Source organism: Sceloporus occidentalis, unplaced genomic scaffold, assembly GCF_023333645.1.
Source record: "Sceloporus occidentalis isolate IW3139 unplaced genomic scaffold, rSceOcc1.0.p SCAF_1, whole genome shotgun sequence".
NCBI lineage: Eukaryota > Metazoa > Chordata > Lepidosauria > Squamata > Phrynosomatidae > Sceloporus > Sceloporus occidentalis.
In genome coordinates, this window is record NW_028316981.1 from 34,385,732 (window position 1) to 34,529,910 (window position 144,179).

General features: G+C 41.0%; 1 protein-coding gene across 1 annotated transcript; it reads left to right on the plus strand.

Annotated features, from left to right (window-relative positions):
• Positions 1-32,327: 32,327 nt before the first annotated feature.
• LOC149321302 (monocarboxylate transporter 2-like) lies at positions 32,328-69,373 on the plus strand. The gene is made up of 4 exons (XM_089519244.1): positions 32,328-32,544; positions 57,425-57,568; positions 60,620-61,477; positions 67,457-69,373. Exons 1-4 carry the CDS (start codon positions 32,328-32,330, stop codon positions 67,762-67,764), a joined length of 1,527 nt encoding a protein of 508 aa, XP_089375370.1. The 3' UTR covers positions 67,765-69,373.
• The last annotated feature ends 74,806 nt before the right edge of the window (positions 69,374-144,179 follow it).

A 144,179-nucleotide genomic window follows, 5' to 3' on the forward strand; every position in this document is an offset into this window, starting at 1 on the left:
AAACAACTGCAGTCTGAAGCAAAAAGTAAGATGCTACCCTGACATTTCACTTATTGAAGCCAATGTGGGGCAAAGGGAGAAAATGACAAATTAAGAGTGCAGGGAAGTTAAAATAATACAGGATACGAAGACAGAAAGAGTGTTGTTGTTGCTGTTTGCTGTCAAATCAACTTTGACTTAGGTTAACCTATGAGTTAGAGACCTCCAAGATCCCAAACTCAGGGCTGTGGCTTCTTTGACTGAATCAACCCACCTGTAGTGTGGCCTACTCCTTATAAATAATAATAATAAAAAATTTATTTATATACTGCCCTTCTAAAAACCAGGGCGGTGTACAACATGAATACATCAAATACATTAAAACAGATACATTAAAAACATTCTAGCCAACTTGCCACTGCTGACATAGAGGAGGGGGAGAGAGACTAATTGGAGCCTATATCAGGGAATGCTTGAGTAAACAAAAAAGTCTTCAGCTCCTTCTTGAACTGGGCCAGGGAGGTGGCCGAGCGGAGCTCAATGGGCAGAGAGTTCCAGAGGGTCGGGGCTGAGATGGTAAAAGTCCTCCTTGTTGTGGAGGCTAATCTGGCCCCTGGAACCCTCAATAGCTGCTGCCCAGATGTTCTGAGGGTGCGGGGCGGATTGTATGGGGAGAGGCGGTCCTCAAGGTATCCTGGGCCCAAGCCATTTAGGGCTTTATAGGTAATAACCAACACCTTGTATTATGCCCGGAAGCGAATAGGCAGCCAGTGCAGATCTTTGAGCACTGGTGTTATATGACTGGCCTTTTCCTTTCATTTTACCAAGTAATATCATATTTGCCAGTGAATCGCATCTCATGATATGTCCAAAGTACAACAGTTTCAGCTGAGTCATCCTGGCATCTCGGGAGTGTACAAAACAAAGTGTACAAAAAGAAAATGTAGATAGCCGAAAGAGAGGATAAAAGACAGCATAGATGAGAGATGGGGATAAAGAGACTGCTGTAGGGTCAAAGAAGAAAGAGATAAGAGAGAGGAGTGGGGTGGGGGCATACACATATTTTTTGGTGGGGGCAAATAGAAGGATTGGTAAATTAGAAAAAGGGAGCAGAGGAAATGAGGTGATAACAGGCAACTGAGATACAGAATGCTGTTACAGTTAAGAGGAAGAGGAGCCAGGAGCCTCAAACAGGAAAGAAACTCACTCTGTTCTCATAGGATGGAAAAAACGCTCTCCATTCCTGTAGGATGGAAAGAGCAATCTGCACACCTCAAATTTTCACTCCTTCCCTCCTAACTATAGCATGAACAAGGCTGGTGAAACTTGTAGCTATACCATGAGAAACACTGGCAGTGAACAAAAGCAGGGGGCAACTATTGGCTGGATGCTCTGTGGAAAGAACCAGAAGCTTGGGTTTCTTTTCCTAAGTTAGATTGTTCAGGGACACCAAGGTTCTGTGTTGTACTTGTGAGATCCTGGATGATGCCTCAATTGCTCTAGGACTGAAATATATGTGACACAATCCTGATTATGGAAGAAACCACAGCAAACCTTTACTTCTCCAAACCTGGAGGACATCCTTATCATCTGACATAAATATTCAGAACGAAAGGGCAGATGCAGCCATCAGGCAATGATGGGAGGAGGGTCTCCTTTCTTAAGTGCTGCATGTCACAACCACCAAAATGATTTTTACAGCAAAATGATTTATTTTCACAGGATGAATTATTGAAAAGGATATTATTCTGGGCGAACTAGGAGTTTGGGATGAGCGGAGCCCCCTTTTGAGAGGTTTCCACTAAAAGCCACATTGAAGGGTGGTTAATAGACCAGGATGCTTACACTGCCTTAAAAGAAAGTAGGGCATGCTTTTGGGTGGAAGTACACAATAACAGGCAGGTGCAGTGAATAGGCAGCTTCCATTGAACAACAACAGACTTGCAGGCGAAGCAGTCCATGCCAAAGGAGCGGCTTTTGGCTTCCCCTTTGAGCACTGGATCCAGGCCATGGCAACAGCACACCACTACTCCAATTTGGCATTTTTTCAGCCCCCAAAGAAGTGGCAAAATGCTGCTCCTTTTTAAGACTGAAAAAAGCTGCTCCTTTCGCTGCACTAGCAGCTCTTCCGCATTTCTGCGTTGTGTGCTGTGTAATTGCCACACCGTAGGAACATCCCAAGACTGCCCGCCATCTGGTCAGGCAGGTGGCTTGATGCCGACTTGGGAATGGAGTCAGCATGTATGGCATGTGAGAAGCTGGCTCTTTTTGTTGGTCTGTTGAGCCAGTTAGTGAATATATTTTAGCTCTTGTGAATGTTTTGTCTAAACACATGTGTGATTAGCTTTGAAAGAGAAGCACTAAGGGGTTCTGAGACCTCATGGCTGTTTCAGGGGAGTCCAGACTTGCAAACTAACCAAGAGATAATTTTTAGTTAATGAGGTGAATCAGTTGTTTAAACAACACAGAATTCTCCAGTTATGTTGCCCATAATGATATCAGTACAGTGATAGTGGAAAAGATTAAAAGGAATTTAAAGCCATGAGTGTGGCAGGCCAACAGTACATATATGTACATTGCTGCACTGCATGAACTCATAAAAAGTTATAATCACAGTTTTCATAGAACTGCATAGTTTTAATAGAGCATATTGTTTTTCCCCTCAGATCTCATGAACAGGTGGCTTAAAAAAAAAAAAAGAACAAGGAAAGAATAAAGTGATGAAGGGACATTACAGAATCAAAGGGCTATCTATGTTCAACCCTCAGCCAAGCAGGAATACACAACTAACACAATCCTGAGAGACAGCTATCCAGCCTCTGTTTAAAGTTCTCAAAAGAAAGAGAGTCCACCACACTGTCAGACAGTCTATTCCCCGGTTGAACAACTGTTATCATGAAGAAGTTCTTCCTAATGTTTAAGTGGAATCTCTTAGCTTTTAATTTGAATCCTGTTATGTTTTGGTTAATGGAGCAGCAGAAAACAAGCTTTCTCCATCTTCTTCATGGCATACCTTCAGATATTTAAAGATGGCCATCTAGTAATCTCTCAGTCATCTCTTCTCCAAGCAAAACATAGCCAACTCTCTAGTTCCTCATAAGCCTTGATTTCCACCATGGGGTGGAACAGACAGGCAGGAAAGAGTGGCCCGAGTCCACATCGGCCACAAGCGAGTTAGAACCCTGTTCTCCAAACGGTCTTCTCCCAAGGTGGACAGTGGACACAAGGGCCAACCAGCGCTGTCAGGAGTCAGACTATCCTGGATCATTTTTGTTATTTTTGAGAAAACCATGACAGCATTTTTCCTAAACGTTTAAAAACTGACTGTTTCATGATCTGTTCTAAACCCCTTCCTGCTAAGGAAGTCATGCTGATTGGTCTGTCATTGCTTGTGTCCTCTTTCTCCCTGTTTTTGAAGCTGGGGGCAGCATGTGTCCTCCTCAAGTGTGCTGGGACACTTCTTGTTCCCCAAGAATTTCCCATCTTTATTGACAGTTTATTGGCAGTGACTCTGAATTTCTTTAGTACTTTTGGATGCATTTCATTTGGTCCTGGATACATGAATTCATTTAAAGTAGAATTCAAAGATACAGTTGTGTTAGTCTGTAGAATTAGTATGCAGTCTGTAGAATCAGTGTGACTGAATACATCTAAGGAAGTAGACTTAAGTCTACGAAAGCTCATGCTACCAACTTCTTTCTTTAGTTAGTCTCAAAGGTGCTACATGATCTCTCTACATACTCATTTAAAGAAGGTGTTTCACATGGGATGCAGTGGCTCAAGTGCTTAAGATGCCAACTCTGTTGATTGCAAGACTGGCAGGTTGGCACTGCAAGGCCCAGCTGCTGCATGATGGGGTAAGCTCCTATCACTAGTCCTAGCTTTTGCCAACCTAGCAGTTCAAAAGCATACAAATGCAAGTAGATAAATAGGTACCTCTCCAGTGGGAAAGTAAACAGCATTCTGTGCAATCATGCTGGCCACATGATCACAGAGAAGGGAATTCCACCACTTAGGAGCAGCCACCAAGAATGTTCTCTTTCGTGTCTTCACCAAACATGTCTGCGATTGTGATAGGACTGAGAGAAAGCCCTCCTTCACTGATCTTAAAACTCAAGCAAGCTCATATAGGGATATGAATCTGAGGATTCTAGCACACACATTGCCCTAGAATTGGAATTACACAATATCAGCAGGGTCAGGTTGGATGAGTTATGGAGATTTCTTTTTCATCAGAAGTTTTACTACTGCCTCTTTTTGGCATGTTTACTATTCTGTTTAGCCTCTCAGCTAGTCCCTCCCTGGTCAGGATGAGCAAGGGTCAAAAACACATGTGGTGTCTCACACCTTGTGAGAAAATACATTTTATAGCTATATAATTTGCTGAGGTGAATGAACCACTTATAATAACACTCAGTCCCTATATGATAGTACAATTAAAAAAGGTGTAATGCGCACACACACACACATTAAAAGTATATAAGTGTACAGTGGGAAAATCCTGTTTGTTAGGTTTCATTTGGAAGAAAACGAAATATGTTCACTTAATTAAAATAAAAAACCTTAGTGTTGTAACCCCGAGGAAATTCCAGTGGATTCACTCATGTGGCATTGAATCCTCTTCCACTTCCAGACCCCAGTTTTTGTGCATCATCTTGTGTATTTCTCTTCCTGCACTATTCTGAGGTTCACATGGACAGAAACTCAGTGTTATAAAAACACAGGAGAACAAAGGGACTTTTGACCTACAGGCTATTTTTGGCTGATTTTCTGTACCCCTCCAAAGCCTCCAACTCCCCCCCCCCCCCCGCCCAAGATTCAGGGAGGCAAAATCATTACATTTTGTAGGGTTTTTTTTTTTTTTAGCATTTTGTTTTGCATCGTGCCATGGTTTTGACTTATTTTTACCCTCTTAGGGAAATAAAAAATGTGCAATATTAAATATTGGGTGTTTGAAGGCTTTGGAAGGCTTAAGAGGCTACACTTTGGGGCCCGAAAGACCACACGCAGACCATAGGGCACACTAATAAGGTCTCCCTTGGAATATCATTTTTGAGAATCTAGGTGAGGACATCATCAGCAGTAAAGTTATGCCTGTGTTGTTTTCCACTAAGCTAAGCAGACATCTGGAGGGGACTCATGGCCCATTTTGCTACTGTAAATTCCTCTGTGGTGCCTTTTCCTAGCACTCAATGGCCAGCATACCTGATTTGTTCTGCTGCTTGTGATTTAACACAAGTAGGATTGTGCAGTGGCATCACTAGAGCTGGTGTCCCCTGGTGTGGTATCTCATGGTATCACCCTCCCATTGACCTCCTCCTATGCCACATCCATACAGAATGCTTAGTAATGCTTTTTGTACTAATTTAGTCATAAATGGTAATTCCCATATATCACTGAATCTAATGGTACTAGTTGTGACATAAACAACTGGCAAATAAAATGACCTGTACATTACAATATCATATGCACATAATAAATGTGTTTACATATACATAGTTTCATGCGATTAGAGTGAAAATTTGGTAAAATTAGATTTTTTAAAAGAAAATCTTTTAAAAATTAACATTTAAAAAAATACATTTTTAAAAAATTAAAATAAATATTTATTTATTTATTTATTTATTTTTAAAAGTGGGCCTCTCTTTTTTCTTCCCACTGACCCTCACCCCACTCACACGATCTCTTCAGCATTATAAAGAGATACAGGCAAATGCCACAGTCTGTTTCTATCAAAATAGAGATGTTTGAGGAGCAGTGGCGTCCCCCCCTCCTTTTAGTGTGTCACCTAGTGTTGTCTGAACCCCCAGCACTTCCCTGGTGATGCCACTGGGACTGTGTACACACAAAGGCTGAAGCCCTGTTTGAAGCTGGCAGAGCATACAGTTCTGCCAGTGTACTTACATGGAGATCTGGATGCTGAAGATGGCAGTCAGTGTGTTGCATACCCTATCACCCCTCCAGTTGGATATGAAGTTTTATAATTAATATCTAGCATGGAGCAGGACTGGACATCATAATGATGACTTGATACATATTTTGGGGGCTCACAATGACCCAAAGTAGCTAGAAATGCACCAATGTCGTGCTGACATAACAGATTCCTCCTACATGCTTATTTTGCATTCCCTATGGCAAAGGAAATGAAGAAAGCTGCTTTCCCTCTTTGAAGTTCTTACATTTCCTCTGCTGTCTGATAATTAAAGAATTATTAGATCTCATCAATGCATTGACACCTTAGTGCTAAAAATCATTAAGTTTTCTAGACCACTTTGCCCACTTTTTGGGAAGATCATCAAAGCTTTTGAGTATACAACACATACCCTCAGAGCAGGGTTTGGGGTGTAACCTCCCCTGCCCCAGTCCTTTTTGTTCATCTTTCCCAGTGTATCTTTTGATGCTGTCTGAGTCTTCAGTGGACCTCCCTCTCATAGATTGATAAATATACCCCCTCTTAATCCTTAAGCTTCTGCCATCCAAATTTGACACACTCTCTCAGCCTCAGAGGATGGCAATGGCAACACTCCTCCCCCAAAGAAACTTGCCAAGAAAACCCCATGATAGGTTTGCCATAAGTAAGAAATGACTTGAAGGCACACAACCACCCCCACCACCCAAATTTGAACCATTAAAGAGTTATAGAGGGGAAAGGAAAACAAGGCACCAGTTCTTAACTGGTGTATTTCTTATTTGTCCTTTTAAACTGATGTGTGTTTAATTGATGTGTTTTAAACTGATATTGTGTGTTTGTCAATTGTTATTTCCCCCCGCCTTGATCCATGGGGAGAGGAGGGTCTAGTCTTACACTAGACCACTTTGAAGGGAATTGTTTCAGAAAGATCATCCAGTGGAGGAGGTTTCTCAGCAGATATAACATAAACTCTACTTCTCATCTTTAGCTTTCTCACTATTGCTGCTGCCAAATAGGATACTCCTATTATAATGGAAGAGTGATGTGCCACTAGCTTGAGGCAGAAACAACTTTTCAGACTATTCTGGTTCACTTTTGCTCCTAAGGGTAATAGGTGACTACTTCCCGAGCACTAAAGAGAGAAGTATGAAAGAAGGAAGGATTGCTATATCAGGAATTACTATGAGAGCTGCTTTACCTCAGTATTCCACTTTGCCAACTCTTCATTAGCAATGTCAAAGATTTAAACTTAGCAAACTAAAGGTCATGTAGATAGACTCCTCAGCCTGTGAAATTGTATCCAAAAGCATTCTTATTGCAGCTCAGAGAGACCTTTCTACAGTCTCTGTTATCGCTCACCCTTGGTTGTTTGTTTGCATTTAGATGTTTACATGTTTATATATATGTTGTTGTTGTTATTGTGTGCCTTCATGTTGTTTCAGACTTATGGAGCCCCTATCACAGGGTTTTCTGGGCTGAGAGTATGTGACTTACCCCAGGTCACTCAGTGGGTTTCCTTGGATGAGAGGAGAATTGAATCCTGATCTCCCGAGTTGTAATCAAATGCTCAAGACATTATACCACAATGACTCAGAACTAAAAATATTATATACTATGGGTTAGATGCAATGGTGTCATTGGGTTGACCAAATGGGCTAATACAACTGCTTCTATCAGTGAACTAGGAGGGGATGATTTCCTCTTCACTGCTGGAAAATGTTTTGAAGCAGGTTGTTTTGAGGGTACATGACAGAGGGAGAAGTGAAGAGAATAATAGAATCATAGAGTTGGAAGAGACTGCAAGGGCCATTCAGTCCAACCCCCTGCCATGCAGGAAATCACAATCAAAGCATCCCTGACAGATGGCCATCCAGCCTCTGTTTAAAGACCCCCAAAGAGGGAGACTCCACTACACTCCAAGGGAGTTTGTTGCACTGTTGAACAGCCCTTAATGTCAGGAGGTTCCTCCTAATGTTGAGGTGGGATCGCTTTTCCTGGAGCTTTCATCCATTGTTCCAGGTCCTGTTTTCTGGAGCAGCAGAAAACAAGTTTGCTCCCTTTTCAATATGGCATCATGTTATGCTAATGGCATCCTCATAGCTGTAAGCATGGCATATACACCATCCACAGTATCTTATCTCACCAAATCCTCCTCCTCTCTTTTTCTTCCTACACTATATTCTTTCTGAATAATTCATGAGCTGACTGTTCTGCCATCCTTTCCTAACTCCTCCTGAGCCTACCTATTCCTGGCATCTGACAGCAATCCCATCTCCGCTGTTATCTCAGCTCCTTATCCAACAACCAGTCTTCCCTCCCACCTTGTTCTTTACCTATTGCAAGCAAGATTGCAATAGGATCTATATTTCTACCCAATTCATCTTGTATTATTTGTCTTTGGAATTTTGCAGCATACTGCTTACTATCCTTGCTTCAACTCTACCAGTTCTATTCAGCTGAACATTCCAAGAAAATGGTGTTGAGTGATTGCTGTTCAACCAAATGCCCATTAGCCTGTGGGCACCGTCCACTTTTCAACATCTATCTGAAGCTACTCAGGGAGGTTGTCTGGCGGTTGGGTTTCACTGCCCATCAGTTATGTTTCTTTTTTCCACAATTGATGCCAAGGATAGTGTGAAAGTCCTTGATCATTTTTTTGGATACAGTGGACGTGGATGTCTGCAAAGCCAGCACAATTTTGGCTGATGTGCCAACTGTACTTTTCTCTAGGAAAGGGAGATTTGACTTTGCTGGTTCATGCTTTAATTCCCCTCCCCCCGCCACCCCCCCCCACATGCTTAGACAAAGTGTTGAGAAGCTGCATCTTGTTTAAAAGGTATCTATCAGACTGCTGTTCAATGTGCACATTACAGATGTTCCAACTCCTTGGGCTTCCAATTTGCTTTGAATTCAAATCAAACATCAGTTGATGTTTGAAGCAGTTGCATTAGCCAAATCAGTTTGGTTTGTAGCTCAAATTCGTTTTGTCCACTACGCCCTAAACAACTTAGGCCCAAGGCATCTGAAAGACTACATCCTCCCAAATGAGTCTACCAGGAATTTAAGATTCAATATACATACCCTATTACATGTCTTCACACCCTGAAAGTGTGGGATACATTGCTGAACAGATGAGACAGGGCTCCCTCCCAATGGAAATAGGGTTAGCTCAATCCCTATTGAGTTTTGGGGAGGCAGCCAAGACTGAACTGTTCCATGTGTATTTTGGACCTTAAAACCAGATTTTCCCATCAGTGTTCTTAATCTATTTCTAAGTAGTATTTTAATTGGTTTTCTGATCATTATTCTTACCCGTTTTTAGGTTTGTTTGTGCATTGCTTTGAGATGTGATAAATACTGTTATTCCATAAGTAATAAATATTTTTCTCTTGCAGCTTTTCTGACCATTTCCTACAAACTGGCTCCCATCTTCTGCACTTCACCAAAACTGCCCTCATCAAAATTACAGATAACAGGCGACCCTCCACATTTCTGGCTTTGACTTTTCCAGATTTGATTATTATTGGATTTGATTATTCTTGGATTTGATTAATATATTCTCTCAGGGAATCGTGAGGTTCTCCAGTATGGCTCTATGGCCAACTTTCACCAGAAGGTGCAGTAGAAGACCTAAAGATTCCTAGAGAGAAGATTTCTGTAGGCATTTGTAGGTCCTCCAGTGCAAGTCCATGGTCAACTACTGGCAGATTTTGATCACAGAGTTGTGCTGGAGTACCTAGAGATTCCTAGAGAGGTGTTCTCTCAGGTTAAAAAAAGTGTTGTTTTTTTTAGCTGTAGTTTTCCCACTTTCACAGGGGTCCTGTGTCCCTAACCCTAGCAAATGTGAAGGGCTTATTATAATTCTCATGACTAAATCCAAAGGGTTTCCAATACCTTTACCATCTTGGTCACCCTACTCTGGAGATGTGAAAAGAGGAGGAAGAAGAAGCGTGGAGGGGACGAACGCAGGCAAGATCGAGGGAGGTGAACAGAGGTGGCTGGAGGGAGGCAAGAACGGGGTGGCTGAGGGGGAGGAGGAGGAAGGAAGGAATCGGATGGGAATGATTTTCAAGTTCCCATTGGCAAAAAAAAAATGGTTCTTTTGAAAAGAACTGCAAGAAAATTCATGGCAAAAAGCCCCGGGTTAAGGGGGATTTACACCCTCCAAAAAAATCGGATAGGAAAACCCCAGCGCAAGTATGAATGACCCCCGATTCGGGTCAGGAAACCCTGGCACAAGTATGAATGATGCCCCCGATTCGGGGCAGGAAACCCTGGCGCAAGTATGAACGACCCTCATTTAAATCGGATTGGAGCCCAGGTTAAAATGCAGTGTGAATGGGCCCTTAGTAGATAATAAAATAGTTAGCAGTGTAACACAGTGGCAAAAAAGCAACAAAGTTCTAAGCTGTAATAACAGAAGTGTAGTAACCACACCAACAGAAATAATTGTACCACTCTATTCCGCTTTGATCAGTATATGAACAATCTGGAATGTAGTCAGAGGATGGTGACTGAGATGGTAACACACCCAGAAATCAATCTATCTGAGAAACAGTTGAGGGAGTTGGGTATGTTTACCCTGGAAAAGCGAAGACTAGGAAAACGTATGATTTCCCTCTTCAAATATCTGATGGAATTACTGGAACCAATTCAAACTATAGGAAAGGAAATTATGACTAAATATGAAGAAGAACTTGTTGATGGTAAACGCAATTTGACAGTGGAATATAAGATCGACTCTCACTGGAGGTTTTTAAACAAAGGTTGGATTGCTCTCTATCAGGGATTCCCACACTGGCAGGGGACTAGCCGAGATGAGCCTTGGTATCTCTTCAAACAAAGTACAGGAAAAGTCTCTGTCGGGTTTTGGATGCCTCCAATCTGGGCACGGAGCTGTGTGATAACATCTGTTTATACAAGGTCTCAGGCCATGCCCAGATCAGGGGGAAAAGCCACGCAATAATCTCCATACTGTTAAGAAGTTCCTTCTAATGTTCAATTAAAATTTGTTCTTCTGTAACTTCAAACCATTAGACCTGGCCTTACCCACTGGGGCAGCAGAAAGCAAGCATGCCCCCTCCTCTCTGTGACAAACCTTGGAGTATTTAAACTCAAAATGCTGGTCTGTGGACCAATGATGGTCCATGAACCTTTGACTGCTGGTCTGTAGCAAGTTACTTGGAAAGAAAGCTGTAGTCATGGGGTACAAATATGGTGCTGGTCCTTGTCCCATAGGGGTGTTGAATTTCTTGTCATTTCTCCATATCAAATATCTTAAGAAGTAGTACCCATGCTGAAGAGGGATAGAAAGGGCCAGTGTTTTATGCTTCGTATAAACAGTTTTGATTGAAAAGTAGGACAGCAAGCAGCCAAACACCTCTCCGGCTATTTTGACCAGAAAAAGAGCTGCCATTTTTGCAGCTTTAATATGAATTTCTGATATGCAGAAATTAAACAGTGATGACTTTTCTTTCACTTATTTTTACACTGAAAAGAGGCTTTGCTCATTTAATTTCCGTATGTTGGATTGTTTCTGAAAACACAATTAGTTTCTTTTTTTTTAAATGGTTGACAAATGTGTGAGTACACAGCTAGTTAATGTCCTCACCTATTCAACCACTCCCTCCATCTTTCTCCTGCCCTGTATGTCATGTTTGCTGAAGGGCTCTGATAAGCATTTGTGGATCATTTGAAGCTAATACCCCACATAAAATAAACTCCCTATAAAAGTGTAAGGAAATATTGCAAAGTTCTGTTACAGCATGTGAATTACTAGCACTCTTTTTTTAAAAACCTTTGGAAACTACCTGTGCTATCAGTATAATTTTTCATCTCGAGAGGCGGAATCTGGCCTTGATCCTAAAAAAGAAAGAAGGTGAATTTTTGTTGGCCTGGGTTCTCATTTTAAAGATTCAAGAACTGAAAGAATGTTGATGCAAGAGCTCCTGCTGCTTCTAGGTCAAGCAGTCTGAGGTCCCAGGCTGGCACAAGGATGCACTGGCCGACTCCTGAAATTGTATTTCTTTTTCCAGAGAATTTCTTGCACATTCAGCTGTGCTTTCTAGAATGCCTGTGTGTCACCCTCCCAATTGCTCTGAAGTTTTTTCAGGGTGCATAACATCTATGACCAAGAGGCTGTAGGACTGATCACCTGCTGCTTATGCAATGGACTTATCCTTATAAGCAGGGATCATATGGAACTAGGGAGATTTTGACTGCCCTCTCAGAAAACTGTACAATTGATTAAGCATTCACCCTCAAAAGGGGTAAAGTTTAATCCCGCAGAAGAAGAAGAGAGAGAGATCACCAGGACAACATACAGAACAACATTTTAAGGTAGAAAACTTGGTGAAATTCCTCTTGACTCCGAGAAAGAAGAGGACAGGGGAATCACGTAACCTTATCACTCAGGCATTGATTCCCATCAGCTTCAACATATTAACATTCCTCCTCAAGTCCCCTTTTTCTAGCTTTGAAAGTGTGAAGACTTAAAAAAGGTAAGTCCTATTCCTTTTAATTCCATACTAGAAAGCTAGTTGGCAAAATTTTTAGTCAGGAGCTGGATACTAAACTCTCTCCCTGCCTCTGCATTTACACCACACATGGCTGCCTGGAGTCTTTAATTTGGCCAGTTTTGCTCTCCAAGCCACCAGAAGCAGTGATTTCCAAAATGTGTTCTTTGGAACTCTGGCATTACTCTATGAAAAGATTGCTGAAGGTGGGAAAACCTGTCCACCAGCTTGCCGTTATTTTATTTTGTAATGGGGATAGCTAAAATTGTTTTGTTTTTAAAAATCTTCTAGTGAATTGGTAGAGCAAACTTCCCCATCCCTGGTGCCTTCCAAATGAACTATGGGCTGTGCTTGCTAGAGCTGATGACAGGTACAATCCAGAGGGCACCAGGTTGGAAATGACTGTGGTGGACTCTTGCTGGAGCAATCACAGTTAAAATCCCCATTCAACTCAAAGAGGTCACTAGGTAGCCTTGAACCAGTTAACTTGGTCTGAGCCAAAGCTTAGCCAAAGCTTCTTCCTAGGTTGGTATCAAGGTTAAGTACAGTAACCCATATGTCCCACAATGAAATTAAAATGAAGGGTCTGTCTGTCTGTCTATCTATTTCACTTGCATCCCACCTTTCTCCAAAAATGGGATTCAAGACTCAAGGTTTGGGATACAAATGTAAATATTATTTTGTTGTTGTTGTTAACTGGTAGAAGCAAGCACATTTCTATATCACTTACCAATGTACTAAATTGCCCCCAACAAGCTGGGTACTAATTTTAGCAACCTATAGAAGGATGCCCAGCTGAGTTGACCTGGAGCCCCTGGCTGGTATTGAACTCACAACCTTGTAGTTTGTGAGTGAGTGGCTGCCAACATGTCAGCTTTGACTTACTTATGGCAATGCTATGAATGAGAGACCTCAAAGTCACCCTATAATCAACAGCCCTCAGGTCTTTGGAGGCTCAGGGCTGTACCCATCTGGAATGTGGTTTTCCTCCTTTTCTGCTGCCTTCTACCTTACCAAGCATTATTGTCTTTTTTGCTGAGTCCTGTCTTCTCATGGTATGACCAAGTACAACAGCCTCAGTTTAGTTGTCTTAGTTCAGGTTCGATTTACTCTAGGACCCATTTGTTTGTCTTTTTGCAGTCCACAGTATCCACAGAACTCTTCTCCAGCACCATAGTTCAAATTAGTTAAATCCTTGGTGGGAAATATTACTACTTCTACTTATAACAAATGGTCTTCAGCTGTAGGTCACATCAAGAGAGACAAGTGGGCTACACCAGTAGAACCAAAACTATTTTGTTTTCTTTATTATTTTTAATGGGACAGAAGGAAAATCTCAGGGTGAAAAACTCAGAGAGGGAAGGAGAGGAGGGAAAGGAGAATGCAGGGCCTTCACTTTGAACCAGTGCAGAGGTCAGGATCACTTGGTGTGACAAAGCATATTTCTAAAATTCTCTGTTTTGTTTCTGGTCATTCTAATTCAGGGGTGGGCAAAGTGCAGCCCATAGTTTACATGTGGCCCATGAGCTTCATCTTTGCAGTCCCTGAAACCTCCATAATGACCCCTCAAATGTTCCCAACCCTTAAATTTTTCTTTAAAAAATATGATCTTTGGGCTTTTCTTGCCCACATACTAGTCAAAATATTTTAAACAAGCCCCTAACAGTCACTTCCTCCCTGCAAAGAAAGAAAGAAAGAAAGAAAGAAAGAAAGAACATCACACAAAATGGTGGTCAGAAGTGATGCAATGTCACTCACATTGAGCTGAAACACGATGATGCTGTCTGCTGGGAGGGTGCAAGTTAAAATTGGCCCTCACCCATGTCCTAGACAGAGGGAGAAAGAAGTCATAATTTTAGAACAATAAAGGATGGGACCTGTGTGAAAAGGCTAGAGGTCGAGAAGGTTGAAGACTACTGTGAACTCGGTTCCTCTAGAGCACCTATGAGTCACAAATAGGTCTGACTCATTTTACCATGTGAATGTACCAGTGTCCTTGCTAAAGCAGGGCTGGGCAAATTGCGGGCCTCCAGATATTGCTGGACTGTAACTTTCAGCATTCCTAACCAATAGTTGTGCTGGCTAGGGTGGCTGGGATTCATGGTCCATCATGATATGGTTGGTCTCATAATTACCACATCTACCCTGATGAATTCTCAAGGGAACATCGGAAGCTGCCTGCTTTATGCTGAGCCAGATTACTGCTTGATTTAATGTGACATTATCTACTCTGACCAGTAGCTTTTCAGTTTTTCAGATGGGCTTCTTTTTTAGTCCTATCTGAATGTGCTGGGAGCAGAATCTGAGACCTTCTGTACAAAAAGCCTATGCTCCAACACTGAGCTCTAAAAGAGCTGTCAAGAGTTAGCACGGTGTGGTGGTTCAAGTGCTGGACTATGATATTACAAGTTTGAATCTTTGCTCAGTCATGGAGATTTGCTGGATAACCTTGGCATGTCACACACTTTTAGCCTCAGAGGAAGGCAAAGGCTAAACTGCCTCTGCACAAATTTTGCCAAGAAAACCCATGACTGGTTTGCCTTATGGTCACCTTTAATCAGAAACAACCTGAAGGCAAACAACAACAAATACTCTCACATTCCCCAAAGCAGCTACTACTTACAGTTACAAAATAGTTATCTTTTAGCTTACTTTATCAAAAGTTTTTAATGCTAGAAGCCACTGGTCTGTGGTACAAAAGCCATTCTCCTCTCACCCACATTATCATTGCCCAAAGATAGAGAACTGAGCATAAGCCACTACTGGAATCATGTAGTATTCCATTTAGTGAAGTCCAACACTCCTAACTATAAAAGTAACTAAAATTAATAAGCCTGCCAAAAGAGTGAAGTTATCCTTCATTACGTTACATATAATGAAATTTTATTCCACAGGTCATTACACGGTGAGTTGCTTTGTTATGTAGTGTATTAAGTTACACTCTTAGTGTAGCTTAATCATGCTTTTGTTATTGCAAAAAAAGAGAAGAATTAATTAAAACAACTACTTGTTTGCAGCTAGTTACTTCCAAGCTCTAGTTGAAACTGATCTGCCACTTGAGTTGTTCATTCTGGTTTACACCTGTTGAAAGAGTGTGACAAGACAATTATTGTCTGTGAGATACCGTTTTTATATAGCCTATATAAAAGCACTATAAACACGGGTATAAATGACTCTCATATCAATGAAGAATTTCTATTTGTTCGTTTTTCCTCTGTCTAGGTTCTCCTCAGAGTTTCTTCCAGTTGGAAATAGAACTCAGTTATGTCTCCTCCAGTCAATATGGACTTGGGTTACATCCCCCCGGATGGAGGATGGGGATGGGCAGTGGTCTTTGGAGCATCCATCTCTGTTGGATTTGCTTACTCCTTCCCTAAGGCTTTCACCGTCTATTACAAAGAACTCCAGGCTGTTTATAACATCACATATAGCCAGATTGCATGGGTGTCTTCCATTATGTGTGCCTCAGCCTATGGAGGAGGTGAGTGAGATGAAACTGCTGGAATTCTTTTTCAAAAGGTGGAAGAATTAATTTTCCATGTCAAAATACGTGGCTTTTCTTTTTGTAAAGTCCTGTTTCTTCAGGCAGATCTTTAAGAAAGTTTCAGAAAGGTCTATGTACCTTACACCTATTTAGAACTGAGACAACTGGATAGACCTTTTTAAAAATAAATAAATAAATTTCCTTTACATTGTTTTGTTCAGATTTTAATTGCTCATTAAAAACTTCAGAAACTGACATTTTCTTACATGAAATATTGTGAATGTGGAAACGATTTTTTTTACTATTAAATGCTATACAATATTTAATTTTTAATCGATAATTTATTGTATGCTTAATTAAACATGCTGTCTATATTTTCTGTTGCATTTTCAAAAACACTAGCATATTTTTTCATTCGTAACTGCTTGTGGAAACCCATAGATATGAAAGTTACCCTTCTTCTAGTTTTATGAGTCTTACTTTTTCTTATAAACATAACTTGTGTAATTTTAAGTGTTTTAACGTTTGCCAGCTTAGAGAATAATAATAAAAAAATCTACCTGGATTGTAATTTAATTTAGACACAACTTCAAAGTTAAGCCTTTAATGATTTTTCATTTTAGGAGCATGAAACTGGCACGTTTTTTTCTCCTTAAAGATTTTTCTTTAACCTACTCTGCAAGGAATTAACATATTTACAGTACCCTCAATACCCTCTGCACCACCTCACCCCCCATGCCCTCCAAATCCAGACCACCTCCCCCCCCCCCATGCTCTCTGAGTCCTGTGAGGCAGCTGCCATAAGTTGGAGGGCATCTCCTTAATACATCCTCCACCAAAGCTCTCCGAGTCCTGCAAGGTGGCTGCCCACAGGACTTGGAGGGCACCCCCACAATGCCCTCTGCACCTTCCCTCATGCACTACCTCACCCCCACAGGCCTGCCAAGTTCAGTGAGCCAGCTGCTGCAATGGGGCTCCAACTTATCTGCGGCCCTTAGGAATTAATTGGCCTTTACCTACTGCTAAGTTGTACTGGTCTGATCTATGATCAGACATGAACACGCTACCTATTTTCTATTTTCATGTCATTTGTTCCATTTATCTGTGGTATGTTACTGTGATTTTTAAAACATTTCAAGTCTCTTGGTTGCCCACTTTTGAAGACCCTACCTTTCCAAGCTTTAAAGTTTGTTCCTACTGGAAACTTCTGTGTTAAATGAAATTCATTACAATCAACTCTGGAGACCAAGGTTTGAATTGAAACCCATGAGTGACTTTGGACAAGTCACATGCTCTCAGCCTCAGAGGAAGGCAAAGGCAAGGTCCCTCTGAACAAATCTTGCCACGAAAACTCCATGATAGGGTCGCCTTAGGGTCTCCATAAGTCAAAAATGACTTGAAGGCAGACGGAAACAACACAACTCCTCATTTCTGTCCTTTTCCTCTGTAGGTTTGTGGAGGGCATTTTCACCATGTTTGGAACAAAGTTTTTAAAAATGATTTAATTGGGTGGGTGGGGGGCAAAATTGCCCTCTAGGGGATGGGGGCCATATCCATGAAGTTTTGGGTTCACCCCAGGTCAGTTTAAGCTCAAGAGACTTTTTTGGAAAGAGGAAGTGAACAGTAAGTGACTTCTTCTCATTTCTTGTTTTAAAGAAAGGCGTCTTCTGGGTGTCAAAGGGCCCAGGAGGGCCCAAAAACATGGAAGAAATGCCCCCCATCCCTCTCCTGCAGGAATCAAACAAAACTTTTGAAATTTGTGGGCAAAATAACTTTTTTTAAAAAAAGAGGACGTGTAGTGAGGTGTGGCCTTTGAAGGTCTTGTTAATATTGCTGCTCCTTACTCTTCCATAGTTGGCCACCCCTTGTTCTAAAAATACAGTCGGCCCTCCGTTTTTGTGGAGGATCCGTTCCAGAGCCCCTTGTGAAAATGGAGACTCGCCAATATTCAAGCCTTATAGGCTTGAATGGGGGGCGCGCACCCCATTGAAATTAACAGAGGTTGCCTCTCCATTAAATGTTCAAGATCACGTATTTCAAGTCCGCAAGAATGGAGAGGTGACTGTACTCGGGAAAAAAAAAGTTTCAAAATAACTAGAAGCTGCTGCTTGTTATACCAATGGAATGTCTTCATCCTTGTTACTTTGAAATGTAACTTTGTTCCAGCCTTGTTGCCCAGGAGAGCAATTAATTATGGCCCATTACATTACTTGTAAATTGCTATTTCCAAGCTCTGACCTGGTTCCACTTATAGTAGTGGCAGGGAATTGTAATTTTGATATACAGTTGGCCCTCCACATTTGTGAATTTGACTTTTGTGGATTTGGTTATTTGTGGTTTTGCTTAATAAGTTCTCTCTAGGAATCTCTAGGTCCTCCAGCGCAACTCTGTCAGAAGTTGACCATAGAGTTGTGCTGGAGAACCTAGAAGCTCCTAGAGAAAACGCTTCTCTAAGCATTTGTAGGTCATCCTGCATGATTCTATAATCAACTTCTGGCAGATGTTGACCATAAAGTTGCACTGAAGAATCTGAAGATTCCTAGGGAGGTGTTTTAAGTAGAAAAATTAGTGTCTTTACATTAGCGTTTTTTCAGCATTCACAAGGGTCCTTCAGCCCTGACCCCAGTGAATATGGTAGAACCAGTGTGTCTTCTCTCCTCGTCTCTCTCTTTCACACACACACCCCAAATTGGTTGGGATGGGATTATAGGTACCTGTATGATGTCCATATTTTTAACCCAGAAGATCTATTAACTACTCCCAGGAGCAATTAAAAATTGCAAAACAGCAGTGTTGAGACTGAACTGATCTTTCCTATGGTCCTGCCCTATCAAAGTCAGAGCTTCCAAAAAGAAGTATTTTGGTTCAACAAATACTTATCTGTAAGGGCTGAATCGGGATTACTAATATTGCCATAGAATTTTTTCCAGAACATATTAAAACAATAAAATAAGAACCTTCTTCCAAAACTTTAATGGTGATATACGAATATTATTTCCCTAGATATTGCATTTCTACAATATTAATAGTAATATCTGTAACCATAATGGATTACTTCTGCCATGAATTGATCGTGTTTTAATTGCTCCCTTCCATGCATAATACTAAGACAGTATGGTGGCTGGGTACATTTATGAATAGTAGTGTTCATAGTAGATGGGTCTTGGAATTAGGTAAATATTCAATACTTTCCCAGAACAATATGAATTTCATCCTCAGGTGGTTATTGTGTTGTCTGTGAGTGTTCTACATGCAAATTTGAAATAAACTGAATAAATACTGCATTATTCCACTGCTCTGAGAAACTCAGCTTAAGTCAAAACTTCATGCTTAACTTAACCATTTAGGTTCTTGGATCATGAAATCTAGGCCAGCACCATCTTTCTTACAGTGACTGACTGGACACCACACAAACAGACACATATGAATAGACATAAAATAACAAATAGTAACTGTGTGTGTGTGTGTGTGTGTGTGTGTGTGTGTGTGTGTGTACGCATGAGCATTCATATAGGCCTGATGCAGAGGATAGATGCAGAGCCTGGAAATATTATTTTATGGACTACAACTTCCAGAATTCCAGGAGATGTAGTTCAAAAAGGTAACAATCCTAGACTCTATAACCGGGGAGACTGTCACTTTCATAGCCTACTCAATTATTTTCTGGACGATTTGGAATCTGGTTATCCCCTTTTGGAAACAATATGCTGAATTCAATGACTTTTCAACTGATTCAGCAGAACTCTCCTTGCATAGGTTTAATTTCTTTACAGAACTCTAATGTTTTACTTGGTGCTGCTTTCCACCATACTTTCATTAGGTTTTCTCTTGATATATTTTTTTTTAAAAAAGGCAAGAAGGACATCCACTATATAAAGTTGCTAAGTGGCATGGTGGTTAAATGCTGATACTGTAGTCACAGTGTTGTGAGCTCGATCCTAAAGGCTGACTCAGCCTTCCATCCTTTCGGAGGTCAGTAAAATGAATACCCAGGTTGTTGGGGGCAAATGGCTTACAGATTGTCAACCGGTTAGAGAGTGCACAGTCCACTATGCAGCAGTATAGAAATATAGGTGCTATTGCTAAATAAACAAACTCCTTGACAACAAGCCTTATGGCTATGTTTGCGGGGCACTAGACTTGAACACTCTAAGATGAATTGTTTTCTCTCTAAGGGAATTGTGTGGCAATCCTGATGTTGTTGGACTACAGCACCTAGCATTCCTCCCCACTGGCTGCATTGGTTAGGACTGCCCCCACCTTATGTTCTTCAGTGCACAGTTTTCTCTTTGGCCCACTACCTGCCCAGGCTTGTCTGGGCAGGACATGAGAGAGAAGCCCTTCTCACTAGCTGCTCCTAGGTTATGGAACTCCCTCTGAAGGGAGACTCACTTGGCCCCCTCTCTGCTCTGTTTTTGCTGGCAGGCAAAGATTTTCCTTATGTATTTTCTTTAATTCTCTGGGAAGAAAGATATGCAATGGATCTGCTTTTTTTAACGTAATATGCATTTAATGTGTATTGTTTTTAAATTAATATTTTAATCTGATTGATTAGTTAATACTTTAAAAACTTTTGTACTGCAAACTGTTTTGTTATGTTCTTTTAACCTACTGTGTAAACCACAATGGGTCTCATTTTGGGAGGAAGGTTATATATAAACCAAATAATAAATGAAGGAAGGAAGGAAGGAAGGAAGGAAGGAAGGAAGGAAGGAATAATCTGGAGGCCTGCATGATTCCCACTCTGATCTAAAGAGAAGCTCGCTTTCTTTCTAAGTTTGGCTGTGTAAGTCACATAGGGCATATAATGCGTGTGCATGTACTTCATAGTTAGAAAAAGCCAAAGGGAAAGCCAGGATCCCACAGGATGGTACCATGGCAGCTAAAGTGGCATGAGCCAAATGCAAAGCACCATGGTGCCTCTATCTGGAAATGGAAGGAATAAAACGCAGTGAGAGCCAACTTTCTTTAATTTCTTTTTTTTTTCCTAGCCAAAGGTTAGGTTTTCAATAACCTTGACGTGAGTGTGAGGTCAAAAGTGTCTACACTACTACTAAACAAGTCTCCAAGAGAAATTTTGCAAGGTGGAACAAGACTACTTTCAGGTCCTGGAAGTAGAGGAGGGAGGGCTCCTCTCCAAACTGAAGATTTAAGCTTCAAATGGATCTTAAATCCTCAGGTCTATTCAATAAAGATAATGGAACAACTTGCAATTTTAAAGTTTTTTACTTCCTTGTAAAAAAATAATAATAAAATGAACAAAGTTGACAGCTTTTGATGTATGATTATGAAAGCATAATTGATCACTGTGGCTAGTTTCAGGCTATCTGAATTGCATAAACTTTCATAAATGCTTTATTTTTTGTGCACCAGAATGACCTGAAATTCATAGTACAGTGGTTCTCAAACTGTGGGACACCTACGTATGTGTGTGAGAGCTGCTCAAGGGAGGCACAAGAATTGGAGGCCCAGATCCCTCCTCTGCTTACTAATCCTTTTCTGTCCTAGAAGGAAAGAAAAAAGAAAGGTAGGCATTTGGAGTGGGGAGGAGGAGGAGAGCTATTTCCTTATAAGATGTTAAAATATGAATATACATGAATATGTGAATGAAAATACACACACTAAATAAACAAAATATTTTTATTCATATACTACTGGGGGGAACGGACATGTCGTCCAGATGCAGATGTAAGATCACAAGGGTAAAAAGTTGGAGAAACATTTACCAGGGCCCTTATCACATGAGGGGTTTTGCTGCTCAGATCCAGAGTCACTTCTGGTCCAACTATGTGAATTCACGTTAAAATGAGATGTATTATCACACGTGATTGCTTTCTATGGGGGGTCGTTCCGAGGCAGATCCGCAGTCAATCGAAAGTGACTCCTCATTTTTGTGAATTCGGTAACAAGCGAATTCACAAAAATAGTTTCCAAGCTCACTTCGATTTCAATCTGAATTGGTCTGATGTGGAATGCAACTTTGCTTCCATCCTGGTACACCCCCCCAAACCTCCAAGGTGGCAAATTTCCCATGATGCAGTGCTGCAATTTTTCTCCATTTGCTTCTGGTGCTCCTTCAAGAACAGAGGGCACATCTGGATGTAGCTGACAATGGAGGGGGTGATCGGAGGCTGGGGGGAGAGATGGGAGCAACAAATGGGATGAGCTAGGTCTGGGGAGGGATGGCAGGAGCAATGGAGGGAGCGATCTGGGGCTGGAGGGAGAGGTGACAGGAATGCCAACTCCCAGAATTCCATAGCATTGAAATGGGAGCAATGGAGGGGCCGATCAGGGGCTGGAGGGAGAGATGACAGGAACAATTCATGTGAGGGTTGCATTCACGTGAAACAGGAACCAGGAAATGGCTCCCTTCTTCACCCTGGAAGCGTAAAAGGTCTTGATGCGTTCAGAGCCCCACTGAGCATGCACAAGGGTGCCAATTCAAATAGTTGAATCCGCATGGTATGTACCGGTGTGGTAATTCAATGTGCACTCATTCTGCTTTGACCTAGTAATTACCACAATTTCGTTCTTCACGTGTGATAGTTCATCATGTGAATTGCCTTGGATTCGAAGTGACTCTGCTTCCCCCTCACTATGGAAGGGCTGTGGAAGGGCTTCGGATTAGAGTTCCAGTTTCACGTGTGATAAGGGCCATAGTAAATGCATGTTACGTAATGAAATGTTGGGCAATGCCAACATGAGCTATAGACAACAGCCAGAATTCAGAGGTCTAGTGGAATATGGCCCATTTTTCACAGTGAAACAGATAAATCCCAGTAAAAAGCCAAGAAAATTCTGGAAGTGCTATATGTTTGCTAACCTTTGTAAAAATAATGCAATGGAAGGGATCTGTGAGGTAGTTTTTGTTAAGAGAGGGCCCACCAGAAATTCGTTGGCTCTCCCACCCAGACTAATGTACTGGCTGAACCCCTCTCTTTTCAGCCCGGTTACTTCTGAAAGTGATGGTCCACACACAGATGCCAGCAGCTATCAGTCCCTGGAAAGTTGTTGTTGACGGGCATGAATATGGGGTTGGTTTCTGGTACACAGGATGACCAGACATTCTCCTTTTCCTGGGTATGCCCTCCTTTTCAGCCTTCTGTCCAGGAGGAATTCCAAAATGTCCTCCATTTTGAGCAGGACTAATAAGGCCATTGAGTAACACCATGTTGCTGTTCCCCTTTGAGAAATCTGTAGGCTTAGCAGCTTGTCCTTGTTGCAAATAGGGGGAGAGGATGGATCCTTCAAAAGTTCATTTTTTTCCTAGTAGCAAAAACAGACAAGACTTGCCCTCAGAACAAAGGGCATGTTTGTTTCTCCAAGAGGCAAAGGGCTGCTTGCGGACACAATGCAAATGTTGAAAGGGATTTCCCCCTTTATTTAGCACAATGGACAAATGAAAGGAATAGCTGAAATGTTGGTTCAGGCAAGGGTTTGTTGCTATTAAAGTACTTTTTTAAGCATTTGCCTCGCAGAATTTTATAAATATCTTGTAAGCCAACAAGGCATTTTAATGAGTTTAATGACTTGAAGGCACACAACAACAACAACAACATGTAATATACCTGTAGAGATTATATTTCTATTAGTGTTTTTAGCTTTTAGTTGGTCTTGGCCTCCCTTTTTCTTGAATGGCGTATATTGTGGCTTGTCCTCCTTTACAGGTTAGGACAGCTGGCGACATTCTTGGCTCATTGCAGAGGAAAAAACAGCCCCCCCCCAGACCACATAGTTGAGCTGCACCAGCTGACCCAATCCTAAGAGTCAATGCACCTCCATTTTCTGAATGGTGGGTGTGCGATCCGAATTGATGTGATGGCTTACTCATACTATTGGAGATGCAGATTGTTGTGGTTTTTTAAAAGAACCACTAAGGCATCAGTTGCCAAATGCACTGGTTTAAATGGGCTTTTCAGTTGCTGCCCCCCGCCCCCCCCTGCAAACTGCACCTAGTACAATTGGTGCAAGTCTGGATGACAGGGAAATAAGACAGTTCCCAAACCCGGTTGTTTTGTGAATGGGGCCATTGTGGTATACTAGTGAGTGAAGCTGGGGTTTCCTCTGAGGGGGGGAGGGCAAAAGTTGCAACCTGAAAAAAAAGTTGCCTCTGCCCTCTTGGCCCTGCGCTTCTCCACACTTGTAGTTGGTGCTGTGCGCCTGCAAGTCCTTTCCGACTTAGGGTGGCCCTATCACAGGGTTTTATTGGCAGGTTTCTTTAGAGGGGCTTTGCCACTGCCATCCTCTGCACCTATTTAAATAACAGTACCCCATGATAAGGTATGCCTTGTGTGTATGTGCATGTGTGCAGGTAGTTTCTGACTTACGGTAACCCTAAGGCGAAACTTTCATGTGGTTTTCTTGGCATGTTTCTTCAGTTTCTTTTGAGGCTGAGAGAGTGTGACTTGACCAAGGCCACCCAGTGGGTTTTTATGCTTGAGCCATCCTCTGCATGTACTTAAACAACAGTACCCCAGGATAGGGTTTGCCTTGTGTAGTGTGTACCTTTCTGGCGACCCTAAGGAAGGTTTCCTTGGCAAGGGTTTCCTTCCTTCAGAAGGGGTTTGCCATGGCCATCCTCTGAGGCTGAAAGAGTGAGGTCCCCCAGTGGGTTTTTATGCTGGAGCCCTCCTCTGCACTTACTTAAACAACAGACCTCATCCTCATGAGGGTGCCCAACATTCATCTATTCCCCTCACTGCAGGCTAGTCCCATTGCAAAACTGGATCTACCCGTTCATCTCCATGCACCAAGAGCAGTCTCCTATGCCTCATTAAAACTGGACCTGCAACTTCATGTCCATACGCAAAGGATTTGTAATTTGAACTGACATCCTCACATACAAATGGCATATATACAGTATGTCTGGGCCTGGCTTCCACTCCACCAAATGCATCTGAGGAAGGAGGCTGAAGTCTTGGAAAGCTCATGCTGCCAATTTCTTTTTTTCAGATGGTCTCAGAGGTGATACAAGATCTCTCTAATGTTATTATTATCATTATATCCAACTGCATCTTTGGACATAGACTGAAGTCTCGGAAAGCTCATGTTGCCTACTTCTTTCTTTCTGTGAGTCTCAAAAGTGCTACAAGATCTCTCTACATTATTATGATTATATCCAACTGCCTCTGAGGATGTAGACTGAAGTCTAGGAAAGCTCAAGCCTACAATTTCTTTCTTTCAGTGAGTCTCAATGGTGCTAGAAGATCTCTCTACATTATTGTTGTTGTTGTTGTTGTTGTTGTTGTTGTTATTGTTGTTGTTATATCCAACTGCATCTGAGGAAGCAGACTGAAGTCTGGGAAAGCTCCTGCTGCCAATTTCCTTCTTTCAGTGAGTCTCAGAGGTGCTACAAGATGGATCTCTCTATATGGTCATTCTCATTATTCTATCCCACTGCCTCTGAGGAAGCAGACCCAGGTCTAGGAAAGCTCCTGCTGCCAACTTCTTTCTTTCAGGGAGTGCTTCAAGACCTCTGCACAGACTGAGTCTACAGTACCCCAGGACAGGGTTCGCCTTGTGCGTTTGGTGTGTCTTGAAGTCCTTTTGGCGACCCTAAGGGGGTGTCATGGGGTTTTCTTTTGGCGTCCCAAAAGAGACCCCCCCCCCATTCCTCTCCATGGGAGCCCGCCTCCTCCTCCCTCCCTCCTCCTCCTCCTCCTCCTCCTCCTCCTCGTCTTCCTCCCAGCCTCCCTCTGAGCCCCAGAGAGGCCACTCCAGGCGAGGGCTGCCTGGCACCGAGGGGGCGACCTGGAGCAGCAGGTAAGGAAGGGCGCCTCTTCCCGCCCAGCGCCCCTGCTCCCTTGGCCACCAGGGAAGCGGGGGGCTGCGGCGGGCTTTGGCTGTGGGCCCCAGACACGTGTCCGAGGGGGCCTGAGCCATCTGCCAGCGTGGCCTCTTCCTCAGGCGCCTGCGCCCCTGCATGCAGTCACACTCTCTCAGCCCCCAGAGGAGGGCCAGGGCAAAGCCCCTCTCAATCAAGCTTTGCCCCCAGAAGCTTCTCCTTCGGGTCTCCTTGAGAAAGACTTGAAGGCACACAGCAAGAAGACTCTCCCGAACTTGAGGGACTATTTCCTTCAGCCCCTCCGCCTCCTGTCTGGCATTTGTTGCTGCTGCTGTTGTTGGGAGGACTTGCCCCTAGGGAAAGCATACTTGCCCAGAGAGAATGGCTGGCAAATACTTGCCCAGAGGGAAACATATGGAAAGTAAGGACTCCATGTTTCCCTATGGGCAAGTATTCCTCAGTGACTCCCAATGGGCAAGAATGATGTCCCTGTGGGCAAGGGGACTGCCATGTGTTTTAGTCTGTCCCGTTGTTGGGTGCCTCCAAGTTTTTGACTTACGCAGACCCTATTCCACCTTGCCTGCTTAACCCCCCCCCCCCCCGCTCTGTCATCCTTGAACTGAGTCACACCTTCAGTTTTGCTGGTCACCCAGACTCTGGCCATGTCACACTCTCTCAGCCTCACAGGATGGCCATGGCAAAGCCCCTCTGAAGAAGCTTACCAAGAAGTTTCTCCTTCGGAAGGACTTGAAGGCACACAACAAGAAGAGGGAATATTTCCTTCACCCCCTCCGTCTCCAGTCACCCATTTGCCCCCTTGGTTTGCCATTTGTTGCTGTTGTTGTTGGATGCCTTCAAGTTTTTGACAGGGCGATGCTGTGATAGGGTTTTCTTGGAGGCTTCTTCAGAGGGGGTTTGGCATATAAAGCCTTTTCTGCCTTGCATGCTTAAACCCAATGCATCTGAGGAAGCAGACTGAAGTCTATGAAAGCTCATGCCACCAACTTCTTTCTTTCCGTTAGTCATAAAGATAATACAAGATCTCTCTACGTACCGATTCTACAGACTAACATAGCTATATCTTTGAATTCCACCCCTTCTGTCATCCTTGAATTAAGTCATTCCTTTAGTTTTGCTGATCAGCCAGACTCTGGGTGTGTCACACTCTCTCAGCCTCAGAGGATGGTCATGGCAAAGTCCCTCTGAAGAAACTAGCCAAGAAAACCCCTTGAAAGCACACAGCAACAATAGCACAACAATATCCCAAACATGAGGTAAATTTCATTTCCACCCCAACACCCATGGCCCATATGTACCCATGGTTTGGCATTGTTGTTGTTTGCCTCCAAGTTGTTTTTTTACTTATAGTGATGCTAAGTCAAGGTTTGCTTGGCAGGTTTCTCAAGAGGGGATTTCACACACACAGAGCCTATGGAATTCAGCAGTGCATCAAAATTGTGTAATTACGCGTAACAATGTCACATGGCATCACACGAAACCTGCCATTAAAGTGATTGCAAAGAAGCATTAACACACATCTTTTTACTTTTGGGATTTCAGCAACAATGCATTTCCAATATCACATTATTTGTGAAATTGCTTGTGATAATCCGTTATACAATTACTTGCCGTTGTCGCTTTATTTGCAGGATGCTTTAAATGCGCTTTAATCTCTCTTTAATGCCAAAATTAGCCCCAGTGTGATAAACTTATGATTTAACCCTTCCTGCTTAAATCCACCCCTTCTGTCATCCCTGAATTAAGTCATACCTTCAGTTTTGCTGGCCTTTTGTGACTTCAGTACTATGTGCAGTCTGAGCTCCCTTTGGCACTAATCTGATTGTCTCATGCGCTATACAGCATGTCTCACAACATGGGGCTAAGTCCAATTGTTAGTACCTACTAAGCAAGACTCACACTGAATGAATGAACTGAGTGTTATCTTAAGTGCTGATCTCAGTGTTTTTAGGGCAGGCACTTTGTGGCCAGCATGGTGTTGTGGTTTGAGCACTGGACTGGGAGCATGCTGGGAGACCAAGGTTTGAATCCTGGCTCAGCCATGGAAACCCACTGGGTGACCTTGGGCAAGTCATATTCTCTCAGTCTCAGAGGATGACAATGACACTCGCCCCCTGAAGAAATTTGCCAAGAAAACCATGTGATAGGTTTACCTTAGGGTCACCATAAGTCAGAAACAACTTAAAGACACACAACAACTTTCTTCTTCAGGAGTATTAATTTTGCATCTTGCTGTCCAGCACCCCTACCCTTGGGACAGAACAGCAGTGAAAAATTATAAATTGAACTGAGTCAAGACACAGTTTTTCAGATGTGTAAAAGTGTGGTTTGTTGTGTGCAACATGTTTCTTCTCCAAGCTATAGCTTGATACTATGTGCAGTGTAAGCATTGCTTAATGAGCTGGCAGATTGCGCAGATGCTATTTGAATTAGAGACAGCTTCTTTTCCAACTGTAACAGCCTTTTCTCCAGCATAGTTTCACAGTTTTCAGGACAAGATGATGCAGCTGCATTGCTGGAGCTAAGTAGTAAGTTTGGTAGTAATGCCAAGATGAGAAACTTCCCACTATCTCCTGCACATACGCCATCTTGTGCTTTTATGGAAGGCAAATAGGACATAAATGGTGTTCATTTTGCCACTACACTTTGCCTCCCCCCACATCCACAGATTTGTTTTTCCACATAGTCAACTATCCACAGCTTGAAAATATTCCAAAAGTGTATAAATTCCAAAAAGCAACCTTGATTTTGCTGTTTCCTATAGCAAAATCTTTATTCTATTTTATACCATTTTAGGAAATAGCAACCTGATATAGTGGCTTGAGTGTTTTAATCCCTGCTCGGCTATGTAAGCCCACTGGGTGACCTTGGACAAGTCACACTCTCTCAGCTTCAGAGGATGGCAGTGGCAAATCCCCTCTGAAAAAGTTGTGAAGAAAACCCCATGTTAGCGTTGCCTTAGGGTTGCCATAAGTCTGAAATGACTTGAAGGCACATAAGAACAACAACAACAATTTACTTTTCAAATGTATATAAAATCACTTGAGCATCCACAGATTTTGGTATCCATGGGGGCTACTGGAACCAAACCGCAGCGGATACCAAGGGCCCACTGTAAGTGGTCTTGGATTTCCTGACACAGAAACTTCTTCAGCTCTGTTTTGAAGTGGCATATTGAAGAAGGCCTTAGGCTGAAAGGCATTGTGCTTTTATAGCAAATAAAGATGCATCTTTTAAGCAATTTTGAGGCATGTCTCCTTTTACTTAATGTAATGGTATGCATGCCTACGATATGACAGCATAACCTCCAAATGTCCCAATTAATCCTCTGTCACCACAATTTTTCAGCAGTTTTAAAAATGCCCCAGTTTGTGTCTCCTCCTCCTCCCACTTACTCTCTTTGACCTCAGCTTACTTCCATTGCTACAAACTGAAATGCAAAAGTAGTTTTTACTCAGTTAATTCAGTGGGGAGGCAGGGAGGAGAGGAGGTGGAATGTAATAACTGTGGCAGAAAACATATGTCTCTTTAGTGTGATACAAAACATTTCTTAAGCTTTTGGTTGTACATGTGTATTTACAGGAAAACGATAAACACATGTAGCCTTCCTTAGGTGATGTTTGCATGAATCTTTAAATGACACTTTTTTATTTAAAGTACAGCTTGGGAAGCAGCTCTTGGGAAAAACTGAACTGATTGTATTAGATTCCTATCCTGATTTAAATCTTTAGTCCATCACCCTTGCTCAAGAGCTGTTGCCTAGAGAGCCAGAACTGGTTTTAACAGCAATTTTATAGGAGGTACAAAAATGTGATCCGAATACATTGGGATCAATCAGAGTTTTGCTGTTAGTTTAAGAGAAATGTGTTTTGATTCTATTAGGGGTTTTAAAATTATCTCCTTCCTACTATCTGGAGTTTCAGAAGTGAGCTTTTACTTTAAAAACATGCACAACAACAGTAATTTTTATTAGTAGTACTTTAATATTAACAGTTTAATATTAATATGAATAATTTCCTACTATTATTAAATTGAAACAGGTCTAGAATTGTGCTCTCAGCCACTGACAAGGACGCTCCTCCTTAAAGAGAAGAAAAGAAAAAATAAGTTGAAGCAGGTCTAGAGGAGGGTGACCAAATGATGAAAGGGCTGAAACCATGTTCAATTACAAGTGGCTTAAGACGCTGGGTATGTTTAGCCTGGAGAAGATAAGGTTAAGAGGTGATATGATAGCCCTATTTAAATATTTGAAGGGCTGTCATATTGAGGATGGAGCAAGCTTGCTTTCTGCTGCCTCAGAGAATAGGACTCAGAGCAGTGGATTCAAACTACAGGAAAAGAGCTTCCACCTAAATATTAGGAAGAACTTCCTGGCAGCAAAAACTGTGTGACAGTGGAACACGCTTCCTCAGAGTGTGATGGAGTCTCCTTCTTTGGGAGTTTTTCAACAGGCTGAATCAGGAACGTAGCCAGGATTTTAGGAAGGGGGGGGGGTCCAGACTAAGTGCCACCATTATAATGGGGCTTGGGTGTGGCGGCGCAGCAGCACACACCATTCATTTTTCTAATGGAAGGGGGGGGGGTCCGGACCCCAAGATACCCCCCCTTGGCTATGTCCCTGGCTGAATGGCCATCTGTTGGGGGTGTTTTGATTGTGAGTTCCTGCATTGCAAGGGGTTGGATTGAATGGCTTTTGAAGTCTCTTCCAACTCTATGATTCTGTGATTCTATTCTTCTTGATGATGTTGGTGACAATAATAGAAACAACAAATGTTACCACTATACTGTTGAAAACAGTATTAAGAGCTGCCTTGGGTCCCTTCGGGGAGAAAGGCGGGATAGAAATTAATTAAACATTTATTTATTTGTTTGTTTGTTGTTGTTAATTGTCATCAGGTTGGCCTTGATTCGTGGTAACCCTATGAATGAGACCTCAACAATCTATAGCCCTGCTTAGGTCCTGCAAACTCAGGGCCATGGCTTCCTTGAACAAATCTATCCACCTGTAATGAAGGCTTCTTTTTTCCCTACTGCTTCCCAGTTTACCAAACATTATCAATATAACAATATTAATATTATCAATATTATCATATTTTCTACAAGTCTCATGATATGTCCGAAGTACAATATCTTCAGCAATAGTTACATTTATCTCTGCCTTTCATCTAATAAGCCCAGAGTGGCTTTTCACCTCATTTTATCGTCATATCAACTCTGTGGGTTAGGTCAGGATTGAAGAAAGTGACTGACTCAGGTTCACTCAGGCTGCATCTGCACTGCAGAAATAACCCAGTTTGGCACCACTTTAACTGCCATGACTCAATGCTATGGAATTCTAAGATTTGTAATTTTGTGAGATATTTAGCCTTCTCTGTTAGAGAGTTCTGGTGCCACAACAAACTATAAATACCAGAAATTCCATGGTACTGAGCCATGGCAGTTAAAGTGTGATGTTTCTTTGCTTCCTACCCTGTATTAAATTCCCTCCCAGGGAGTAAGACAAAAGCAGAGGAACCCAATGCCAACATGGGAAGGTTCTCTATGGTCCCAGTCCACTCCTGATGAGCTGGATGGGACCTCTTGAGACAACTTTAATCTCCCAAACAACTTGGTGCCACCACCCAATAATTTAACCTGTCACACTCCAGCAATGAATTCGGACATTGCTGGGCCTTCTCCTGGTAACCTGCAACCAGAATAGACACTGGCCAAGCTAAAGCTGTGAAAAAGAATGAATAAAGAGGCAGAGTATGAAGGAAAAGGTTTATTATGAAGTAATGAACATTAAAGAGCAAAACATGGAGGACAACTGGTCCTCCAGGCACAGCTTAAAGGATCAATTCCAAAATGATAATCATGTCAGCTAAACATACCCCAAACCTCCCTCCCTGACTAATACGTTTATTGCGCGGCACTTACAAGAAAGGGAATGGAATGGAACGACACGGAACAAGGGGAGAACAGGTGTTACCACATGGGAGAACACTACTGATGTCACCGGGAGTCCCCAAGCCATTCCCCATCCTGAAATGGATGGGGAATGGCTTGGGCACACCCAGTAGCATCGGTGGCATTCTCCCATGTGGTAACACCCATTCAGTCCTTGTTCCGTGTCATTCCATTCCATTCCCATTCCTGCAAGTGCCATGAGATAAACTTATAAGAGACAGGACGATATGCTGAGGCTTTGCTCTCCGTCAGGCCTTCTTCTGCTCTCAGGCCTCTCTGGCCTCTCTCTCAGCAGCCATATAGAAGGTATTCCCCCAAAGCCCATCTGTTGCCCAACAGATGGACAGTTGCCCTCACATCTGCAGTGGCATCATAAAGTCACAATACCCCCCTCTCTCCCACAGTTAACGCTTTGTTAGCTCGGGAGAAGGCCCTGATCAATGGATGGACTCCCAGGTATCACACCAAGCATGGCTTCCTAAAACCCTAATTCTTGTGCAGGATTACAATAAAACAAGCTGTTTGTCAGACATCCAGATTTCAGACCCATTTTAGAACTAGCACTTTGAATTGTGTCCAGGAATACGATACAGTGAATAGGAATGTGTTACAAGCTGATTGTGAGTGTGTACTTTGTTTTCCAGGGTTTCCAGAGAAGTACTCACAGGGGCTTAACTTAGCACTGACATGCCACCTCCAGCAGAAAGAGGCCTGGCCCATACCCCTCCAGATGGAGGATGGGGATGGGCGGTACTGATTGGAGCATTCGTATCTATTGGATTTTCTTATGCTTTCCCTAAAAGCATAGCAATCTTCTTCAAAGAAATCCAGGATTTCTTTGACACATCGTACAGTGACATTGCATGGGTGTCTTCAATTATGTTGGCTGCTACCTATGGTGGAGGTGAGTAAAACAGAGTTATCTGCTTGGCTTTGACTCAGGAATGGAAGAGACACACTTCCAAACTAACCATTGGAATTAGCAGATTTTATTTCAGAGAAAAATGCACTTAGGATATTGGCGAGGATACATTAATCTGCTTGTGATACTCTTTGTGTTAGGATTTTTTGTTTTTGGAGAAGTATAAGACAAATACACAACCAAATGTATAAATTAATAAAAGCTGCCCTTTGGCAAGCAAGTACAATTAAAATTAAGTTAAGATCTGTATTTTATCAACTAAAGGCAATCCATTTTTGAATTATGCATCAAGTCAGGCAACAGTAAGGGAAAAACTGAACAATATAGCAATAAAAGATTATAGGGACAGAAGATTAGTTTCATATAGTAAATGCAGAGAAGTATGGCTTCCACGATACACCTAGAGCACTCAGTGATATATATGGATATAGAATCAGATCAAGTATTCTTTCATCAACAATAATATGAGGGTCTTTGAATATTGGGTTCAGCATCATTTTCAAAATGGTCATTTAATTTTTGTATTAATTTTGCAATTGTGTGAAAATTATAGAGAGTTCCTCAAAAAAGAAATATTATTATTGAACTAAATGACTACCTAGTGGGCTGGTCTCTTGGTACAGTATAGTACAGGTTGAGTATCCCTTATCGGTAATTCTGAAATCCTATAAAATCTAAACTTGTCCACAGGGATGAATGAAATAGTGACACCTTTGCTAGTATGTCATTGGTAGACTAAAGCTCATTGCAGCTTGCCAAAATTTTGTTCTCTTCAGTGTAGTACCATATTCATTTTATTTTTTTAATGTTCCTTTCCTTTGTTTTTTTTAAAAAACCCTTCCACTGTAATGGTTACTATTTTAATTTCAATTAAGGGATGCTATTAGTATCCATCAGTTTGAATGAAATTGCAAGATACCTACTGATACACATACTTATTATTAGAATTTACATTTGAGCACAGGATGCCTAAAAACCACTTTTGTTACATCCAAGTGTATTGATTGATTTAAGTGACCTTGAGAAAGCAACAATGCACTTGTTCATACAAAGATTGTGGAGTTAATGTTTGATTAAAAGGTTGTTCTAACCATTTGTAGTAGCTTTCACAGAGAGCAGAAATCCAGGATAATATAGTTATATATGCAGAGGGTTATGGCATGTGTAAAACATATAAAGCGGAGACAGATTATTTGTATTCCCTCTCAACCCATGACACAATGACCCTCAGCCAGGGACAGAAATCTGTACTGGAAAATGAGCTTTCCCATGCAGATTACACCAGTGGAGCAAGAGTTCAACAGCCAGCTGGTTAAAGGGCAGCACTCTTTATGTATACTTTTCTCTTGGCACTTGAGACATTTGATGATTGAGCAGACATCAGAAAATGATGCCCACACCCTGGCCCTTCTCACCAGTCTGCCCTTGTTTGAGGCAGGGGTGGTCATAGCTGGGAGGGAAAGTCTAGGAATGGAGTGACAGATGTGCAGCCTACAACTGTGCTTGCAGGTTTTTGGATCTAGATGATTGTGTAGGGTAATTTAGCAGAGTTCAAAGCTCCCTTGATTTTGTTTCATGGAATCAAACCTTATGATATTGTTCTGTCGACAAAATGGCTGTAGTTCTCTCCATTCTAGGCTAGCATTAAATTTGGTATGAAGGACATAGTGCCTCCCTCCTAAAAGAGTTTGAAAAAAAGTTCTGTGGTTGGCAGAATTTAGTGCAACACTTAGTCAAGTGGTCTGTGTCAAATGTTCTTTGGACATGTGGGGATTTATCTAATTGACTTTTCTCTGTTGAGTCCTTGTTATGCTGATATAGAAGAGCCCTCCGATAACTTTCAGTATAGATGTTGATAGCAGATGATGCTTTTATGGTTTCCCAAAGATAGCAATAGTAAATACCTTTCTATACCACTTATCAGTGCACTTAAGCACTCCCTAAGCAGTTTACAATGTGTAAATTAATTACCATCAACAAGCTGGGTACTCATTTTCGTGACCTTGGAAGGATGCAAGCCTGAGTCAACCCTGGAGTCCCTGGTACTGAACTCACAACCTTGTGGTTTATGAGTGAGTGGCTGCAGTTCAGGCATTTGACCACCAGGGCTCCTATATTATGAATAGCTTTGTCATTAATAAACTAGGGAAAACTAGGGAAAACCTTTTTCAAAAGTATGAAAGACTGAATGCACTATGTTTCTAAAATGTTCTGCAAGTTATGCTATGTTAAGTTTCAGCTGTCATTTATGTATTGCTTGGGATATTGTGTCTATACCTGATAGTCCTTCTCATAGTGCATTGTCAAACTGTAACACAGGATATATTTGCAACCACCAACTTGGATGCTTTCAAGGGGAATAGAAGCATTCATGGAAGATGAGGCCATCATGGATGGTCATTATTTCCAGTATATAAGGCATTCATTCATTCATTCATTCATTCATTGTCTCTCAGCTTGCCAGGGCCCCTGACTAAGGCCTGTTACAGACTGCCAAAATAAAGCTGCTTCAGGTCTCTTTGGAGGTATGCTGTTTAAATGATGCATGCATCCTAAGAATCCGGAAGCTGCACCAAAGCTGCACTCCAATGCTTAGGAATGGAGTGTGGTTTTGGCGCAACCTCCGGACTCTTAGGACCCATGCATCATTTAAATAGCATACCTCCAAAGAGACCCGAAGCAGCTTTATTTTGGCAGTCTGTGGCCTGTTACAGATAGGCCAAAATAAAGCTGCTTCGAGTCACTTTGGAGGTATGGTATTTCAATGATGCATGAGTCCTAAGAGTCCAAAAGCCACACCAAAGCAGCACTCCAGTCCTTAGGACTGGAGCGTGGCTTTGGTACGGCTTTTGGACTCTTAGGATGCATGCATCATTGAAATACCATACCTCTAAAGTGACTCGAAGCAGCTTTATTTTGGCCTGTCTGTAACAGGCCTGTAACAGGCCTAAATGTTCTTGTTGTATGCCTTCAAGTCATTTCCAATTTATGGCGACTCTAAGGTGGTCGTATCACAGGATTTTCATGGCAAGATTTGTTCAGAGAGAGTTTGCCTTTGCCTTCCTCAGAGGCTATGACTTGCCCAATGCCACTCAGTGGGTTTCCATGGCTGAGTGGGGCTTTGTGCCCTGAACTCCCAATGTCTTAGGGGCTGAACATACAGTCCCTAAGGGGTGGCCTACAGCTGCCTCTTTCTTCACTGGATTGGGGCCATGGCAACTACACACCATGGCCCCTATCTGGCCTTTCCAAGGTGCAAAAAGGAGCCACAAAAAGTATGGTTGGGCGTACAGTATGATGACAGTGTCAGGACAGCATCAGGGTGTGCATTGTATGGACACCATACCCACACTCTGTCCTCAAGCCAGCATTTATCGCTGGTCTGTTGAGGCTATCTTGTTCAGCACTCAAAGCATTGCACCACACTCGGTCCTCTGAGCAGATGTATACTAGATAAAGGAGCTTTAATCAGTTTTTAAATATTTTTTAGCAGATGTATTTTATCTTTTAGATAAAAAGATTTAAGAACAGATTAAAACATCTTCTTCAAAAGTAGGTTTTTAAAAATATCACATACCGTTAAAATAATCAGAGCAGTGTGGTTTTGAGAGTCACAGGATACATAACATATTCGAATCTTATCTTTCTACCAGAAACTAAGGGGTGATGGAGTCAGCCAGAGTTCCCTTGAGAGAGAGTTCCATAGTCAGAATATCATGAAAGAAAAAGTCCTGCTAACAACCTAGTCTCTTGTGGTGGTGAGACACATGACAGGGCCTAAAACTTTAGGCAGGTTTAAATGGGAAGTGGTAATCTTTCAGCTATGCTGGGCCCAAGTTGTTTAAGGGTTTATAGACCAAAATCAATACCTTGAATTAAGCTCAGAAGCAAACTGGAAGTTTGTGCAGTTGGTAAAAGATCACTGTTGTGTGTTCTCTAAACCAGACACTTAGAAATAGACCAGCTGTTACATTTTACTGAGTTTAATTGGGAGGTACAGTGATCAGATCCACTTTCCTTAGGGACATCCATGGTAACATGAGGCTATGCCCTTATGCTCATGGGGTTTTTTACAGAGGGCCCTCCCCATATGTGAGGATCTGTCCCGGATCCGTCCGCGTAAGGGGAAATCAGCGTATGCTGGAGCCCCATAGGAAGTACTGGGACTCATGTCATGGGTGCGCGCCCCATTAATTCTTCTGGGATGCGAGATGGGCTCTTTCAGCGCGGCTTTCAGCGTATGTTGAAAGCTGTGTATGACGCACCCACGTAAAATGCGGTCGCAGTGTACAGTCAACCCTCCACATTCACAAATTTCAGATTTGCAGTTTTGACTACTTGTGACTTTGTAGCTGCTGCTTAACAAGGTCAACCTCGTTACCCTCTCCTCCTCATCCTTCCTCCCAGCCAGCCAGAACTAACACCATACGTTACCCTGCTTTGCCAAACTTTGTATCCTCCTCATTTCCAAAGACCTTCTCTTTGAATCCAGTGTTTGAGGATCCAGTTTTTCTCCACTCTTCCTCCTTCTCTCCTGGCCATATAAAAGCAACATCTTATCTTCCCTTTGTGGTGATGGCTGCAAACATGGGATTCAGAGTGGAAAGACTTTGGAAATGAGGAGAATGCAAAGTTTGTCAAAGTGGGGAGACACGATGTTGCTTATGTCAGGCCAGGAAGGAGGGGGAAGATGCAGAGGAGGAGAGAAGGTGAGTTTTTTGTAGTCATGATTGTTAACATCAGTTTGAAAGTGGAAACACTTTGGAAATGTAGGGGAGGATATGGGTGGTGCTCTTAGTGGGAGATGACACTAAGTTATTCCTGGGGGGGGGGGGGGACACATATTTGCAGTTTTTCCACTTTCATAAGGGTCCTTGGCCCCATGAATGTGGAGGGATGAGTATAGAGTCATCTGTTTTGACCATGGCATTTGGCCATGGTGCGAACAGTTCTAGACAAGAGTAGGCATTTGGTCTGACTGAACATTGCTCTTACATCCTTAAGTTAAATAGACTTCAAAGAAGAAAGGGAAGGTGAAATTGATGCTGAGTAAGGGCAGGGTGTGCAAGGAAAAAGATAATTGTATGGATGGATGCTCTGCAAAGCACCTGTGCCCTTAGACTAATTCAATATAGCAATGTGGGTTTCTGCCCCCTCCCCCCTTTTTATGTATGCACAAACACACTTAAAAACTAGAATTGGAGAGGCTTTCTGGTTGATGTAGCAACTAAGCAGGAAGAAGGCTTATCATCTCAGAAATACATATATCAGATCTCTCCCTTATCATCTTCCAGTGAATAGACCTCTTGCTTAGAATAACATCCTTCCACCTACAGTTGAGGCCACAGGTTTTTCACTGGGTGTTTTTTACTGGTTTAATAAATTGCATGGCTTCTATAATCCACTCCATAATCGCTTTTTCTGATTTTCCTCAAAGGACGGATTCAATTGTAAATCCTGGGTTTCCATATTGGTAGAATGGAATCATACCAGTTAATGTGGAATCATAATGCTATAAGTGTGTAGTGTGAAAGTTCCCCTTGATTTAATTGCACTACATTATGTAAATAAAATATTCACAAAGGATATTGTGGAGATGGCTTAGTCCTCTGGCTTTAATTCAGGGTTGCACTTCAAGGTTTAATGTACTACTTTAGGTATAATAACTAAATATTGGCTATAAAAACAAAGGGTCCAAGGGCAATTATTGTCAATTGAACTTTGGCTCAAGTGCTTTGTTCTGAGTAAACAGTGAATTACTATTTGCTGTCCTTAGTTCCTTGAAATAGTGATGAAATATTGGACAGTTCCTGTATTTTTTCTGGCTTTTTACCATGTGCTTTTTCTCTTATGATGTGACATACCCTAATTCCAAATATGACAACAGAAGGGGGTGCCTGGATATTAGTAGGATACTGGTAGGTATAGTTCAGTGGAATAAGTCCATCGTTGGGGAGCACGCAGCAACCACATACTCCTGAACCCTAGTGTATGGTGCCAGCGCCATCATGGTGGCCTCCCATCCACACAGGGGGCACCATGATGACGCAAGTGCCGCACAGCGTCCAGATGTCACAGACAAGAAGTGGCATCATGGCAGTGCTCTTTCCTGTTTGCAGTGCTTTAAAAAAGAAGCTGCTCTAGGCAGCTTCTTTTTGGCAGCGCGTTGGTGCTGCAGCATGCGGCTACTGCAGCACCAACTCGGGACAAAGACGGGCGGCACGGAACCATCTGTCGAGCCCCTATGTGTCTTTTACTGCTGTGTGGGGGAAGTTGTCCAATAAAATAGCTTTCATTTGGAGACATCTCAAATGTACACTCATCCCTCCATATTTGTGGCTTTGATATTAGCGGATTTGATTATTCACGGATTTGATTAATATGTTCTCTCTATAAATATCTAGGTCCTCCAGTGCAACTCTATGGTCAACTTTAACTAAAAGTTGTACTGAAAGACCTAGAGATCCCTAGAGAGAATACTCTACTAGGCATTTTAGCTCCTCCAATGCAGTTCTATAGTCAGTGTCTGTCAGACGTTGACCACAGAGTTGCACTGGAGGACCTAGAGATTCCTAGAGAGGTGTCCTCTCAGGTAAAAACATGGTGTTTTTGTTATTCATGTTTTTTCCATATTCATAGGGGTCCTGTGCCCCTAACCCTAGCGAATATGGAGGGACAAGTGTACTTCCCTTCATTTCCTCTTGATTGTAGAGGAATGCTTTCTTCACTCTGCTTTAGGACCCTGTTATTTACATGACAGCATATCTGCTCTGCCTGTGTTTTATGAATGAGGCAGGATAAATGCATTTGCCTGAAATTCTTTCCATCTTAGGTAGCATTTGAAGTGAGTTATGAGTTATGTTACAGTTGCACTAAGCCTTTCTGGAAAATCAGGGAGTAAGAATTGGATTTAGTATGCCTGCTTCTGGAAAAGCCAGGTTTGGGGAGACTCTCCAGAATGGTGCTGGTGCAGTGAAGGAGACTGCATTGAGGATGGGTGATTTGGAATCAAATCTATATGTGAACAGAAGGATGTAGTGATTTGGTTTTTTGGCCAGTTCACTGACTGGGGACACTTTGTATCTAAGACATTCAGTAATCTAATTAAATTAGATGAACAATGTCCAGTCTGTATCTTCATACATTTTTGTATATTAAATACTTGAAAGTACTTCAGAAATGTGACTTCAGCATAAATCTTATTTAACTTTAACCACATGGGTAATTCCAGTGAAATCATGGGATTATTTGTCACAAGTTAAATATTAAATATATTCCTACAGTGCAATTAAGCCAATGCACCACTGTTCCCATTTCTAGGGAGGTTTTCAAAGCTTCTCTCTTCTCCTCCTTTAAATTCTGCATTTTGGCCTTAATTGGTGCTTCCAGATGGAGGACTCCTAGTGTTACTAGTTTAAAGACATGGTGGACTTGTTCATCATCTTCATCTTCATCATTTTGATTTATACCCCTGCCTTGTACCCCTGTATGTATGAAGTTACATGAGGGAAACAGAGAAGGGATACAGATAGAAGCCATCACTGTTCTCCATCTTCCCCAAATAAAAAAAAAATGGTTGGTAGGGAGAAAACTCTTTTCTGGAAACACACATTATTATGAAGAATAATTTGGAAACGTGGCATAGTTGGCTAAAGCTGTGGGATGCTGGAACAGATTTGAGTATGTACTGTAGTTTCTTCAGCAGGTAGAACTTTTGAAGCTAGTATAATATTCAGTTTGTCTTCATGCCTGTCAACCCAGTTCTTATCTCAGTTCCAGTCTTTATCAAATACATATAGAGAAGAGATAGAAAGATGATTTTTTAGGCAAAATTATATAACAGTTTCTTTTTCAGCCTTAATTAAACACCTGAAAAAATTCAGGCCAGATTTCTTGTATATAGACCGGCAGCTCATGCTCATTTAGATATAATTTCGGTTTGATTGGGGAGCCAGGTTTTCTCTTGTTTGGTGTGTGCAATAAAATATGTCATAGAACCTGAATTAATATGTAGTGTACATAATAACATATGTCATATAACCTGATGTATTGCTTCATTAAAAGCACATTTTGGAAAGAGCAAAAGAGGAGCACATAGACCTCAAACAGTGAAAGTTTTTTTTTTAAAGAACCCTTAGCTTGATACTGAAATACAGTCTTGCAGAAGTTGAGAATGCTTGTACAGTCCTCCCTCCATTTTTTATTTGATTATCCACAGGGGGCAAATGGAAGGAGTTAAAATGGGGCGCGTGCCTGCACATTCCCACAGGAATGTGCCTCCATTCAGGCAAATAGGGCTTAAATATGTGTGGTTTTTTTCATTTTCACCTGGGGTTCCGGAATGGATCCTTCACGAAAAAGGAGGGGCGACTATACATATGCATGTATGTTCACACATACACACTAGTCCAAGCAAGGTAGGTATTTGTGCACTGCTAACACAGATGTATGTGCTGTCCTCCTCATTTTGTTTGATGTATGGTGCATTTGATGAGAATAATCATATGCATATGTTACACAGAGAGCCAGTATGGTGTAATGGTTGAGTGTTGGACTATGATTTTGGGTGACCAGGATTGGGATCACTACTCAGCCATGGGAACCCACTGGATGACCTTGTGCAACTCATTCTCTCAGCCTCCAATGAGGGCAAAGGAAAAGTCACTCTGAACAAATCTTTCCAAGAAAATCCCAGATAGATTCACCTTAGGGTTGCCATAAATCAAAAATTACTTGAAAGCATACAGTAATATGTTACTGTTATTAATTGCATGCAATAACTGCAACTAAAAAGCCACAGTCTTAAAAATAAAATTTGTTCATAAAGCATAGCCATTACAATCTTAAAATAGCTAGCTGTTTTAAAAGATGTACCTAAATGTTATTTGATAAATTGATTCATACAAAAGGCTAAATCCAACATGACAGCGGTGCTTGTTATAAAATCTCCTTCTTTTCCCCTCCTAAAGTCATAAGAGCCACATCCAGACAACATCAGGATGATTTCCCCATCCTGCACTCTGGGGCAGGTTTTGGTGTTCTCAGGCGCCTGTTGGTGGCAAAGGGAGATTGTTTCCCCACTTGTGCTTGACCACACTGTTGCAGTAGCAAACTTCCAACACTGAATAAAGTCCAACTACAGTTGGTCCTCCATTTTCATGGGTGATCCATGCCGGACCCCTCCCCTCAGACAGAGGCTTGTGCATGTTCAAGCCTCATAGGCTCAAAAGGGGTGTGTGCCAGGCATGCACATGACTGGAGACAGCAGAGGTTGCCCCTCTCCAGGTAATCAAGGGTGCGGATCTGAGATCCGCGAATTAGGAGGGGGCGACTGTGTAATTACTTATAGAGTAAATATAGAAGCCATATGAAGATGAACCCCAAATTCTAAAAAGTGAAGTGGAATCTACAATAAAGGCAATGGGAAAAATAGCTGATGATATCCCAATTGAACTGCTACAATGCACACAGACAGATGCAACTTAGTGCTAACTAAAATATGCCAACAAATATGGAAAACAAAGAGGTGGCGAACAGACTGGAATTGCTCAATACAAATATCAACCCACAAAAAAGGAGATACAAAAGACTGCGGCAACTATAGGACAATAGCACTAATCTCACATGAAAGCAAAATAATGCTCAAAATTCTGCTGCATAGACTCCAACCATACATGGAGAGAGAGGAATCCCAAAGATGCAAGCAGGATTCAGAAAAGGAAGAGGCAGTAGGACCACATTGCAAACATACAATGGCTAATGGAGCGCACCAAACAATTTTTTAAAAAAACCAACATATGTTTCACAGATTACAGCAAATCATTTGATTGTATAGATCACGGAAAGCTATGGAATACACTCAAAAACATGGGGGTGCCACTACATCTGATAGTCCTGATGAGGAATCTGTACCAAGGACAAGAGGCCACTGTCAGAACAGAATTTGGAGAAACAGAGTGGTTTCCAATAGGCAAAGGGGCAAGGCTGCATCCAGTCTCCCTACTTGTAATTTTATACGCTGAAAACACAAAAAAAGCAGAATTATAATCAGAAAAAGGAGGAGTGAAGATAGGAGAAATGAACATGAACAACCTAAGATATGGAGATGACACCATATTAGCAAAAGATATTAAGGAATTATAACAGTTACTAAGGAAGGTCAAAGATGAAAGAGCAAAGGCAGGCCTGATGCTGAACATAAAGAAAACAAAAATAATGAGCACAGAAGAAATACACAAATTCAATCTAGACAACGAGGACATTGAAATAGTTAAAGAATTCCTATATCTAGGATCAAACATTGAACAAAATGGAGACAGCAGTCAAGAAATAAGAAGAAGATTAGGAATGGGAAGGGCAGCTATGAAATAACTGGAAAAGATACTGAAGAGCAAAGGCATACAACTAAGCACTAAAGTCAGAATTGTCCCGGCCATTGTATTCCCAGTTACCACATATGGATGTGAGAGCTGAATAGTGAAGGAAGCAGACAGAAAGAAAATCAACTCATTTGAAATGTGGTGCTGGAGAAGAATATTTAGGCTACCATGGACAGCCAAGAAGACAAATAAATGGGTTCTTGAACAGAGCAGACCAGAGCACTCCTTGGAAGCAAAAATGATCGAGTTGAAACTATTGTACTAGGAAAGGTTGAGGGTAGAAGAAAGAGAGAAAGACCACAGACCAGATGGATAGACTTGATCAGGGGGGTTATGGGCAAGAGCTTGCAGGATCTGGGCAAGGCAGTGGAGGATAGGGATTCTTGGAGATGTCTCATCCACATGTGTTGGAGTTGACTCGAGGGCAGCTAACAAAAACAATATAAGTTCCAAACTAAGTGGTTGGAATTATGGAAAGTCATATTACTAAGTTTTTTGCAGTAACTTTTGAAAAGACATTTTGATCTGGCTCCTCCTATATGACATTATTTTGATGTTCTGTATGACTGATCCTATGACTGTTTATTACTATTGTAATTAATACTTTGAAACTGTATGGCTGCACTAAAAATATTATAATTCTGGAGCCCCTTTTGCAATAATTTTTAAACCAAGCAAACTTGGCTTTGGAGCTTGAAGTCTTTCAACTCAACATCTGTTCAAATAGTGGGCTGTAGGTCATTGTATCTAGGAGGCTGAAAGATGACAATTGACCTTGAACATTTTCTTCCAAAACTTTATAGCTATGTTTTATTATTCAGCTACTACTATAAATTACAGTGGCAGGTACAGAAAGCCCATTCTAACTGGGGCATAAATAAAGCATTAAAAATAATGCAGCTCGTTCTTCAGCCGATTGAAAGAAAGGCTGAAGGATTTCTTTTAGCATTTACAGATTCCTTCCAAGTGACATTAAAGGTGAAACAATTAATCCTTGCAAATGAAAGAGTGAATATGCATTTTATTTAGTGAATAACTGGATGGAAATTTCCTCAAGGTGTTGACAATTCAGAAATACAGCTCTGTTGTTATATGAACACTGATGTGTAACTAAGCTAATTTCATTAACATGCAGTGGGATTTCTTTTTGTATTTCAGATCTTTTTTTTTTTTTTTTTTAAATGCAAGCCCCTAAAACATTCAGTACATAATTCACTCAAAGTTAAGCACAATTCACTGAATGTTCCATTGATTTCAATGGGAGAATTTTCCCCTTGGGCAAACAAGGGATTCAAAAGTACTTAACTTCACTTGAATGATACATTTAATTTAATTTTTTTTTTAGTTTATAAATTTGTTGTTGTCAGGTATGCTCAAATTGACTTTGACTCATGGCAGCCCTATGAATGAGACATCGCCAAGACCTCAACTGCTTTGCTGAGGTCCTGCAGACCCAGGGCTGTGGCTTCCTTCATTGAGCCTATCCATCCATTATTCATTCTTCCTCCCTTTTTTCTGCCCTCCACTTTTCCTAGCATGATTGTCTTTTCTACTGAGTCATGCCTTCTCCTGATGAGTCCAAAGTATGACAGCCTCAATTTTAGTCATCTTGGCTTCCAGCTTGATCTGTTCTAGGACCCATCTGTTCATCTTTTTGGTTATTAGCAGTACACTGAGCACTCATCTCCAGCACCACATCCCAAATGAATTGATTTACTTTATACAAGCTTTCTTCATTTTCCGTACATGGTGATGGGAAATACAATGGCTTGGATGACCCTAACTTTTAAATCTATTTTGTATTCAGTTTTATATCTGTGCACTTTAAGATCTTGTCTCATTTTTTCATACTTATCCTTCCTAATTCTAGCCTTTTTCTCATTTCTTGACTTGTGTTACTTTGTGTCAATACTGAACAGTATTGATTTTGTGTCAAAGTATTGATATAGTTTGTGACAAAGTATAGACTTCGTGTCAATACTGGACTGTCTTCACTGTTGTGGGCAAATTGAGGCTTTGCAACAAGAGCCTTTAGAATTTGAAAGCTAAACATTTAATAAATAATAATAATAATAATAATAAAATTTTTATTTGTATACCGCCCTTCCATCAGATCAGGGCGGTTCACAGCAGTTAAAACACAATAACCATACACTTTAAAATCATACATCATAACAACATTACAAAAACATAAAAACAAAAGGCCCCAGGTTAGCCAATCCCGCTGTCAGTGCGGCGGGGGGAGGCCTATAGGACCTCATTCGGGGAATGCAGTCTTGAACAGGAAGGTCTTAAGATCCCGTCTGAATTGGGCCAGGGAGGTAGCTGAGCGGAGCTCTGTGGGCAGCGTGTTCCAAAGGGCCGGGGCGGCGATGGAAAAAGTCCTCCTGGTGGTAGAGACAAGCCTCGCCCCGGGAACCCTAAGTAGTTGCTGCCCAGATGTTCTGAGGGTGCGGGACGGAATATATGGGGAGAGGCGGTCCTTCAGGTATCCTGGGCCCAAGCCATTTAGGGCCTGATAGGTCAACACCAACACCTTATATTGCGCCCGGAAGCGAATGGGCAGCCAATGGAGATCTTTTAATACCGGTGTTATATGGCTGGCCCTGGACGTACCAGTGACCAGCCTGGCTGCCATGTTCTGCACCATTTGAAGCTTCCGGGTTTGGTATAAGGGTTGCCCCATGTAGAGTACATTGCAGAAATCCAGTCTCGAGGTTACCAGGGCGTGTACTACAGTTTCAAGGTCCCTCTGGGCCAGGTATGGGCGCAGCTGGCGAATGAGCCGAAGCTGATGACAGGTGCTCTTGACCATCGCATTCACCTGAGCAGTCAGGTGAAGGGATAAGTCAAGGAGCACCCCCAGACTGCGCACGGAGTCCTTCACAGGGAGCGTGACCCCGTTCAGGACAGGTGGAACCACCGCCATTCCTGGACCAGGGGAACCTATCACGAGTATCTCCGTTTTCTCTGGATTCAGCTTGAGTCGGTTTTCCCTCATCCAGCCCATTACTGACTCCAGACAGGCCACGAGAGGAGAGATGCCATCCTCAGTCACTGCATCAGTCGGAGACATAGAGAAGATTATTTGGGTGTCATCAGCGTACTGATAACCCCGCGCCCCATGTCTCCGGATGATCTCTCCCAGCGGTTTCATGTAAATGTTAAATAGCATGGGAGACAGAATGGCTCCTTGAGGGACCCCAGTTTTAAGGGCCCTCTCGTCGGAGCACACGTCTCCCAGCTGCACCATCTGGGACCTCCCGGAGAGGTAGGACCGGAACCACTGGAGCGCAGTGCCCCCGATTCCCACCTCTGCCAGGCGCCCCAGAAGGATACCATGGTCTATGGTATCGAAAGCCGCTGAGATGTCCAAGAGCACCAACAGGGACACGCTTCCCCTGTCGATGCCCAGACGGAGGTCATCGACCAAGGCGACCATGGCCGTCTCAACCCCATAACCTGCCCGAAAGCCAGTTTGAAATGGGTCCAGATAATCCGTTTCATCCAAGACCCCCTGAAGCTGGATTGCAACCGCCCTCTCGATCACCTTCCCTAGAAATGGCAGCAGTGAAACAGGCCGATAATTGTTATACTCCAGGGGGTATAACACCATAAGCACCATAAGTTCTGATAATATCATTTCACCATTAAACAAGTCTGCTTAATAATATTATCAGGACCAAATCTCAAGTGGTATCACCAAGTTTTTTCACTGCTGTTTAACACAACACAACATTGCAAGGATGGTTATGTGACTATTGCAGATATTGCAAGAAATGTCACAACTGAGATATCACGGATAGAGGGTTTTTAATTGCAGCACTGTGAGACAGCTTGTCAGAGTGATTTGAGCATTGGGCTATGAATATGGAGACCAGGGTTAAATTCCCTGCTTGACCATGAAACCCACTGGGTGACTTTGGGTCATATGCTCTAAGCCTCAGGGTAAGGCAATGGCCAACTTCCTCTGAACAAAACTTGCCAAGAAAACCCCATGATAGGGCCACCTTAGGCTCACCATATGTCGGAAAAAACTTGAAGGCACACATCACCACCAGACTATGAGCATTACAATCCTAATTGTGAACACAAAATTCAATTACTTCTTTGTTCCTGCTTCTCATTCATGATTTTGTCAGTACGTGGAACTTTCTTACTGATCCAGGACATCAATACTGGCAGCCAGGTGGAGAGCATCTGGATAAAAATTAAAGGGGAGAGAAACAACAAGGATGTTATGGCGGGAGTCTACTACAGACCCCCAAGTCAGATGGAGGAATTGGATGACTCCTTTCTAGAACAGATTCTACACTCAGAAAGGAGAGATGTAGTAGTGATGGGGGACTTCACCTATCCTGATATTTGCTGGAAGTCAAACTCAGCAAAATCCTCAAGGTCTAGCAAATTTCTCACTTGACTCGAAGACAATTTCATTGTCCAAAAGGTGGAAGAGGCAACAAGGGGGTCAGCTATTTTGGATCTGATCCTAACCAACAAGGATGACTTGGTTAATGGGGTGCAAGTGGTGGGATCCTTAGGTGGAAGTCTTCTCCTGGAGTTTGTTATACAGTGGTAAGGCATAGTCAGACACGCATTCTAGACTTTAGGAGAGCTGATTTCAGCAAACTTGGAGAATTATTGAGGGGGATCCCGTGGTCAGAAATACTAAAAGATAAGGGAGTTCAGGACGGATGGGAGTTTCTCAAAAGGGAGATACTGAAGGCACAATTTCAAACAGTTCCAGTGAGAAAGAAAAATGGGAGATATCTCAAGAAACCAGGATGGATGACTAAGGAACTTTCAACTGAGCTAAGTTTTAAACGGAACATGTATAAGAAATGGAAAAAGGGGGAAATCACAAAAACGGAATTCAAAGAAATAGCAGGAACTGTTTGAAATTGTGTGTAGGGGTAAAGTTAGAAAAGCTAAAGCGCAGACTTGCTAGAGAGGTTAAAAAGAATTAAAAGGGCTATTTTGGATATATCCTCAGCAAAAGGAAGAAGAAGGAAATGGTAGTGCCACTGCATGGAGAAGATGGCAAAATGCTAACAGAAGACAGAGAAAAGGCAGAATTACTCAACACCTTCTTTGCGTCACTCTTCTCAGAAAAGGCAAAGGGTGCTCAACCTGAGGAAAATGGAGCAGAGGACAGAAAAGGGGAATTTCAGCACAGAATAAATAAAGAGATAGCACAGGAATATCTTGTTAATCTAAATGAATTTAAGTCTCCAGGACCAGATGAACTACATCCAAGGGTATTAAAAGAACTGGCAAATGTAATATCAGAGCCATTGGCAATAATCTTTGAAAACTCCTGGAAAAAAGGAGAAATCCCAGCAGACTGGAGGAGGGCAAATGTTGTCCCCATCTTCAAAAAGGGAAAAAAGAGGATCCCAACAATTATCGTCCAGTTAGTCTGACATCAATCCCAGGAAAGATTCTGGAGCAGATCATTAAACAGAGAGTCTGTGAACATCTAGAAGGCAATGCCATAATCACAAAAAGTCAACATGAGTTTCAGATAAAGAAGTCATGCCAGACAAATCTGATTTCTTTCTTTGATAAAATTACCAGCTTGGTAGATGAAGGGAATGCTGTGGATATAGTATATCTTGATTTCAGTAAGGCTTTTGACAGGGTTCCCCATGACATTCTTGCAAACAAGCTTGTAAAATGTGGGCTAGACAAGGTTACTGTTACATGGATTTGTAATTGGTTGACTGACCGAAGTCAAAGAGTGCTCAACAATGGCTCCTTTTCATCCTGGAGAGAAGTGGCCAGTGGGATCCCACAGGGCTCTGTCCTGGGCCCAGTGTTATTCAACATCTTTATCAATGACCTGGATGACAGAATTGGGAGCATACTTATCAAGTTTGCAGATGACACCAAATTAGGAGGAATAGCTAATACTCCAGAGGACAGGATCAACATTCAAAATGACCTGAATAGACTAGAAAGCTGGGCCAAAGCTAACAAAATGAAATTCAACATGGAGAAATGTAAGGTACTGCACTTAGGGCAGAAAAATGAAATGCATAGATATAGAATGGGGGACACCTTGCTGAATGAGAATACACGTGAAAGGGATCTAGGAGTCCCTAAGCAGTTTACGATATGTAAGACAATTCCCCCAACAAACTGGGTACACATTTTGCCAACCTAGAAAAGACAGGAAGGCTGTGTTGATAATCTAAATGAATTTAAGTCTCCAGGACCAGATGAACTCCATCCAAGGGTATTAAAAGAACTGGCAAAAGTAATATCGGAGCCATTGGCAATAATCTTTGAAAACTCCTGGAGAACAGGAGAAATCCCAGCAGACTGGAGGAGGGCAAACATTGTCCCCATCTTCAAAAAGGGGGAAAAAGATGATCCCAACAATTATCGTCCAGTTAGTCTGACATCAATATCAGGAAAGATTCTGGAGCAGATAATTAAACAAAGAGTCTGTGAACATCTAGATGGCAATTCCATAATCACAAAAACTCAACATGGGTTTCAGAGAAACAAGTCATGCCAGACAAATCTAATCTCTTTCTTTGATAAAATTACCAGCTTGGTAGATGAAGGGAATGCTGTGGATATAGTATATCTTGATTTCAGTAAGGCCTGTGACAAAGTTTCCCATGACATTCTTGCAAAGAAGCTTGTAAAATGTGGACTAGACAAGGTAACTGTTACATGGATTTGTAACTGGTTGACCGGCCGAACCCAAAGGGTGCTCAACAATGGCTCCTTTTCATCCTGGAGAGAAGTGACCAGTGGGGTCCCACAGGGCTCTGTCCTGGGCCCAGTGCTATTCAACATCTTTATCAATGACCTGGATGACAGAATTGGGAGCATACTTATCAAATTTGCAGATGACACCAAATTAGGAGGAATAGCTAATACCCCAGAGGACAGGATCAAGATCCAAAATGACCTGAATAGACTAGAAAGCTGGGCCAAAGCTAACAAAATGAAATTCAACACGGAGAAATGCAAGGTATTGCACTTAGGGCGGAAAAATAAAATGCACAGATATAGGATGGGTGACACCTGGCTGAATGAAACTACGTGTGAAAGGGATCTAGGAGTCCAAGTAGACCACAAGCTGAACATGAGTCAACAGTGTGATGCGGCAGCTAAAAAGGCCAATGCAATTTTAGGCTGCATCAATAAAAGTATAGTGTCCAGATCAAGAGAATTAATAGTGCCACTGTATTCTGCTTTGGTCAGGCCCCACCTAGAATATTGTGTCCAGTTTTGGGCGCCACAATTCAGAAAGGACATTGAGAAACTGGAGCATGTCCAAAGGAGGGTGACAAAAATGGTGAAGGGTCTGAAAACCATGTCCTATGAGGAACGACTCAGGGAGCTGGGGATGTTTAGCCTGGAGAAAAGAAGGTTAAGAGGTGATATGATAGCCCTGTTTAAATATTTGAAAGGATGTCATATTGAGGAGGGAGCTAGCTTGTTTGCTGCTGCTCCAGAGAACAGAACCCGGAACAATGGATGCAAGCTACAGGAAAAGAGATTCCACCTGAACATTAGGAGGAACCTCCTGACAGTAAGGGCTGTTCGACAGTGGAATGCACTCCCTCGGAGAGTGATAGAGTCTCCTTCCTTGGAGGTCTTTAAACAGAGGCTGGATGGCCATCTGTCAAGGATGCTTTGATTTGGATTTCCTGCATGGCAGGGGGTTGGACTGGATGGCCCTAGTGGTCTCTTCCAACTCTACGATTCTAAGGCGGGATACAAACCACCATATAGTACGTATTGTATACGTACTAGGGTTAGGAAGGTGCGGTGCTTCCGCACTCCCCTAACCCTAGTACTTATACAATACGTACAAGATGGCGGCGCCCCTTCCACATGGGCGCCGCCATCTTTACGTACTGGACGCATAGTGTCCAGACCTGTCACGGCGCCTATGACGTCGCGAATGCGCCAGCGGCGCCTCGCGACGTCATAGAGGCGCCGCAAAAAGAAGCTCTGAAATGGAGCTTCTTTTTTGCTCCGCGCGGAAGCCGCGCGGTTTGGCTGCTACGGCTCCCTTGCGGAGCAAATGGCGCCGGCGGGGGAACGCCGCAAAGCGGCGGTTTGTATCCCGCCTATGATTCTATGATTCTAGACCTTGGAGCCCTGCCTGAGATCGGACTCACAACCTTGTGGCTGCAGTACTGGCATTTAACTATTGTGCCACCAGGGCTCCCTTGTGACAAGATCCCTTTACATACTAGGTAAAAGCATGATCATTAAAAAGAAAACAACAAATAAATAGCAGAGCACAATCTGAGAAGCTCCTTTCCCTCTGGACAAAGGCTTGCCTGTGAAAGGAAAGCAAGGAGGCTGGCAATCGGACCTCTCTAAGAAGTGAGTTACAGAGCCTGGGAGCAAGCACCATGGCCTCCTGTGTTCCCGCCCGACATACTTGTAGTTTTTGGGGCAGAGAGATGGGCCTCCCCAGAAGACTTCAAAACCCAGGCAGGTTCAAAGGGAGAATATGTCTTTCAGTTAACCTGGACCCAAGCTGTATAGAAATCAAGAACTCAATCAAGATTGCTCTTCTGTCAGCACTGTACAGTTGTCATCCTCTGTGGTCCTGAATTTTAGTCTTTCCTCTTAAATGTGATTTTACATTTTCTGCCTGAACTTTATGCAGTTACTCAAAGTATTAGAGAGCCCAAAACCAATTTGGGAAGTCACTGTGGCCTGAGAAAGTGGATCTGAACAATTGAATGCTGACTTAAGAACATTATTCTGTACACATCTTGAAACATGGTATGTTAGAAATGGGAAACCTGCTCAGATTGAAGCCAGATATGCCTTGTAGTACAGAATGAACAGGACATATATTAGTTATAATACAGTGAAGTCGAAGGCTTTCATGGCCAGCATCCATAGTTTTTTGTGGGTTTTTTGGGCTTATGTGGCCATGTTCTAGAAGAGTATTCCTGACGTTTAGCAGACATCTGTGGCTGGCATCTTCAGAGAAACCCACAAAAAACTATAGTTACAATATTGTTAATGCAATATTTCCCAAATCTTCAGAAGGATTGCTTGCAAATATTCGTGACGATGATGATAATCCACAGAATGGTCCACACGGATTCATTATTATTATTATTAACCATTATTTATAAAGCGCTGTAAATTTACACAGCGCTGTACATACAATCTTTTTAATTGGACGGTTCCCTGCCCTCAGGCTTACAATCTAAAAAGACATGACACAGAAGGAGAAGGGAGTGGTGGTGGGGAAGGGGCCTGTCTAGTAAGATAATACATATAAAGTACAGGGCAATACAGGAAATGATTCAATAAAACAGGCAACAAAAGAACATCAAATAGCAAGTGACAATTATGCAATGCCTGGGAATGCTTCCCTGAACAGGATGGTCTTCAACTCCGTTTTGAAGCTGGTTAAAGAAGTGATGGCTCTTGCTCGCAGGGGAAGAAGGTTCCAGGCGTGAACATTCGTAGCATGATAGATTTGGAAAGGAGCAAGATACAATCTTTCCCACTTGTCCCATTATAGATTAACCTACACAGTAAACATACTCTTTACAAGACACTGAAGTTCAGTGATGGAGCATATAGTCTGTGATTTTAGTGTCCAGAAAAAAAGAGCCTTGGATACCAGTACTGGAGTGTCATTGTCAGCAGTGGGGATCTGATAGCTGTAATTAATAAACCCCAACGTATCCAAGCTTTGTATGCAATTATTGTATTACATTATTGTATTTGTATTAGCTATGTGACAAGCCTACATATTCACTGGCAGTTATACTATTTGCAATAAGACAAACAGGTAAAGATCTTGTCTTTTTCTCAACTTATGCTCTTCCCAGAACATTTGACTGAACATTGTTGGAAATTGGTTGCTGCACTGAATGGACCCTTAATCTAATCTTGCATGTCTTTTATGATGTGATAAAAGTGGAGGGATCAAGTCAGAAGGTGTTCTGACCCAATTTCAACATTGTATGAAAGTGTGATGGTTAAAACTGCTCATTTTGAAAGGAAGCAAGAGTAATGATGCACACAACAATGCTGTATGCTGATACAGGATTAAACGCTGGCCTCATTCAGAAAGAGACTCAGAGTTGATCTCAAGGTGAAAAATAATTGGACAGCATAACAGATGAGCTTGTACTTGAATTGGCACCCCATTGGTCAGTTAGTGTACTTTTGCCCAATACGAGTCTGACTTTGTGACATGGTCTTTCATATAGTACCAAGCAATGAATGAAAATCTTGTCAGTGTCCTGATAAAATGGTATTAACCAGGCACTGAAGTAATAGTGTGTGTGTGTGTGTGTGTGTGTGTGTGTGTGAAATGCAATGATTTACCTTAGATCAGCTCACTGCAAGGAAATGCACACTACTTAAGGAAAGGCTGTTAAAAAGTACAGAATGGACAATACTTTTGGTCTGGCGTGATATTTATATATGTGAAATTTTAGGAATTTGGGTTTCATCCTCCTTTTAAAATTTCCTTTCTTTTTTGTGACACCAGTTATGAACTGAACCGAGCTATCTAGAATTACTTTGAGATTGTCATCAGCATTTTCACCTGGAGCATGCATCAAAGTTTATTCCTTCCTTCCTTCCTTCCTTAGTGGGCTCATTAAGAAGGCATCTCTCTGTGAAATCAGACTGTACAAAGATAGTGCCTGCAGAGTAATGTCCAACAGTCATTTCTTGTCACCAAGGCTTCTCTACACAAGCCAATATGTGCAAAGAGAGACATAAAGGCATAAGAGATAACCTTTATGATGGTCATCACTAGTAATTTACTCAGGAAAAAAATGTCAAGGGGGTCATATGAAAATAGCTGCTGGTAGTGCCAAGGTGTAGCTGGGGGCTGGGTGGGCAAAATGAAGGCAATAGCCCCAAACAAGAATTCTGCCCCTCTAGATGAAATTTCTGGGATTTCACAAACTTCAGATGAGTATTAAAATACAGTTTAGGCATCCAAAGAAAAAGGGCAGGAAAAATTAGCAAGGGACTATAAAACAACAAATACAGAAGTTCTAGATATGAATGATTTTCAAAGTCTCACTTTCTGCAATGCTGGAAATTTGGAAAGAATTTTATTTGGGGTGGCAAAATTCTTACTGCAGGCAGTTTCTTCATTTTTGCCTATTCAATAGCTATACCTCTGAGTAGTACCCATGTGCATTCTGGAACGCATGGACGGTTCTCAATATGAGCTCATAAATGAGGGTATGATGTGGGATAAATAATAGGGAATCTTATATATGAATCAACTCTTGCTGAAGATCACTACTAAATGTTTTAAGCAGAACATATCTCTGGAAATGTGGTTGTTGTTGAAGTCAAAACTTCAGAAACATGGAGAAGGCATATTAATTGTAACGCAGACCAGCAGTTCTGTTCCCTTCACATGCCCTAGATAGACTTTGTTCACCTCGACATGGCAACACAGGGGGAATAATGCTGCAAACAAATCATTATCTTGTCTAGTAATTTTAGAGAGTGCAAATAAATGTTTTATACTGTTAGTCACATGGTGCAAATAAAATAGCAGATAATATGGAATTATATCAAGAAAATTAAGCACAGAAAGCACTGGGAAAGGGAGAAAAGAAAGATAGCTGTATTTGTATATTCCATTTTGGCTTGATTCTGCAATGCAGGAATAATCCAGATGGACCCGATTTTAACTGTCATGACTCAATGGTATGGAATTAGTTTAGTTTTATGAGACATTTAACCTTCTGTGTCAGAGAGCTCTGGTGCCACAAAAAACTACAGTCCCCAGAATTCCATAGCATTAAGTCATAGCAGTTAAATTGATCTCAACCTGGATTATTTCTGCAGTGCAGGTTTAGCCATAGTCAACCAACCTCCAGATTTCTGAATCTTGAATTATGCTCAGGACCCAAATGGAATCAGTTTGCAAATCAGTCTGAACTACACTGGCCTCTTTTCTAAAACATCTAATTGTATTATGAATTTTCTATTGTAAGTGCACATTCCAAAAAGTAGTCCATTTCATTTTCTTTATACGATAAGACTAAGCAACTGAGGGGTCTGGCTCAGTGATTCTTTCCTCAATTGGCAACTTTTATCAATTCAAACAAGCACTTCCCATCAGAGTACTCATTTACAGACCAATAACATCTGTCTACCAGATATGACACACCAACATTATTTAAATAATCCCTTTTGCTGGGAACTAAGTTGCTATTCAAGAGCATCCAATATTTTCAAGGGCTTTTGAAAATAATTCTCTTTCAGTTTAGCTTTTTATTTGTCCTGCAGGTGTGTAAATAAATGTGAGGTTACACTGGGTCAAGAGGTTGCTATACTCAGATGTCTGATCATGCAGCAAGGGCTTAATAAGATTGTTCTGATAATAATAAAAAAATTGTGCATGGTTTTTAAAAAAGACCTTGCTAAGCTACAGTGCTAAATGAATGGTCATTAAACAGGTGGACCCGCTTCCATTGATTCAATGGATCTACTCTAGTCTTGCAACTTTGAGGTATTGCTCTTCCAGAGTCTGGTGGATGCAGAATGAACATTTCAGTGTCCCATGGTAATTTATATGCATACAATAATATAGTGATGCACATTCCTATGGCCATACTTCTATAATATGTATTTGTGTCTGTGTGGCTGTCTGTCTCCATCTATTCAGTAGAATGATGTAGCAATTCCCATGACTTAGAGCCATCTTAAATGTCTACTCAGAAAGAGAGCAGCTGGGCAATGGGACCAATTGGCTAGAGAGGTGGTGGGGCCTTTTTTTCTGGACAGGCCTGGCCTCATCTGGAGTATGGCATTCAGTTCTAGGTGCTTCATTTTAAGAAAGATATAAAGAAGTTATAGCACGTTCAAAGAAGGGCAACAAGAATAATAAGACATACAGAGAAGAAATGATAGGAGGCAAGTGTAAAGGGTCTGGTTATGTTGAGCTTGAATATATTGCCTCAAGGGCTGTCACAGAGATGAGGGGCAGATCTGTTTTCTGCTGCACTAGGGCCAAGTCTAATGGTTTTAAGTTACAGAAGAGTAGATTTTGATTGAAATTAGAAGGCACTTCTTGACAGTAGGAACAGTTTGGCAATAAAACCAATAGCCTAGAGAGGTGGTGGGGCCTCCTTCTCTGGACATCTTCAAAAAGAGCCTGGACAGTTATTTATTGGGGATCTTTTAGCTGGAGATCCCACACTGAGTGGGGTTGGACTGAATGGTCTTTGGGGCCCCTTCAAACTCTATGATTATATTATTCTAGTGTAACTGGTTTTATTGGTTGTATCATTGACTTGGCAAGGAAACAGAGCATGGGCGAGCAAGTGCAGTTTCCCATTTATAAATTAAAATATTAAAGTCTTGCCCTATCTAAGTCACAGGATTTCAGGGCAGTTTATTTTTGGAGTCAGGTGGACTACTGTTGTTAGCAGATGTGGGTACTATAAGGAGCTAGAGCTTTTCCTTTTCACTCCAAATTCCCCATTGGAGTGAGTGCACTATTCTATCCATGTACCAGGTTAGTAATGGTTTTTCTCTGGTGACATTTTTTTTTTCAATTTTGAAAGCTGCAAGCTGTATTGATAAAACCTTCAGCAGCTGTTGACTAGACCTCTGAGGCCACTTCCTCAGTTCCAAAGCTTTGCAGGAAAATCTGTCAACGCTTCTGCCACTTTCCCAGCAAGGTCAAGGAAAATAAATGGCAGCTTTATGAGTGTGCCAGATACTGGCCAGCTGTTTCTTCTATCTCATTCTCACCTAACTCTCTTAATTAAGAAAGAGAAATTTAAAGGTCTCCTTCCTTTAAAGGCCTTTCACAAAAGGAAAGGAGAAACTTACCATAGGTTACTATGAAGGACAACCCAAAAGTTTTGATCAAGGAGCAAAGAAAACAAAGGTGTATGTGATACTCATCTATGACAAAATAGATTGCAACTCTTTTCACTGCCTGCAAGCTGAAGTGGCAATTAGATATCAAGAATAGCAAGGAGTATTGAAGTATTAACATTAACAATCAATAGATCTATTAATAGATATATTGTGGCACGAGCTTTCATTATCTTGAGCCTTATATCAGGTTCATGAAATGTATCATCTCAGTTTTCAGACTATATGTTTTACCTACAGTGTGAAAGAAAAATGTAAACAATGAGGCCAAAGCAGTCCAGTCCACAACATGTTTATGCAAAGGGCAAGTATGCACAGTGTACTTACAAACCCTCTCTGAACAAATCTTGCCAAGAAAACCCCATGATAGGTCTGCCTTAAGCGTGCCATAAGTCAGAAATATTTGAAGGCACACAATAACAACAAAAAGTGTGCCCAAGATTCTTGCCTGATTTCATACAGCAATGTTTCTTTCTCCACACGTTTATACTGTAAACATGTAAACATTATTGAATTCTTACGAACTAGTTTAATCTGGAAGTACATTTCATTTAGCAATTTATTTTACAGGGATCATTTTTTTTTTTGTTTCATCCCAATTTCTGTAGGCCCAGTTAGCAGTATCTTGGTGAACCGTTTTGGCAGCCGACCGGTGGTCATATTTGGAGGTCTGCTATGTGGCATCGGGATGGTCTCTGCAGCTTTCTGCACAAGCATTTTTCAGTTGTACATCTGTGCTGGACTCATCACAGGTAATGGTAAAACTTTTCCACTTTCTGTAGAAGTTCCTTCTCAGAATAAGACTTGGCTCTAAATATGCCTAATGCTGTTACAGTGCGCCCTTCTTTTACGCGTTCCGGACACCCCCCCCCCCCCGCATAAAAGAAAAAGTGCATATGCTCGAGCCCCATTACAAGTAATGGGGCTTGTGCTTGCGGTGGTGTGCGGTGGCGTGCTCGCATCACAGGCACATGCACCATTGTTTCTTGTGGTTGGAAGAAGAACTGCTGCTTTCAGCGTATGCTGAAAGCAGCGTATAATGCACCCGGATATGACGCGGGCACACTGTACTTTACGTGTTACATGTAACACACTACTATCTGTTTTGGGTTTTTTTGGGATGCTTTGTGCATTGGGAAAATCAGCCCCATCAGTGGTAATGACAGTGTTTTAAAAATATTTACCATCTCATTAATAATTATCTCAGCTATCAAAGAGACTACCAAGTTTTTTCAAGCAAATATGAAAGAGTAAACTGTCAAGAGTCGTTACAAGAAGACACAAGTTTCCAAGTTTCTGAAAACTGCTGATTCCATACAACTACCAATGACCATAAATAATAGTGGCTGAAGGTACACCTTGTATTGTTGGCAGGACCAGGTATCAAGGATCAGCATTCGCATACAGCTGGTAGGGCCTTGGAGTCCAGAGGCCACCACCACAACATTGTCACCACAAATCCACTCACTTCCCCACATGTAGTTGATCTGGCTCCCACCATATTCAGAGGGAAAGAAGAAGATGAATGAGCAAATAGCAACAGCTGCTGCTGTTGCCCTGCTTCTTCCTCTCAGCTGTTCACAGGTCCACTGAGGCATCATTATGAAGCATCCCAAACTCTGGACCTTGTGGTGACTGTCTATTAAATTAAGGTGGATTCATCTCTATTATGGAATAGTTTTCATAGAACACTTCATGGCACCTCCTGGCAGGTGTGGATATGTAATTAATTTACTCTAACTCATTGCAACAACAGGCTAAGTATTCTGATAATAAATGGAGCTAGCCAAACCTGCAAGAAAATTAACACAGCCATTTACCCTTTTGTGTTAAGGAGAGAAAGAAAAATTAACCACTGCCCCAAATCTGAGCTCTGTATCATCATATTATTAGGTATGGTTTATAATTGACCCCTGCCTTTACAGGTTCACACAGCTTTCAATCTAAACACTCCTTACATGAGATCCATGCTAATTGCTATAGGTGAAAACTTAAACCCTGAAGGCATCAGATCCCCTCTGAACATGAAAGCTAAACAAGATCAACTGTGGTTAGTAACTGGAAGGGGAGACCACCAAGGAATGCCAGGAACTATAGGCTATACAGTGGACCCTTGTTATACACTGGAGTTTGGTTCCAAGATCCCCCGTGGATAACAAAATCCGTGGATGCTCAAGTCCCATTAAATATAATGACATAGCAAAATGGTGTCCTTTATAAAAATTGGAAAATCAAGGTTTGATATTTGAAATTTATACTTTTTTGAACATTTTCAAACCGTGTATGCTTGAATCTGTCTATAAGAAGGGCAGACTGTATTTCAGAGAAAAGAAATGGCACACCACTTGAATATTCCTTCCATAAAAAAAGCCATATGGAAATTGTCATAGTTCAGTGGTCCCCAAACTGTACTCTTTAAGGTATTTTGGACTTTAGCTCCCAGAAGCCTCTGCCATGTTGGCCAAGAGTCTGGGATTCTGGGAGCTGAAGTCCAAAATCCCTTAAAGAGCACAGTTTGGGGACCACTGCCATAGGACAACAGAGGATTTGAAGGCACATGCATACATACACATGTTGACAGTGCTACTATGTAATTTACTTGCCAGGTGGCACTGAACTTAATTATATCAGGGTGGAGCTCCATTTTTATTTCATTTTTTGTTTTATTTGTATCCCAGTTCTCTCCCTGTATGGAACTTAATCAGAATGGGCTTCCCCAAACCTTCTTTAAGGGAAAAAATAATAAAAAGTATTGTATAGTCGCTTAAGTGGTGCATTTACAAATCTCTTCATGACAAGGCTAATAGAAATGTTTTCCCTTTTGGACAAATGCACACAATACACATACCATCTCTCATGATGACTGGCCAGTTGATGTTAGGGCAGATCTGGACTATAGCTTTAAGCTGATTCAAGGTATTCCCTTTTGCCAAGAAATCCAAAGATCTCTCATACTGTGAGGAGAGTTTGGGATCTCAACATCCGGACAAAACTAATTTCCTGAATTCTCTAGGAAGCCATGACAGTTTAAGGCTGGTTTATGGCCTCTCTTTACTGTAATGTTGTTTAGTGAATTGGACTTTGAAAGACTTGTTAATTTTCTTTGTCATTTCACCATATCTCTTGGAGAAACATATTTATGAAAATTCATGTCTTATCAAGTGATTCTTCAACAAATAAACCTAAAATAAGGAATCCAGCCTAGAACTAGAATTGAAAAATATCAAAACATTTTTTGGTATTCAGCTGCAGAAATTTTTTAACTTAGTAAGTTCAGGAGGTTTCCAGACCCAAGGACATCAAATCAGTGGCTGCTGATAACCACTGAAACTCAGGTGGGTGAAAAAAAGGACATGTTAATGTCCCTTCCTCTTTGTCTCTCACAATTTTGATACAAATATCCACCCCTCTATCCATCTCTGTTATACAGTCAGCCTCCATATCCACAGATTTTTTTATCCATGGATTCAAGCATCCACAGTTTAAAAATAATTTATATACACCATGCCACTGTATTACACACGCACACGCACCATGCCATTGTATTTAATGGGACTTGAGCATCCATAGATTCTGGTATCCATGGGGGGGTGTCTTGGAACCAATGCTGTAGGTCCTACAGTATACACTCAGAAAGAGAGAGTATTCTGCACACAGGCACTCAGCATACACACCCCTTCTGGATCTCAATCATATACACACAGGTAGTGTACACACACCATTGTGGCTCCTGGTCCACATTTGAAGCAGGGCAAAAGCAGGATGAAAGAATCTGGCACTCAATCTCCCTCTCTTCTTTGCAGGACTTGGCCTTGCCCTCAACCTCCAGCCTTCAGTGATCATAATTGGAAAGTATTTCCTGAAAAGGCGCCCGATAGCCAATGGACTCGCCATGGCAGGAAGCCCTGTCATGCTCTGCACCTTGGCACCCTTGAACCAACTCCTTTTTGACAACTTTGGATGGAGGGGAAGCTTTTTAATTCTTGGGGCAATCCTCCTAAACTGCTGTGTGGCTGGAGCACTTTTCAGGCCCATTGGACCTCCAGCTGGACCCTTCAAAGGACAAACAAATAAGCAAGCTACAGAGACTCTTAAACTGGAACAGCCTGATATCGGCGTTGTCGAAATGGCTGATCCCAGAGAGAAAGGGAAGAAGGACAAAGACTGCTGTGAGAACTTTAACAGATTCCTAGATTTATCTCTTTTCAAACACAGGGGCTTTCTGATCTATTTGATAGGGAATGTGCTCATGTTTCTAGGCTTTTTTGCCCCCATTGTCTTTTTGGCTCCTTATGCAAAGCACCTTGGGATTGATGAATATTCAGCAGCTTCCCTCCTTTCCTTTCTTGCCATTGTTGACATGATAGCCAGACCTGCTACAGGGCTCATTGCTAACAGCAAACTGGTCAGGCCAAAGATTCAGTATTTTTTCAGCTTCTCCATTGTTTTTAATGGTGCCTGTCACCTCCTGTGTCCTCTGGCCACAGGCTATATAGGCCTAGTGGTGTACTCTGCCTTTTTTGGACTCGCCTTTGGCATGGTTTGTGCAGTGCTTTTTGAAACTCTCATGGACCTTGTTGGCGCCAGCCGCTTTACAAGTGCTGTAGGACTGGTCACAATTGTGGAATGTTTCACCATATTACTTGGACCACCCATTGGAGGTAAGAATCTTTTTATTCTTCTTCATGTCAGTCTGCTCAGTGGTAGTAAGGAGACTTGGAAATTCTTTGATTTCCAATGTAAATTTATAGAAAAAATATCTCCCAACTCTGAATTTTGATTCTTTGTGCTTTTTGCTGTTCATTTCCCCTTTCACTGAGATTTCTAAATCACAGTTAAGATAACCTAACCAGGAGCAGTGCCTGCAATATGAAAATGAAGGACTCAGCTGTGAAAAACAGAGGTCCTTTGCAAACCTCTTAAAATGGGTGTTGCACAACCAAAGTACTAGAATAAAACAAAACTTTTTTTAGCTTAATTCAAATGAACTTCACTAAATGTGTGTTGCTAGACTGCCCAGATGTGAGGGAGGGCAGGTGAACAAACCATAGAGCTGCTTCCCAGCAAGATAAGTAGTTGCTGTTTATATTAGAATTCAAAGAAGTAGTGACAGCATGGACTATATTTTGGCATACATTTAGGCAGATGATTTCTATTGACTGAATGATTGGTCAATCACATTTCTACTTCACCCAAGAACCTCTTAACCGTTTCTTCTTCAGACTAAATATATCCAGTTCCCTCATCTGCTTCTCATAGCACAAGGTTTCCAGACCATAAGATACACAAATACAACAATATATAATGTAAAAGCTAAAGCAAACTTAAACCAAGATGCAAGCAACAGCAAAGGATTGCAATCGTAGGAATGTCAAACTGCATTTTTAAAACTGAGAAATCAAAAAGTCAGAATAAATCTGACTCATACAGGCTCTGCAGATGGCGAAGGTATTAAATAAGCCACAACATCAGCAGAAAGTGAACCTCACTGGCGAGAACATTCTTATTTCTTGGGTGGGGCTATTCAGAAGGAGAAAACAATCCAGGATGAATCCTGATTGAATTTCCGTCATTCACATGCAACCTGAATACACCCGATTCAGGGTTTGTTTGTTTTTTTTTGGGGGGGGGTGCCCAAAAACCCCACTTAACCTGGGATAATCAATGCCAGGTTTATCACCAAGGTTTCTTAAAAGTTTCACATAGTTGTCAGTGTGAATAACCGATGCACGTAAACATGGGATAATTCAGGATTAAACTCTGCATGTCTTGGACATGTTTTGAATACATTCACATTGTCAACTCCATGTTTATTCACATGAGCAACCAAACTCCCAGAAATGTGCACAGATGTGAACCCATAGTGTGGGTAACAAACCCTGAATGCTTGAGTGAAGTCATTCATTGCATTATTCCACTAAAAAAAAAGACATCTGAATGTCCCTTTTGACTTAAGCCTCATTATGTTCAATGGGACTTAGTCTGTGTCACAGTACACAGAACAGCAGCCTAAGTTTACATTTTTTGCCATCTTTTACTCTAGTAATTCAGAATGGACAACAACAACAGCTGATCACTCTTAAGATATACCTTTTTTCTTTTCGTGCATTTGTATTCCCTTCCACCCTATGGATTTCATTCCCCACTTTCTTGCCCACCTAAGCACTTCCATAAATATCTGCCATAAAGACACCACTTCCATGCACCACTGTCAGAGGCCGGGAAAGAGCCAACGGGGGCCGCCAGCGCTGGAGGCCTCCTCCTCTTTGCCGGCCCCTTTGCCGTCACCGGGGCGCTCCCAGAGGCCACCGCCAAGGTGGTCGCGCGAGACTTTGCCTCTAGGCCGCTGCCAATTTGTTTCGCAAAATGACGGTGAAGTCTCGCGCGACCACATGAAAGGTCGTGTGAGACTTCGCCGCCATTTTGCGAAATAAAATGGCGGCGCCCGGAGCGGCAAAATGCCGCAATTGGCAGCAGGAATGACCAAGGGCCAGCCAAAAGGCCTCCGCGGGCCGCATCCGGCCCGCAAGCTGGAGGTTGCCGACCCCTGCACAAGACTCTTCAGTGTTCTTGTGCCACAGACCCTTCCCACTCACCTCCACCCATTGAAACTTTGCTTTTTAGTCTGATATAAAGGAAACTCTATAACAGCTTTAAACAAATGTGAAAACTGGATTTGGTGGTAAAAGCTGTTGCAAATACTGGAATCCACACATATTTTTATTGTATAATCTCTGTTTTTGTTCTTCAGATGTCTAACTGTTTGATCAAAAGCTCATTATCTTCAAACAATGACAACAACAACAAAACTTTTCTCTGATGGCAAAATATGCTCTCTACAAGCCACTCAGCAGGAGTTGTGGCAATATGACAGAACCTTTGAGCTGGAAGAATTGGACACAATATTCTTTTAGCTTTTAGAATAAAAGCACTTTAACAATTTATAGATTAAAATGCAAATGGATAGGTTTTTTTTTTAAAAAAAAAAAAACTACTGGAGAAGCTGAAGTTTTTTGTTGCTCTGTTTTGTAGCTCCCTTCTGTGGCAAGTCATACAGGAGGTCTCCCCCAGAGAATCCTATAGATCAAGAATTCAGAAATTATAGTTTGGTCCTGCGGATCACTGCAGAAACATTGCTCAGCTTCTTTTGGTGGCTAGTGAAATCATGTTACTGCATGCCAATTTGGTAGCATTCACTGGCCTTTTAATTGTAGTATATTTATAACCATAGGAGGGTAACCAGATGGGGAGCAATCTTGCCCCTCAGAAAACAACAGTTTCCCGCCCGTGTGAACAATTGCGATTTATTTTTGCCTGTGACTAATGCTAGTGAAGTCAGGTGTGCTCTTTTTGTCAAATGCCAGGTTGCACCTAATCAGTTCGATAACTCTGCCCTGATATTCCCACTGTAATAGTGGTGAGCAATTGCAACACGGTAGGCTGAACTTCTGAGCCAGTGTGGAATAATGGATTGAGTGTTGGACTGTGACTCTGGAGACCAGGGTTTGATTCCCAGCACATCCATGAAAGCCACTGGGTGACCTTGGGCAAGTCACATGCTCTCAGTCTCCTCTGAATAAATCTTGCCAAGAAAACCTCATGAAAGGTTAGCCTTAGAGTTGCCATAAGTCAGAAACAATTCGAAGGCACACTGCAAGCAACTGGTGCATTGTCACTATCCTGAAAGTGATTTTGGAGGGTTAATTTTCAGCCACTTTTGCAGAGACAGAAGAGAAATGTGAGGTCAATATACTATGTAAAGATTAGGGGAAGAGTCTTCTTAGCCATGATAAGTCAGTTGTGGAATACCTTCCCTTTGGAGGCCAAATCGGCACCCTTGCTAGTTTCATTTATGTGCAAGATAAAAACCTGGCAGATTATTAAAGCCTTTGGGCCTCACAGATTTATCTCAAATAGCTAACACATGTGGTTTTAAAACTTTTTTAATCTTTTAAACTTTTTAAAACTTGTTTTGTCATATTTAACACCCCCTTAGTCTTTTAAAATTATTTGTTTTTAAGTTGTGTGCATTGATTCTGCTTCTATACTGTCCTGAAATCTTTTGCTAAAAAGTAGGATATAAATATTTAAATAAATAAGTAAATATGGAAATCACCACATTTTAAGGCATTTTTAGCCATTTTGGGACAAAAAGTATCCTAATTTTTTAAAAATATATATATCTCCCTATTATTGAGGCAAATGGCATCTTAAGTTCAAAAGCAAAGCTTAGAAAATATACTTTTTTGAACTGCAAATATCAGAATCCCTTAGCTTGGCCACCAAATCAGAACAAGGTGCTTCATTTTGCAACTACTATAGGATTTGAAGTGACTGGGCTTTCTTGTCCCACGCTGATTTGGGGGAAAGATGGTTTCCACATATTCCAAATGTAAATTCACCGTAGCACTTTTGAATTTTCTTCACCACACAAAGAAATTGCTATGGTCCTGTTTTCATATTTTCATGACACATTTGAAAAAGGTACCACAGGACAGAAGAAGTGAGAGGAAAATAGATGGAACCAGGATGAAGCGGAATTGCAAAAGGTTGATCTGCTTAATTTGGGATCTACAGCTTGCAAGAGCCTTGCTTGTATGAGCCTTACTTAATTTCACGGCGATTTAGCTAGATTTAAATCCTTACATCATTGCTGGATACAAAATGCTTTTGGTCTTTTTGTCTCAGTACTTCCACCAGGAATGTTAATGATCAAATATAGCAGCTTCAGTACATTGCTGTTCACAATCAGTATTATCCTCTCTCTGCCTTGTGGTGCTGTTGGTTCTTTGGTTGAAATTAACAAATTAGTCAAATACCTGCACTTGATTTGATTCTGTTAACTGCAGTGGGACTAAAATGGTTTGGGATCAAATTTGTTGTTGTTATTTGCTGTCAAGGCATTCATTCATGTTGAACCTGTGAATGAGATACATCGAAGAGCTTTGAGGCCCTTTCACACTACACAATTATAGCACTATCATTCCACTTGAACCACATCCTATGGGATCCTGGGGTTGGTAATTTGTTGAAGCATGAGAGCTGTGGATGAAAACTCTAAATGCCTTCCCCAAATTGCACATCCCAGGATTCCACAGGATGCGGCCATGGCAGTTCATGTGGACTCACAGTGCTGTAACTATGTAGTAGGTAAGGCCCCCTGATCATCAGTGGTTGTGCTCAGGTCTTGTAAATTCAGAACCGAGTTTGGATTTCATTGACAGAGTTAATTCATCTTCCTCTTTTTCTACTGCCTTCAACCTCATCAAGCATTATTGTCTTTTCCAACCAGTCATGTTATCTAATCGTATGTCCAGATTTGGATCAACTAGATCATATTAAAATGCAGCTGTTCAAACTTCTACCAAAACTCAGAAAGTTGTCAGATAAGAACTTCACATGTTGAATTGTGAAAGACAGTTTAAAAAACAGGGTAAAGTTTTATTATTCAGTCTTGTTCTTTCAAGAGTAGTTCACTCTTCTTCTTTTTGCATTTTGTATAGGAGGAACACCAGCATATTATCTTTCTTTTGTGAAGAGACTTCATTTCATTCAGAAATAAACTATTTTTAAAGCAGCCATTTTTACAAGTGATACGCAGTTTTATGAAGCAGATTAAGCTAATTGCTAAAGACTATAATGAGGCCGGAAACTGCTGCATAGTAGTTTGCAATATGAGTTTTGCAATATTCTTCCCTCTGTTTTAATAAGTAGGAAATTGATTGGTTCTTTGGCATTTAATATCCTACTGCTGGAGTTTGCCTTAATGAACTAAGTAAATTTTTCCTGGTGTGTTTTATGACTTTCTCTTATTCTCAAAGGGAACAGTGGCATGACTCTTCTGTTGTTGAATTTTCCAATATTCTCCTCATTAAAACTCTCAGTGAAATGTGTTTAGCAGACCTCTAGGTCATCCTGTTTAGTAGAAACTGAGAACTGCTACAATTAGCCTCTGGTTGATGCCTCATTAATAGTGCTATATTACTGAAATTCATGACTGTAGGCGAGATTGCTCCTAAGAGTGACATATTTCAGTTAGACCATGTGAAATGATATGTTCTCCTAAGTGGAGAATATATCCTCTCTGTTACAAAATTCCTAGTTCATGTGTTGAAACATTGGAGCAATCAATCTCCATACTTTCAATGGATTGTTGTTAAAAGGCATGGTGTTATGCCATTATGGATCCCATGCTGGGAGAAGCTGGGATAGTAAATAAATAAGACAAGGAAATGGTTACAAACTTGTAGTTGGCATGTTAATTTGGAAGATCTTGCCAAAAATGAAAAAATCTTGCCAAAACTGAAGAAACTAAATTAGCCTGGGTATACTGTAAAAAAAATGTCCATGTTGTAGAGTTTTATGTACAAGATGTGGACACATTGTAACTTGGTTTAAAACTGACTTGACCATGGAAATCTCATAGTGTATAGTCTCAGCCTTAATATTTGTTGCTGTGAAGTTATACAGTTTAATTAGTTACCTGTTGGCCACTTTTCTTGGTCAGTGTTGTTAATTTTAATGCAGATTTAATAGGTTTTAAAGAAAAGTTAACCAAGGTAAACTCATGATTAATATATTGAGATTTCTTTCATTGGGAGGCAGCCCTATTATTAAGTTTTCTCCTTCTGAATTCACAGGAACTATTATCGACACATCTGGTGATTACAAGTACATGTTCATTAAATGTGGGTCAGTGATGGTCTTGGCTGGGATATTCCTCTTCATTATGAATTACTACAACTACCGAATGCTTGCAAAAGAAGACAAGGCAAGGAAAAAGCAAGAGGCAGAAAAGATTGATGACGGACCTATAAGGAATCACAACTTTCCTAAGGAAAAGGAAACTTCAGAGGTGGAAAAGACGCAGGATGGCTATGAAATAGTCCCTCTGAGAAGTGAGGAGGAAGGAATAAAGAATGGAGCAAAGATAACAAGTGAAGCCTAACTCTGTAAACAAGACTGCCAGAATGGGAAATGGCTCCTGCACATTTCTTAAAATGTTTGAAAATATGTAGTATAGGTTGAGTCTCCTTTATCTGAAATGCTTGGGACCAGAAGTGTTTTGGATTTTTTAAAAAAAATTTTTTTTTGAATACTTGTATTTGTGTATACATAATGAGGTATCTCAGAGATGGGACCCAAGTCTAAGCACAAAATTCATTTTTGTTTCATTCATTATATACATAGCCTGAAGTTAATTTTATACAATATATTTAATAACTTTGTGCATGAAACAAAGTTTGTGTACATTGAGCCATCAGAAAGCAACGGTGTCACTATCTGAGACACACAGGGGGAAAAAGTTTGGGGTTTTTTTGTTGGTTTTTTTCTTTTAATATTTTGGCTTTCAGAATTCCAGATAAGGAAAACTCAACCTGTATGATGTTGCTATTTGGTCTTTTTAAACTATAGTGTCCCTGGGGTTGGTTCGAGAACCCCCCATGAATAGCAAAATTTGTGCTCAAGTCCCATTAAATGCAATGGGATAGTAAAACGGTGGCCCTTATATAAAAGGCCAAAATCAAAGTTTGCTTTTTTTTTTTAATTTGTCAATTTTTTCAATATTTTCAAGCAACAGATGCTTGAATCCATGGATAAAAAAATCTGTGGATGCAAAGGGATGACTGTAATGGCAAATAATATGCAGCACTTGCATCCTCAGGAGGCCCAGTGTGCTGTAGTGGTAGAAAGGTTGAACTACAACTCTGCAGACCAGGGTTCAAAGACCCGCTCAGCCATGGAAACCCATTGGGTAAACTTGGCCAGGTCAGGTCACACACTCTCAGCCTCAGAAGAACGCAAAAGCAAATCCCCTTTTAACAAATTCTGCCAAGAAAACCCTGTTATAGGGTCACCATAAGTCAGAAATGACTTGAAGGCACAAAACACAAAACAGTATACACCTGTAGTTGTTGGGGTACAAGTTGTTATTTTGTGTCTTCAATTCATTTCTGACTTATGGTGACCCAATCACAGGGTTTTCTTGACAGAATTTCTTGTCTTTGCCTCCCTCTTAAAGCATAGTTCAACTTGGAAGAGTGGTTCACCCCTTCCCAGCATTTGTTGAAGAGAGGCAATGGCTCAGGTGACATCTGCATATATACATGCTAGGCAGAAAGTCCAGGTTCATTCCCCAGCATCTTCAACAAAAATTGCATGCCTGGGAAATGCCTTTGCTTGACAGCCACTAAGCACTGTCTGAGAGTTACAGCCAACTAGTGCAGATAGATGGACCGATAATATTTGGTATAAGGGACTTTTTCACTTCTCTGCCTATGTGTATCCCATGCAGTGACTGCTGATAGCTGCCCGTATGCTGAATAAAACATGCCCTTAGTTCAGAGAGACTCAGAAGTGCTAAAATTTCACCTTTGATGTATATTTTTGAGAAATACATATTTGGACCATATACCCTTTGCTTTGCCTGTTGGATCTGAATGCTACAAAACTTGTATAAGAACTGTGCATTACTCCATTCACAAAATTGTACTACCCCATCCATCTTTTGTTGACTTTTCTACCCATGTATTTTTTAAAATTAAAGACTGGTTATTAACTTCTCTTCTATTCTCTTCTTTGTAAGAACTTGTGATTTCCAGTTAAAGATAGAGACAGACTTGGATAATTCCTGGCTTTTTCTTCTTCTTTTTTTTTTTAAAGAGAATAATTATTTGCCCCACTATGTTTCTATGTAATCTGATCTAAGATCTTTCACACAAGACACAGTTGTAATCTGTCATAGCACTATTATTCCCCTTTAACTGCTATGGCTTCTTCCTGTGGAATCCTGGAATTTGCAGGTTTGGAAGAGGCATTGAGAATTCCCAGACAGCGCTCTTAGGCCTCCCTAAACTACAAACCCCAGAATTGCACAGGAGGCATCCACAGCAGTAAAAGTGGAATAATAGTGCTAAAGCTGGGTTATATAGACGTTATGTAGAAGACTCAATATATCCAAAAATATATCCACACTGGGGCAAATAATTCCATAGCACTGAGCTATGGCAGTTAAGTGGTGTCAAACTGTGTTAATTCTGCAGTGTAGATGCAGCTGGCACACACTTTGGTCTCTGAGTTTATCCTCTCTTAATTCTAAAATGAGTTGCACCAGAAATGCAGATACAGATAGCCAAGAGATACGTCATCATCATGGTCATTTACATCACAGTTTTTAGGGGACAAATTGTAGCATTTGAAACAGTTTCTGGGTAATGAGCCTCCTAACTCACATTAAGCCATGTCATTAAAGCTTCCTCCAAAGCTTTCTTTTAAGAAGATTTCTTTTTATGCTATCTGTGATACTCATTACTTTGGCCTCTTCTAAAATAGATTGTAAGGGTGGTGGTGGTGGTGGTGGAGAAGGAGGAAAAGACTGATGTGCATGTAGCATGTAGTTGAACCCTGAGTCTGTGTCAAATCCATGAGAGAGAAAAACAAGATACAGTGACTATTTTCAAGGGAATATTGAGCAAGAGGAAATTAATAGATATTCCCTTGGAGCCCCAAATCACAGTGCTGTCTCCAAGTTTATTTTGCCCTTTGTTTATACCTACTTTACTGTGAAAAACAAGTATTGGGCTACCTGGCAGAAGCACCTGAGCATACAGACACCCTTAATTTTAGAGAAAAAGGATCCACGTGGGACTTGTTTCCCTGACACACTTTCAGGGAAGAATCCTTTGAAAAAGCATTTATCAAAATGTAAAACCCCATGATCACAGAATCCAGAAGACACCAAAAGCCCTTTTCATGAAAGATGCATTCTGAAGTAACATTTTCCATGTTCATCCCTCAACGGATATTGAGAAAAATATGAAGGAAAGGGATTCAAATAAAATCTTGTTTATTTTACTCATTTATATTCCATCTTATTCTCAACAATTAGATTCAAGGCTGCTAACAACATATTGAAAAATAATATTTAAAATATTTAAAGATTTCAAAACCTATTTTAAAAAAACAGATAAACACTATCCCATTTGAGAGAACAGGATATAAAACAAACAAACTATACAAAACCTTCAATAATAGTATAACTATAAAAGTTACTTAAAAACAAATAATTTATTAAAAACCTAAATATTGAAAACAAAGCCATTATAAAGCTACATGCAAACTTCAATAACAGCATTTTAGAGCATTAAAAGCCCACCCCAGTCAGTTTCTAAAAGCCTGATGGCATAAAAATGTTTTGCTGGTGGAAGGGGAGCAATAATGGCACCATTCTGGCCTCCACAATTCTGGGCATCACAATTCAAGAAAGGCATTGACAAGCTGGAGCATTTCTAAAGAAGGGCAACCAAAATGGTGAAATGTCTTTTCATTAGTGTGAGTCCTTATTGTTAGGAGAATATTTATTCCAGTTTTTAGGGCAACGTATTTCCTAGATTTGGATTTTAAAAGCACAATGGAAAACTACACTGACATTTCTCCTTTATGTCTGTGTGTATGTGCCTTAAAGCTGACTGTCAGGGAATTCCGTAGGGTTTTCTTGAGGCAAGGAATAATCAGAGGTGGTTTTGCATATCGAGCAATAAGTAAGACAACCAACTTTGTAATCATCATCTGTTTCAGTGGCTTCGGCATGATGATGTTTTGTGCAAAACTTCATGTTGTAATTTGTAAAGATGCAATTTGTAAAGGTGTAATTTGTAAAGATGCTATTAAAGGTATAGAAACAGGTCAGGTTGTTATTTCCCCTTCCCACCAGAAAGTTGGCAACCTTAGCTAATAAAGGCCTTGGTGTTGTTGCACAATGTGATTGGTAGTGGGCCCTTCAAGAGTCCTCCATATTGAAATATTGCTGATGGCTCTTGTTATCATATGGCTTTCTGAATTGGGATATATATTTTAATTCTTCGGTGAAAACTTTAAGATGCAAATTTGTACACATCTGCTAGATGGCAGGTCACATTGAAATAACTGGGGTATTCAAAGCTTGGGGAGGGGGATCATTGTTTGGGACTAAAGGTCTCAGTATCCCACAGACAACTCTGGGGGTTGTGGTCCAAAAAGTAACTTTCCTGGGCTCTGAATAGTTTTTGCAACCTTTCCAGTACTAACATTGGGATTTCAGACTTTCTGCAAGTGTTTGTCAGGAGCTAGCAGAGCAACAGATCTCCTCAGTGCTGTTATTTGGATGAATGTCAAAGATAACAAGCCTCAGACAAACTGACAGCAGCTGTGCTCCTGAGCGGCTGTCGAAAAAAGTCATGCACAGATCTCCAGATAAGCACATATATCACCTTTCTTATTTATTCATGTGTTTCAGTACTAGGACAACAACCTTGAGTGACATGCTAGCTACGATTATGATGATAGCTGGTATTTAAGAAACAGAATGTTTATAGAAAGCCTTCCCATGGAGATAAGGCAGGCAGTGACCATATCTGATTTTTAAAATATCAGGGATGTCTTCTTACCAAAGTATGCCTTCTTGTGCTTGGATCAGGACAAGAAAGTGACAATGAAATTACTGCCTGGCAGAGACAGCACACCACTGTGAATATTTGCAGGAATTTCCCCAGCAAAATGTATCATAGCATGAGAAAATATAGCTGAATTTTTGTATTAGAGGCTGCACTGTGTAACTTTACAATGATGGAGCTATGTGATACGTTGCTCAATATGCAGCCACACTAGTGAATTGTGACAATGCACTGGAGACGATTCTCTGCTCAGCCATGGAAACCCACTGAGTGACCTAGGACAAGTCACACATACTTTGCCCCAGAATGGATGTAATAAGTAAGAAACGACTTGAAGGCATACAACAACAACAAACAACAGCACTGTGCAAGATGTCCCATTGTACAATGAAACATGTTGGTATTGAAACATGTACAATGGTGTTAGAATCCTGATGTATTCTATCAGATGTGTAGTAACTGTGGATGCTGGGGGGGTGGGTTGCACTTTAGCTAGGCTTTAGATATAGTGATATGTAGTGCTAGGCTGGACCAGGTGTGGGCTATCTGGTGTCCTTAAGGGTCTGGCTCACAGAGGCTGGGAATGCAGTTTCGTTTCTGTGAGAAGAGCAGCTCAGAGAAGAGGAATGGAGGATGGGAACTAGTGAAGAGAAGGAGGGGTCCTGTTGCGCGGGCTTTTGTTAGGGGTGGAGTAGTTTGGCTCAGGGGGAAATTTATGCATTGGTTTGGCTGGGAGGGGTCAGTCTCAGCTATGAAGTTCAGTGATGTAGAATTGCTGATTATGGAGCTATCAATAAAGTGCTGTTGATTTATCCATCAAGCCGACTGGTTGATTGTCCAGGATTCTGGTCTCGCACTCTGACGAATGGCCATGCTGCTAGTTCCACTTGTACAATGGTCCTTATGGCATAGCTACCTCTCCATCCCCCTCCTGAGAATACGAATGTGGTGCAATAGCACAATTCAACTTTACACAATCATATGTGAGTTTACGATGAGCTGACCTTCCAAGAGGATGTCAGCCTAAGCCAACCATTGGTAGATCTGATACATGAATGAAGTGAGGCCTCAGGATCATGTCTTCTAAGCTGGTGCAACCCATACAGATCATATTGGTATGAAACATGTTGGTAATGAAATATGTACAATGGCCATGCTGCTAGTTCCACTAAGGATATGATAGGATGCAAGCACTACTGTTGTTGCATATTTGATCTACACAAGCAGGGAGTTTTTATGCTATGAAATGCAAGGGAAAATAACTTATTTTGGCTCAGGGGAAAATGGCTTTTGTTTTGACTGTGAAGTAGGAAGGGAAACACATTTAGCTGAGAGCAGTGGGGGTTTGTTCTCCTGTGGGGCACAACAGACAGGCGTTCCTACCCTACTCCCCCCAGTGATTCCTTGTGTGAGGAGGAACTGCAATAGGGAACCTGCTTCTGCTTGTCGCACTGCTGATCACTAATGAAAGTGGGGTGGAAATGTCATTTTGTTATGCTGTGACTGATAAGAGAATAGACTCCTCTTGCTTGCAGTGGCTGCTGCTTGATAAATCAGGATGCATGTGAAGGGGAGGTTTGGGTCAGGAAACACTACTTAGCTAAGTATATTTAACTAAGTGCCATATATACTTGTCTATATGTTGAGAAATTTATGCCCAAAAATTGACCCCAAAATCCCTTACTTTAGCTATACTGATCAGCTACAAATTTTGTTGAAGGAAATCATTTTTTTTCATATTTTTTTTTCAGGTAGATGGTTGAAAATGCTCTTGTCATTACAAATCCAAATCCATTTTGACTCCGTGTCTGTTGTATATGTCAGGAGAGGAGAATGAATTTTCAGATGGTTCACCTCCATGGCTGAGTCTGCAAGCTACAAATTCCAAAGGACAATTAATCCAAGGTATGCAGGCATGATATGGTCTGTGAATGCATCTACACAGTAGAAATAATGCAGTTTGACACTACTTTAAGTGCTGTACCTCCATCCTATGGAATACTGTGATATGTAGTTTTACAAGAACTTTGGCCTTCTCTGGCAAAGAGTGCTGTTGCCTCACAAAATTACAGATCACAGAATTCTGTAGGATGGAGTTATGGCAGTTAAAGTGGTGTCAACCCATATTATTGCTGCAGTGTATATGCACCCTGCATGCATTTGCCAACATTATAAGCCAGGAGAGAACCATGGGGGGCGGGGGTATAAATCCCACAGTAGCATTAACAATGACTGCTGGAAGAGTTCAGTATTAGACCAGACAATTCTGAAATGAAAAGTAGGGAGATTGCTCATAATTGATCAAGGAGTAACAAAAGAAAGGAAGAAATTTGTTCTGCTCTCCCAAGGTTGGATGGACCAAAGCAAGGACTAAAACGAAAGGCATGGTCCTGGCAATGGCATGGATCATATCCAACAGTAACATCTGTTTGTCTGAAGGGGCAGAGGCAGGAAAGTAGTCCAACAGAGGATCTATAAATCTACTCTCAAGAACATATTGTTCAAAATGGAGAACAATGCCTAGGACAGTAGAACTGTTGCCATAGGATCTGGTTCTTGCTTTTATTGTCCCTAGTTGTTTGCCATTAGAATTATCTGAAGGTCACCAGATGAGTCCAACTTTGTTTGCTGTCTTTGTGGCTCTTACTGTGAAGAATGCTATTACCTCATCTTCATATTAATGCTACAGTGCTGTGCTGAATAGACTTCACATATTGCTTTATCCCCCTAGTGTCCAAGCACACTGGAACAGATTCTGAGCAAAGTGGCAGTTTATAGTATGGTTTTGCTTAAACTAAAAAAAACAAAGACAAAACAGGTTCCCTGTCATGATTCCTCCTCACACCAGAGATCACTGGCAGGAGGGGGATGGAAACGTCAGTCTACTGTACCCCCATAGACAGGAGAAAAGACCCCCACAGTTCTCAGTGGCTGACGCCTCGTAAATCAGAACTGGGGAAATTTTACATTCTCTACATATTCCCTGTACTATTGAATATGTAAAGACTGTGAATAGAAATCATACAAATACTGTAACTCTAGGTTATGCATTTGTAACTGTGATTGTGAATTCCAGCCATAAAATCCTTTAAATTGAGAAGAAGAATGATTATAACTATTCTATTATTATTACTCTATTTATTTATATCCTGCCTTTCTCCCAATATAGGGTCTCAACACAGCTTCCAAGAAATTTAAAACAGTACAAATTAAAAACAATACAAGTATGAAGTTTAAAAAGCAAAGTCAAAAACATGATACATTAAAATATTAAAATGTATTAAAAATTATGTACAAACTTTCACATCTGAACTGTGGGACAGAGAGAAGGGCTCATAAACCAAGGCATGGCTCTCGAAATAACCTGGTCCCAAGCCATATAGTGCTTTATAACTCAAAACCAGCACTTTGAATTGTGCCCAGGAACAGACCAGCAGCCATTGGAGCTGTTGCAACAAGAGAGTTGTGTGCTTCCTGTAGCCAGCCCCAGTAAACAACCTGCCTGCAGTTCTTTGGACAAACTGTAGTTACTGAGCATTTTTCAAAGGCAGCCCCACATAGAGCACACAACAGTAATCCAAATGGGATGTAACCAAGGCATGTACCACTGTGGCCTGATCCCAGTTCCTCAGGAACAGGCACAGCCGGCGCATTAGCTTTTACTGTGTAAAAACATGCCTAGTGTCACTGCTGAAACCTGGGTCTCTCGGCTCAGAGCTAGAAGAAACCAAAATTAGTCCAAGCCCAGGACTTAACTCTTAAATGATGGATTCAAATCATTTTGCAGTCAATAATGTTAGAGCTAAATTACTCAGTTAAATTAATGTTTAATATCTCTTCTTGTTGGATAAATTGATCATTCAAGAAATCAAAGGGCAGGATTTTGACTCCATTCTATGTAAGAATGAATTCATGGAAGCAAGGAATAGTAGAAGTATCTTCATATTAGCTATGATTATAGGTTGTTAACATATGGCTGTAGTGGTAAATTATCCATTTATTAAATATTCAACTTTATATTTGTGCAGAGATAGATGAATAACATACCCTAACCTTAAGAACTGATAGATCTTGGTAGATAGATCTAAACTTAGCCTAGACCCATATCACATCTTATGTAAGTATTACTCATGATTTTGCAGGAATCTCCAATTCGGTAACTTGGAACAGTGAAGCTGAACTCTAGTAATAATCAAGTGATGTATTTGACAAAGTCTATAGATGTCATTTAGTCATTTATTGAGGTGTTGCTGTTATCATTGTCATCATCTTCATCTTCATCTCTGCCGTAGCACCCTGCCTCATTTTCAGATGAAACACATGGAACGTAGCACACCTTTTTCTTTTTCTCTGTCCAAGAGAGACCTTGGGCACTGCCTCCATTCCTAGTAAAAGTAAGGATGCATATGTTCATGCAGTCTGACTTACGAGCAAATATATTCCTTCTTGACAGGTTGTGTTCTCTATAATGTCTGTCATTATTCTATCTGACAATGGAGCCAGCAAGTTGATACTCGTAAGATGAATGGGTCTTTGCAACTCACCCAAGAAAAACCTAATAAAGCTGATACATTTTCACTTAATGACTTGGTCCTGATAAATTAATTCCAGTGTGAGCCTACTTCCCTGCTCCCCCACTTTCTGGAAAGAGCTTGTCTTCAGTGGCTTGCACACTTTTAAAATTAGTTTTCTACAGAAACCTGGGATGGCTAGCTATCCTAAAAATATTCAGTGCTCTGACAAGCAGAAATCTTCTATTGCTCTTGTATATTACTCAGCAACTGTCTGTCTGTCTGTCTGTCTATCTATCATCTAGTATTGTAAAATATATACCTTTCCTAGAGAGCCAGCTTGGCATAGTGGTTTGAGTGTTGACTACAAGTCTGGAGACCAGGGTTTGATTCCCAGTGCAGCCATGGGAATCAGCCACTGGGTGATCTTGGACAAGTCATGTGCTCTCAGCCTCAAGGGAAGGCAATAACAAGCCTCCTCTGAACAAATTTTGCCAAGACAACCCCATTATATGGTCGCCATAAGTTGAAAATGACTTAAAGTCACATAACAACATTAATAATAATAATTGTAAGCCGCTCTGAGAGCCTTTAGGGCTGAAGGGTGGGGTATAAATACCATAAATAAATAATAAGTAAACTGTCTTTCCTGCTATCCAGTGTTGCTGTGGTGGCTTACAACAGATTTAGAATAATGCTTTGCTGCAGTGAAGCAAATATAAAGGTTGGTTGGTGTTTTGGATGGGAGACCACTTGGGTCTTATGCATCCTGTCATGAGTCCAGTGATAGAATAAAAATATAAATAAAAATGCTTTATTGTTATTATTTTTTATTTTTAAAAAAGAAAGGTTTACCCAGGACCTCAAAATCACCAAGTAGCAGCTGGATGAACATGAGAACATAGGTCCAGAAACAAGATACCATCACTGAGAAGGCCTTGTCTCTGATGGATAATCCCCTTATTTCATAAAGTAGGAAGGCAGTACTTTTGTCTCCAAAGAAGAACTTGGCAACTGGGCCATGATATGGGAACAGAGGCTGGTGCCTCTGCTTAACCCATTCATCAAAATTCCATTATTGAGTACAGTGAATATCTTGTTCAACCCTTTAAAAAAACAATTGAATATAAAACACAAGTACAATACATTTTACACATACAAATACAGAAACATTTTTACAAGTCATAAATGTATGAATATCTTGTTCATTCTAAGAGGCAGGTCTCTAAATTATCACTACCTGAATCACAGAGCATTCATTGGCATATACTTTTGGGCCATTAACATGGGGATTCTTGGCATATAATACATTGGCTGGTATTCTGTTAGTGAGTTATTATTACTATTATTATTATTAAGCTTTATTTATATAGCGCTGTAAATTTACACAGCACTGTACATAAAATCATTTAATTAGACGGTTCCCTGCCTTCATGCTTACAATCTAAGAAGACACGACACAAAAGGAGAAGGGAATGGTTGAGAGGAAGGGGATCAGGTCCAGCATTCTTCTCTCCCTCTGAGGCCTGGACCAAGGCAGATGGACAGATGGAGGGCTCTGTATCTTAAGGATAGGCCAGATGGCATTGGCCCACCCTCTCTCCCCCTCAGAGGCCAAGATGGAGTCAGATGCCTTGTGGGAAGGGTTCAGTTATGATAGTGTAAGTCCAATGAATGCTATTGTAATACACTTTTTGGTTCTTTGTAGAGGTCAGAAATTTTGACTGACCATGGAATGACCAAAATCCATACTGACACCCACCATGTAAACTAAGCAGCTCTCATCCTGCTGCATTTCTGTATCATTCAGTACAGAGAGCTCAATGGAGACATGAGCAGCTACTTTCCTATAGCTGGATGTGCTGCAGAGACATAATCTACACTAACCTCTATCCACCCCTGTGGATGCCTGTTGCATTCTGGGAGTGGGGTAGCATCAGGAGACATAGCTATATGCTAGACATATATATCCAAATGCAGGATTCCATCCTATGTTTTTGGTGGGAACACTACCCAACATACTGAAGATGGGAGAAGCCCATCTATCACCGCATACACTTGAAACACCTGGGAATCAGGGACGTAGCCAGGATTTAGGGAAGGGGGGTTTCCAGAGTAAGTGCCACCATTATAATGGAGCTTGGGTGCGGCAGTGCAGCGGCACACACTATTCATTGTATCTAATGGAAGGGGGGGTCCGGACCCCCCGGACCCCCCCCCCCCCGGCTACGTCCCTGTGGGAATGATGTTAGATCATCATGTGTTGTCATTCCCAGGGACGCTCTCAGAATCATAGAATCATAGAGTTGGAAGAGACTGCAAGGGCCATCCAGTCCATCCCCTGCCATGCAGGAAAACTAAATCAAAGCATCTCCGAGAGATGGCCATCCAGCCTCTGCTTAAAGACCTCCAAAGAAGGAGACTCCACTACACTCCGAGGGAGTGTGTTCCACTGTCGAACAGCCCTTACTGTCAGGAAGTTCCTCCTAATGTTGAGGTGGAATCTCTTTTCCTGTAGCTTGCATCCATTGCTCCGGGTCCTAGTCTCTGGAGCAGCAGAAAACAAGTTAGCTCCCTCCTCAATATGACATCCCTTCAAATATTTAAACAGTGCTATCATATCACCTCTTAACCTTCTCTTCTCCAGGCTAAACATCCCCAGCTCCCTAAGTCATTCCTCATAGGACATGGTTTCCAGACCCGTTACCATTTTAGTCGCTCTCCTTTGGCCATGCTCCAAAAATACGCTCCTTCGAGATGCTGTTGGACTGGAGTTTCCAGCAGTCCTAGCCAGCATAGTCAATGATGACAGAGCATGGAAACAGCAGTCAAACAACATCTGGAGGAACACATAATTCACATTAATAAGAGAATTCAGCAGTGCCTGGATGGAGCAGAGACAATATGTTTTGTAAGCAGAGTCACCTTTGATTTCTGTCTGAAAAAATACTGCTTAAAATTGGAAATCTTGCCTTTTAAGCTGTTCTTATTTTGCAGGCACTGCTTTCCCACATTTTACTGCATCCCCCTCCCCCCCCCCCCCCCCAATATCTTGTGTCTCTTTTGGCTGCAGATTAAGGATGGCATGATTTCTCCTTGAGCAGCTGGAGTGGACCTTTGAAAGCATCTTTTGTTCTGAGATGCCCAAAAGCCGCATGCAATGTTTTTATAAAACCACTAGAGTTCATTCTTGTGCTGCATTTGGTCTCATTCACGCTCAGGAAATCTATCTGTAATTCACAGCATGACCTTTGGCTTTCAATGTCTAATTTACTTAATTTACCAGCTCTTTCCAATGTAGTTAAGGCTTCTAGACTGATAATCATATCAATTATTGCATCTGAATGGTGTGACTGCAATAAACCTAGTTACAGGTGATTTATAGGTGTAGGAAGAAATGAATTGTTTTTAAATAGACACTGTGCTATGCTGTCCTGTTGGATGTATGTACTGCACCTGACTGTGGTGAAATCAACAGGTGACCATTTTCTGTCGACCTGTTGAATGTATAAGGTCTAGTTTTTAATGTGCACAGGATAGATGGATGGTGTATTTAATCCCCAAGCCAGTGTAACCAGCTTTTAGAAAATCAGCCATGCCATTTACCATTTTGGTCCCTGTTTCAAATATGCCTGGTGGAAAGTCAAGACACAGTCAAACTGAAATGCTATAAAGGCAGCACCATCAGTGGTGGCTGGTGCCTTCTCTGTCAGTAGCACAATGAACCCACTCTGAGGTTCACTTTGGAGATCTCTCCAAAATGCTTATCCCCAAATAGTTCCTTATTTGCTAACTAGAAGATTTCCTTTAAAGTTCTGATGAAAATGTGGAGTCGCTGCCATTGGTTAAAATAGTACAGACATCTTCCTTTATCTGTAATATGGTGGTGGAAGAAGGATGAGCAGCTTCATCTCAATTGGATTCATACAACCAAACACATAATCCTAGCTTCTATCATGAGATGGTTTTTTATTGTTGTTAACTGCCCTTGAGTTGACTCCAACTCAGGGTGACCCTGTGTATGAGACATTTTTAAGACCCGCCGGTCCTCCACTGCTCTGCTCAGGTTCTGCAAACTCAGGCCTGTGGTCTCTCTGATTTTGGGACAAAACAGACTGCCCCAAAAGAGTGGCTTGCTGCCACCACTTTGAACGTCAGATCGGGGCTGCAGCAACCGCACACCATGGCCCTGATCTAGCATTTTTCTGGCCCCCAAAGAAGGGGTAAAATGCTGCTCTGTTTGGGAGCAGAAAAAGGGTGACTTTGATGTAGGGCTGACACTTTTCAGAGCTGTAAGGGAGGAGAGGATCAGGAGGAACACTCAGAGCCTATTGCTGTTGCTCCCCCAGCATCTACCTCTTGAATAGCAGTAAGGCCAGCTCTGCAGTTGCTTGTCATTAGGAAGCAGGAAATGACATGCAGTGATATATGATGAGTAACACCTGTTTAGGTAATAGTACATGTCAAAAAGATCTAGGGGTCTTAGTAAACCACACATTAAACATGAACAAAGGATTCAAAATACAAAAAAAGAGATTTCCCACCAAAACAATAAGAACCTCTTGAGTGCAAGAACAGTGAAACAGAGTGCCTTGGAGAGTGGTAGAAGTCCTTAAGGAGAGGTTGGATGGGCATCTGTTGTGGGTGCTTTGATTGTTTTTTCCTGGATGGCAGGGGGTTAGACTGGGTGTCCTTTGTGACTTCTTCCAGCTCTAAAGTTTTTATATGTGCATTATGCTAAAAAAATTTTACCTGTTGTGCATTACCTCAGGAGCCCTGCTGGGAAGGAAGGCAATAAATAATTTATGTGGTACAAAAGATAAAGAAAAGCCTAAGGACAGATATATAGCAAGTGTCGTATTCCATATTAAGAGGCATGGTGTGTTAGGTTCTTGAGTCTGTTCTACAAGATGGAGAAGTTCTGGCTTTTTTGTAACTTCCCTGATTGGAATAATTAGTGTATGGGAAACATTTCCAAGTCAGAGAGGCTGCACTGACTAAAGAAAGTGTGGCTGCATTAAAGATACAAAGGAGATGAAGTCCTACATATGGTGGTCAAAAACTTTTATGTCTTAAAAAGCCCAGCATTTTTAGCCTTATCACCAAACACACTGTGCTTTTAAAGTAATAAAAGGTTTTGATCATCATACAGCACGTGGGATTTTGTCTGTTTTCATTCTTCCACTGTGAATATATGCTTTCCAGTTTTTGTTCTATTCCTACATTGAAAATACCGCAGAAGCTGTTTCTCACAATATTTTGAAACAAGTTCAGTTTGTTTGTTCAAGACTGTGGTTTTTAGGTTGTACAGTCAGCCCTCAACTTCTGCAGGTTTAACACCCACTGATTAGATTATTTATAAGTTTGCAATGGCCCTCCCACAGCCATAGTTTCCCTCCTTTCCAGGATGGAAGCGGTGTTTTACTCAGGTTCCTTTTCCCATAGAGAGAGGACTGTAGACTGAGGAGATTATCACACAGGAGGCTTAGTGTCCTCTTCCCGTCATTAAATCAGCTTTAAATTATCCAGATCACGCAATCGGGGTTCACACCCCCCACACACTTCTCCTATTGTTCTCCCATGTTTAAAGTGTAATTGAGCCATCCCCACATGCTTGTTCCATCAGTAAAGTGTAATGGAGCTATTATTTGATAATAACGGAAATTCCCATTATGAACCCTGGATGAACCCCGATCACGTGATTTGGACCATTAAAAGCTGGTTCAATGATTAAGCCTTCCATGTGATAATCTCCTGAATTAAAGTCCCAGCCCAAACCTTGGCTCAGCCAGTCTTCCTCTCTCTACGGGCTAAGCACTGTGAAGCATGCATACCTGATGGGTAAGTGCTGCTGCCGTCAGCCTCCTGAAGCTTATGGCTGTTGTATGCACATTCACATTTCAGCCTTGGTCTTGGTGGAAGTAGTTTTGTGCTGCCTCCTTCTGAAGCTTGAGGATGTTGTGTGAATTTCCACATGGGGGGCTTGGTTTTCAGGAGAACGGGTGGCAGCGACAGCACCCGGCCACCAGACGCACATTTTCCATGCTCTCTCTGCCCTCAAGGGAGCCTGCCAGCTGCCCACTTTGCAGGCCGAAGGAGTGCGGTCCTGACAGCTGGGCCTTTCTGCTGCCTCTGCTGCTGCCCACTGTATGCTCAGTTTTTCCAATTTCACAGGGATCCTGCACCCCCAATGCCTGAAAATGTTGATGGCTGACTGTATACTGAGATTTGCGTGTTTTTTGAGACATTTGCTTCAGGTTGTCGCTAGTCTGGTGTAAGCTTCAGAAAGTGTAAGGATTTAAATTGCACCCGACGAAGATAAGACTCTGACTGCAATGAATGCAAGCCACTCAGCAAATATTTGTTGGATTTCCAATGTTACCCATATTGAGACCAAACGTGGTACCCACAAACATCAGAGATGATGTTATAAACATGAATCTGGATTTCATCACATGATCATTTCATATGAGGAAATGTCTCATCTAAATAACAATGACAATATAAACACTGTGTTACATAGCTGGAACTCTTTGTAATTCTGGTTTTCTGTTTCAAACATTTTAAAATTTTTAATGTTTTTAACAAGGAACATTAAGCCGTCAGAGCCCAGATCTGGAGTCTAAACCAATAAGAGTCCAAACACAGATATAATTTTTCTTATGCTTTTACCACTTCAGCCCCTTATTGCCACATGTCTTCAGTCACACATGCCTCAACACAAATAGGTAGATATATAACCGACTGTCACATGTCAGGTGTTAACTTACAGTGTGTTCCTAGTTACATGAATAACCTAAAGACATAAATCAATATTGATCTTGGCCCTAGAGATCAGGTGTACCACAAGAAGGCTGGGCTTTATGTTTAAATAAAAGTAAACACAGACCAAGATTTTGAATCAAATAATACTGATGTTATTGCAATCTATACAAGATGATCTAAATATGTGACCGCAATAAAGAATGCTGTAGTTGCATGGATAAACTCAATTAACCCTCAAGTAGCTATAACAAGGAAATAGGAAGAGAAAGAAACAACTAGGCTATAAGTCAAGGCTTTATAGGCCCTCACAAATAATAACCAAGTTACGGTTGCCAAGTGAGGGAAGAAACTATTCCGAGATGGAATTAGGTTGTGTTAGATGCATGAAACTAATGGGAAGACATTGTTTGAGGGATATAGGTTCCATCTACACTGCAGAATTCATACAGTTTGACACTGTTTTAACTGCTATGGCTCAATGATACAGAATTCTGGGATTTGTAGTTTTGGGAGCTGTTTAGCATACTCTGCCAGAATGGGGCCACAGCTAACCACAAAGCCCAGGATTCCATAGGATGGCATCATGGTAAAGTAGTGTCAAATGGCATTATTTCTGCAGTGCAGATGCAACCTGAGTGACAATACCAAAATTCATCCATTGAGGGCCATGGAAGGAAAAGGGAGGAATAAAGGCTAATCCTGATTCAAGGTCCACACTTCCTGGAAATAAAATTGTTTTAAACACTTAGATGAAGGGAATTCTTGAAACAAAGGGAGTCATAAGGAATGTAGGTTATCAACTTTTCTTGCTATTGTTAGAGACAAGGAGTTGTGTGCTCAGAGTAAAGGAGGTTGCAGTAGGTGTTGTAACATTCATCATGGCATATGGGGCAGTTCAGTCTTCCAGACATGTCTTTTGTTGCAAATTAACACAAGCAGGCATTTATTGCATTTATTGCATTGTCAACTGTGCATCTGTAAACAATGTCCCAAGTTTTCAGTCCCTTGTCATGTACATTTTTTTCCCCAAACAAAAATGTTGCTAGGATAAGTCTTCCCCTAACAAATCTACTGAGTTTTGTTACCAGGGTACATTTTTCATGCATGGCTTTTTTTTTTTTTTTAGTGACATAAATTACATATTTTGGTTGTTAGTAGGTTGGCCCCATTTGGGATAAGGATGGCAGTAGAACGCTCAGTGGAGTCAGGAAATAGAAAAGCTGCCTTCTGTCCCACTCTGGGAGAAGGATATAGAAGCTTGATGACCATCTGTCAGGATGTTATGATTGAGAGTTCCTGCATGGCAGGGGTTGGATTGGCTGGCCCTTGTGGTCTCTTCCAATTCTACGATTCTATAATTCTATGATTCTATGAAATAAAATAAATTTTTAAAACTAAGCTAAAATAAGGCATGTAAAAGTCTTCTAGGGTCTGCTAATCCTAGTTCCCAAACCCCTAGAATTACATGGGGCTAAACTATTCCAAAGCAAGTTTTTAAAAACTGGGGATTAGGCATTATTTAAAAATTTTCAAAGGTTGCCCAGTAATGGGGGCAATTCATGACTAAACCATTGTTCCTCTCCTGGGACTCTGGACTAGAAAACTAAAAGTTCACACTAAGGAATTCAGCTTGGAGAGTGAGTCAGCAAGACATTTTCAGGTTTCACAACAGATCCCAGTCTTCACATACCATCAGTCTTGATGAATATCAGTGGCTTGAAGCCAGGATAATTGAAAATTTGCCTTCTGCCATATAAGGCCTAAAACTGAGATCTTCCGTGGAGACCCTGCTGTGTGTCTGGGGACCTCACAAAGTTAAGTTGGTGCATACATATAACACGACTTTCTCTGCAGCAACATCCCAACTGTGGAACTTACTACCAAAGGAGGTTAGGCTGGCTCTAATTGTGTTGAGCTTCTGCTGGGCAACTAACATGGTGCTGTTCCACATGGCCTTTGGAATTTCAAACCATTCTGTCTCTTTTAAATGATGCAAAGGAGCATTTTTGGTTAGCTTTTTAAAAGTTTTAAGATTATTTAATTTTTGTTGTTGTTGTTTTTGCTTTGTATTGTTGTTTCTACCAACATGACATAGTGGTTTGAGTTTGCACTGACTCAGGAGACCAGGGTTCAATTCCCAGCTTGGCCATGAAATCCACTGGGTGACCTTGGGTAAGTTGCATACTCTCAGCCTCCGGGGGAAGGCAATGACAAACCTCCTCTGAACAAATCTTGCCAAGAAAACCCCATGATAGGGTCACCTTAGGGTCACCATAAATCAGATGCAACTTGAAGGCATGCAACACATGCATGCACACCTATTGTGCATCTCCTCATTGGGCCCTGGTGAGCAGGGAGGCAATACAATATATAAAGAGTGTGTGTGCATTTATGTATTTAATAAACAAGTGTGCAAAGAACAATGTTCACACCCAGAATTAGGTTCCAGGACAAAATGGGGATTTTAGACTCAAGACATGTGAGACATACTCACAAAATACCAGGGCAATTGAACACCTCAGTGCCACCCTAAAATTAAAAGGAGTAATCTCACTCTCTGTTCCTGATGACAGTCCACAGTATGGAATCACTCATAAAGGGTTTCAAATTATCAATTTTTGGAGTATGTATTTATATATTGTCTATCGTGTTGATCAGAACAGATGCAGTTCATTTCAGAGAAGACATCTGGTGCTGTCAGGATGTGTAACTGGTGCTGATTTGTAATGTGAGCTGAATATTCAGCTCTTATTTATGAGAGATGATAGCCCTAACTTATAGCCTAGATGCCTCAATCATTGCCTAGCATATGTAATCCAAGAATTTTACTACTCTGTGCATCCTTCAAATGGCAAATAAAAGGAGGGGGAAAGAAGTAGGTTTTCTGATAAGGAGAGATTTTAGTTTTAATAATATAAACTAAGCAGGGACAAGCCTGCATGAATATTCTTGCATAGCTTACTCAAAAGGGAATGGCTTTACTTCTGCCCTGCTGGCATATTTATTAAACCACTTCCTTTTTTAATCCACAAAGACAGTTATGCTCAGTCAGGGCAAGTGCAGATGCTTTAGAAATTTCTGGTCTGCTTTCTAGAGATGAAGCAAAGTTTTCTGGCAACAGAGATGGGTTCAGAAACTATGGCCTGTCATTGAGGAGACTGAGGTGGCTGCTCCAGGCACTAGTTGTTGTTTTTTAGTGTCTTGAAAGTACATTCCTCGTGGTTTTATTTGTTAAGAGTGGCTGTTAGTTTTATTTGTTACTGCTAGTACCACTTTACTGTTGTAACCCGCCTAGATTACTGTTGTAACCCACCCGGATTCCTAGTGATTGGGTGGGCTATAATTATTATTATTATTATTATTATTATTATAGTAGCACTGCTCCCCGCCCCATGTGATGACATGGTATATTGCACCATCCTCAAAGGATCCTAGTCTTCTTCCATTGGATGCCATCAAATCTTGATCTCTCCATCAGAGAGCTACGTGTAGTGTGTTTCCCTAAATACCATTGTTTTCTCTCTGCTGCAAGAGACAATAATACAATCAACCCTCCACATCTGTGATGTTGACTTTTCAGATTTGATCATTTGTACATTTGATTAATATTTTCCTTCTAGGAATCTCTAGGTCCTCTGATGCAATTCTGTCAGAGGTCGACTAAAGATTTGCAGTGGAGGACACAGAGATTATTAGAGAGAATGCTTCTTCAGACATTTGTAGGTCCTCCAGTGTGATTCTGTGGTCAGCTTCTGGCATATGTTGACCACAGAGTTGCAATAGAGGATGTAGAGAGAAGTTTTCTCAGGTTAAAAAAATGTGTTTTTTCATTTGCTGTTTTCCCACTTTCACAGGCATCCTGTACCCCTAATCCCAGCAAACGTGGAGAACCCACTGTATTACTCCATACTATTCTGTATCATGCCACACTATTCTCCACATTTACTGTCAGGATGTTCCTCCTAATGTACAGGAAAAGAGATTCCACCTAAACATCTGGAGGAACTTCCTGATAGTAAGAGCTGTTTGACAGTGAAACACAGTCCTTCTTTGGAGGATTTTAAACAGAGGCTGGATGGCCATCTCTCAGGGATACTTTGATTCTGAGTTCCTGCATGGCAGGTGGTTGAACTGGATGTCCCTTGTGATCTCTTCCTACTCTATGATTCTATTCTCATAGTATTCAGATGTCCCAAATTGCTCTGGGAGAATTATTAGTAGAGAAATACACGAAGGGCATAGGATATTATGCAGTTTGAGCTGGGGCAGGAAGAGGTCATCAAAAGTAATCCAGACTAGGGAGATTATCAGATGAGAGATGTCCCATCCCTGTCCCATCATATTCCCATCATGTTCCCATCCTTCCCATGCGATCGTGGGAAGGACTTTCAGACAGGATTCACGCTTACCCCATCTGGGAAGCGTGAATGACAGCAATCACACAACAGGCTTTCAGACGAAGTCGCACAGATCCTGTCATCATCCCGCCATTAACCTGTTATTAAAGGGACACTAGCCGGCATTTTGCATTAATGGAAGTTTGCATTAATGCAATGCCACTTTAAAGATAGGTTAATGGTGGGATTGGCACTAGGATTTGAAAGCCTTTCATGCCATCGCAGTTGCAGTCGGGTTAAGAATGGGGTAAGGACAAAGGAGCGATCCTGTCCCTATCCCTTCCCCGTATGAAAATCTGCTAGGACTAGTTAGGCCTAGAATGTAGCTTTAATATACAGATGCCAGCCTAAATACCCTGAAGGGACCAGGTTCCCTCTAATCTTAGAAACTAAACAGACTCAGGCCTAGTTATTATTTGAATGAAAGACTAAAAAGAATCATAAGGCACTTTAATCTACATTTTTAGTCAAGACTACAGGCTTTATTGCATGAGCCCCATTCTCTCAGCAATCACTGGGTGAGGGTTGGGGTATGGAAACATACCATGTTGAGAAATCCAGTATTGTACATCTTCGGAATTTTGTGACTGTAACTCCTGCTGCCATTGCACTCTTTTTGTGAGTCCCCTTTAACCCTGCTTCCCTGCCTCATGCTTCATTTTGGTATATTTTAATTATTATTTTAACTCACATATTTACAAGCTCTGGTACAGCAGCAGTGAAAAGGTTTTTAAAAAGAAAGAAGGGGAGGAAACAGGGGGGAAAGATAATCGGGCTGCTTGGGAATAGCGAGGGGGAGGAGGAACAAGAAGATTGGAGGGAACACTGACACTAAGGCGGGATACAGACCGCCCAAAAAGAGCGGTCTATCCATGCCTTGTTTTGCTGCGCGAGGGAGCCACAGCAGACAAACTGTGCGGCTTCCTTGCGCAGCAAAAAGAACTCTTAAAAAGTGGGTTCTTCTTATAGCACGTTTGTGACGCCGCAGTGTGCCAGTGGCACACTTGCAGTGTCACAATGACACCGGGATGTTCAGTGCGTCAAAATGGCGGCACCCGTGTGTACAGGGCGCTGCCATTTTGATGCCCCTGTCATGTGCTAGGGGTGAGGCCAGTATGGGCGGTGCACCCTCGGCCAACCCCTAGCATGTGACAGGGATGCCGCAAAGGCCGTCTGAAGAGGGCCTAAATGTCTGGCAATAATGAGACTGCCCCAGAAGGGCTGTGTTATGCCTGGCTCCTGGCACTGTTGAGAACTCATTAAAGGGTTTCCCCTGTCATTGAAAAGTGATGCTCTAATTGTGTTTAAGGGATGCAGCAGCTATGGGTCAGAGGCAGCAGTGTGCAATAAGTATTGTCAAAGCTGTTTTCCAAGTTGTAATCACAGTTTAAAGTCATGTGTAGTGATTGCCAAAATTTGCAAACCTTCTGAGTATAGTCAAAGGCTTTCCTGGCCGGCATCCATAGTTTTTTGTGGGTTTTTCAGGCGATGTGGCCATGTTCTAGAAGATTTTATTCCTGACATTTCTCCAGCATGTGTGGCTGGCATCTTCTTCTCTGAGGAATGTCATCAGGAATAAACTCTTCTAGAACATGGCCACATAGCCCGAAAAACCCACAAAAAACGAGTATATCTTGCCTCAGAAAACCCTATGAAATTTATGGAGGCAAAAACACCTACATACACAACCCAAAGCAGCAATAGCACATTAGCTCTATTGAAGTAGAAAGAACCCATATACCTACAGTTCAAAGCAAGTAGCTCTAAGTCACTTTAAAGGAGGCAACTGGTCCTTGCTTCATCACTGCTTTGGAAAATTTTAAAGGGACTGATGTCACATTGTTTCACGAAGTCTTGGACTTAATTAAGCCCTGCCCTTGGAGTAACTATAAAATAGAATTTAAGGCCGATGAAACCATTTTGCTTTCCATAGAAAGAAAGAAAGATAAAGAGGAAGAAAAAGAATTCCAGTTGGGAAATCATGAAGCAGTTAGGAATTTCCAACTACTGCTGTGAAATTAATTTATATCATAGTGATGAGTTGTGGCAGAGTGATTGGAATGCATGCTTTTACCTCTATTAGACAAAGCCTTCATCCATGGTTTCTAATTGCCATGAACCTTAAAGAGCAGGCCTGGGAAAGGTCTCCTTGAAACCCAGAACATATGAATGGTCTTTTACTGAGTCAGACCATTGTTTCATCTACTTCATTCATTTGCTTTGTGTCTGCTGCAGGGATTGGGAGAAAAGACCTAACAAGAACCTAGACAGAAATTACAGCAAAGCTGAATTTACATCTCAACTTGTGGCAGACAGCTGTGCCAGAGGGTCCACCCAACCTATGAAATCAACCAATTACAGCCCTTAGAAAAGGGCTCAAGGGGGAAATAAAAGAAAGGTGTGTGAGTTAGTAAGTTCATGCTTGGTAAGACTTGGAGAAAAGATTGGGGAGCGCAAGTGAATTCAGGGGGAGTTAAATTTGAAAAGAATTGTAACTTTGATGAAAGTTGTGAGGAGCAATCATATTTGCTGCCACAAAGAAAGTCTTCTATTGAATAGACTGTTCCACATTGTTGTTTAAGTTCTACCTATACTGTTCATTCAGGGAACTGTCATGAGTCTGTGTGTGCATCTACCTTGTAGAAATAATGCAGTTTGAAACCCCTTTAATTGTTTTAGCTCCAATCTGTGGAAGCCTGGGATTTTAGTTTTGCAAAGCCTTTCACCTTCCCTGCAAAGAGTGCTGGTGCCTCACAAAACTACTAATCCCAGGATTCTGTAGGTAGAGCCATGACAGTTAAAGTGCAGTATTTCTGTAGATATACCCTATATCACACACACACGTGTGTGTGTGTGTGTGTGAGATCAAAATAATATATGTGCACTCACACAGAGAGACACGTGTGTAATTACCTGGAGCCACCTTAGGGCCTCTATGTAGTAGAATCATAGAATCATAGAATCATAGAATCGTAGAGTTGGAAGAGACCACTAGGGCCATCCAGTCCAACCCCCTGCCATGCAGGAAATCCAAATCAAAGCATCCCTGACCGATGGCCATCCAGCCTCTGTTTAAAGACCTCCAAGGAAGGAGACTCTATCACCTTCCGAGGAAGTGCATTCCACTGTCGAACAGCCCTTACTGTCAGGAAGTTCCTCCTAATGTTCAGGTGGAATCTCTTTTCCTGTAGCTTGCATCCATTGTTCCGGGTCCTGTTCTCTGGAGCAGCAGAAAACAAGCTTGCTCCCTCCTCAATATGACATCCTTTCAAATATTTAAACAGGGCTATCATATCACCTCTTAACCTTCTTTTCTCCAGGCTAAACATCCCCAGCTCCCTAAGTCGTTCCTCATAGGGCATGGTTTCCAGACCCTTCACCATTTTTGTCGCCCTCCTTTGGCCAGTTTCTCAATGTCCTTTCTGAATTGTGGCGCCCAGAACTGGACACAATATTCTAGGTGGGGCCTGACCAAAGCAGAATACAGTGGCACTATTACTTCTCTTGATCTAGACACTATACTTCTATTGATGCAGCCTAAAATAGCATTGGCCTTTTTAGCTGCCGCATCACACTGTTCACTCATGTTCAACTTGTGGTCTACTTGGACTCCCAGATCCCTTTCACACGTAGTTTCATTCAGCCAGGTGTCAGCCATCCTATATCTGTGCATTTTATTTTTCCGCCCTAAGTGCAATACCTTACATTTCTCTGTGTTGAATTTCATTTTGTTAGCTTTGGCCCAGCTTTCTAGTCTATTCAGGTCATTTTGAATCTTGATCCTGTCCTCTGGGGTATTAGCTATTCCCCCTAATTTGGTGTCATCTGCAAATCTGATAAGTATGCTCCCAATTCTGTCATCCAGGTCATTGATAAAGATGTTGAATAACACTGGGCCTAGGACAGAGCCCTGTGGGACCCCACTGGTCACTTCTCTCCAGGATGAAAAGGAGCCATTGTTGAGCACCCTTTGGGTTCGGCCGGTCAACCAATTACAGATCCATTTAACAGTTCCTTTGTCTAGCCCACATTTTACAAGCTTGTTTGCAAGAATGTCATGGGAAACCTTGTCAAAGGCCTTACTGAAATCAAGATATACTATATCCACAGCTTTCCCTTCATCTACCAAGCTGGTAATTTTATCAAAGAAAGAGATTAGATTTGTCTGGCATGACTTGTTTCTCTGAAACCCATGTTGACTTTTTGTGATTATGGCATTGCCTTCTAGATGTTCACAGACTCTCTGTTTAATGATCTGCTCCAGAATTTTTCCTAGAACTGATGTCAGACTAACTGGACGATAATTGTTGGGATCCTCTTTTTTCCCCTTTTTGAAGATGGGGACAACGTTTGCCCTTCGCCAGTCTGCTGGGATCTCTCCTGTTCTCCAGGAGTTTTCAAATATGATTGCCAATGGCTCCGATATTACTTTTGCCAGTTCTTTTAATACCCTTGGATGGAGTTCATCTGGTCCCGGAGACTTAAATTCATTTAGATTAACAAGGTGTTCCTCTACTATCTCTTTACTTATTCTGTGCTGAAATTCCCCTATTCTGTCCTCTGCTCCATTATCCTCAGGTTGAGCACCCTTTGCCTATTCTGAGAAGACTGAGGCAAAGAAGGTGTTGAGTAATTCTGCCTTTTCTCTATCTCCTGTTAGCATTTTGCCATCTTCTCCACTCAGTGGCCCTACCGTTTCCTTCTTCTTCCTCTTGCTGCGGACATATCCAAAAAAGCCCTTTTTATTGTTCTTAAGCTCTCTAGCAAGCCTGAGTTCATTCTGCGCTTTAGCTTTTCTGACTTTACCCCTACACATGCCTGCTATTTCTTTGAATTCCTTTTTCGTGATTTCCCCCTTTTTCCATTTCTTATACATGTTCCGTTTCTAACTTAGCTCGGTTGAAAGTTCCTTAGTCATCCATCCTGGTTTCTTGAGACACCTCCCGTTTTTCTTTCTCACTGGAACTGTTTGAAATTGTGCCTTCAGTATCTCCCTTTTGAGAAAGTCCCATCCGTCCTGAACTCCTTTATCTTTTAGTATTTCTGACCATGGAATCGCCCTCAATACTTCTCTAAGTTTACTGAAATCCACTCTCCTAAAGTCTAGGATGCGTGTCTGACTCTGCCTGGCTTCTCCTTTCCACTGTATTACAAACTCCAGGAGAACATGGTCACTTCCACCTAATGATCCCACCACTTGCACCTTGTAAACCCTAGAGAGGGCTGGGCAGTGGGTTACACTTGGTAATGAGAGCCCAGGGTTAAATTCTGAGTGAGGAACCTGGAAGGGGCATATCATCATACAGCTTAACTGGAGTTTTGGGACCCTTTCACATACTGTATATACTCATGTATAAGTCTAGAAATTTAGGTTAAAAAAATGACCCAAAAACCCTGAGTCGACTTATCCATAGGTCAATGTATGCAGAGTATCTTAACTCTTATTTAAAATAAGAAACTATCCCCTGATGAAAAGCAAGAATATAATCTGTCCTAGAATCACTCACCCTCTCTACTCTCTCATCCATCCAGCCTTAAGACTAAGCACACAGAGTTATGTCTGCTGGAATTTTGTAAATTCTTTGACATTGTTTTACTTTGCTACATCCTTTATATCCTTTGCTATATGCTCCTAAGTTTTACGCTCGACTTATCCATGGGTCATAGCAAAATCCATAATTTTTGCCCCAAAACTTGCCCTTGACTTATACATGAGGTCGACTTATAGTCAAATATATACGGTAGGTTTTGCAGCTCAGATCCAGGGTGACTCCTGTTTGAGCTATGCGAATTCACGTCATAACGTGAATGTTTTATCACACTTGGTTGCCCTTCCGTTGTCCTTCCAAATCGAGGGGGAATTGAATCCAAGGCAAGTCACGTGATGCAGATTCACACAAAGTAGAGTGAATGCACATTGTATGACCACACTGGTGTATACCATGCGGATTCAATAATTCGAATAGGGACCCTTGCGCATGCTCAGTGGGGGTATGAACGCATCCTGAACCTTTGCACTTTCGGGGTTAAGAAGGGAGCCTGGTTCCACTTTCACGTGAATGCTAGCCTCACGTGAATGCCTGCTTCACGTTTCTTCCTCCCTTCTATTTTCCCATCCCTGGCACTCAAATTCAAATGGGCTCCTCCGTGTCAGAACTTCCGTCCATTTCAGCCACATCTACATGTATTCTCCTGTCATTCTCCTCATCCATTTCACATCTACATATATTCTCCTGTTATTCTCCTCATCTATTTCAGCCACATCTACATCTATCCTCCTGTCGTTCTCCTCATCTTGCTTGCTATCAACTTTGGTTGATACGCCAACTGCGACCCAACCTAGACCGAAGGGACCTTGAAACGGTGGTACACTCTCTGGTAACCTCTCATCTAGATTTCTGTAATGCGCTTTACATGGGACTACCCTTGTACCAAATTTGGAAGCTTCAGTTAGTGCAAAATATGGCAGCCAGATTGGTCACCAGTTCATCAATGTTTGACCATATTACACCTATCTTAAAAGATCTTCACTGGCTCCCTATCTGCTTCCGGGCACAGTACAAGGTGTTGGTTATTACCTACAAATCCCTACATGGCTTGGGCCCGAGTTACTTACGGGACCGCATCTCCCTATATAATCCGCCCTGCACTCTTAGAACATCGGGTAAGAACCTATTGGAGATAGCAACCTCTAAGTATGTTGCTACTTCGCGAAGAGCATTTTCAACATCAGCTCCGAGAATCTGGAACAGTCTCCCTGAGGATATCCGCTCGGTGACCTCGATAGAAACATTTAGAAAAGCGATTAAAACTGAGCTTTTTAGCCGAGCATACATCACCTGATATGAATACCCCCCTGATATGAATGACTTGCCTTGTCTGTGTATGATTCCTGCCTTGTTTGTTGATGCTATTGTTACTGTAAGATATATATTTTATTGTTTTTAGCTGCTTTTAATTGAATTTTTATGTAAACACTTTGTGCTTTTTTAGTCTGTAACCCCGCTTTGATCCACTGGGGAAGGTGGAGAAACATAAATAATTTATTATTATTATTATTATTATTATTATTATCTATTTCAGCTACATCTACATCTATTCTCCTGTCATTCTCCTCATCTATTTCAGCCACATCTAATAATAATAATAATAATAATAATAATAAATATTTATATCCCGCCTCTTCCACTTTGAGGATCAAGACAGGCAACAACAAAGTTCATACAATACACAATAATAAAAACAACAAGCCCCACAAGACCCCGGCCCAACCGTCCCTCCCAGCTATAAAATTAAAAGCACATAACAATACATCAGAAATTAAACAAAAACAAAAACAAACTGCAAATAAGAAAAATAATAAAAGGAGGGGGAAATATAATAATAAATAATAAATAATAATCTACATCTATTCTCCTGTCATTCTCCTCATCCATTTCAGCCACATCTATATCTATCCTCCGTGTCAGAGCCCCCATCCATTTTTTATTATTATTATTATTATTATTATTGAATTATTATTATTATTAGAATCATAGAATCATAGAGTTGGAAGAGACCACAAGGGCCATCCAGTCCAACCCCCTGCCATGCAGGAAATTCACTGCAAAATAATCAGTGTAGAAGCTGCAGATTTACTTGGAAGTAAATCCTTTGGATCTGAAGGAGAGCCATTTTGGAGGATTGCAGAAATGATCCGGTTTTCATTACTCTCCATGCTCTCTAAAATACCACCTCCCTGAATCCAATCCACTCTCCTTCCCTTTGTATCAGTTGCCTTCTCTTAGGTTGCGTCCGCACTGGGAAGATAATCCAGTTTAACTCCACTTTAACTGTCCTTGCTCAGTGCTATGGAATTCTGGGAACTGTAGTGTCCTGAGACATTGAGCCTTCTCTGCCAGAGAGCTCTGGTGCCTTAGTAAACTAATTATTATTATTATTATTATTATTATTATTATTTTAAAAACAATTTTGGGTTTTTTAAATTATAATTATTATAATTAATCTCCATGCTCCCTAAAATACCACCTCCCTGAATCCAATCCACTCTCCTTCCCTTTGTAACAGTTGCCTTCTCTTAGGTTGCATCTGTACTGGGGAAATAATCCGGTTTGACTTCTCCTGGCCCATTTCCCTCCCCCCAAGTCTGATGGAAATGTCATTCACCCCATCCAATCTCCAGCAAGATGGACCTCGTTCTTCCCATGCAGATAGTGCCCAGTTAAGTAGGGGGGTTATGATCAAAATCATAAGTAGGAATGCCGCATATGGAATAGTTGGTATCCTAACTGTTAACCAAATAGCTGATACAGGATTCCAGCCACAGTTTCAAACTTGAAACATTTTTTAACTGCAAAATGATTTTCATTCAGTAACTGAAAGCACTGTGTGCCTCAGCACTTGTACCATGTGATATTCCTCTCCACCATTTAATGAGAACATATTGCCATAACTATAAAAGCAACTTTAAACATTACTTCTGTTTGTGGTGGAGAAGAAATGTTGGATATTGGATCTAAATTTGATCAGAGGTCTATTCTGAATACGTTGAAGTCTAGAGTCAACCCACACTACAGTGGCATTATAGCAAAGAAAGAACGATTAACAGTCCTGTGAACACTGACTTGGCTGTGAGCCCCATGGAACTGGAGCTGAGCTGAGATTGCTAAAATGATATTTTCCTGAAAAGATTTCTGAGGTTCCTCCCATCATTATTGTATTTTAAAACTTTTACACTCACCTTCCTTCTCAGGAGCTAAAGGTGCCTAACAACCCAAATCACTTGTTTTTCTCACTCCAATAGAAAAGGAAGGCAATTTTGTCAGACTTTCTCAAAAGACTTCCCACCATTCTGCAATAAATGGCTGCCAGTCTACACAAATAGAGGGACTGTGGCTGCATCCACACTGCAGAAATAATCCAGTTTGACACCACCTTAACTGCCATGGCTCAATGCAATGAAATTCTGAGGCTTGTAGTTTGTTGTGGCACCAGACCTCTCTGAGATAGAAGACTAAATCTCTCACAGAAGTACAGTTCCCAGAATTCCATAGCTTTGAGCCATGGCACTAAAAGTGGTGTCAGCCTGAGTTGTTTCTGCAGTGCAGATGCAACCTTTATGATGCTAGCTCTGACAAAGATGGAAGCTTCAAAATGATGGCCAGATTGCCAGTGCAGTTGCTCAGTGAGGGGATGATGATGATGATGATGATGATGATGATGATGATGATGATGATAGGGGCCAGTGCTAGTTATCCTGTCATGAGCTTCAAGACAAGATTTACACTGTGCAACATTTATGGAAGTCAATATGTTTCGAGGAGATCTAGATGTCGTTTTCTTCAGTTTGCCCTCTTTCAACCTTTTTTCTTACTAAAGAAAATTTACAAAGGAAAAAAGAGTGCATACCTACACAGCACTTTTTACCTGTGCATGGTAGGAACTCTCTGCCTGGAAGCACATGCTGCCACCAGCATCCTCAAGCAATTGTTGGCAAACTTCTTTCCACCACCACTTCCCCAGAGAAATTCAGTGAACTGGTCTGTCCAGTTTGTTTGCTAATAAAAGAGTGGAGAATTTTGAAAGGCCATTTTGATGAAGTTCTGCATCAAACTCAGTGGGATTTATTTCCAGATACCTATGTATGGAATTCTGCTGTTAGCGATAATGAAGGTACTGGGGGAAGTAGACAAGCGGCCACTTTTGGATTGCGTACACAATTGGCAGTCATGACTAATTTGGGCTTTAGTTTCTATTCTGCCATATAACACTGATCCTCTCTTTCAAAATCCTAGTATTACAAAACAAATAAACAAAAAACAGAAAAATTATAATTTATATACATTTCAGACATGCACCATTTGTTAGATCTCTGTTATATCTTTGTGGGCTTGCTCATGTTCAATACTATTGGCTCTGAATTTTAGCATTGACCTTTCTAAGGCCAGGCATGGCAAAAATCATTGCCATTTCTCATTGAAATATGTGTCAAAATATGTCCTTGAAAAGAATGCATTTTGTTTTATTTTTTAAAAGCAGGGTCTTTTATTGTAAGTGAAAAGAGCACAACACAATGCTGCTGACCTTTCTTTGGGCTTAATAAGATATTTTCAGAGCTGTATGTGTTTTTGCTGCTGGCTCTAGTCATGATAAAGAGGAGCTGTTTGCTATCTGTTGGTTTTGTTGTTTGGGTGGTGACAGTGGAGCTGCTTTCATTTTTAAGGAATAGATTTTGCTTTCACCCAGATATATGTAAGGGGCATATTTTGCACCACTGTGCAATTTATAATGACATACACTGCCAGCCTTACCATTGAGTAGAGTAGAACGGCTGCCGCAGGCACCTGGTTTGAGATGTCATAAGAAGGTAACAATTTCTCAATTATTATATTTATTATTATTGTATTTTTACTGCCAGAGAAGAGAAGACGTTCTTATGAGATTTTATGCTCCTGCTGTCAACATTGCCATCAAGTCTGATGACAAGTTCAGAGAGAACCTAAGTGCCCAAAATATTTGTGACATTTCCATGATCCAATAAAGGTATTATTCAGTCCTGAATTTTGTCTGTTCTAATGAACTATGTGCTTTAACTATAGGGAGTAAGGGAAAGATGGTCCTATTACCAGATAAGCTTCAAGCACTAGTGTCTCGGCCAGCTCTGGTATCATATAAAACATATGAAGTGGCATATCATAATATCTAAGAAGCTTCCTCTCTGATATTATATTACAATATGCTTTGCATCTTCTTTAGCGAAGGTTGATGCTGAAGTTGAGCTGCCTGCAGAGATTAAGCTGGTGGATGAACTTCTAAATGCAAATTGTGTCACAGATGCACCAAACTTCATTACCCTACCATAATGTAAAACAACAACAAAACTGCAGAGTGTTTTGCAACCTTTTCAGCATCTATAAAAATTAGTATGACTCTCAAGGTGTTGCTGAAATACAGAATTTGGAACCATGTTAGTAACAAGGTTTGGGGGCTTTCCTTTTCCTCCATGTTGCTTTAGCACATATGCTCTCCTAAACAAGAAATCAAGAGTTGTGGTCCCCAGAAATACATTTCCAGGCTCCATGTTACCTTCGGTGAAGAGCTAAGACAAGAGATTACTGAGTGGGGTGAAATGTCTCCCTTGTCTATAGTCTCCACAAATTCTCCAAGATTTTTTTCATGAGTCCAAAGATTTGTTACTGCCTTGTCCAAGTCGTGATCAGAACTAATTGTCAGGAGAGCACATTGGACAGCATATATTTCTCCCTCTCTGCCTCCTAATACTACAAAATCTCCTCTGTATTTTACAGAAGACAGAGGAGATCATTGCATGAGAAAGCAGGCTGTTCTTGAAAAGGTGCCAGAAAAGCCCAGGTTGCATATGGCTGCATACTGCCTGGCACAGGGCAGTGCGGTAAGATCCATCGGAAAAAGAGACAAACCGCTTGTAACCTGTCCCTGTTTTCCCATGCAGTAATCTCCAGAGGCAATTAACAATTCAAAATGAACAATTAAAAACGATTACAGAAAAAGCAAGAGTAGACTGGTGAAAAACCCAGTGTCTCAAAAGGTGCATCCAAGAGACTACAAAGTAGAGGTCCCTCTTGGTGGCTGCTTCCAGACTTTGAAACTCCCTCACTAGGGACATGGCTGGAGTAACCATTAAGCAAAATAAGCCCATGTTTAGGGCATCAAGGGAAGAGGAAGACACCACAGAAATTTCCTATGTTTTGATTTTCAAGAGACCATATAGTGAAAAACTGCAAATGATGCAGCTGAATCAGATTCTACCAAAAAAAAAATAAATGCGCGCGCACACACACACACACACACACAAATCAAAATTATAATAAAGTAGTAATAAAAGAAGTTAATACTATGCAATAATCTTGGGAATGTAACAAAATTAGCCTCTGGTGACTGGTGAACTGCAAGAGACCATCGAGGCTCACATCGCTGTGATATATATGGGGGCACTAAAGTATTTTAAGTGCTTAGAGCCTCTAACGCCTGTTACAGACTGCCAGAATAAAGTTGCTTCTGGTCTCTTTGGTGGTATGCTATTTAAATGATGCATGGATCCTAAGAGTCCAGAGGTCGCACCAAAGCCACACTCCATTCCTAAGCACTGGAGCGCAGCTTTGGTGCAGCTTCCGGATTCTTAGGATGCATGCATCGTTTAAATAGCATACCTCCAAAGAGACCCGAAGCAGCTTTATTTTGGCAGTCTGTAACAGGCCTTTAAGAACAAATTAAAATACTTGTTAAGAATTTGTAAATACATCTTAAAATAATTTAAAAAGAAAACACAGAATACTGCATCTGAAGAAGTGGATTGATATCCATGAAAACTTGTGCTAAAATAAAAACCAGTAAGTCTGAAAGGTGGTGCTACTTTTCCTTTTTTTTTCTTCCCCTCCTTCCCTCCTTTTTATTCAAACACCAAAGGCTATCCAAACCAATTTTAGTTGCTTGCTGTAAGCTCAAAACAGATGGAGCCAGTCTATCTTCCCTTGAAAAGGAGTTCCATAGTCAGGGTGCTGTAACAGTCAGATTTCTTCTTTTCTTAATCATCTTGATTTCTCATGTTCATCTGAAATCTTTCGTTCTGCAGAATACAGATGCTAAAATGTTTCATGAAAAGGACTATAACTATTTCTTTTGCCTTCCCTCCCTTGTACCTCTTCCCTCTGAATTTTCACTCTGCTCCAGTACACATAAGCTTTAGTGATCACCTTCAAGTTTTAATGAGTGGGAGTGAAAGATATATTCTCTCTTGCACTAATGAATGGTCTTTTTCATGAGTGCGGATTGATTTTAATGCCACATTCTGTTCTCTTAATATTTTTATGTGAAGGATGAGACAGTGGAATTTTATGTCTCATAAATTCTCTAAATTCTGATTTAGCCTATGCAATCACCTGCATTTATTTAGGCTATTTTGCTGGGCCACTGTTTACAGCCCTAGGCCAAGAGCAGAACAGAGATAAACAAATGGACAATGAAAACATGGAATACTGAAAAGGTCACATTAACCCCCAACATAACTCTTGTCCTAAAACAATGCTAGACATTTATTCAGTTACATCAGTTTTAGGATGCCTTTGCAGACAATTTCTAAATGTGCATGGCTGCTTTCCTCTTTGGTTGGCTATATTACGAAGCTTAGATTTGGATGCAATGCTGCACTTGTATGGGATAACTGCAATAGAAAAACTCCCTGCTGCTTCTTTCCTCTCTTCCCTGTACCTCTAAAGCCTCAGATAGGTTTTGGGGATAAGGGTCGGCACTATCCTGGGAAGGAAGGCAGGGAAGATTGGTTAGAAGCCTTGCTTGGGTCTCAGTAGCAGAATTCAGAAAAATAGGTTTTGGATGAAACCAAAATGTGTGTGTCTGGGGGCTATAGTCCAAAAGAGTAACTTTTCTAAGCTCAGCTCAGTAGTAGAAATGTGTGCCATACACAAAATTTATTTCATATCCTGATTTGGAAAACAATGTGGACTGATTTGGAAGCTAAATTATTTGACCTGCAGGCAGAACCTAGTAAGTTAAGATACACAAAGCTTCATGCTTCTCATTAACTATCATGAGATCTCCAGATATGATGGTCAATGTTTACACTTTGTAACAAAATGGTGATGGAATTTGAAGATACATTGGATTTCTCTGACAGGAAAAGGCCTATCAAATCTAAGAGAAATAGACTGGGGATGGGGGTTGGTACTCAAATGTTTTAAATTACGTTGTGTGCATTTTTAAAAAGAGTACTGAGGTTTTCAACAGAAGTAGATGGCATGTGTAAGCACTATCATTTTCTGTGGACATATAATTTATATATAATGTACACAAGGTGCAGGAGTTTAGGTGCAAGGGGACCATTTAAAGTTATTGGTGGCAGAAAAAAAGTTTACTAATCTTTCCCACTGCCTGCTCAGCAATTTCTATGAAAATAAGATAGGTGTGTAATGGGGATCACCTGCCAAATTACAGAAGAGTTGCTTGGAAGAAATGGACTAGATGAAAATATAAGAACCTCTCTCTAACCCTAAAAAGTTCCTCAGATATTTCTGCTCAGCTGAAATGGAATCTCACAACTAACCAGAACATATTGGACAGATGAGCAGATTCATAAAATAATCTTTCTGAGATCCTTGACATGCCATCTCTTCAATACTGCCTATCACAACAAATTTTCAGAAGGGAGGGAAACCAAGGAGCAGAGGTTGATTCCCTCTTATGGTATGGGCAGGAATATAAATATGTCAAGTTTGTAAATGCCTCGAGCACTGATAGCAAGAGTGGAAGTCACATGCTCCTCCAAATATTGGTGGACTACAACCCGGGCTGCTTTAGTCATCCTAGCCAATGTTGAGGAATGCTAGCATTCCTCTGGGGCATGTGATTCCCAACCCTTTTGTAGAAGGTGCTTTGCCTCCCTTATTGACTACCGCCTCAAGTAGGTGGTGGCCAATGACTATTCTTGGCAAGTTTGAGAGCCAATTTTAAGGGGGAAAAAGGGGGGGTATGTTACTCAGAGGGGAAAAGGAATGTGTTAGGCAATGGGCTTGAGGTGGGGATTGAGGTCTGTTTGGCAGACTGTCCCCACTGCACATTGGAGGAGCCTTCTAAAACTTGTCAAAAACTGTAGAAGGATCCTTCTGCCTCAAGCCCACTGTCTAATGCATTTGCTGTTTCCCACTGAGAAACACGACTTGCGCTCTGGGGGTGGTCTTGCCTGCTGCTCAAAGAAAATGATGCCAGCAAGTCACTTTACAAAAACATACAATTTTCAAGTTGAGTTGAGTCAGTGCATCATTTATTGCCAAGTCAAGTCTAAGACAAGTCACTGAAGAGACTTGATTTGAGTCCGAGTCAACACTCAAGTCTACATCACTGGTTCTTAAAGGCAAGACTTGGATCTCAGGTCTTGGCTCTTAAATCTCTGGGCCTAGGATATTCTTGAATTAGCAACCCTATTTGTCTATACTTTATTTGTGAATTGATGTATCTTTTGTTACTCATTTTATCTTTAGTTACACTTTTCAAAATGCTGTTGCGAAATAAGGTGGAGGCTCTTTTATGTATCATGTATCATGTTTTCATTCCATTCCAGAGGTAAGCATGGTCTTACCTTCACCTTCTTCCTCTGTTGCTTCCTTCTCATTAAGGAGAATCTTCAGAGACTGACATGAGGAATCAAATGTCATTTCCCTGTAGGCAGCAGGTGACTTCACTGATCTGTGGCCAGGTGCCTTGTAAACTGCTTTCTCATAGCCTCTTTTGAGCTCTAATTCAAATGTAAAATAATTTCCCACAATCTTGACAGAAAGCGCAGGAATTCGGATGCCTGCAGGCTTCTATCTACTGTGTTACATCAGATGCCTATGTGCTGAATCAATTGTCACATGCCCATTTTCTCTCCTTATATTTCCACTTGCTGAGATTAATTGCTACAGAATATATAAACGTATGCTAAGTAAAAGATGAGCTGAAAGTGATTTAAATTTCATAGTGGCTCATTTTTCAGATGCTTTTGGAGTTTCAGATTTTTCAGTTATCCTCATACATGGACAGAAGATCATGCACATTCTTCTAACAGGTCAGGCCTCTCCCAGGTCCAGAGATTTCTGGGCCCCCCAAAAAAGAAGAGCAGTTCTGGGCCATAGCATTGATCTCGAAACATGAAGCATCAACCACAGTTGCAAAAGGTATGCCATTTAAAAGACAGATCATTTAGAAAAATTAAAAAATTCATAGAAGGGAGCCCAAAGAAAATTATCAAATTAATAAAAGGGAACCAAAAGAAAAGTTTTGTTGCGCGTGTGTGTGTTTAAATCATGGAGGCCTTTTATGGAGTTTTAAAACCAAGAAAGGAATTATCAGTACTATGGGATTTGATTACTGTTAAATAGGGATGACTCAGTCTAAATCATATATAAATGTGTGTGTGTGTGTGTGTGTGTGTGTGTGTGTGTGTGTGTGTATGAAAGACAGATAAAACGTAGGTAATAATCAACTGACTTGCAAGAAAGTGGAATGATGACTAAAGGAGTAGATAGGGGATAGTTTTAAGTCACATTTAGGAAGAAGCAGGAAGTCTTTTTAATAGGGGAATGGATTGGAGGTGCAGGGCGAAGATGGTATAAACTAAAATTGGTATATATTGTATATATACTGGGGGGGGGGGGATGCCAAATAAAAATTATTGCATTAAAAGACTGGAGTCCAAAACACACTGAAGAAATAATTCAGTCTGAGACCGCTTTAACTGCCCTGGCTCAGTGCTAGGGAATCTTGGGAACTGTAGTTTGTTGTGGCACCAGAATTCTCTGGCAGAGAAGGCTAAAAGTCTTACAAGACTACAGGCCCAGAATTCCTTAGCATTGAGCCAGTGCAGTTAAAGCAGTCTCAAACTGGATTATTTCTGCATTGTGTTTTGGACCTAAGTCTAATAAATGAGGCAGATATATCTGCCCACACATGATAAGGTAGTGCCCTCTGCCTGAGGACTGGAGAAGAGGGTCTAGAACCTCAGACCTGGGAACCCGAGCTCTTTCATTCCAAAACTGTGGGACTTTGTTCCTTGGTTCTGCCTTTCCTTCTTGCAATATTTTCCCCACTTCTCTCCTTTTGTCTGAATTTTGGGCCATATGCTGTAAGAGGAAATGAGACTGTGGTCAAAAGGAGGGGAATAGAATATTGTATCAGATACTTTGAATGTGGTCTTATACATCTCTACTTGGAAGTAAGAGGAGTTCAGTGGAATTTAAGGTGCCTCTACACTGATAGGAAAATCCAGATTGCCTTTGGGGTACTCCAATCTGCAGTGATCACAGGCTTGTCCACACACACCGAGGTGAGTTCGGAAGAATTGTCCATACACACAGTTTTCCCTTTTGAACATCCCCCACTCCAATAAATTGTGGTATGAGTGGCCAAACACTTCTCGGCCTCTCTCCTTGCATGCAGATGTACATATTTCTGAGCTCCTTCCCCTGCCTAGCACCAGTATCACTATGGAGTGCAGTTCACACATGTGCATGGATATCTAAATTTTCTGTTTAAAACAGGGGTATATCCACACTTTCCCCCTCCAGAGTTAATTCCTGAGGTGATGAAAAGACCCGGATTTGGCCCCAGTTGTCTCATAAAATTGCTTAGACAGCCCATTGTGAAAACCAGGTGAGACTGTTTTATTTGACCCATGCAGACATGTCCTTCTTTTCAGGTAAATGAGTTCTGGATTACCGTTTGAAATACTCTCCACACATATACACCCCAAACTGACTGCAAAGGCTTTTACTATTGTGCTGGTCTATTGACTTTCGTCTTATATCTTTTCGGTGGATTTGTTTTAAATTATTTTTTTAAATTCTATAGGTATTGTAATTGCACTTTGCCAGTAACTTCCTGTATATTTTTACTCATGAGTTTTATCTATATTAGTTTTAATTTATAATCTGCCTTGTGTTCCACTTTGGAGATGAAGGGCAGGATACGTAAGCATTTGTGTTGTTATGAACCTTCAAATCACCTTCAGGATCCAAGGTGAAGCTATCATAGGATTTTAATGGCAAGATTTGTTCTGAGGGGGGTTGCCCACACTTTCCTCTGAGGCTGAGAGTGTATGACTTGCTCAAGGTCACCCAGTGGGTTTTCATGACTGAGTGGGGATTCGAAACCTGGTCTTCCAGAATCCTAATCTGACACACAAACCACTATACCATGCTACCTTAAATAAATCTCTACATAATATCATTTATATCCCACCTTCAGTGGAACCTAAGGCGGTTGACAAATTATTGAAACCAGTACATATTAAAAACATACTAAAATATCAGTAATATACCTATACCTGTTGTTGTTGTTGACTGCCCTCGAGTCAATCTCAACTCATGGCAACCCTATGGATGAGACATCATCTATACTATTATTATTATTATTATTATTATTATTATTATTATTAACCTTTATTTATAAAGTGCTGTAAATTTACACAGCGCTGTACATACAATCTTTTTAATTGGACAGTTCCCTGCCCTCAGGCTTACAATCTAAAAAGACACGACACAAAGGGAGTGGTGGTGGGGAAGGGGCTTCTCTAGTAGGATAAAACATATAAAATACATAGCAATACAGGAAATGATTCAATAAAACAGACAACAAAAGAACATCAAATAGCAAGTGACAATTATGCAATGCCTGGGAACGCTGCCTTGAACAGGATGGTCTTCAACTCCGTTCTATACCTAAATCTAATGTGGGTCAGTCCCTGGACCAGTGTGGTGACAGGTTAGTGTTTATTCACCCACTTGCCACTATGCCATGGAGCCATTGTTGCCACATGCCCTTTACCTGCCTCTTCTGGTAGAGTTCAGGCTTGATTTGCTCTATGACCCATTTGTTTTTCTTTTTAGCAGCCCACAATATCCATATTACTCTTCTCTAGCAGCACCATATGTCAAATGAGTTGACTCTCTTCCTGTCAGCTTTCTTCACTGTCCAGCTGACTTTGGTTTTTAATGATGTATATTTATATATTTTCACTTATTGCTGACACACACACACACGATGATCTTATCTAGTTCCTTCATAGCTGTCCTTCTAATAATAATAATAATAATACATTTTATTTATAGACCGCTATTCCGCAATGATCATAGCGGTGTACAGAACAAAAAGGCAATACAATACAATCTCTCTCCCTCAAGAAGGTGGCTGAAGGGAGGTCTTTTCTTCTTCCAGGCAGGCCTGGTGGAGCTAGCCTGCCTCTCTCCCCCTCAAGATGGAGGATGAAGGGAGGTCTTTTCTTCTTCCAGGCAGGCCTGGTGGAGCTAGCCTGCCTCTCTCTCCCTCAAGATGGTGGATGAAGGGAGGTCTTGTCTTCTTCTGGGCAGGCCTGCTGGTGCTAGCCTGCCTCTCTCTCCCTCAAGATGGAGGATGTATGGAGGGCTTGTCTTCTTCCAGGCAGGCCTGGTGGAGCTAGCCTGCCTCTCTCTCCCTCAAGATGGTGGATGAAGGGAGAGCTTCTACATCTTAGTCACCTTCTGATTTCTTTGCTATAGTCTTCATTTTGATTAACAACCAAACCAAGAGATACAAAGTCTCACACAAAGCAGCAACTAAATAGACACAATATCATGTGATATGTACTGGCCAAATACACTAATATCTTTTTACTTAAGATTTGCTATCTTGTGTGATAAACTCCTCAACCATTAGTTAACATCCCTTTAGTCCAGGTCTCAAGTCAGGTCTCAAGTCTCAAACTTTATCAGGGTTGAAATGCATTTATTACAGACCTCAGAATTTAACGTTTTCTGATTAGTGTTTTCTGTAATACAGATACACAAAGAAAATGTAAAGTAGCTTTCCAAAGGTTGGAATCCTGTATGGGTCGGTATAACATTGTGGTTCCACATGTGGGCATTTAGTACCCCCTTACTGTAAAGTGAGCCACTATAGTTCCTCCCCCCCCCCCCATGTCCATTCTATGGCTGGAAGACAGTGGGAGGTAGGTATTGGAGAATCATAGAGTTGAAAGATACCACAAGGGCCTTCCAATCCAACCCCCCACCATGCAGGAACACAGAATCAAAGAACCCCTGACAGGTCCAGCCTCTGTTTAAAAACCTCCAAAGAAGGAGTCTCAACCACACACTGAGGCAACATATTCTACTGTCAAATAGTTCTGACTGTCAGAAAGTTCTTTCTAATGTTGAGGTGGAATCTCTTTAACTCTAGTTTGAATCTATTGCTCTGGGTCCTATTCTCTGGAGCAGCAGAAAGAAAGCTTGCTCTATATGGCACTCCTTCAAATACTTAAACAGGGCTATCATATAATCTTTCAACCTTCTCTTACCTCTTATCCTCTTATAGACGCATCTGGCTATGTCCCAGTAGCCAGATGCAGAATGACTGCATCATCCACTGAGGTCCACTAGGTTCTCTGAAGGTCACAATTGAAGATATAATAATTTTGCATCTGACTATACATAGCCAAATGCTTCTCCAATTCCCCTGCTCTTCACTAGCCATGGAATGGCTGTAGGAAGGGGCTGTAATGGTTCTGTGTACATCTGGATGAGAGACTCTGGTAATTCTGGAGGTAGGAAGGGAATAACAGCCTCTACATTGGAAAAAAAAGATGATGTGCAATCCACTTATTGCTAGTTGCTCTTTTGTTTTCTGAGACTATGCTTCCTCATCGCACATCTGACCCTAATAGGTATCTTTGGTATGCAACAAGTGCAGGAAGCAATACTTGGGAGATGATCCTTTCATTTGCCTACATGTTTACATTCTGCCTTAGTTGCTGTTCCCATTTCCATTATTGTAGTTCATGTTCCCATCTTACCAAGGAGCTGTCATCTTGGTATTCAATGTATTCAAGATGAAAGAGAGCTGTCCAGCAAAATACTCAGTGATGAGTAAGCAGGACCATACATTGCATCAGCAACTGTTGAGCACCAATTAATATTTAACTAAGTAACTTGATAGCTATTACAACCCTTCCTGATCCGAAACACACGCTTGTACTGACCTCTTCTTCCCATGTAGGTGTTAGGGAAGGAAAGCTTCCTATTGTGTGGTGTATCTTTTTGATCTGGATCTCTCTAGGTGGTGGTCTTAGCAGGTTGCCAGTGCCTGTAGCTGCTAGGGCTGGTGATGGGATGTTCGTCATTTGTCATTAAGGTCTTATCTGGTTCCAGTCTGATACTGAGATGGTGACAGTGGAATATTACAGCAATGGTAGTTATGTCTGGGGAGAGGGAGAATGAAATGTAGACACACACATTCAATATTTTAAGAAGTCAGCATGGTGTGTGTTTTTTTACACCAGTCTTTATCACAGCCAAATAAATATTTCAGATTCTAGGATGCTAGCATTACATTTCTGGACAAGAGTCAGCTTCTTACTGTAGTGCTGACACTGGCAATACTGCTTCTTGCTAATATAAAGACAAATGGTGCCAAGACACAAGAATGTTAAACCCACCTCTGTGACTAACAGCCCTAGTAGCTGGATAATGACAATAAAATGGCTGTCAAATACGCAGTCATACTTCATTGAAAACCTTTACATTTTTGTGGATCAGTTGTGAGGATTCAGTTTTACAATTAGACTTTGGGGCTTCAGGAAATCTCTGAGCCCAAAACCCAATTGTATTGTTCTACTGTTTGAAACAGCTCCATAGGTGAAACTAAGATGGACGGCATTCTCATCCACTCCCATCTCAACCATATACTCTCAAAATCTGTTGTAGAGGGTGGGAAATCATATGCAACAGATCTGTGGGCAGCATAGAGTTGAGGGAGAAAGGGAAGAAAAAGAAAATCCTGTTGCATACAGGATGAGCAACAGTGGAAGGCTAGGAAGGGTGCATTAGTCTCCTAGGAAACATAGGAGGGCCACACCCTAAAATGCAAAGAGAGAGAGAGAGAGAGAAGAAAGAAAAGAATCATCATCATCATCATCATCATCATCATCATCATCATCATCATCATCCTTATTTCATTTATTTATATCCCACCTTTGTCGAGGTATAGGGGCTCAAGGCAGAAAAGAAAAGAAAAGAAAGAAATTCCATTTTCCTCCAAATGCTCCCAAATGCCCTGGAGGCAGCATTGGGGGCATTTTTATAGACATAACTTTATGTTCATTTGTTGAACTAAAAAAGCTCTTTCCTGTCCCCAAAATGGCCCAGATGGCAAAGATGTGGCAATATACCTTCCACTATCCCTTGAGGCAGTGGTATCACCAGGCTTGGTGACACCCGGTGTAGGGGGTTGCTGGGGGGCATTGGGGTTGGCCTGCCCCCATCCTCCTTTCCTGTTCCCTTCTCACCCACCAGCCTCTGATGCTGCCACTGCTATCTTGACTCCCTTCCCAGGGAGATGGCCAGGGAGGCAGTGAAGCCAGAAGGGCAACCTTGATCTTCCACCATCTTTGCCACCACTGCAGCTCTCTCCCTGGGGAGAGGGCCAGGGCAGCAGTAGAGCCATGAGAGGCATACTTGCCCCTCCACCACAGCAGGAGGAAGGTCCTACTGGGTGTCATCCCTCATCTGGGGTGTCACTTGGTGGAATCCGCACCCCCCTCCCCACATCCGCCTTGTGATGCATTGAGAGCATCTGGGGCAAAACTTTTTTTTAATGGATTTTTTTGCAATGGTTTTTTGTAATTTTTTGATTCCTGGAAACCATGGGGACCACAAAAATGACCCTGGGGAACAACTGGTTTGTCCCTGTACTAGTGGAAGCATGTTAGCACAGTGTTGACGCGAACCCATAACTAGGTTACCAAACAGATGTGTGTGTATGGAAGTGGAGAGCAAATTTAGAGCATGAAAAATATTTCAGACTGTTAAAACAAGGAAGCTGCCTTGGATCCCATTTTGAGAGAAAGGCAGGGTATATGTTCAATACATAAATAAATACATTTTACAGAAAAGGTTTTGAGGGAAGGTCCTTCTTTGAGTCCTGTCTCCATTAGAGGCTCAGGAGATTATCACTAGATCCCCTAGTGAGAAATAACTACAGACTGGTCTCCCTCTTACCATTCTTGGGCAAAGTGATTGAGAGGGCAGTCGCCTTACAGCTGCACGTTATCTTGGATGAAGCCAATTATCTGGACCCATTTCAAACCAGCTTCAGGACGGGATATGGAGTTGAGACTGCCATGGTCGCCTTAGTCGATGATCTCCGTCTGGGCATTGACAGGGGAAGTGTGACCCTGTTGGCGGTCTTGGATATCTCAGCGGCCTTCAATACCATTGACCATGGTATCCTTCTGGAACGCCTGAGGGAGTTAGGTATGGGGGCACTGTGCTCCAGTGGTTCTGCTCCTACTTCTCAGGCAGACTCCAGATGGTGTTGCTTGGGGACAGTTATTCATCCAAGAGGGAGCTCATATTGGGTGTCCCTCAAGGTGTGATACTGTCACCAATGCTGTTCAACATTTACATGAAGCCACTGGGAGAGATCATCCGGAGTCATGGGGCGCAGTGTTATCAGTACGCTGATGACACCCAAATCTATTTCTCTATGTCTCCGACTACTGCAGTGACTAAGGATGGCATCTCTCCTCTAGACGGCTGCCTTGGGTTGGTAATAGGCTGGATGAGGGAAAACAAACTCAGGCTGAATCCAGAGAAAACGGAGGTACTCATGATAGGTACCTTAAGTCCAGGGACGGAGATTTGTCAGCCAGTCCTGGATGGGGTCACACTTCCCCTAAAGGACAAAGTTCACAGTTTGGGAGTACTCCTTGATCTGTCCCTACAGTTGTCATCTCACATAGATGCGATGGCCAGGAGTGCTTGGTATCAGCTTTGGTTGATACGCCAACTGCGTCCCTACCTGGACTGAAAGGACCTTGAAGCAGTGGTACTAGCACTGGTAATCTCTCGCTTAGACTTCTGTAATGCACTCTAAGTGGGGCTACCCTTGTACCAAGTCCGAAAGTTTCAATTGGTTCAAACTGCGGCAGCCAGATTGGGCACCGGCACATCTAGGTTTGACCATATAACACCATTACTAAATTTTCTTCACTGGCTGCCAATCAGCTTCCGGGCGCAATACAAGGTGTTGGTTATCACCTTTAAAGCCCTACATGGCTCAGGCCCAAGTTACTTGTGGGAACGCCTCTCCTTACAAAATCCACCCTGCACTTTCAGAACATCAGGGAAGTATTTACTGGAACACCACAAAGCCAGGTTAATGACAACTTCCCACAGGCCTATCGGAAGAGATCTGTTGTATCACTACCTTAGTTAGAGGCCTTTAAGAAGGCACTCAAAACGGATCTCTTCTGGTAGGTTTACACATCAGATTCTATATAAAAATTTATGACAATATTCCACTCTTGACTATGATCACTGACTACTGATAAATTGATTTTAGAGAACTAAAAGGAAATGATAATTCAATATTAGTGTTTTATTGATTGTATCAGTATTTGTATTATTTATATTATCTTGTATTATTTTATTGTTGTAATCCTGCCTCAATCTTCAGAGATGCAGAATATAAATAAACATTATTATTATTATTATTATTATTATTATTATTATTATTATTAATGTGCCCTTCCGCCCAGCCTCGAGCATTTAAAAAACATTTTTAAAAGTTTCAGCCCATACCGAGGTCAGGAGGAAGGGCAGTGCGATAATCTCCTTAGTTGGTGAGATCAATAGCAGTTCTTCCCAGCCTACTGAAGGAGGCCAGGTTTTCTTCCCCATGTTGTGCCTATCAACAGGCAAAAATAAAAATAAAAATGTGCCTTGGTATATAACCTGATCTGTAGCTGAAGTGGGTTTATCCAGTTGGGTAGTTGCTATCTCTTCTATTGTTGTGGTTTTAACCATTTAATCAAGATGGATGAATAAACCAAAACCAAAACACAATCTTGGATTTCTGTTTTTTTAAACCTAGGAGACATCCAAAGTCTTTCAAAATGTGGAGTCGAAGGCTTTCATGGCCGGCATCCATAGTTTTTTGTGGGGTTTTCAGGCTATGTGGCCATGTTCTAGAACATGGCCATGTAGTCCATAAACCCCACAAAAAACTATCTTTTAAAATATATTTTAGTGAACATCACTGCCCCACATCAAATCAATATCTTTGATTTGGCTCCTCTAACAAACATTGTCAGAAAACATGCATGCCTACTCTTGGGAGTAGGTGACAGACCTCCTTTTCTGCAAAAATGTAACCAACATGATTTCTGTGACCTAAAAATACTACCAAAGTTATTTCCTATTCAAAACAAAACATGTTTCAAATCCAACAAATTAAGAAACAAACACGAGGGAGCACTCATTCAAGTATCAAATAATCTCTGTCTCACAATGAAGGACAATTTTTATGCCACTCTGTAGACAACTAGAGCATGTCAGTTGAATGCTGCAGTGGGCCTTTCAAACATGTTTCTCCCATCTTGGACATAATCCTCTGGTTTATTATTTATGTTTTTCAACAGCTTTTATTGTAAGCCACCCTGAGATCTGCAGATATAGAGTGGGATATAAATATTTTAATAAATAACAAATGAATGGACAAACAAACTCAGGAACATGGAAGGGCATTATGGAAATGACTTTTAAGAGAGTACTATATTGTTTCAAATTGTATTTTTAATACCTTTTATATCAGTGTATGTTTTAAATTGGTTTAATATTGTTTAATAGTTTAATTCTATTTTAATGTGGCTTTTGTGTATGCTGTTGACTATACTGCAGTCATTTTAATTTGTAAGTCATCTTGATTCCCAATCTTTGGCGAAAAGCAGGGTATATAGTTAATATAGAAGAAGAACTCTTGATGCAACCATAATGTAAATTGCCTATCTTGTAGGTCTAGGTCCCAATGAATTCTGTAACAAAACAGAACTCCAGAGTAGGAAAGTATCCTATGTACTAGAATGATAGTCAAATGTAGTTTAAATTGATTTACAGAATGTTCTGTTTTAATCAATATTTTATTTTTATGTTACATTTTATTATTATTAGCCACCCTGACCAAGACTTTTGGCAGAAAGGCACAAGAGCAATCAATCAATCAGTTTCAAAACCTGTCACACACACGACCATCAAATATTTGGGTACAAAGCCAACCAAGATCCTGGAATGTAAAGATCTTGAGCAGATTGCAGGGTAAGGATAGCGCACCTTGGGTAGAAATGGATGGCTCTATTTAAATAGGAACCTTTAGGCCAAAAGTCATGACACTAGACAAAGATTTGATTTCACACACAGTAGTGCCTCCATCCCATGTCATGTAGCAAGTTTCTTTTGAAAATAAGCTAAGTTTCACGATGGAAAAATGAACATTATTTGGATCCTAGCTAGGGGGTGATTAATTATGTACAGATAACAATTTTATCTAAAAGCTGAGCCAAAACTAACTTATTTACTTCACAGCTTTATTCACAGACTGCAAAACTGGAATCCCCAATTTTGTTGATGCTTCAGGGGAGAGGGCAAAGTTTATCTATTGCACTACATGCATGCCCTCCCAATTTACTTTCACTTCGTTTTCTCTGTGCATTATAAAATTGAGTCTATCCATAGCTGTATTTGGTTTGTTTTGTTATCTTTTTTCCCTTTACTTTAGAGGACTTTGGTTTTAATTCTGATATGTTATTTCTCATGTGTCCATCAACTCATTGCTGGCGAGTTCAGCCTGATGCTTTTGCAGGGAGTTTCTCAGTGATGAGGGGGTAGAATATCTCAATTTGCTTGGTTGGTCTACAGCAACTTAGAGATTTTTCTTGTTCCTGAGATAAATATTTAGCTCCTTCAAGGGCATAGCTGCTACATGGGAAAACGAACCCACTGGCAGTATAACTTGTACTATAACAGGGAACATATCAGTTTCCAATGCAGTTGCTTATCACACTATTTAGTTGTTTTGGATCATTCTGCTTAAAAACTGCTTCTCTACTTAGAAAGGTACTGGAATGATAATGTACCTGTTGGCACTATCACTGCATTTACACTTCAATGGTATTTGTTCTTGTATGCAAAGGGATCTTGTAGTACCTTTGAGACTAACTGAGAAAAAGAATGCATAGCATAAGCTTTCGTAGACTTGGTCTACTTCCTCAGAAGCATGGAGTAAATTGTTGTCCTGGAAAGGACCTTTATAATCAGACTGTATGAATAGGCATAGAAATGCAAAAGTTATGGATATGGTGGTGAGGTGATAAGTTCAGTTTTAAGACTTGGCAGGACAAAGGCGGGGAAAAGATGTTGTCTAAGGCCAGGGTAGGTGGATGACCATATGAATGGTGAAGGGAATTTTGGAATGTGGCATGTGTGGACTGGTGTGTACAATTGTTTGCCTTCTCAGACTTAAAATATGATAATACCATATACTATATTACCAGGTAACATCACTGTTCTTCTCCTGTATGATTTTAACATCTTTGCCTGATAAAGACTCCAGGAAAGTTTCAAAAGCTTGTATGATATATTTTGTGCATTTTGGTTGGCCAATAAGGGTATCACTCTTTTGTGTAAAATAAAACCCTTTTGTTGGGAATTCTGCACATTTTCCTCTACCAAATGTTGAATCCTTTGTTGCATTTCTCATTCACAGAGTCACTGTAGGATGAAGTCAACTTTATAGCAAATAACAACTAAATCTTTGGGACTATGAGCAAAAATGTCATGTCATTTTTCATTTGTTTTCATTAGGAGGAAACTATAAATGTCTGATTTGCCCCACATTCTTTCTTGAATTATATACAAGTAAATGTACTTGACTAAAATGTGCATATTTGAAAAATGTACAGCAGCTAGTCTGTTGGATAAAATATGTAAAATGTCTTTAGTAAGATAATGCATAAAATATGTATGCTAGAAAAAGTGTGTACTAAAATATGCATCAGTTTTTATGTGGGAAAGGGGGGCTTTTGGAGTCTGAAAATACTTGGAGAGGAGGAAAATACTGGTGGGAAGAAACACAATGAAAATGAGAGATTTTCACATCCCTACTCAGAGGTAAGTTCCATTGACTTCATTAGAATTTACTCCAAGATGAGTAAATTATTAATTTTCAAGATGTACACCAAAGGCTGCTGGACCATGAAACAATTTTTTTAAAACTGAAAATGAAGCAAAACTTGTACCCCTCCCTTTTTTGCACAATATCTCACTTCACCGATGTACCTGGTAATAATTAGAGTTTATATGAATGTTAGTACAATTTTCTTGCTAGCAATTCACTTCAGCAAAAGAGATGAATAGAGCACTCTCTAACATTTTTTTAAAAAATGACATGAATGAGATGTGACCAAGTCCAGACATTTCTTTATGCTCTTAACCAATAAAGAGAAACTTCTTAGAGATTTTAGAGCTCATATAGTTACATTCCCACCTTGGCACTACCTTTTGGTGGCAGTGGGATTACATGCTCCTGAGAGGCAAAAGGCTATGCTGATGGTTGCACTGTACTGGTAGGATCTCCTATGTCAGATAGGCGTCTGCTGAGGAATCAGACTAAATGTGCCAAACAGCAACTCAATGGCAGTAATAATGAGCAGAGGTTCTCTCAGACAACAGCAGTGGCACCATAGTTAACGCTAAAGGAGCTGGTACTGCATGGGAGGAGGAAATAGTAAAACACCTGAAAGTATCTGCCATGAAAATTCCACAATGTTTTACTCAGGAAATGAAAATAAAAGAAGAACAGGATGGCATTAATAGTGAGGTGAAATGTAGCAAAAGCAATCAAAGGATACAATGCAAGTCTAATTGAATAATATCAATAAGACTTCAGGGAAATCTTATCAATATAACCATTTATATGGTTACATGATCTAGGTTTATGCTCCCACCACCGAGGCAGATGAGAAAGAAACTGATCACACAATAGATCAAGACATGTTGATAATTATAGGTGTCTGGAATGCAAAAGTAGGAAACAGAGCCAAACCTAACACTGTAGGAAAATTTGGCCTGGGATTAATAAATGAATGACTGAATTTTGTGAGACCAACAGTTTATTCACTGCAGGTAACCAAAGAGATGCCTATGCATGTGGATATTGCCAGATGGCCAGTATAAAAATAAAATAATATATAACTGGAAGCAGAATATGAAGAATCTCCATTCTCTCTGCAAAAATTAAATCAGGGGCAAATTGTGGTGCAGACCATGAACTACTAATATTAATATTTAGAGAAGAACTAAATAGGTACACTAGGTCCATCATTGTCCACCATACATGCCTCACTGGATGGTAGATGAAACCTTTCAAGCGGTTAAGAATAGATGAAATGCAATAGTAAAGGTGACAGAAACAGATTCAGAAACCTGAATGCAACAGTGACTTGTGTATAAGAAAAAATATGCTATCCTCTGGGTATCCTAGAATCAAGGATCGATATCCTATGGTTTCACTCTGTTTTCAAATGCTATCTTCAAGTTAGCAGTTAAAATCTCTGCTAAGAGCAATTCTCTGTCCCCTGCCCAGTCCACCAGGTAGGAAGAAAGAGAAAGAAGGGGAAAGAGAGAGACAGAACACAGAGAAACACGGAGACACACAGGGCTCATACAGACAGGCCAAAATAAAGCTGCTTCAGGTCACTTTGGAGGTATGCTGTTTAAATGATGCATGCATCTTAAGAGTGCAGAAGCCGCACCAAAGCCACACTCCAGTCCTTAGGACTGGAGTGTGGCTTTGGCCCAGCTTCTGGACTCTTAAGATGCATGCATCATTTAAACAGCATACCTCCAAAGTGACCTGAAGCAGCATTATTTTGGCCTGTCTGTATGGAGCCCTTATTATTCCAAGCAAGGAACGGCTTCTTGATTTTGGCAGTGGGGGCTGAAGACTCCCATAGCAATGAGGTGGGAACTGTGTCTGAAATTTAAAGGAGATATCTAAAATGCAGAAGCCTATCCCCAAAGTAAGTTTGACACCTCGGGCATTTCCAATAAAATTCCCTCAAAGTTTTCCTGTAAAGAAAATTGGCCCCCTGACCCACCAAAGTTGTCCACCCTGGATCTAAGGGCACAATTCACTACATACTCTATGGGCACCAAGAAGTATTAGGTTGTTATGAAGTCAGAAGTATATACATCCCCAAAGGTGAAGAATTGGTACTAACATAATAGTCAGAGGGTAGAAAACTGCAAGAGTATGAGCATTGGTCTTCAGTGGATCAGAGGACTGCATGGCTCAGAGGGATCATATCCAGAGGGGGGCAACCAAAATGGTGATGGGTCTGGAAACCATGCCTTATAAGAGGAGAATTAGGGAGCTGGGTATGTTTAGCCTGGAGAAGAGATGGTTAAGAGGTGATATGCTAGTCCTGTTTAAGTATTTGAAGGGGTGTCATACTGAGGATGGAACAGGCTTGTTTTCTGCTGCTCCAGAGAACAGAACCCAGAGCAATAGATGAAAGCTACAGGAAAAGAGATTCCACCTCATCATTAGGAAGAACAGTAAGAGTTGTTTGACAATGGAACATACTCCCTTGGAGAGTGGTGGAGCCTCCTTCTTTGGAGGTCTTTAAACAGAGGCTGGATGGCAATCTGTCGGAAGTGCTTTGATTGTGAGTTTCTGCATGGCAGAGGGTTGGACTAGATGACCCTTGGGGTCTCTTCCAATTCTCGGATTCTATGTTTCAATTGCTACGTAACCATCCCAACCACCTGGTATGAACCAAAATTCAGTAATATGGGAGTCACCCTGTAAAGCAAGCACATTCTCTTTTTTAAGAACATGCATGTGGGAGAATGGGCCATGTTTTGATGCTGATCAGTTTTTGCAGGAACCTTCTGGACAACCAATCATTTTCAAAATAAGGCAAGCCCTTCTTCATGGTTGCAAAGAGCATTTTGCAGCAGCAGCAGTGAGAAGAGAGTAACTGCCAAAGCATTCAGGTTGTGTGTGTATGTGACTCTGGCCTGTTACAGACTGCCAAAATAAAGCTGCTTCGGGTCTCTTTGGAAGTATGCTATTTAAATGATGCATGGGTCTTAAGAGTCCAGAGGTTGCGCCAAAGCCACACTCCAATCCTAAGCACTGGAGTGCAGCTTTGGTGCAGCTTTTGGATTCTTAGGATGCATGCATCATTTAAACAGCATACCTCCAAAGAGACCCGAAGCAGCTTTATTTTGGCAGTCTGGAACAGGCCTCTGATCTACAAGTTTGTATGCTGTTTTCGTGTACTTTTGTGAAGTGGCTTACTCATCAGGACGAAGGATGGGGAAAGAAAGAAAGAAAGAAAGAAAGAAAGAAAGAAAGAAAAGAGGGGACAAAGAAAGGAAGGAAAATTAAACAATAAAATATAAAATGTAAAAAACAACACCATTACTCAATAAATCCTGGCAACTGAACAAGTAATCTGAGGCCCTACTGAAGTCAATTATAATAAAAAAGGAAATAAATTCTAAAACAAGAATTAACAAGATGATTTTTCTTGCTCTACTACCTTATAAAGAATCTACATGCAATGAGACGATCCCCTAGATAGCATTCATGGGGCAGTAACCATTTACCTTTCACCAGAAAGACGTTTCTTCCTCATGACAGCACAGTTCAACCCTTCAAGACCCACTAATTAATTAACTTCCAGATGGTGGAGACGGACCAGGGCAAAGGAGCTTGCAAATGTATTCTCCTGCTTATTGGGGGCTCTCAGTGAGTGCTTCAGGGAGGGGAAAAAATCAAGGCTACATTATGCTGGAGGAATCTGTTGCCAATATTTAACAAACAAACAGATAAGGAGGGGGAGTGTTATAATGGAAAGGCATCTTGGTAGCTTTCCCATCATAGAGATAAACTACTTTGCATGGGCAAATAACAGTTCGTTTGCTGCAATTTCATCTGTGGTTATAAATTCCATGCATCTTAACACTGTCATAAGAATGCCCAGAGTGATAAATACAGACCACTCTTCAGACATTTTGAATAAAGGGAAACGTACTCATGCAAAGTTACACAGTTCTGAGATTAAGAATTCAACAAACAGAGAATTTGAATAGCTAATACTCTAGTTGTTAATGTCTGGGCATTTGAAAGGCCTTGTAGTATCATTGTACTATTGCTTGGGATGTCACTACGCTAGTGCAATTGCTGACATACACCAAGTTGTTTAGCTCGTTGTGTAACATGTGAGTGAGAGATGAGGGACAGGTAGATGGTGGTGATGATTTGACACAAGCTATCTTGTCTATTACAATACCCAGCATGGTATAGTTGTTTGACTGCTGGAGTAGGACTCTATAGGGGATTTTTGCACAGCTAAATAAAACTTCTTACCGCTGCTGAACTCAATCTTCATTCGGGCTGCATGCTGGTGTTATCACACAGCTTTTCTCCTCAAAACTGCCATCCGGGTACAGCCTGGCCCCAATGCTGGTCCGTGAACTCGCTTGGGCAGCCATTTGTCAAAGTTGGGAGCTTTCTGGACCTCCCTCACTTGTCCTACATTCTTCTCCTTGTTGTGTTGTTGAATGGCAAGGCCTCAGGGTGTCTATGTAATTAATGATCCATTGTCTGCTGGGAAACCCCCCTCACTCTGGGTGGTTTTCATTTGCATTTGCTGTCTTGATTTTGGTGAAAAGTCAGGAATTCTTCTAGAACACAACCTCATAGCCCCCCCCCCCCAAAAAAAACAACCACAATACACTATGGATGCCAGCCATGAAAACCTTCAATTTCATATCTGGTTCTTGCTCCTGCAGAGTCTATCATCTAAAGCAGTGGTTCCCAGATTTTGGTCCTCGAGAGGTTTTGGACTTCAGCTTCCAGAATTCCTTATCGTTGGCCAAACTGGCTGGGGCTTCTGGAGGTGAAGTCCAAAAAGCCTGGAGGACCAAAGGTTGGGAATCACTAAAGCCATATTACCCACCCCAGACCTTCCCTCCCCCATCACACCACACATTCAGAATGTTTATATTTTTATTAATTTTATTTTTTAGAACTCAAATGCCCCCCTTGTGTGGGAATATGATTTTTTTATATATATAGGGTGTTTGCTTATATGGGGTGGATGTTGTGGTTTTAATGTTTGTAATTTTATATTGCTTTTATGTGATGTTTCAATTGTTTTATTGTAATAAAAATTTAAAGGGTTTTTATTTGTGAGCTGTCTTGGGTCCCTTTCTGGGAGAAAGGCAGCATAGAAATTAATTAATTCATTAATTAAGAATGGGATGCATTGGACTGGTTCCACCTCCATACCCTCCAACTGTCCCACTTTGGCAGGGACAGTCCCGATTAATCCTCTGCCATCCCACTTTTTCAGCTGGGTAGTTTAGATGGCAAATACAAATGACCTGAGAAAGTAAAAGAGATAGGAAGACGGCATAACAAAGGTGCATAAGTGTGTCAGCTCTTTCCTCTGGGACCTAACTTAAAACGACAGCTTAATCTCCTTCAGCTCAAAACAAAACAACACCAAGATATGGTCCCCATCAGCCAAGATCAGCACAAGATGTTTTTTATTTTTGCTGTTCCTGTGTTCCAAAGGTTCAGCAGTGTCCCATTAATTAGGATGACTGGGGACTTTAGGATTTAAAGCGGTGATTAATGAGCCCTTAAACTAAGTGCTCCCTGTGAGCAAGTATCTAGTTCACTGTTATATTTAATTTATTTTCAGGACTCCCAGTGATGGTAAATCTTGCTGGGAAGACTTAGCAGAGGAGGAAATAACACCCATACCACATTTATTATGTTGATTGCCAATTCACATTCATACTTTCTTGGACTGATTCAATGGTGTGTTTAAGAAGGACACCATCATTCATGTCTGTTACCTGTGAGTATCTGATTGGGGCTGGAAAATGTGTTTCCAAGGGTTGTGCATAACCTGTTCTTGGCAATCTCATTTTATGCCAAATGACAGTCCTTCTTAACCTTAAAAACAGACCCCCTCTCCTGCTGTTGTTTATTTCCCTTTTGTGTGTATTGTGCAAGGAAATCTGGAGAGCCAGCATGGAGTAGTGGTTTGAGTGTTGGACTATGACTATGACAAGGGTTAAAATCCTTGCTTGGCCATGAAAACCCACTGGGGCCTGTTACAGACTGCCAAAATAAAGCTGCTTCGGGTCTCTTTGGAGGTGTGCTGTTTAAATGATGCATGCATCCTAAGAATCCGGAAGCTGCACCAAAGCTGGACTCCAGTGCTTAGGAATGGAGTGTGGCTTTGGCGCGACCTCCGGACTCTTAGGACCCATGCACCATTTAAATAGCATGCCTCCAAAGAGACCCGAAGCAGCTTTATTTTGGCAGTCTGTAACAGGCCTGGGTGACCTTGGACAAGTCACACACTCTCATTCTGAGAGGAAGGAAAAGGCAAACCCCCACTGGACAAATCTTGCCCCCCCCCCAAAAAAAAAACCCTGTGATAGAGTCATCTTAGGGTCCCCATAAGCCAGAAATGACTTGAAGGCATACAGCAAAAATAACAAGAAAATCTATTCGATCTCTTCTTAAGTGCTAATTATCTGATGGAATTTGTGTGAACTTCACAGTTCCCATTTTAATTCTAGTGCTTACCTCTGGCATGAGGCATTCAAGGGTTTTTCTTTTAACAAAGGTGACAATGCTGGGATGTCTGGTGTGTGCACTGGAAGCAGATTTTCAAATTCAGATGTTCTTTGAGCATTAATCCACTCTTAAGCTGCCCTAGTTCCCATAAGATACATAACAACCAAAAGCCAGGATCGTGACTTGTTGAACAATGCATTCCCTTTCCTCTGCATTCAAATTTTATCAGTGAACTCTTCAGAAAGGCCATGGGTCTTAATGAATTCCTTTAAGTACCTGCTGAAAGGTAACTCACCAGCTCAGAAATAACTCTTGGACATCCGTTCTGTTTTACATTATCAAAATCTTTTAGCATTTTGAAACTTTGAATGCCTGCATAGACAGAAGGGTTATATTTTTGATCATAATGAAAAATCACATGGCATCTTAAAGACTACCAAGTTATATTAGGCACCGGCTTTTGTAGGCTGTACTCACTTCACCAGCTCCCAGTAGAGTGAAATACTCAAAATCTTATTGAGATAAATAAAATAGTTTCTGTCTGTTTGTATGTTTGTTACTGCATTGCATGAGAACAGCTGGATGAATTTTCCTTAGATTTGGAGGAGGTGTTTGGAATGGTCTGACTTAAAATGTATACTATGTGGCACACACAAAAATTCACTTGGGAGAATGAGGGGCATCTGATTATTTTTTTGAAAAATTCAAATAGAAAAGTGCATTGGTGGTTGATCAGGAGGGACTTGCTCCCTGAAGGGCAACTAAGTCTGACAAGCACTGTGAGCTATATTTGAACACTTAAAAGATACAGGCACTTACTCTCCAGAATGCTCATTAACAAGGGTTAATAATTCTCCCTAATAATGCACAGTACTACAACTAGTGCCAAATAAAACTTCTAATCGTTACGATGCCATGTGATTCTTTGTTGTTGTTTTTTCACAATTAACTGGCTACCACCTTTGAAATTCCCGATTGTATCATTTTGGTTTTTTTCCATAGTTTACAGACATACAGGAATATTATTCCTAAGTCACAGAGATAAAGGTTTGGAAATCTCAGTCTCTATGGTCATGTCTGGCCTGTTGTTTGTGGTGGGAAATATACATTTACATGCTCATATGTGTATATAAAATAAAGCTATACTCTGTGTGTGTGTGCATGTGTGTTTATACATGTGTGTACATAAAATAAAGCTATACTGCAAAGATTTCTACTGTAATTTATCTGGTTGCTCTTTCTTGAAAGAGCCATTAGGAGTAAAGCCTGGTGAGCTAACATGAATCTAATAGGGATCCCCAAACCATGGACTTTATCACACGAGGGGTGGGGAATCAGGGGGAAAGCAAGGGATTTCAAGGCAAGAGTAGGCCCATAGGAAGGCTGTTGTCTATTCGAGTCTACTATTTTTTTTAATGATGATTATTTTTGGTTTTGAGATTTATGTAGGAGAAAATTTTTTCAAGGCCATTTCACATTACACAGTTATAGCATCATGATTCCACATTAACTGACATGGCAGCATCCTTTGGAATACTTGGGTATGTAGTTAGTAGCTTGGTGAGGCACTAGAGCTCTTTAGCTGAGCGTTCTAAATCCCATGCAAAATGACAAATTCCAGGATTGTATAGGACAGTGACATGGCAGTTAAAGTTGAATCCTAGTGCTATAAATGTCTATGAAAGCACCCTCAGTTCCACCACACTCAGGTGTGTGCTTGGTAAACAATGAAATGTATTTAATTGTATTTTTAGTATTAATAACTTTTCTGGTCTGATTTTTTTAGTGGTAACCTCAACTCAACTAGACCCATTAAAGCAATGGAAGTTACCTATGTATTGACTCATCATTTGACAAATGATTCATTGGGTCTGCTTTAATTGAGACTACTGACAGGATAGAGAGGCTAGTGTGTTTTTATTTCTAATGTAAACATTATACATATTGGAAACTGCATTGGATACCAATTGTGAGAGAAAAATGGAGATAAAAATCAGATAGACAGACAGATATATATTTGAAAGACCATATTGTCCCATGTGAGCTTGTCTATGTTTTGACATCTTCTGGTGAGGCCTTTTTCTCTGTCCCACCACCCTCACAGGTACATCTGGTGGTAACACAGGAGAGGGCCTTCCTGGTGGCTGCTCCCAGGTTCTGGAACTCCTTTCCCAGAGAAGTTAGATTGGCACCCTCCCTGCTATCTTTTCGCAGACATGTGAAGACCTTTTTTATTTTGAGAGGCCTTTGAAAAATGACCATTCATTCATTCATACATTAAAAGAAATAATCCTTGTATGATGTATGTGCTGGGCTTTTCATTTTTTTAAAATGATTTATGTTTTTAACTGGTTTTAATGTTTTGATAGTTTATTTTCTTTTTAACTTTTGTATGCTGTGAATTTTTGATCATGTTTCTTTTAACTGTTGCAAGCCTCCTTAAGTCCCAAATTGGAGAAAAGGAATCATCATTGCTTGCTAATTAGCTTGCTTGCTGTTCACCGGTATGATCTTTGGAATAGCGGTATATAAATAAAACAAATTATTATTATTATCATCATTATCATCATCAACAGTCAGATAGCCTTCTCTAGTAATAAAGCAAAAGAGTAAGTTCTTCTCCTGCTGTCAAACCATAGTTGATTGAACCAACCATAGTTCATTGTTCAGTAACATTAAATTCTCAATTATTAGGATGGTAAGGGTTTAACTTAAAAGCCCACCCCACTACTCTGGTCTGAAGACCCCTTTCCCCAACTCTAGTGTCACATTTCCATATTTTGTGCTAATCAACCTAAGTTCCATCAAATTCTCATTTGACCAGAAAATGCCAGGGCTCCCAAATTGCTTCCATTATTGCATAAATGGAGACACACACCAGAACGCTAATTATAACATTCCGCACCTACTCTTGAATAATTAAATGTTTTATTGTGATGTTACAATTTGTATTTATTAGCCTTGGCTGGGGAACAAAATTAAACATAATGAGGGCTGTTAGAGACTCTCTTTCGGAGACAAGACCATGCTCTGAAAATGTATATCATTTGCACCAATGGTGATTAATGGGTTTAATTTACTTGAGTTGCATATGTCGGACTGCTTGCGGGGGAGGGAAGCAGGGCGACTGGGATTGCTAAAACCCTTTTAATTAGACTAATAATGCCAAGTCTGCATGTGTTAACTAGGATGCACTATTAATTAGGTTTGGTAGGCAATTTTTGTGAAAGGTGGCATGGTAGCATTTAGATATTTCTCATGATCCCTGGAGAGCTATTAAGATTACAAATGGAGCATGACATTACATAGAACTGCAAACAAACACCCTTTAGTCTTTTGGGGATGGAAGAAACCTGTGGGGGCGAGAGAAAAGGAGGGGTAAGGGGATACTGGTGGGTGAACAAAAATACCTGTTTTGCAACTGCCTTGCTTGTAACGTTGTTACCTGGGAACTTTATTACAATTTCTATTCATTTTTGACAGTCTCAGCTGGGTGTGATCACATTGAGGTTAGTTGTGCACATGGTAATCATGTTTAATTTATGATGTTACGTGTGTAGGAGGACAAGCTTTGTTTTGTATTTCTGTTACCGATGTGTAGTTTGGGGACCAAGAAATAGTGAATTTGGAAATATGGTGCCAAGGCAGCCGCTAAGTACTTAGGTGATTCCATATGTCACATGGCCCTTCTAGTTGTCTGCACCTCCATTCTGGGAAATTCTGCAAACGGAAACACAGTGGCAATTGACCAAATGACAACTAACCAGCCAAATTCATCAAACCTCAATTTTCTGAATGAGGGCTTCAAACAAATGGGGCAAAAGAAGCGACCAGACGCTGCTCCCACCTTGATTGCTGCAGGACTATGGCGACTGCATGCTCCCAGCTCTGATCTGGGCCACTACTGTGGTCCTGAGCCAGCCACCAAAAAGGAGTGTTTTTTGTCTGGTCCTTTTTGGATTGGCTCTTTGTAAAAGATGCAGCCTTGGAATGGTTTCCGGCTACACCCGGGGCATGCTTCATCTAAACACTATACCCCAAACTTGGTTGGAGACTGATTTATTTGGCCCATCTGTTTCCATCCCAAATCTGAATCTACACTGTAGAAATGATGCAGTTTGACACTACTTTATATGCTATAGCTTCATCTTATGGAATCATGGGATTTACCGTTTTACAAGATCTTTAGCCTTCGCTACCAAAGCATGCTGGTGCCCTCCAAAACTACAAATTGCAGAATTTTGTAAGATGGAGCCATGGCAGTAAAAGTGGTGTCAAACTGCATTATTTCTACAGCATAAATGCACCCATTGCTTGGGGAAAGCCTACTGGCTAAAACAGAACTGAAATAAAATCCCTTTGCAGTTTGCACATGGACTGCAAAATGAACAGAAAGTAAAAGGAAGAAAAAGACAATCTTGGGAGTACTGTTTCTGCTCCTTATTTGCAATGGTGGCCAGTGGCTTTCATATCAGGGTGGTGGTGAACACACATTAAAAATATCAAGACTTTAAAGGAGTCATCTAAGGTGTTGTGGAACTCCATCCTTAAACAACAGGTTCAGCAATTTGGATATCACTTATAATGTTCAGACTAAAAACCTGAGTGGATTCACTGTCCCCTGATATGGGATCCAGCAGCTACCACAACTCCATTTGCCATTTATGTTGCACTGTGATCCACTCCCCACTTTCACGTTACATGTACAATGTTCACCAAGGAGTTTTGTAGAGCTCAGACCTAGTGCATTCGCTACCTTTCTCTCATCCAGTCTCCATGCTTCAGCTTCTAAACTTCTTTGCACAGAATCTTGGAGGATGGTGTGGAAAAGGAATTCTCAAGGAAAGTCCAGTCTTTGCTTGACTATGAAGAAAGTATAAAATAGCAGTAGTAATAATAATAGTAGTAATTGTGTAATGGTCTGAGTGTTGGACTTTGACTCTGGAGACCAGGGTTTGATTCCCCGCTGGGCCATGAAACCTACTGTGTGACCTCCTTGTGCAAAGCACATGCTCTCAACCTCAGGGGAAGGTGATTGCAAACCCCCTCTGAGCAAATCTTGCCAAGAAAACACCATGGTAGGGTTGCTTTAGTGTCTCCATAAGTCTGAAATGACTTGACGGCACACAACAACAACAAATGTTATTTCAAGGTGGGGTAAAACATAGATTAAAGCACATAAAACCATTTAACAGATTAAGTTAAAATACATAAAAATAGGACACATTAAAATTATCCAACATAAAATTTAAAACACACCAATTTAAATGTATAGTTCCAAAATCAACTGGGTAGACCTGCTAGAAGAAATAGATCTTTAACGCTGTCTGAAATCCAGACAACATGTTTATCTGTCAGGTCTCTTCCGGCAGGTTATTCCACAGTCTAGGGTGGCCAATGAAAAGGTTCTTTGGGTGACAGTTGCTTGTTTAGTCCTGGCTAGTTGATGTAAATAATAATAATAATAATAATAATAATAATAATAATAATAATAATTATTATTATTATTATTATTATTATACTTTACTTATCAAAGATTAACAAAATTTACAGCCATTTGTAGGATTAATAGGAAGACCTATTCCCAGTATGAACTACATTGTACCTACTTGCCAAGTAGCTATAAAAGATGAAACTGGAAAGGGGGGAAAATAACGATGAAAACTGTAATTCAGCATCACAACCCTGGTTGGACATACAAACCCAGTCTTTTAAGAGGTAAACACTTAGGGCTGTTTGCCTAGATGTACGCAATGGGGAATTTCTCTTTCTTCCACATTTGGCTTTCTAAAATTTCAAGTTCTTTCCAATGCATTTATGAAGCTGTATAAAAATTTAGGGAAGTTCTGATGTTTTGCAAAATGAAAAAAATTCCAAATCCCTATTCCTATGTTTCTGGTTAATTCTCATCACTCACCCACCTCTGCATTCTGAAACTGTATAATATCAGATGTGAGATGAGAACCATGCCAAGCTGTTTATTCCAAGCGAGGACTCTAGCTTGCTTGCAAAATTGGCAATGTATGCAGACCGGAGTTTGTTTCTTGGCTACACTAGTTTCCAGGACACTTAATCACTTGGCAGCTAGGGTGCTGAATTGCAAAAGTTTAGCATGTGCATCAGCCATGGCATTTTACAAGCCATCTATCATAGACTTCAAGAGCATAAGTTGCTTGCTCTCCAGGTCACTAACATTTGGATTAGGTAAAATAGCTTAGAGGCAAAAGAAGCACTCTCAATGACAAGACACTGACCAACATATGATTTGCTAAAATGTATGTACATGACAGGATGGAGAAAAAAGTCAGGAAAAAGGCAGCATGAAATGTTTTCTTCTACTCTGTGATCATTCCATTTATGCATTATCTAGTGATTATGAACGAAACAACACCCAGTTAACAAGGGGTTAGATTATCACTTATGATGGGAGAGGGTTACAGAAGATCAAAGGAGATGTTGTTGTTCATTGTTGTGTGCCTTGAAGTCATTTCAAACTTAGGGAGACCCTAAGGTGCCCCTATCATGGGGTTTATATTTATTTATATTCTTGGTAAGACTTGTTTAGAGTGGGGTTGCCTTTGCCTTGTTTTGTGGTAACAGGTTGTAGTTTGGTAAGACAATCAAACACTCTGGCTGAGAATTCTAAATTTCCCTCCCTAAACTATAAATCCCAGGATTCCATAGGAACCATTTCAGTAGAATCCCAGTAGTGTGAAAGGGCCCTAACTCAGCCTGCTGAGAACTGAACTTCGATGAAGGGTCTATCATTTGTGTCACACTAGTTGGGGCAATAGATACTGGGGTGACAAGGAGAAGATCTCCTCCACCTCAAATGAGACTCAAGATGACTATTTTTTAATCCTATTTTAAGATTTCCACAGCCATCTTAGGGATAGGGAATCTTTGGCCCTCCAAATGTTTGGGACTTCAGATCAGCATGGCCAATAGTTAGAGACTGTGGTAGCTCAAGTCCAAAGCCTTAAAAGGGCCAAAGGATCCCCAACATCTATTGTCCCTTGGCTGTCACTGTTTATCCTTGCATGTCTTTAGGATTTGTTGCTTGCTTTTTTTAAAAAAGGGAAAAGCTAAAATAAACAAACAAATCAGGACTCATTAATAACTGCTAACTTCACCAAGCAGCTTAACAAGAAAAGCCATTTAATTGCGACCCAGATTGCTTTGTGTAACTCTGTTAGCATAATTGAGTAATGCCTATTGATTTTTCATGAGACTAGAACCTTTTATTCCTCATCTCTTGTTAAAGCGTTATTAATCACACCATAATGGCTTTTAAGAACTATGCCCTAATTAAAACTGTAAATTCTTTATTACATCTTTATTTTCATTAGACGGACAAAAAGATAATAATTTTTACAAGGCAACGCTGAGTACAATAAAATGATTCAATCCAGGAACACTTCAAAAAGGATAATGTTTGAGATGGTCTGAGCCTCCGTTTGCACACCATAAATTAAAACATGAGTGATTCTGTTCCAAGTCAATATTAAAAATGCTTCCCTGAATGTAATTAAATAACATTACAGTAACATTTTCACACTAAAGCCAAGCCTTGAATGCTTTTATCCACTATGGCTTTAGCTTCTCTTTGTATTTTCCTAAGCTAACATTTAAAATAGCTATATCATAAACATATCTGAAAGCCTGCAAGACAACCATACAGGTAACAAATAAGCTTATTTTTCTTTCTTAAATAGTTCTTTGCCACTCATTCCATTCATAGATTCTTTCTCTCTGCTTTTTGTAAAGAAGAATGGCTAAATCAGACTGAAGTAGAATAAATCCATTAAATGAACTGCTCAATGGTAAATCAACACTTCTGTAAATTCCATTGTTTCTGTGGGTCTACTCTAGTTAGGAGTACCAACTGTATATAGAAAAGAAAATAATGCTAGGAAAGGTGGAGGGCATATACCAAACAGATAGATTCAATCAAGGACGCCACAGCTATGAGCCTGAAGGAACTGAGCAGAGCAGTTGTGAACAGTGGGTCTTGGAGCTGTCTCACTCATGATGTTGCCATGAGTCAAAAGTCATCTTGAAGGTAGTTAACAACAATAACAAACTAAGGTTTATTATCACTTATTTGTAAAGAACATATGGAAGTCAGGGACGTAGCCAAGGGGGGGGGGGTTCTTGGGATCCGGACCCCCCCTTCCGTTAGAAAAATGAATGGTGCGTGCTGCTGCGCCACCGCACCCAAGCCCCATTATAATGTTGGCACTTAGTCTGGACCCCCCCCCCCCTTCCTAAAATCCTGGCTACGTCCCTGTGGAAGTGAATGTCCCCCCTCCAGAAAGTAGTTCAAAATTTTTATAGGAAACTAAACATAGTAATCTCTGATCAGGGCTAAGGGAAACATTGGACTTCAAAGGCATTTAGATCTTTATCCATGACAAAATTATGCTACTATAACATAGATCCTCCCCATTCATACTGGAAGAGTTGTAATTAAATAAAATGACTAGTGACATATAAGCCTGGTACACATGGGCTGAAAGCGCCGTGTCGGCGCCAAAATTAGGGTTGCAGAGCATGCAGCAATCACACGCTCTGCAACCCTAATACATATGGATGGCGCCATCTGTATGTGGCGCCATCCATATATGGCACGTGTCAATGATATCACATGCGCGCTGCATCCAAACAGTGTGGTGTGTATGTGACGTCTCCATGCCACCCCAGGCAGCTTATGATGGGCTAACGGCATCCCATTTTGGGGAGCGGATCATTCCCGTGGCAACCACCCCTTTCTCCTCTTTAGCACTGGGGTTCCAGGGGCACGAAGCCCCAAGGACACCCCTTTTCCACACCATGGAGAAGTGGCATTTTGGCCAGAAAAATGCCATATTGGGGCTGCAGGGCTATACTGCCCCATAGTGAAATCATAGTGCTGTAACTGTAGTGTGAAAGAGCCTCAGGGGATTATTTTATTTTATCGTATTGGATTTCATTTTACTTTCTTTCTACCTTGTGTTTTCTAGCTCTGGGTGTTTTGGAGGAACATACTTCGTTCTGCATACACCAGTGCTCCTTTGGACAAAAGACAGTTTTATTCCCTCCAATGTTTTGAGATTCTCACTGCAGGTTTAGAAAATAGATCACAAATCACATGACACCTCTTTTTTTTAAAAAAAAAATCCTACTATGTGAAGCTTAAGAAACTCTGAAATGTAAAACTTTTAGCAAGCGAGGATACACTACAACATTTTATTTCTGGTTCTACTTGGACTTTACAATGTAAATGGAGATGACTATACAATGATCCTTTCTAGACAGATACATTCTGCATGTAACATGGAAAGCGAACAGCACCCACAGATATCATTTCCTTCACCAATACAAAAAAGATTCCTTGGTCAGTCTACCTAACCTTTGTGTGTGCTTGAACTTGCCGGATATCTGTGCTCTTCCACCACACCATGTCTCAGAGTGGCCACAACAGAAAATACGCTGCAGTGAAAGGCAATGAAAAGGCAGAGAGTGTGACATGTAGAAGAAAGCTTCCCTCCTGACAGATACTTAGAAGACATAGTTCAAGAACTACCCAGCCATATGAAAACATGATTCTTGTAATACAGCCAAAGTCAGAGAGAAATTTAAGGTGATCCACTGAGCAACAACTGGTGGTTCAAGGCAGGAGTTGCCGCAGGGTAGTTTAAGATACCTAATTTTTCCAAGATGTCAAAAAATGCCAGGAGAGGGAATATGTGTGCATTTCTCACTCCAGTGACTGCCTTATGTATGGTTTTTTATTACCTTCACTTTCTCTTTGAGATATTTCTCAGTCCGACCCTTTAACTAATAACCTGGGAGCACATCAAATTCTAGCAGGGAGACAAATGAATATAACATAGCACCATTTGTTATTCAGAATGCATCTTCATCAAAGATGATCAACACAGGAGGAACAAAATGTTCATTTCCTTTTCTTTCCATGCATAGCACACACCATGGTGGAACAGCAACATTTATTCAGCAAACAACTGATCTAAGTTGCAGGGGAACATGCCTCATAGGGAAGTGAAGCATCTCTGTGTGGTGAGGGGCAAGGCATAGTCATACATGCACATCTTCTCCGTTTCTTCTTCCAGCATGGCACTCTTGCCATCTTACCTCCTTTGCTGGGCATTTGGGTGAAAACTACAAGCATCAGGTTATACCACATGCCAATGCCTAGAAGTGTTCTGGGAATATCGGGAAGACTTTGCCACTAATCTGGTTTTAGACTATTTTACTTTGGTGAACTTGTATTATTCTTCCATCATTTTAAAACTGATTTGTTGCTGTGAATCAGTAGCCCAGCCCACTAACCATTCAGCTAACTGCCCCCCCCCCCCTTTTTGGGCTGTAAATAGAGAGCCAGCATGATGTAGTGGTTCTGAGAGTTGGACTATAGAGACCAGGGTTTGGTTGCCAGCTTGGCCATAAAACCCATTAGGTGACCTTGGCCAAATCACATGCTCTCAGCCTCAGGGCAAGACAATGGCAAACCTCCTCTGAACAAATCTTGCCAAGAAAACCCCTTAATAGGCTTGCCTTAGGGTCGCCATAAGTTGGAAATGACTTGAAGGCACACAACAAGGACAAGAACAAGAGCAGAACTATACTACTGGAACCTTCTGGGAAGTTTAATTCTTGTCTAAAAGACTATGTGTGGCTTTTCTGTGGCTTTTATTATTCTCCAGCCTCCTGGAAACTGAAGATTGTCTTCAGACAATTTCAGTTACTGCAACATTGTCAAATTTCAGTGGTGTATAGTTTGAAGGGGGCATGAACAGGATCTCGTTCCATCCCCTACTTTCCCTAGGCTCTTTCATACTATACAATTAGAAGTTTACTTTGACCGCATCCTGTGGAATGCTAGGATTTGCAGTACAGGCAGGGGCATTTAGAATACTTAGCCAGAGAGTTCTAAGGCCTCCTGAAACTACAAACTCCAGGATTCCATATGAGCAAAAATCACAAAGTTGGAGGAGAGCTATCCAGTCCAATGCCCTGCCATGCAGGTAGACACAATCAAAGCACCCCTGATAGATGGCAATCCAGCCTCTGTTTAAAGATCTCCTAAGAAGGAGACTCCACTCAGAGGCAGCATATTCTATGGTCCAACAGCTCTTATCATCAGGAAGACCCCATCACAACTGTGAGGCAGCATAACCCCCAAACCCTTTTTATTGTTTTAAACCTCTCTAGCACGCCTCAACTCATTCGGTGCCTATCCCATTTTCTCCCTACACATGCTGGCAATTTGTTTGACTACTTTTTGGTGACCCCCCTTTTTTTCCCATTTCTTATGCATGTCCATTTTAAATCTTAGTCCAGTAGAAAGTTCTTTAGATATCCATCCTGGTTTCTTTAGAAACTTCTCTTTTTGTCTTCATGAACCCTGAATCTTCACATTCCAAGTGCTAAGGGCAAAGATAAGAAGAGAAGGTAGGTGTAATGTAATGAAAAAGGGGAAGGATAAGAGGCCATAGAAGATGACAAAATTAATAATAATTATAATGCTGACAGAGTGAAACAACAATAACAATAATATTTATTTGTATCCCACTTTTCTCCCAAATTTGGTTAAAGGAAACATGAAGCATTGCAGTGGAAAATGTACATCTGGGGTGCATCTATGCTGTAGAAATAATGCAGTTTAGCACCAGTTTAACTGCCATGGCTCCATCCTACATAATCTGGGGGTTTATAGTTGTAAAATGACAAATCCCAGGATTCCATAGGATGGAGCTACAGCACTTAACGTGGTGTCAAACTGTAGTATTTTTAACCTGTAGATGCAACCAGAGTTAGAAGAAAACAAAAGAGGAAGGAGACATTGCAGAAGCCAAGAGAGAGGGGGAAAAAGAGAAATGGGTCTGGCTCTGAAAACAGTCATGTAAACAAAGAAGATGGGCAAACATGGGATAAAAGCCAAGAGTGTAGGAAAAAAGCTAAAGAACTGTCTTCTGAGGCAGGAATGAAAGTTCAAAGTAAAGATGCCAATAAAGAGAAGGGGGGGGGGGAGGAGAGGAAATGCTGGGATTGCTCTGAAGAACAAATACAAGAGAGAGTATACATCTGAACAGTGACAGTAGGTGTTCTTTTCTCTTCATTTTTTAAAAAAGTCCCCCAGAAATCTGGTGGTTTTACACCAAAGCAAACGATGCTTGCCCCTGGCAATTGCAAAGCATTCTGCAACACTACAGTACAGTGCCCTGGAGCAAGTCAGTACTTCCAGCCATTGATCAGAAATAAATTGCTCCAGGGCTAGTGGCTCTCAAGGTCCATCCAGGTCTGTCTGTGAAAGCCCTTGCACCTCTGAAGGTTTTTGTGCCACTTCAAGCAGCAAAGTCAGCTAAGAGTTGCTAATGGGCAATGTGTTTTCTTTCTTGCACAAATGACAGGGCTTCCCGACAAAGAACAGAAAAGCTGCTCTCAAGTAAAAGTGGAAAAAGAATTTTCATGAACAGGGTTGGTCCAATTCATGGCCTGTGAGATTATAAACAAGAAGATCTAGGAGGTATCTTTTGATTTCCTACCATTGTGAGGAAACACAAATGTCATATTCCCCCACTTTTTTTCTTTTTCAAATTCTACAAAAACACATGGGGAAAAACTGGTTAAAAAGACATATGTATGGGAAATAGGGAAAAAAACCATCCAGAACTAGTTGGTATAACTCCATTCCCGGATTGGGGTTCCCTATTGCAAGTACCTCCATCTTACCTGGATTCAGCTTGAGTTTGTTTTCCCTCATCCAGTCCATTGCCGAAGTAAGGCAGGCATTCAGAGGAGAAATGCCATCCTTAGTCACTGCATCAGTCTGAGACATAGAGAAATATATTTGGGTGTCATCAGTGTACTGATAACACCCTGCCCCATGTCTCTGGATGATCTCCTCCAGCAGCTTCATGTAAATGTTAAACAGCATTGGGGACAGAATTGTGCCTTGAGGGTTGCCTGACCTGAGCTCTCTCTTGGCCAAATAACTATCCCCAAACAACACCATCAGGAATCTGCCTGAGAAGTAGGACCAGAACCACTGCAAAGAGAACCTCCAATCCCAACTCTCTCAGGCGTTCCAGAAGGATACCATGGTCAACAGTATCGAAGGCCGCTGAGAGGTCCAAGAGCACCAACAGGGTCACACTTCCCCTGTCGGTGCCCAGACGGAGATCATTCACTAAGGAGGCCAAGGCTGTCTCAACTCCGTAGCCTACCCTAAATCCAGTTTGAAATGGATCTAGAAAATCCATTTCATCCAAGATTGCTTGGAGTTGAATCGCGACTGCTCTCTTGATTACCTTGCCTAAGAATGGTAACAATGAGACAGGCCTGTAGTTGTTTCTGTCCAGAGGGTCAAGAGAAGGCTTCTTTAAAAGTGGTTTAACCACTGTCTCCTTGAGGCAAGGTGGAAGGTAGCCTTCCCTAAAAGAAGCATTAATTATGTTCTTCAGTAATAGCCTAATAGTGCCCCCCCCCCGCCCCTGGGACGGCCAGCCAAGATGGGCAAGGAGCAAAGGAGCAAGTCGTCTTTTTCATACAACCAAGATGCTTGTCTACATCCTCTTGCGTCTCACTAAACTACAAACCCCAGAATTCCACAAGAGGAAGCCATAGCAGTTAAGGGGGTTGTTCTCACTAGGTGAAACCCCGCGTTCTGAATCGAATCCAAGGAGTGGATTCCTATTAGGATCCGATTTAAACCTAGAACGGTTCTAGAGCAACCCGCAATCGTCCCCACTACAAATCGAATTGTAGAGCGGAATAAAATTTTGAATCGAGTTTTCCTCATTTAACACGTGTTAAAAAAACACTAGGGTCCGACCTACGTTTTTCCATTGATTCGATTTAGGAACCGGAGCATTTAAATAGGAACGACAGCCTTTGAAATTGCGTTAGATGAATGGGAGGAGCGGAGTGCGATGGGGCTGTCCTTGGGGGAGTTGCCCTTTCTGTCCCCATCCGTCTGGCTGTCGCCATTTTTGCTTCCCTCACCCCTTTGTCCGCTGTGGTCTTTCAATAAGAGATAAGGATTATTTTTATTTTTTATTTTTTTTTTTAATTTTTATTTTTATTAAAAGACAAACAAAATATACAATAACATACAATAATATATGGACAACAAATCATACATACTTCATACTCTTCATACTTTACCTCCCTCCTATTACCAACCTCTTATCTTCCTATTTCTTTCTATTTTTTATATTCCTTTCTTTTACCTTCCTTACCTTCTAACTTCCAAACACCGTCTTTCCTTACTTCTTTTATCTACTTACCCTAACCTTCTACACTTACTTAACCCTCTCAAAGACTTAGTCTTCACTTATTTCACTATCTCTTCTTATCTTCCTTCCTATATCATACATTCACTTTACCATTCACACCTGACTTCCTCCACTCATCTTAGAATCTTAATATTCATATTTGACTTTCTAATAGTGTTACTTTTTCTTTTACGGATCTAACATCCCTTCTCTAGTAAATTCACCAAATATTTATATTAGATATCTATATTTAGTATACAAAACTACAACCATGTAATGTTACCCCATTTCTGTTTCATAAATTCAATAACATCCGCCCATTCTTCTTTTGTTTGTTGTTTAGAATTCCCTCTCAGCGCTTGTGTTAGTAAGTCCATTTCCATACCTTCATATAGTTTCATCATCCATTCTTCAACTGTAGGACATGATACACTTTTCCACATTTGTGCGTAACACATTCTCGCTAATGTTACCATATAAAACATTATCTTCTCCTCTTTAGCCTTAAATTTACCTTCTAAAATCCCTAATAAATAACATTCGGGTTTCAGTTCTATCTTCCTCTTCATAATTATATTAATTTGGTCGTTTATTTCTCTCCAATATTTTTTCGCAAATTTACAGGACCACCAGCAGTGGTAGAAAGTCCCTATTTCTTTCTTGCACTTCCAACAAAGATAGTTGTTATTTTTAAACATTTTTGCCAATTTAACAGGGGTATGGTACCATAAAAAGAACATCTTATAAACATTTTCCCTTAAGCTTTGGGAGACTGTAAATTTATATATGTTATTCCATAATTTTTCCCACTGTTCCATCTGTATATTATGACCAAGGAATTTTGCCCATTTTATCATTTGTTCCTTCACCACCTCATCTTCCATTTCATATTTCAACAATATTCCGTAGATTTTCCCAATTTGTTTATTTTTAACTTCCAATAAAGTTTTCTCCAATTCTGATTTCTCCTGTTTCAGATCAAATTCAAAATTTCTGCAATCCTCTCTATATCTTTCTACTAATTGTCTATAAGTAAACCAGTTTATAATACCTTGTTTACCTATAAGCTTTTCCCTTTCTACTACGGTTATTTTTCCCTTTTGCATTTCCAGTATATTGTTATATTTATACCAATTATCATCTTTCCCTATTTCTTTTCTGTGGAAAGCTTCTTGTGGTGATACCCATCCTCCCATCTTAGGCATTATTCTTTTTCTATACCTGTTCCAGACCTCCAACAATGGTTTCCTTATACAGTGATTTCTAAAAATTTTACTATGTTTATCCTTCCCATAAACCAAATACGCATGCCAGCCAAAAGGCAGTCCATCTCCCTCCAGATCCAAAAGCCTTTCATCTTTCAATTCCATCCAATTTTGGGTCCATAATAAACAGCACGCTTCATAATAAATTTTCAAATTTGGCAAGTTTAATCCACCTCTTTCTTTTGCATCTTGCATAATTCTATATTTGATTCTTGGTTTCTTCCCTCTCCAGATGAATTGGGAGAGATCTTTACTCCATTCTTTAAATATTTTATCTGTTATTTTTATTGGTAAAGTCTGGAATAGATATAACATTTTTGGCAGTACCATCATCTTGATTGTGGAGATTCTACCCAGTAAGGAGATTTAATCTCTTCAGCGCTTTAAACACCTGAAGTCCCGGCTGCTCAAGGCTTCCCCCGGTGGATTGCAACCTCCCCTCTGTGTGGGGAGAGCCCATTTCTAACGGAGGAGAGGCAGGGAAGGGATGGCTCCTCGCGAGGAGACATCTGATCTCGCCCAGGCAGGGAAGGGCTCTAATCAATGGGGGGGGGGGGGATAGAGCCTTTCTCTCTCCCTTTCTCAAATGGAATCTGCCTTCTCCTCCAACCCTGGAAAGAGAATCTTTGGGAAGAGTGCTCCCTCCCTGCTTTTCCAGCAGCCTCCTTCATTGATCTCTGGGCTCTCTGAAGGGATTCTCCCATAGTTCCTCTGGAAAGAGGTTCGCTTTGCCAGAAGCCTCTGATTGACAGCTCCAAATAAGGTATGGAGGAGAAGAATCGCTTTATTTAAACACCGATTTCATGCCAAGTAGGAACGCTTGCAGGTAAAAACTTCGATTTAAATAACCAGATGGGAACGATGAACAAAGCGATTCGGATAGCGGGATAAGAACAGTGTTATTTTGAATCGATTTTATTAAAAACGTTGTATTTTAAATCGTTTCAAATCTTAAGTGGGAACAACCCCAAGGTGAAATAATATCGCTATAACAATGTAGTGTGATCGTGACCCAAGAAGAGAATGAATGCAGTGAGCATGTGACCAGGACTGGATGGCTCCCTTCACACTGTCTAGTGGTTAGCAATCAACATAAGCTGCCCAGTGTAAAAGCACAGAATAGAGTCCTCGGGCAAAAACTGCTTTTTCATTTTCAATATTGAAGCTGTCAATGGGCTTCCTTAGTAGATGACTTCTATGGCAAACATGACCTTTTCAGAAAATCTCATTGGGGGAAGAAGATGGGGAATAAAAAAATGACTTCAGTCAGTGAAAACAAACAGGGCTATTACAGACTGTGTGCAAAACAACTACATTCATAAAAACTGTGTATGAGAAATGGGCCAATCGGATCAATGTAATTGCCTCCACTGATGGTTCAACTATCAGCTGACAGAATGCTCTGCATGTTCAATTGCCTGTACTTTTTTGCATTTTCTTTTAAAGAAAATTACATTGTTGGGTATTTTATTGGAGGTCTCTCTTGGAATACCCTCAAAAGCTGCTTTCCTTTCCTTTCCTTTTTTTTTTTTAAGAAAAGGAATACAATTGTATTTTTCCAGGGATGAAAAAGAGAGAGTCAAATCTATTTGCTGAATTTAAAGAGAGCACATAAAAACTGTAATATATTTTGAATCAAACAATAAGAGGGGCATTGAGCACGATTCAGAAAAGTCAAGCACTTTTTCATCCCATCAAGAAAGAGTTACACTTCCCAACAGAGATCAATGAGTCTAATCCCTATTATTATTGCTTTGGAAGTGGAGCAAACCCATAGATATGGCTCTTTGGTAGGTTTGTTGTTTCGAGGCTTAAGCTAGGCTTTTTACCTGGCTGCATATGTAAACTATCTAATATGAATAGGGAGCTTAGATGAAAGCTCTTGTCTGAATTGAGGGAGAACTAAAGAAGTGGAGGGATAACATGGACACCCACAAAAGCCCCACTTTCAGATGTCCTTAGGAACCCACCAGCATCACAGTCCTTTGGGCATTTGAGTCCAAAGTTACAAAGAGGTTTGTGTAACTGAGTTTAGCAGAACATGTGTACAGAAGTCCTGCTTTATCATGGTTCCTAATCATGGAGGTTCAACCAATCACAGTTATGAATGCTTTTTTCAGACCTTCACATCCAGCTTAAAGTCTAATTGATATGCAGATGTTTGGGAATTTTTAGGGGTGAGGCTTCCACGTGGCATCATGTCTCTGTCCCCGGTTTTAGCCTCTGGAAATGCAAGAAAATGTGTGAACAGGGCTTAAGATAGAGCTTATTAGATAAAATCAGCAGAATCAGAAGAGGGAGAGTGGATTTTAGGGGAGGGAAGAGGTTGTTCTACATCTTAGATTTCTGAAATAGGGAAAGCATATTGGGAGGAGGAGTGGGGAGTCAAATTATTGGGTTAACTAGTGCTGTTCCGACTAGCAGCTTTATATGATCCATGCTGGGTGCTGAGGTGATGACAAGACGGATTAGAGAAGAATGTTTTTTGTGCCATAGTCAGTGAGGCTTCATAGATTCATAGCATTAGAACAGAACTTAAGGGCTATCACATCCAAATCCATTCTGCCATGCAAGAAGACACAATCAAAGCACTCCCAACAGATGGCCATCCAGCCTCTACTTAAAAACCTCTTAAGAAGGAGACTTCGCCATACTCCAAAGCAGCATATTCCACATAACAGTAAGGTTTTTAAAAAGATAGCTAAATTAACGAGTTTTGTGTGTGTGTGTGTGTGTGTGTGTGTGTTTTGTTATTCTCAAGAAACACAAAGGTTAACCATTAATGCATCATTTGCTCTTCACAATCCTCTGGGGGAAAAGATTGATTCCAGCCAGACACTATATAGTGTTAAAGAGGAGGCAAGAAAACCAGCGTGATTTCAAGTTGGAAGCAGAATATGACTTTGGACATGGAAGTCCCTCTTTTTGTCTGTTTTCCTCTACAACAGACAAAGGGTTGTGAAGAAACAGAATTCTACGATTACTCCATAGGCAATAAGTAAGCAATATCGTCCACTGATTTCATTCATACACAACACGTATGTGGAGTTAAAGAAGGCTCAGTTTTGATTGTCTCCTGACTAAAGGTAACAGAAATCTGAAGTTTAATGGAAAAAGCCCAGAGTTCAGACAACATAATGATGGAGATCACAATATCCATGGTGTGGTTTACTGAAATCTGGGTTCCTCTGCTAACAAGCCATGATTTGATAACCACCCACAAGGTATATTCAGAACCTATGCTCATTGCTCAGACCTCATCTGCACTGCAGAAATAATGCAATTACCACTTTAACTGCCATGTCTCAGTGCTACAGACCTCTGAGATTTGTAGCTTGTTGTGGCACCAGAGCTCTCTGACAGAGAAGGCTAAATATCTCACAAAACTACCAGAATTCCATTGCATTGAGCATGGCAGTTAAAGCGGCGCCAAATTGCATTAATTCTGCAGTGCAGATGCAACTTATTCTGACATCTGAACCTGAAGTCATGGCTTTCTCCTGGTTGCCTACTCATGAACAAGACCTGGAAAATCAGAAATGATGTTGTTAGCTCACCTTTTGTTAGCTCACCATAGCTCAAGCAACTAACCATGGTTAAGAGAAACCATGGCTTCCTGTTGAATGTATCTGGTAGTTCTTTAACTGATGGTTAGAGAAGATGAGATGGCGTGCCCAAGGTCACCCAGTGGGTTTCCATGGCTGAGCTGGGATTCAGACCCTGGTATCCAGAGTCATAGTTCAACATTCAAACCACTACACCATGCTGGCTCCTAGTGGTGCCTCACAAAATTACAAATCCCAGGATTCAGTAGAAGGGAGTTAGAAAACTTAAAGTGGTGTCAAACTGCATTATTTCTACAGTATAGATGCACCTACAGTCACAAAGTGGCAATTAAGACCTATTAGATTTTTTAGACCTGCTCCTGGTAGAAATGATAAGTACGCTTGACCCTCCATTTTCGTGGTGATCCGTTCCAGACCCCCCCACGCAAATGGAGGCTCGTGCATATTCAAGTCTCATAGGCTTCAACGGGGTGCCCCCCGTGTGCGCCCCGTGTGTTCACCCCCATGTGTGTGCATGCCATTGGAGATAGCGGAGGTCACCCCTCTGCAGATATTCAAGGGCATAGATCCCAAATCTGCAAGTTAGAAGGGGAAACTGTAGTAGAAGTGGTTATTGATATGCACTGCCTGCATTTTAAGACTCTTCCTGGGGATGTAAGTATGTAGACTATCACAATGAGTGCCTGTACTTCAAAATTTACCACTACACCACTGCATAGGGCTCACATCCAGCTGCTTCCTTTTCTAACTCATTCCCATCAGGAAGAAGCCATTTGTCCTGTCTTATTTTTCACTTCCTCATTTACATGTCTCCTGGAAGACTGAAACTCCCACACTGACCCTCCTGTGAGATAATGTTAATAGAATCAATAAACTGCAGTGAGTGTATCAAAGTGTCTGTTTTTCACCCTCCAGAACTGTGCAAGGTGCCTTGGCATTAAGTAGACAAGTGAAATATATAGTATCTCTTGCTCAGCTCTCTGTCTGCTGTTGTACTTGGGGGACCGTCTGTCTGCCCCCACACCAAATAAATTATTCTCTAACTGAACTTACTTAATTTTTAATGCTCACTACAAAAGCTATAAAATTTTCTCTGTGCAATTAAAAAAGAATCAATCATCAGCTCAGAGTTATCAGAGGCAGCACTGCTCCTTGAAAAGGCTAAAGAAGAAAGAAAGAAGGGGGGATGTGAAACTTCTTCATCTGAAAGCAAATATAGAGGATGCTACTGAGAGCATCTGCATTGTAATGTAAGCTTTCCATCAGACATATTCTTTGGATCATGATTCCGGTGGTAAATGTGCCATGGCAAAATATTATTAGAGCGGAACTGAAAGTCTTTGGGAGAAAAAACATTTGGTTAGAATCCTTGTGATGTTGTTGTTTTTTACTGTGCTCAAGTCAACCTTGACTCGTGGCAATCCTGTGGATGAGACATATCCTCCACTGTTCTGCCCAGCTCCTGCAAATTCATTCCCATGATCTCTCTGACTGAGTCCATCCATTTGGCATGTGGTCTTCCCCTCTGCTTACTTCCCCTTGTCTTTCCTAGCATTATTGCTTTTCCAATAAGTCATGCTTTCTCATGATGTGCCCAAAGTACAACAGCATCTGTTTGATCATCTTGGTTTCCAAGGAGGTTCCAGGTTTGATCTCTTCATTTGTTTGTCTTTTTGGCTGTCTACTGTATCCTCACCACTCTTCTCCAACATCTCAAATTAGTTGATTTTCTTTTTGTTTGCTTTCTTTACTGTCTGGCTCTCACATCTGTACATGGTGATGGGGAATACAATCGCTTGGACTATTAAAATTTTAATGTTCTGTTGTATACCTTTACTCTTTAGGATCTTATCTAGTTCTTTCATAGCTGCCCTTACTATTACTAATTTTATTTTTTGACTGCAGTCACCATCCTGAAAAATGTTTGATCTTAGGTACACAGGTGAAACTCCCGATGATGCCTGCTTATGATTTTATTTTATTTTTTTTGCCACATTGAGAAGCTGTCACTTTCTGGCAACCCATTGTGGTTCCATTCGCAAATGAATTGATTCAAAATGATTCGGCTCCAGCTGGCCGAAGGGCAAATTTGAATCAATTCCAATCCGCTTGTGGTTCACACTTGCATTGAATCGATTCGGTGAAAAAGATGCAAAAAAAAAAAAAAAATCAGCATCAAAAAGACGCGGGTTAAATGGGTCTGGTGCATGGCCCCCCTCACCAAATCACTTCAGCGAATCGATTTAAGTGGGAACCAGGTCAAATCAAATTGCGATCCAGTTTAAAAGGTAGTGGGAATGAGGCCTATGATTCTTGTTTCCTTCATGCCTACAACGACAGCATCCTTTCTCCTTCTCTTACAACTACTGCACTGCTGTAGTGTACCAGCAGGCATCAGGCTATGGAAGCCAGCTTTAGGGGCTTCTGAAATCAGGAGTAGAGGCTCGTTGCTATCTTTGAATGGACTTCCTGAAACAGTATATGTAAATGTTCTCTTTCTACTTTACTTTGAGCACCCAATGTAGTCCTACCTGTTTTATAGCAATAAGCTCACATTACTAACCTGCTGGATAAACAGCACATATTCCTGCATATGATATGGTATATAGTACAAGGAGATAGATAATAAAATCATAGAACTGGAAGAGATCCAAGGGTAATCTAGTAAACCCCCTGCCATCCAGGAATACACAATCAAAGCATTTCTGACAGATTGCCATCCAGCCCCAGTTTTAAAACCTCCAGAGAAGGAAACTCCACCACAGTCTGAGGTAGTGTATTCCACTACTGAACAGGCCTTACTATCAAGACGTTCTTCCTCATGTTAAGGATCCCTGTCCAGATCCCTCCCCATAGTCATTTGAGTCATTTGCTGACTTTTCCCACTGCCAACTCTAGGTGCAACTTACCATTCACATTTGGAACCGAGGACAAGAGTCTGTTTTTACTTCCAGATCTGCCTCTCCTGATTACACGAATGACACCATTTTCCTGTACTCATCCCCCACTGCCTATAATTCCTGTATTCATCACCCTGCACCCCCCCCCCCCAGTTCATCTTTATATGGACATCTATTGGAAAAAGTGAAAGGGCCTGTGGCTTCTTCCAGATGTAGGCACTCCTGCCCTAGGGAGACCAGGATG

What these genes read in the sequence shown, in the direction of transcription:
- LOC149321302 (XM_089519244.1), top strand. Translation starts at nt 32,328, where the DNA reads ATGCCACCTCCAGCAGAAAGAGGCCTGGCCCATACCCCTCCAGATGGA. An exon ending in GGCTGCTACCTATGGTGGAG is followed by an intron (nt 32,545 to 57,424) that starts GTGAGTAAAACA and finishes CAATTTCTGTAG; the next exon opens with GCCCAGTTAGCAGTATCTTG. An exon ending in CTGTGCTGGACTCATCACAG is followed by an intron (nt 57,569 to 60,619) that starts GTAATGGTAAAA and finishes TCTTCTTTGCAG; the next exon opens with GACTTGGCCTTGCCCTCAAC.